This window comes from Balearica regulorum, chromosome 2, assembly GCF_011004875.1.
Source record: "Balearica regulorum gibbericeps isolate bBalReg1 chromosome 2, bBalReg1.pri, whole genome shotgun sequence".
Taxonomy (NCBI): domain Eukaryota; kingdom Metazoa; phylum Chordata; class Aves; order Gruiformes; family Gruidae; genus Balearica; species Balearica regulorum.
The window spans coordinates 48,004,033-48,148,211 of record NC_046185.1 but is presented as its reverse complement, the minus strand read 5'-3'; the positions used below and the strand labels follow the sequence as shown (position 1 = coordinate 48,148,211).

Below are 144,179 nucleotides of genomic sequence, written 5' to 3'. Positions count from 1 at the left end.
GATGAACTGACCGTAACCCCCACTCCCCGTCCCCCTGTGCCGCTGGGGGGGGCGGAGGTTGAAGCCGGGAGTGAAGTTGAGCCCGGGAAGATGGGAGGGGTGGGGGGAGGTGTTTTTAAGATTTGGGTTTATTTCTCATTCCTCTACTCTGTTTTGCTTAGTAATAAATAAGATGAATTCCCTCTCTAAGTTCGGTCTGTTTTGCTCATGATGATAATTAGAGAATGATCTCTCTCTGTCCTTATCTTGACCCATAAGTTTTTTTTTTTCATTGTACCTTTTCTCCCCTGTCTAATGAAAGAGGGGAGTGATAGAGCGGCTCTGGTGGGCACCTGGCCCTCAGCCAGGGTCAACCCACCACAACACATTTACATGCATTGAGACCTTACAAAAGAACAAGGAGTGCTGCTTGGGGTCCGCCATTGCATCTCCTTTGCCGTGACCAGCCTGCTGATCAACAGAAGCAGAGACGATGGGGCAGAGAAGGCAGGAGGTGACTATTTCAGATACAATGGTACCAAAAAAGGGTTGTGATAAGCAGCACAGAGTCTAGTTGGAGGCCTGTAGCTAGCTGTGTGCCCCAGGGGTCAGTACTTGGCCCAGTCTCATTCAACATATTCATCAATGACCTGGATGAAGGGACAGAGTGTACCCTCAGCAAATTTGCTGATGATAACAAAACTGGGAGTGGCTGACAACACCAGAAGGCTGTGCTGCCATTCAGCGAAATCTGGACAGGCTAGGGAGCTGGGTGGAGAGGAACCCAATGAAATTCAACAAGGGCAAGAGGTCCTATACTTAGGGAAGAATAACCCCAAGCACCAGTACAGGTTAGGGGTTGACCTGCTGGGAAGCAGATCTATGGAAAAGGAGCTCTGCCGAGAAGGACCTGGGAGCCCTGGTGGACAACAAGTTATCTGTGAGCCAGCAGTGTGCCCTCGTGGCCAAGAAGGCCAATGGTATCCTGGGGTGCATTCAGAAGAGCGTGGCCAGCAGGTCGAGGGACGTTATCCTCCCCCTCTACTCTGCCCTGGTGAGGCCACATCTGGAGGACTGTGTCCAGTTCTGGGCTCCCCAGTTCAAGAAAGACAGGGAACTACTGGAGAGAGTCCAGCGGAGGGCTATGAGGATGATGAGGGGACTGGAGCATCTCTTGTGCGGGGAAAGGCTGAGAGAGCTGGGTCTGTTTAGCCTGGAGAAGAGAAGACTGAGAGGGGATCTCATCAGTGCTTATAAATATCTAAAGGGCGGGTGTCAAAAGGAAGGGGCCAGACTCTTCTCAATGGTGCCCAGTGACAGGACAAGGGGCAACGGGCACAAACTGGAACACAGGAAGTTCCATCTGAGTATGACGAAAAACTTCTTTACGGACACAGGCTGCCTGGAGAGGTGGTGGAGTCTCCTTCTCTGGAGATATTCAAAACCTGCCTGGACGTGATCCTGTGCAACCTGCTCTAGGTGATCCTGCTTTAGCAGGTGGTGGTTGGACTAGATGATCTCCAGAGGTTCCTTCCAACCCCTACCATTCTGGGATTCTGTGAGAACAGCCATATGTCCAACCATAGCTCTACCACCTTCCATCTGCTACCCAAAGGCCCTGCTAAACTTTGAAGTATCCAGAATCTTGCCTTGAGGGGTTTCATCATCCTTTGGACAACAGATATTTTGCTTATATCTGCCAACAATGGCTTGATCATGGAAGAAGCAACTGTCATGCCCTTGGACACCTTTCAAAGCACTACCTTCCCTGACAGCAGTTTCTTAGTTGTGCGTGCTAGGGGCTCCCAGATTGCAGTCCTGACCCAGGACAGACACCTCTTCCATCGACTGGGTCACTAGCCAGGTACACATTGCCAAGGAGGAGAGCATAGATTTGAAAAACACAGGGATGCTGTTTGAAGAAAGAGGGTGGCTGACCTAACTCAACCCTGTGATAAGCAATTTCACTCAGCTGTATGACTTCAATAAATGCAAGCTCAACTTGCAGTTAGCACTCTGGAGATCTTGGCAGTCCTCCACTGTGGAAATCCTCATGGGAGACTTCTGAAACAAGATCTATTACATTGACACACATGAAAGCCTGACTTTGAAGGCCATATTTGTGACCAAGCCAGGCAAAAAGTCCACTCCCTTGGTGACTGAGCAACACCCATGTGCTGGCTTTCAGTGCATACGTAATAGAAATGGGATTTACATATGATGGAAACATCAAATACCTCTTGCATATCCTTCTGGTGCAGCAGTATTTCTTTGAATTTGCAGACACCAACTTCTGCAACAGCGTACATGATGGAGAGATGTCTACTGTCACTGTGGACATCCCTGACAACCCAATTAGTTATATTGAGGTGGCTCCCCTGACTGCACTACTTGCAGTGTCCTGCCCTCCTACAAAACATATCAGAATTGAAAAAAAAAATAAAATCTAACAGCATATGACAAAGGCCTCATTCAGGAAGCAGCACCAAGAAATAATTTCCATTATACAATCAGCAATAACATACGATTCGCACTTCCTTGCCAGAAAAAATATACAGCAGGACTATCTACAGATCAAATAGAACTTTATAGATCTGGAATGTCCTCTTCTGGTATATTATAAAAATTCTTGGGTGCCAATTTTTGAGTTACAGGAAAACAATAGATTCCAGGAGCACGTCCCTGCTGAATTTTTTCTGTTTGAGATAAATGGAGTGCACAACTACGACTATCTTTTGACTGCATATGGTGCCAGCTGTGTCAACCTCAAAACTGAATTTCTTTGCTGGAGGAACAGGAGTGTCCAGATCCACGTACTGCATGGACCAGAAAAAACTACAAGAGCTTTAAGGATAGAAATGGAACTGAAGTGGCCCTCAGTTAAGTATCAAATTCTTGATGGAGATAAAAAAATAAGATCATTTTCCTTTCCTATAATCATCTATATGTCTTTAAAGCCATTGTAGTGGATACATTTTACAGTTACTGTGATTTATCCGTAAACTTCTCAGTATATGTCAATGCTGTTTTTCCCAGGAACTACCTACATTTTGGGGCATCACTGTCAGTCTTTCCGATTTTACTTTTGATTTTGACAAGATACTCCCTATCTCATTTATCACTCCAAAAAATTACAGATGCAAAAGTTACAGTATTTTGAGTGGGATTTTTGAAGGTCTCTGGGAAATCTAGAGAAGTTCCCTTGGATTTGGGAAAGTTTTGTTGTTATGAAAATGCAATGGAGAAACTAGGAAACAGCTCAGAGCTTTTTCTAATTAGAAAGGGGGTTTTTTTGTTATTCTGAAATTGAAAAAGGAGATCATTTTACAATGTCTTAAACTTCTTAACCTTTTTCTGCCACTTTTTTTCCTCATCTTTCATTCTAAATTTTTCACTGACCCTATGTGGTTAGTCCTACTTGTTTCACTGTAGAGATAGTTTAAATGTCTTTCCAATACAAGTGCATGATTTCAGAAATATGACAGCTTTTTAATTTGATTTTAGGAAACAGCTTTTAAATTAAGCTCTCTAACTAGTACCAATCCAGGCTGTGTGGCAAAGACCAATTAGCCCCAAATTTCTAAACTTAAAGTTGTAACCAACTCCTACAGAGAGCTTTTCACTCACGCTGAGCTTCAGGAGAATATTACCTATCTTAATAACTGTACTGTGAAAGCCCAGCATTCTGTGGAATTTCTAAATCCATTGTATGGATGGACTTTTTATGTATTTAAAGTAATTTGACAGACATTTTTCTAATAAGATGGTAATAGTCAATTAAAATGAAACCAACTACAACAGTAAGGAAATGGACATTTTGTCTACAAGTTAAACAACAATTAATACTGCTTTTGCTATGACCTATTTCAGACAACTTTTAGAATCCTGTAAATTTGCAATATATATGATTTTTTAGGTATTTATTGCTAGTTAAGGCTTTATTGCATTACACAGATTGTTAAACTACATCATTTAAATTTTGAGACATTAAAGATGATTCTGTTGTAATTTAAACTTAAATATAAAGCTAAGATTATTTTTCCTGTTTCAATGCATAGAAAAGTTAAGTTTTAAACTTAAGATGAGGTGACAAGTTCTGAAAACTCCGCAGCTATGTCAGCACTAAAAAAAAATTAAGTACACAATTCAAGGGAAATACTGCATTTAGTATGATTTCTAACATTTTTGAGAAGGTAGGTGGGGATTGATGCCTGAGACCAGAAAAGGCACAAGACCTTACTATAACATCATAGTCATCTCCTATAACAGTAAGCGGAAATCAAGGAAATCTCCCTTCTGGTAAATATTATAACTGAAGCACAGAACTGAGCTGCTTTGTGAAGCTTACATAGGAGAGCATTCCTGCTGCCACACTAGCGGCCAGTCTAATTGCATACAAGTCATTAAAAGCAGTCTTTGTTTGACCACAAAATAATTAAGGGTTTCATCTCTTTTAGTAACCACCAACTAGAATTACTCTGGAATTTGTGACTGACAGCCTGAACAACAAATTAAATTAAGCTTCAAGATGCATGCAGACCTTTAAATATTTTTTTTTGTGAACAGGTATTGCCTGTCGTCCTGGGGCTTGCCCTTGTGCTGCTCTGCTCAACTTTTTCCTTTTTGTCCGGTTTCAAACTATGAGACCCCATCCCTCTCCTTCCCACAGTTTCTCTAAACTTGCCCTGAAAGCAACTTAAACTGAGTTTTTATACCATCCAGGCACCTATTCACTTCTTCTACTTCTAGGTGGCATTCTTCTCTAATATTCTTAAGCAGCTTATACTTAAAGTACTTTGGAGACGTGACAGTTCATACAAGCAGACCACCACTAGATACTGCCCCAAGTCACACATACTAATGAATGTATAAAAGCTCTGTAAACAAAATGCAAATATACAGAATATAAGTCATTCCACTGCTATGTGCACGTGAAAATTAAACAAGAAAGATTATTTTTGCTGTTTTAGAGGAGAGAGTCAGAAAAAGAACAGGCTGGCTGAATTACTAGAGAAAGTGGAAGAATAGCATGTAAATACACAATTTAGCTGCCATACCATGACTGTCATTTATTCATATACACAATGGATTCAAATATTAGATTTTGCTCTCAAACTTTACATCACTTAAGTGCTGAAGTTCAGCTGCATGGATTGAGACTCTCTCCATTTGCAAACCATGCCTTCCTACGCGTGGCATGCTTTCTATACCACATTCACAGCCTACTGAAATCTATAAAATCTTATTACTCTAGATTTACATTTCACAAAATAATCTCCCAATGTAGCATTTCACCAATTTTTGGCAAAGCAGCCCAGAACCATCTGAATTCCCATAGCACGGGATGGAGTAGTGCGTGCCCTCAAGTATGAAATTGATGGCAGAATTCACTTCATTTCAGAAGCAAATTTGTTGGTGACAGCTCAAATAAAAACTTTTTTTTTTTTTTTTTAAGACTAATGTATGGAATTATTTTTGTGTTTTAGGAAACACAAGACTAAATTATTCCCAAATTCCCCACCATGTCCAGAATGAAACCAAGCCTTTTGCTTTTCATCAAAACCCTCAGCTTGACAGGTTTCATGGTTTTATGTTACAGTAGTAGTTAAAAATGAAAATTCATTAAATTCTTAACAAAGATCCCCTGGACCTAGTCATTTTTGAAGGCTTTTTCTAGCTATCTCAAAGTAAGATGTGACATTTTGATCTACTCTGAGCTGTAATATGGCTGTGACAGACACATTCGGATGCTCTTGCGCCTTACAGCAGATTCACAGGATCCTCTTGAAGGAGTATTGTTCTACAAACAGCAGTTTCAGCCTTTGCAGAGATACTTATTTGATAAATAGCAAGACTAAATTAATTTTCATTTCAGTACAGCTGGTTTTCACCAGCTCTGTGGGTCAACATTTGCACACACAGGTTTCCATGTGAGAATTTAAGGAGCCAGGCTTAGCTCCATCTCCATGCTAGCTCCTCTCCTAACCAACCACAGAGTAAACTTCTGTTCTGACACACTCTATTTTGAACAGCTCCATGGTTTTTACACAGCATAATGTGCATAATCAGCAATGCATCATGAAGGAACCAGTAACAATTTAGAAATAAAGCATGTTAATGGTTACAAAATAGTCTCCTTCCTTAGACACAGCATGACAGCAGCCTTCTGTAACAGTATTCTAAGCTACAGAAGTTAGAAACACAGATACTGCTTTTAAGTAAACGGCCAAGTTAAAAACTTCCATATTTTTGGAATCACCATGTAAGGAAAGAGAATAAAGTAGAGATTTTACTTAAGTGTGAAAAGAAAGCAAGGTTGGTTTGTTTGGGTTTGTTGGGAGTTTTTTAGCTACGTGATACTGTGTCAGCAGTATCAAAGTCTGGCTTATTTGTAGGGTTGACAGCCTATGCTGCTGAGAGCTTTACAGAACTCTTGTATGTATACCAAGTGTTCCCAAAACACACTCAAATCTACATTCAGACATAGAAACACATCTCAAAACTGCATGCTGAAGAGGCTGCTGATTTTACCCATGCTGCACAAAACATTATGCCAACTCTTTTAGCCTCCTGCCACATCATTAGCTCACCATCATCCTATAAACATTCTCAGAAACATGAAGGGTCCATCTAGACACAGCATTTCCTTCAAGCCAAGCTTGTGCGTTATCACAGGTTTGTTTACCTAGATTAGCACTAACAGACATGGCAAGTGTTGGTTTACTTAATCTGAAAGTTAGGATCACTGACAAGTAATAAGCCAGTCAACAGGATAGCACAGCTAAGTAGTTTCTGTAGTTAGTCAGGCCTGCAGTAAGCCTGCTCTTTACAGCAGTGCAACTCCGAAATCAGAGATACCATTTCTTACCAGTTTCTTCTGACAGGCTGCAAAGCAGTTAAACTTCTGACTCATATCTCACAAAACTCTTGTGGAGACATCCTCTATCAGAATAATGTGACTTGTGCCACTCAAGTATTTGAAGCAGTCTTAAAAATACTCCAACTGTGACTTAGAACATCGTGGCCTACAGCTGGCTAGCTGAATGGCATCAATAGTGACTTCTCTTTCCTGAAAGAGTGCCAAGACAGAAGGAGGACTGATGACACAGCTTAAAGCTACAATGCCAACAATCATTTAGAAAGCTTTGTCTCCCAATCTGCCCATCAGCAGCAAAGAACTCAACCCCTGAAGCAACACATTCATTGTTAGATAATACTGAAGTATTCTATTGGTTTATCAATACAATCCACAGTCATATGAATTGTGACTATGAAAGGTCATATGCTATGAATGGGTCCTAAGACTTTTCAGGAAGTCTTAAGCCCTTCAAGACAGTCATACAGTAGTACTAAATATGAATAATGTTAGAAACCTTACCTAAAAAAAAAAAAGCATCTGAAGGCAAATGTACTGTTTCATAAGCCAGTGTCCTATGAAGATTCCTGCAGCCATGAGATGCAGCAGGCTGTCAGAGTCCTAGGTCTCTTTAGCTGCTCAATTTTCCTTGTACTCAGCTAACCCACCATAAACCATAACTCCTAACTCCTAGCTGGTTTTACTGCACTCGATTGCTTCACACAGCCTTCCCTACATTCAGCAGCTACTACTCAAATCAAAAATCCCCAGCACACAGCAACTAATTGAGATTTCCCAGACAGCTGAATTCAGCATTGTACCTGGGAACACCAGATGAGAATTCAAAGAGGCAAATACAGCAGCCGCTACAGGTTTCCACGTACAGCAACAGCACAGGAACTTCACCTGAGCAAAGAGGGCCAACAGTACTGAATATATATATATACACACACACAGACACAGAGTATCAGCACCTGTAGATTGCTACAGTTGTATAAAAAGGAAAGAAAAAAGGCCACAAGCCCGTACAGTGAATATGGTGTATGTTTTATTCTATTTACAGTACATTTGTTATAAATATAATACATTTCTTGAAAATCTTGAGTAGATTTTTTTTTAAAACAGATCAATTGTTATAGTTACATAATAAAGTAAGTGACAATTTAGATGACAATCTCATGGTTGTGAAATAGTGCATTCTGTGTTGAGATGAATGAGAAAATACTCAAACTGGTTGAAGAAAAATTATTTTTTTTTCAACACCTTAGGTGGGACTAGTATGTAAACCTTGAAAGGTCACCAGTTTCCATAAACATGGAAACTCAAAACAAAATTTCAGACTAAAGAAAGATTGAGAAACAGAAATGGATTTGAGAGACCTTATTGAACTTCACAGTAAGGTTGGGATTTATCATGACTAATGGCTTCAGATAGGAAAAAGCCAATGAGGGTTTCTTCCTGAACCATATCCTAATACAGCCACAAATATTATACACACCATGCTGGAAGTTGTAACAGCAGTCAAGCTGCATTTTTGACAGGGCATAGGACATACAAATATGTTCAGATCTGGAGTTAAAGAGTATTTTGTGTTATGAATATCTTAATTACCAGAGAAGAAATACATTATAAAAGGATAACCGTATTTTCAGTCCAACGTGCGTTGCATTGAGAAACAAACTGACAAGTCATCTCAGTATTTTGCTATTTTCTTTTCTACACAATCTTTAGTAACAAGTTAGATGTTTGAGGTGCTATTTCCAAAAACTGCAGCAAAATGTCAACCAGCAATGTAAGAAAAGAATCCCATTTATTTTGTCTTTTAGTGTGATTTTTTTTTTTTCCCCAGGAAGTGGGTCAGATATTGTTGATAATAATCAGTGCAGGTATGGAGTTCTGCTGACTTGTTTCAAACAAAGTAACTTGGTCCACTAGCTTGGCAAATACTCGGGGGGTTCCAAGATTATAGACACCTGTATGAACAAAGCAAGCTTTCAGCTGCAAGCTATAGACCTCCTGGCTTTTAAGTTGAAGCTTGTACTGTGTTTGCCCAAGCCATGTAAAGGATCCATGGATTTCTAGTGCTTCTGGGCTGAAAAAGAAGGCAACCATGTTATTTCTCTGCATTTGAAGCAGTTTACGTGATTCCCTCCAACCTCAAGTTTTCCCAAGATTTCAGAATGCACTGTGTGTCTGTCACCGGCCCCTTACAAAGATATGCTTGTTTATGCTTTCTGAAAATGTCTTTTGAAAGGTCAGGAATTGGGAACTTCAGTTACTCTTCTGGCAGCCTTTGGATGTGAGAGGGGACAGGACACAAGGGGTGTCTCCTGAACTGCATGTGTTAATTGCCTTGTTTTAGCAGTTGAAAAATTAACAGTGGTATATCACGGTACTGAATTCTCTCTCCCACAGAAATCCTTAGTAGATCTTTTAGAAGCAATTCACAAAACATTCCTCAGTAGTAACAGATTTGCACATAATACTACAGTTCTAAGCAAAAAGCCAGTCAGAAGAATCAGCTGATAAACCTAGGGGAGGTCTTAAAATAGCTAAGGTTCTATGACATTTTATATTAAGCCAAATTGCAGGAGGAAGAAGTTGTTTAAACTCAAAAGTTGTTTTCTACAAATGACTTGATATTTTAAAAATGAAAATCCAACAATGTATATTTAATAAAGTAAGGTTGCTGAAGCTTGTATTTCACTAGTTCAAAAGCATTTTCACTTTCCTAGAAAAAGATCTGCAGTGTTTAACTATTCAAGAGTCACAATTCAAGGTACTGTCTTAGCAATAGTCAGAAGCAAAGTAAAATTGAACACTGACTGAAGACTCCCATTTGACTGCATGAAGCCTTTATCACTTTCTATTCTTTCAAAGAAACCACTGTTGAAAAAGTCCTATTCTAGCTATTCAACACAGTTAAAAAATTACAAGACTCCCCAAAACTAGGAAGTGTTCTCAGAAAATATTTTTTTATTCACATCCACACATTACCTTGTTGTTTTATGCCTCAAATCAATCATCACGTCTACAACAGCCTGGGAACAATTGGAAAGTAGGAGAGTGACAGGTACCAGACAGAGGCTGTGAAGAGAAATAGTTCCATAGTAAAAGGAAAAAGACTTACTCTGGATAGTCTTAATTGTACTCTTAAATAGTTACAATAAACTTCAAGGAATACAAAATTAACATGTAGCTGTCTATTACACAAGAGTCAGTGTACATAGCAATATACTTACATTGACTAGAGTTACTTATAATAAAAGCTATTAAGGCAAACAGCATTGGCCCAACTGAGCCAACTGAAGTTACCACCTTCCTTTGGCCAGCTGAGAAAGGCTAGCAAAAGCATACATAGTAACAGTAGTTTTCCTGTAAAGTGAGGTATGACAAGAGACATTTCAGAATGGGAAGCTACTCTCTGAACCACTGTTCAGCACATTGTGTCAATATCCTTTTCTTCTGCAGTGCCTCCTGTAGAGGAATTGCTGGCACCTGGCCTAAAGTTTTAACCAGAACAGTGCCCAAATGGGACAGCACATACACATTTAGTGTTAATTTAAGCCTTTACCCTGAATAAAACTAATACAGTTAGCTGCTATACTGCTTGTTCACAATCAGTATGTTTTTATAAATAACTCTACAGCAAGAAAGACCTCAAGATATTCACAGGCACCCTTGCATACTAGACTTACCTTTTGTATCATAATACACATAACATCTCTCAACAGAATTCATGTCAAATTAACAATATTTCAAAAGTTTCTGAAGAAAGCGTTGCACTAACCTTTTTTGATGAAAAGAATGATTGAAAGACTCCGGATAATGAAGACTTGTCTTGATAAGACTAGAAAGCTGCTCTGGTGTTGGTCTTGCAGGTACTGGTGTGTTTTCTGGTCGAAAAAACTTTAAGAGAACTGTTTCTGGTAATTCCTGAAACACAAATTCAAAATGACGTTTAAAATATTGACATAAGGTACTGTGCAATGCAACACAAGAAATCCAGTCACAGAAGCTACAATTTTCCATTATGAACTATAACTCCAGGGAAATAAGTCTACAGCATCATGAAACTTACGGTTTTTTCCAATGTGTTTTGTATTTAAGCCTGCTAGATGAGGAACTGAACTGATATGATTTATCTGTTACCTTCTTTTGATACAGATTTCACAGCTGCTTATGAAAACACTATCCAAGCAAGTGTCACAAAAGCATGCTATTGTTGCAGTGGTTTGCTAGTGTTTGGTTTTGTTTCTAAGAGAAAGGGACAGCATTTACACAGTTCCCTATTCAGCAGCTGTACCTAAAAAAAAAAATCCATCACCTGCCCTGGGAAGTTCACAGCAGGAAAGCCAACACCCAAGTTTCCCAAAACAGATCCAAAGTAAAGCAAACAGAAGTTTATAGGAACATGCTAACAATGACATAAGGATTTAATAATGCAGAGTATCTTAAAAATTGTATAGCAAGCTCTTGCAGATACAAAAGTTACCTTTGTCCCCAGCTGAAAGCCCAAGTCAAGCACTGACACACTACTTGGGATTCATCCTAACCCTGTGGGCAGAATCAATCTCTGAAGCAGAAGAAATTAGATGAGACAGAAAGATGCAACACCAAATGAGGCAATCAGGCTGCATTTGGCCCAGCATTACAGCACTACTGTAACTCTGTCCAACATCATCTAATCTGTTTTGCGAGCAGGATTTACTCAGGAAGGGGCTGCCTTCTATTATTCCCTTATGAATCTATTCCGCAAAAAGTCCACCTTTAGAAGAAAAAAGAATTTGCAGCAATAAGTGTGACTGACTACTAAAGGCATGTGAAAGAAGATTTTTAAAAGCCACCAATAAGTCAGTGCAGTGTAACAAAGTAATACTTTTCCTTTAAGGGTGATGGATTGTACCTAAGTTGAGAAGAAATACTATAGGCAACAAAAACTGACTCAAAATAACGGACACACTGGGCATTCTGCAACACATACGAACATCTCAGTCACTGTTTGCCTGTGCTGGTAATACCAGGAAGACATCAAATGTTTTATCAGGCTTGCAATTCCTTCCTCTCAAAAGTAAAAGTAGTTTTCTTAAAAAGTAATTTGAGAAAGGGGGGGGGGGGGGGGGGGAATTATTTCACAGTAACAATGAAATATATTTTAAGCATTGAACAAATTTGGGATTTCCAGTCTATCCTATGGGTATCTAACTTGATGAAAATTGACAGCATGAAACACACCAGAGATGAGATTATAGGTTTTCATCTAAATTGATCTTTCCCCTCAAATTACAGTCCAACCAATTATTCAATGCCCTCTTCAACCACATATCAATATCCTACACACTGTAATTTGACCTAGAGTCAATTACCTGTTCCAAGTCCTCCCAATCAGAATTCCCGAGTATTTTTTTTAAACCCTACAAAAGACAAATATGAAGGTTTATCTCTACAAATAGACAAGAACATCATTAAATGCAGCAGGAACATTTACTGGTGAAAGTGCAGAGTGCCATTACTATTTCAAACCTTTAGTTCTAATATGACATCTCTGTTGAAGGACTGGAAAGCAGTAAGATTAACCATTTACCATCATAGAGCTAAGCCTTAACTCCAGCCAGCCTCTGGGTGTCAGATTCAGAAAAAAAAATGTCTGTCTCCAAGTTCAGCTGCTCAAAGTCTAGGGTTTTTTTGTAATTGTATACCTAGAACAAAGGCTAAGACATGACATTTAGTACATGATTCTCTTACCTAAATGTTCAGGAAAGAATTAAGCACTTCTGAATGGTAACCAAGAAGATGTGCATACAGATAATAATTTCTAATAAGAAATATTAAGTTTAAGGATGCCTTAAACTCCTGCCCTACTCTGGAGCTTGGGAAATTGGATCAAGGCTACAAAAAAGATGCCCATACCTACTTGGGCGTCTGTACTCTTCCTTCAAGAATATGCAATCAAGCAGATAACAGCCTCAAGACTTTTGGTTATTTATACTTACAAACAAAGTAAAACAAATCTCAGAATTAAACAGGTGGTATTTTGTTGCTGAACTCCCAGAACACCAGCCCAAATGGAGTACTGAGCTTTTAAAGGGAAAACCAACAAGTTCTGACACCTAAAGTCTGCTTATTGACCCATTATGGCTCCCTGCAAAGCCTCCAGGAATGCCATGGGCTCCAGTAAACAGCAAGCACAGGATATTGCATATAAGACGACCACAACAATGGTTAAGATGCTCCCTTAAAAAAAAAAATGGTTAAGGTGCAATTTGAAGGTCTCATACATACATACTGGCAGAGAGGTACAGATAAGCTTGGCTGTAAGAGCCTTCATCATAAGAAGCATCTAAAAGGACTGTACGGGGGAGGTGGGAGAGGGGGGAGGTCTTTTTTGTTATTGTTTTAAATTTTACAGCTGCATTTTTAAGTCTTTCAGGTTTTGACTAGAAACATGCACCAGGCAGTAGCACCAGAACTGCACTGCCCTCCACTGTTGCTTTCCAAGAGCTACAAACTGTGCAACTGGTGCTAGGAAAGTTGTTTCTGTTTTCAGAAAGCTTTTTCCTGCTCAAAACCATCTACAAAGGCCAGTTTCAAACAAATACACTTAAAACTAGACACAAGCTTACTGTTCCAAGTAGAATAATCTCCACATCTTCACTTATTCAGTAATTACAAAAAAGCCTAGACCTTTAGAGTCTGATGCTTTGCTACTTTGAAACAAAGCGGTATTTTATCCCTCCTTACACTTCTGAAATTGCATATTAGTCATTCACATTAGTTTTAGGTATCTCCTGCAACTGCACTAAGCTAAAAGAGAAGTCAAAACTTATATCATTCAAAGTACCTTTTGCATTATCTCATAGATGTAATAGAGAAGTTTGCCCACAATATATTCTTTAATCTCTTAGAATGCACTTTCAAATGGAAAAATTCTTCCTTTCTATCTGATGGTACCTTCACATGCAGTCATTTTAAAGGATTTTTCTATGTAATATTAAACAACTTAAAGTTTTCAATTTCAGAAACAATCTTCTCAATGACTGGGTCAATGTGCTCTTAAACATACCGGAAAAAAAATTAACCACCACAATTTGATTTCCAAATTGTATGGAAATTCAGCACATTTGCCCCATAAATCACAAGTTACACATAGTCAGAAGGATTATTAGCATGCTCAGTCAAGTATGAAGGACCTATATGCACAGCATGAAGAAAACTTAAACAAGCAACTCTTGAACAACACTACGCATAACTAAAAGCAGAATGTATGAAAGCAACAGAGTAAGAGTGAGATGAAGAGATATTAAGTGATGTGTCTTTCTCCATTTCCCATTTTAGATGGGAGAACTTCCATTTTAAAACCTCAGTTTTAAGTTGGTTTCTTTCACCATGCAACTCATCCATATTCATTCTAGCTCCTAAATACAGAAATGACAACTCCAGGAACAGTATTTTACTAAGACACCAATAATAATGCAATTGAAAGCACAAATATTATCATCAGCTCTGCAGTCCATCAATGAGTAAAGCAGCAGAGACAATTTTTCAGCTATTTGGAATATTTTATTCACGACAACAACGTAAGCCAGTCCTCTGAAATTGGAACAGTAACTGGTACATTAATTCATATAACAGTGTGAAAATTTACACTTCAGCTCTTGATGTTAACCTTAATTTTGCTTTCCCCTCACCAAGCTGGTTTAAAGAAAGTCTTAAATCCATTCCAACAATCTGTGTTTGATTCAAGTATCACTCCCCACATATTCTGTAAAAAAAGTATTAACTAGCACAAGATGTCACTTCCAGTAATTCACTACTAGGAAAAATAAACTTTATTTAAACCCTATCCTCTCCTACCTTTCAAAAATTTTTACTTCAAACCAAACTACTGCTGCCTCACTAAGTTCAATCTACATTAAGAAACAGCATTACCAAAAGTTATCATCTCTGAAGTGCAACACTGCCAAAAGCCTGCATCCATGCTATATGCGTTTTATGAATTTTACTTTGAGCTAGCACTGGTCTAATCCACAGGACTAAACAAGCAGCACAGAAGCACATCATGTGCAGTCCTGGAGCATATCTGGATTAATTCTGCCTGGAAGATATCCACTTTGTGGGTTACAAAACCACTTCACAATGAAAACAGAGGGCTGTACATGGGGATAGTATCTTTAAAAAAGCATACCTGATTTAAAACACTCATAGACACTATCTCATCTAGACTTCAGTCAAAGCTAAGTTTACACTCACATGCTTATGTGTTTCAGAAGTATGAATACACTATTCCCAGCATGTCAGCATGCCCAAGGGACAAGCCTCTACTCTACTAGGCTGCTTCTTGCCTTCTGTCAGTGTGAAGTCTTTGCCGATCGAAAGTGTGGGAAATGCCCCAGCCCCACACTACTACTACCATCCCACCATATTACACTGTGTTTTTCCTCTGAAATCTTTTGGATTGAATTTGCCAGATTAGAAAAATATGGGAGACAGCACTTCGGGATGTGGTTTAGTAGACATGGGGGTGTTGGGTTGATGGTTGGACTTGATCTTAGAGGTCTTTTCCAATCTTAAAGATTCTATAAATAAGAAATAATATTGATCAACAGCCCTGACTGTGACTGGATGTTTAAAGTATTTAAAGTTTTTGTCCTTTTACTGATTTAGAGAGATCAAAAACAAGAGACAGAAGAGCTGTATTTTGGATGCAACTGTAAACTGATCTTCAGTTAAAACAACCTGATTCCTGAAAACAGGTCACAGAAGAGAAACAGAACCCATAGCAGTATCATTGTTTAAAAAAAAACAAACCCAAAACACCACACCACACACACACCCAAAGCACACATACCACAAAAAACCTAGCCTAGCTGGTACAAATACCCAGCTAAATTTTATTAGTGAGGCTTTTACTATTTGGACTCAAACAGCTACTGCTAACACATCTGTTCAGACCTATTCACTTTATTAACACTTTAGATGATTTATTCTTCATATATTGATGCTAGTGCCTAGAATGCATCACTTTGTGGCACCTTTTGGCTTTCTAATTCAAGGAAATAGACTATATTTAGCATTTTTCCCAGCCTTTGCTAAAGGCCATTTTTTTCAAAAATACAAATGAGAGAAAGGACAGGAAGATAAATGTTTTCTATATTATCCAGAGAGCTTTCTATATGAAACAAAAATGCTTCAGAGTCAATACTCTTTAAGTGTTCCTTCAGCATAGTATGTGTTATGATTCCAAACTTGTAGAACATAAGGATGTTCTACATAAAGATGTAAGCAGTTCATCATATCACCTGATAATCACTGTCCAGTAAACTATGCTCAAAAGCAGTGCTATGTAGTTAAATAAAAAACCCTGTAGTGTAAACAAAAAAAAGAAATTGTATTCAATGACAGAAAACCAGTAAGCTTCAAAGTCACAGTTGACATTGTCTTCGTTAGAATGAAAGAAGGTTAGCAGTCATAATTCTATTTTGGACATGGAAAGAAAAGGCAGCACATGCATTTGAGCATCCAAGTAAAGTTTGTACAGAATTTTAATGTTATTTTCTTTCTTTTTATGTGGGTACATACAGAAATTCTAGCCAGAGATTTTAAGCCTCCTCCAAATCCCAATACCTTGTGCTTTATAGAAACCAAACGTTTTATCTTGATTTTATCAAATACTATGGCAAGTTACACTACTATGATACAGGAATAAGTGCATCCTGCTGTCCATTCCACATCCCTGCTACATGCATTACATGTTCCACAACAAACCCAGCACAAGAAGCCACTGGTCCCTGCATCTCAGTCAGCAGTCTAGCATCTTAGCTTAGACATACGATAAAGATGACTTTCTGTTAGCACACCCAACTACCCATCTGCCTGCCACTGCTGGAAGAACTTGAGAAACGTAACAGTGCCAATGAATACAGATCTACTGCTCTTCTACTATGGTGCTTTACTGCAGCTTTGTTTCCCTGTACAGTTCTAGAAGCTTCTATAAATCCAAACTAAATCCTTAAAAGCTAGCAAAGAATTAATCTGAGCTATACCATAACTGATAAAGCAGTACATAGAATTTTACCAAAATATAAAGCAAGCTATCTTATTTTGTTCAACATAGTTATTTGACGAATTCAGCTCACATTTGAGTCATTTCTCAGAGGGCTAAAAAATAAATAAATAAAGGGAGTGCAGAGAGAAATCTTGTTCCTGTTTTCTCCATGTCTACTGTGACACTGTTCTTGGTTGGGAGTGGCTGTATTGCCACACAGACACAAAAATTCCTACGCTGGTTGCAACAGCATGAAGCAGCAGCAGTTCTAGTCAAGAAGGAAGTTGCTGAAGAGCAGCAACAAATAGAACACAGCAAAAAATGCAGGGAGCAGACTCTTGCATCCCAGGTGACACCCTGTTCAAAATCTGCACATCAGTCAATTATTCCAGATCTGAGCAGCCCTTTAGCATTTAAGAACAGGTAACCAACACGCATTGGTAAAAAACACACATCTCCATCTCCCTCTGCTGTCTAGAGCACAGAAAACAACTAACTACTATACTGCCAGCACAAGACATTCAGGAATAGTCTAGAGTTTCCAACCCTGTTTATGACTTGGAGAAGTAAATATTTACATGACAGAGTAAGTTATATAAGTCTTGAAACTATATACTGGAAGTGTTAAGTTAGAGGTAATGTTTGAGTTTGGGATTTCCCCTCCCTCCCTACCCCACCCCTGAGCTTTTCACTGCTTGTTGAATTATCTTGCTCTTGCATTAAAATTACAAGACAATATGCAATCCTTAATAGATTAACTATGTTATTGTCTCTACCTAGCCTCATTTTATCCTATTTCTGGGATTCTTTTAATTCTTAAATGTGGAGTGAACAAAGTAAACTGCTGCAAAGTCTCAAATCAATTTGTTATACCTCACCTCCCATCTCAGAGGAGTTTATTCTCCTCACAGTATAGAGTGCCCATTAAAAAAAAAAGTAGTACACGAGCATATGAAATTTCTCAATCCTTAGCAGTCCTGAGATTACAGATTCTTAAAATTCAAAATTTAAATGTGGGCTTTGGTTACCATGAGCACATGGAATTTACGCATTTATTAAAAACAGCTACCATTACTCTTATATCAGATTTCAACTGCATGACAACACTGATGCATTTTTGCTTCCAACCAAGGTACAGAACGCTTCAAAGGAAGTATGTTCCTTATCCTGAAGAAAGTGAATACAATAATCCATGTAGCATCTATTTGAATGTAGTTGTAATAATAACATTTGATGAGCCACAGATTATAAGCAGAGAATGCTATTATAGTAGTATGTACTCCTCAAAACAAATTGAGGGTACATCTGGATCCTCCTTGTTGCTATGGCAGGATTCATTTCTTTTAATTTGAAACTGAATTTGATGCAGACAGCTACAGCTCCAGTGCCATCAACAAGAAATCTAAGTTTCTATCTCTAGCACGTTCAGTCATTTATTTTTAGGATACAGATGTGATTCATTCCTACTTCTCTTCCTACCCATTGGCTAGAAGCAGACCACAATGAGATCAGAAGTAGAAGTCCACAGTGTTTTCTCTCCTAACTGCAGGTGTCTACAGTGTGATCTACTTTTCTAAAGACAGGAAAGATAACACCAGAGTGGGCAGTTGTCATTAGACCAATACAGCCTAATATTCCTAAGCATAGCTTGAGCCCACATGTGCAAAGGCTTTTTTTGGGGTGGGAGAGTATAAGTGAAAGAATTGACTTCAGACATTGTAACTTGAGTTTTTCCTATTTTTCAGTACTAATGAACACCAGCCAGTTTAGCCCAAACTACACACCCCTTTCAATCTATTCTCACTTATTTCAGAGCACAAAGAACTAAATGGAAAAATCATCTTAATGATGCAAAAATAAAGGGTTATAAACCAAAGACAAGTGCACAGCTTCAGAGTAATTCACTACTTACATTAAAGCATGATATGTATGGAAATACACACTTGTCCTATACTGTTTTCTTGACAAAATTAGTGTATAGTAATACTTGCTGCAACTTTGAGCAAGAGCTCAATAAAAGCTATATATGATGTTTGCAACATTGGTAAAAACAGTGAGAATGGCACCAAAGCAAGCAGGATCAGCAGTGTACTGCTCAGCAGAAGACTAAACAAGTACAAGATTTGTTTCTCCTTTTTTATTTTGCACATTAGTCTTCTTCACACAAATGAACTGCAGCTAGCATAGATGTTTTTACAGAAATTTATCTATAGCTTCCATAGTTTTTACTGATACATGTACCAAGAGACATCCACCAGTTTCTTACAGATGCTATTTTCGTTGAACAAATAGGCTATAAAGTTCAAGTGAAATAATAAGCTATTAATTGATCAATTCCAATAGAGCTTTCAATGTCTTTTTATCTGCTCCAGTGTTTCTGCTGTTCTAACATTTTACACTAGAGGTCTTCATTTAAGTTGTGTAGAGTGGAAGAATTTATAAAATTGATTTTCTAACACTCAAAAATAATTCCACCATATTACTATTAACTCTCATTAAATAATTGTTAACTTTGACTTAATACTATTAATAAGCTCCTAGTTCTACCCTGAAATATCACGGAACAGTTTACTCCAACAACTGTATAGCAGTATACCTACTTGTGTATTGCTTTTCTCATCTATAAACTGAGCCTAGCTATTTTAATATAGATGACTAATCAAATTTGAAGTCAGTCAGTCTGAATTTAGTAATAACACATATCAGATGTTAGATTCTACAAAAGCACTTAAAGTGATTCCACTTATTTACAAGAAAACACATTGAGTCTATTTTGGGAAAGAAGCAATTGTAAAGTAAAACTTCGCACTAGATTACCTGCTTCTGAGGAAACGAAAAAGCCTCCTTCCCAACTGTATTAAGGGCAACATGATGCTGGCCCTCCAAAATGAGCTGCTTGTTGTCTTCCACAACATATGCCTGCAGAATATAATACGAAGGCATTAGCAGACCAGAAACTATCATAAGCTTCATAATACACAATTACTGTACTACTACCTAATATTTGCATTCTGGTAAATGAGATCCTCTTCAAAGCAGACTGGGTCACTCTTACAGTTCTACGATATAAGTAAGCATTGACAAATCTCTTGGTTTAAGACTTCAGAATTTTCTCTTCTAAAGAGGAGAACTTCTAAGAACTGAGTGCATCCAGAGTAATGTAAAACCACTTAAGCATACTTATTACAGTAACAGCTATTAAAACTATCTTTGCTTCTTGACACTATTTTAGTTCATTTGCCTGTTTTCAGAAAAAAATTTCATCCATAAATTTTGTATGAGTACTCTTGAAAGTTGAAGATGTCTATTAAATTATTTTCTAACAGTCATATTTCATGGCCAAATTACCACAAAGACCACAACCATACATACCTTCCACAGTACAACAATGTTCAAATCAACTTCACTGCATCTTTGTATCAATCTGACTGTCTCATCAAATGATTGTTTCACAGCCCTTTGAGATGCATGAGTATGAGACTGCATATGTATTCTTTTAAATTCGGAGGATAAGCTTTGAAAAAAAAAGTCTGCACAAGGACTGGCTGAACTTATTATCTGCAAGAAAAAAAGCAAGAAAGAGTGCTCTCAGAACAGGATGCAAGCTGACACAAGTTGCTCTAATAGAGCTCATCATTGTAGTATTTGAGTTCCATTATCTTGCTTTGCTTCCCTTTGCAAACCTACAGGGTGCCACACGTCATGGTTTCCATGCTTGCCCTGTCAGAGATCAGTGCTACCTGTCTAAGGTAACATAAAGAAACAGAGCTATAGATTATTAGCCTACAACTACAAATACCAAACTTGGAAATAAGGGCTTCGATTATTAACACTGGACAGCCTACTGTGATATCTCAAGTGTAGCGGAGAGTGCTGAAGGGTCTAAACTCAAACTTGCATACAAGTCATTACTGCTTATTAATATTTTACTCAGGTTAGCTAGAATTATTTATCAAAGTTAGGAACATGCATTTTGGTAGCAATAGAAAAAATAATAGATTGCACAGCATATTCTCCATGTGTAAGTGGTACAGCCAGAAGTACTGTACTATTTGTCAAGTTCGTCATCATTTGTTCCGAGCTTTTCCAGCACCAAAGCTTGATAAGGAAACAGTGGTTTTAAGACCAGCAGCAATAATACTTGAAGACAGCAGGACAAGTAAGAAACTTTAGCTTCCTATCCCCTCACTTTCAAAAACGTTAGCCTTTCCAGAATATGCTGTTGCAGAGCTGCTAATTGTTGCATTAGTAGAATACTCACACCCAGGGAGACAACAATCTGCTTTTGGAGTAACTGTCTAGAGAGGCGCCCCCCTCCTCATCAGAGACTATTTTCTTACAAGAAAGCTAAAGTTTATGCAGCTCATTCAACTTCAAAAAAAAAAAAAAAATGCAAAGAGGGATCATCTACCTCAGATTTTAAGTCTTAACTCCATTTTATATGCCTATAAAATGAAATGGCAGTGAGTAGGTTTTCTTTGGATTTTAAAACCTGGATACATATATGGAAAATGTACACTCAACATAAAATAAACAATCTGACATCCAGCTAACTAAATCCACTATGTTAATGTAGATTTCTGATCTGATGCAAGTGGCCTACTTTCCTCAGGTTTTGAAAAAGCATTCACTGTACCAAGCTCATTTGCTAAAAGGATTCTTCTTCAGACAATACCTGTGTGTTTAAAAAGATTAAAAGAGCATGGTAGTCTAGAATCTTAAAAGTTTACGAAAAATGAAAGAAATAGACTCCTTGAACTGACTGCAATCTAAATTAGTAGCTTTGAAATTCTGGTACTTACATCCAATCAGAGGTTTCCAGATTATTTTTTGAATAAGCCGTAGAATTTTTAATTTCTAAATTAAATTTAGAAGTTTAATTTCTGAATTTCTAAAAAAACAATAGAACAAGAATCTGACATCCACAGATCTCTACTAGAAAACTAGAGGGCTGGAAAATATTCAAAAGAACTGCTCTGAAGAGTTGGAAAGGAAGGAAAAACATTAGCAAAAAAGTTAGCATCGCAGTGTGCTCCCAAAATATTTCAGCAGTGGAGTTCAGAACTTAAGATTACAGACTATCCACTAGCCTTACTGTCTTCTTCCTTTAAAAAAAAAAAAAAAAAAAAAAAAAAAAAGAGCGCGCTGACCTGGAAGACCAACAGCTTTGAGCAAAACTCAACTTCCCGAGTTCCCATCTTTATATTTTAAAAAAAAAAAAAAAAAAAAGACTTTCACATGACCAGGATACCTTGCACAAGACAAAATATGCAAGTTGCACCAGTTCACCTACCTGTTCATTTCCAAAGACAATGTCTGCAAATGTGTAATTTTCTAAGGGATAAAAAGAGAAGGCATTGTTTCAGCATCGTGAGAAGTCACAACTTCAGCATACAGCATCCAAACAGTATTTTTTTCAAAAAGTTACCACATTCAGGAGAGAACCTACCTTCTGAGTTTTTGCATCTTACTGCTTTAAAGCATAACTTCGCTCTCTCTCTGCTAGCAAGTTTAGTATCTGAAAGAAAAAGGTTCCAAGATTTTTTTCCATCTCAACATAATCAGAGTCCCTCCTCATTAGCCAAGTTAGCCTTTAGTTCACAAATAAGAAACACAGATAATACTTAAGAAGCATAACTAATCAAGCAGAGCAACTGCATGATAGTAAAGATGATGCATTTTCCGAGAATGCATGGTAGCAGAGAAGATGCACCTTCTGATGACCCCTTCCATCTACTTCTGGAGCAGGAAGAGAGCCATAATACATACAGGAAATACATAGAAAGAAGGAAGGAACAGAAGATGAAAGATTCAGTTTATCTGACTAGTATACCCTCAATATTAATACAAGAGAAATACATGCCTTGAGTAATTTTTAAGTACATAAAATGTCAGTATACAAGTAAGGATAACATTTGTCAGACACAGTAAAAGCACTTTTTGCCTAGGATAGTTAGCCTTCTCAAAAGTTCGCAGTTTGTATTAGTTAAGGCAGGATACAGCAGTAGCAATTTTGGCATATTTCTAATAAACGGAGCACTTCTTAAATATTCCATTATTAGTTAAATTTAACACTGACATAAATAACTAAGAGTAAAGGAACACTGAAACATTTCTTGTGAGGCAAGTTATCAGCCAACCCAGACGTGGATTTTTCTATCTCACAGAAATAATTTATCTGTAAGTTAAGCCCATTTTTAAAATTAATGAAGTCTGAAAGTTATCTCTCAATATACTTTTCTTGAAACACTAACAAAAGAAGGGCTGCAGTATGTTTGAAAGGGACAAAGTTTTTAGAAATCATTCTGAAAGCCAAATTCAACTCCTTGTAGGACTCTTTTAACTGTTCCTGTCAGGCAGAAGCTAGACTTGTCATCCTATTGATGATAAAGATACACACCTTTGTCTTCAGAGATGTTAACAGATTTTTGAAGCTTCCAGTGCTTGCTATTACTTGAAACTTGCACTATATGAAATTCTTTAACACCAGTCTCACTCTAAGGAAGAGACAAAAGTTATATCAAATAAGATCAATCATTACTGTGGTGTTCCACATTGCATAGTAAGTGTTCATTGCGAGGTGGCACTGTTAGAATCTTAATTTAACTCATTATTCACACCATGCATAATACAGTACTAAGGAGAGACAAAAAGAGATTTAAGACCCACTGTAAGGTAAAACAACTGTCCCAGCTCACAGCAACTTCCAATTCCAGTAAAAGCCACATGAATAGAAAACAAAGATCCCCCAGAAATAAACCCACAAGCTAGTATTTCAGATTGACTATAATAAAACCTAGGCTTTTAACTGCAGTGCAGAACACTGTCTGCAAAGCCACTTAGTTTCCAAGACTACTTTAGGAACATTGCTAGGTCATAAATCTCAGAAATTCAAGAACTTTTTTTTTTTTTTTTACATATATGGACAATGAAAAGTAGCTTTTGGGGTTGGTTTCCTTTCTTGGAAAGTGTGAGGTGGTAGTGGAAAATTAAGTCTCACACAATGTTATCTTAACTTGGTAAGTACTTTTTAAAATACTCCTTCCTACTCAAAGGAGGAATAGACAATATTCACTTTAGTAGCTGAAAAAAACCCCAGAGCGTACACACCTTTAAAAAAACCCGACAAATTAGCTCAGTGATTCCACTACCAGCTAAGTGTCTAGGAATTCTTTAAACAGAAGATTCAATTACCTTGCTTTGTGGTTGAAAAAATGGGAGCAGCTTTACCAAAAAAATGAGTAAATTTAAATTAGCGTAATATGAAAAACTGAAATATTTTCATCTGCTTTGTTAGGTCAACAGATCACAACAGACATATCTGTATCTGGATTATATTTACAAAAGTGTCTTTTAGAATCTGGTAATAAATGTAAACACAGAAGCCTCCTTCAAGATGGAGCTTAAATTTTGCCTTCACATTACCACTAATTCTACCAGTGCTTTCACAGAAAGGTTGCAGGAGGCACAGATTGTGTCATTCAGAACTATCTTGAAACTTGAGATCATCAAGAACATTCATGAATTTGGAATAAATCTTCCTAAAACAAAAAAAGGAAGTCAAACCACAGTACTGGAATTTGCTTAGGGTAGCAATAGTTATAGCAGACTTTCACAGAGAGTTGAGATATAACTTAATGTTAGTGCTCTCTTTCCAACAGTAACTGGAATGATTAAATACGCATGGTTTACTTAGTAAAAAGTAGTTGTAAAAAAATCTTGGTTCTACTGGCAACATACATTTGCTGAGCTTTAGAACAGTATTATTATTAAAAATAAGAACTTACAGTATTGATATTTTCTACATCCACGAATACCAACATATTGTCCCCTCTGCCCTCTTCATCTTCAAGTGCATTACTTCTGCACACAGTAGCTCGAATATGCAGAGACCGGCTAGTACAAATAACTGCAGTGTGCCTTAATACTCTATGACTAGGAAGGAGGGGAAGAAGAAAAAAAGACATTCTGAACAACCAGACTGCTGTCCAAAACCTGTCATCAAGAAGTTTAATTTTTATGTTTGCCCTCAATATTAAGGTCATTAGACAATTTATTCCTTTCAGCCAGCAAAGAGACACTTTCCTTTTTAGTTTCTTATCAAAACTGTATTTTTAACAATCATGCTGCATGGACAGCTACTGTTCAAACATGCAGTCTCTTAGCCAGTTTGAAATACTGGAGAAAAAGGTTCATACGTTACCATGACAAAAAATACATCAGAAATATTTCTGATGTAAAACAAATGGCACAGGGAAAGCAAGCAGGCATATATCGGCACAGGAATGTCATTAAGCTTTTTAATGCCACTACGTGCTTGGAAAATAGAGTTTTTAAGTAAATAAACCATAAAAGACCCACTAGCTAGTCACATCTCCTGCATAAACATTTATTAAAAAGCATTTAAACAGAATACCATTGCATTCGACAAATTCCCATGACCCAAGAATCTTAAAAGGTTACTTCTACAACCATTGCTACTCTGCCTTCTTCCAGACGTGCTCAACCTCCAGGGCAGAAAGCCCTTTGTAAAAGTTATTCTCCTGGTTTTCTAAAGACGAGTCATCTTCCATTCTTGGACACCATCAAGACACATGAGCTTTTCCCATGTAGAAGTTTGTGTTACCATAAATTCCACTTGGAAATATTAGAGGCATGCAAAAATTTGATATGCGTTACTTACTAAATATGTTGAAACACCATGTGATACTTGTTTGGGGAGAGGAAATAAGTGCTTTCCTGAACTCCACTTCATATAATGTCACAAACTTAACAGTTTTGCAGTTAATCTTCAGACAGATATAGAGATGTCTGTATAGCTTAAGTGGTACAAATGAAATAATTTTTTGAAAATTTAAAAGCTATGCTCAGTCTACAAAGAGTATTGTTAAACAAGATCACATTGCTTAAGTTCCCCTAGAATCGTCAATACAGGGGGGAAAAAATATATTCCCCAAACAACCATCTTCCATCTCTGAACTACCTCACTTCCTAAGTACTATGAACTCGAACACTATGAACTCAGTGGAGAAATAAGTTCTGTTGTTAAAAAAAAGGAAGAAAATAAATACATTGTAGGGGGACAAATTCCCTATTCTTACAGAATAGCTTAAAGCCAAATGAAAAGTTAATTTTGGCATTTCAGAAACTACAGAAAAATCTTAACAAAGGGTGCATTTGCAAGACTTTTACTCTGATTTCAAGAATATGCTGCTGATCCACTCTCTTGACCAACTTACTCTGATTTGGTTTACATTATAAGGCAGTCTCAGAGCACATGAACATGGTTTCTTTCTCAGAACTAGCTTGCAAAACATCCTCCAGCCACAAGCTGACATTCAGTTCATGTGACTAGAGCTGATCTGAAGCAGCCCTGCTCCCCACCATCATCCTGATTATCTAGAAACCAGGCAGTTTTGGCTGGGATGGAGTTAATTTTCTTCACAATAGCTAGTATGGGGCTGTGTTTTGGATTTGTGCTGACAACAGTGTTGATAACACAGGGATGTTTTCGTTCCTGCTGAGCAGTGCTCACACAGAGCCAAGGCCTTTGCTGCTCCTCACCCCACCCCACCCGCGAGCAGGCTGGGGGTGCACAAGGAGTTGGGAGGGGACACAGCCGGGACAGCTGACCCCAACTGACCAAAGGGATATTCCATACCGTATGATGTCATGCTCAGCATATAAAGCTCGGGGAAGAGGGGGACATTGGGAGTGACAGCATTTGTCTTTCCAAGTCATCATTAGGCATGACGGAGCCCTGCCTTCCTGGAGATGGCTGAACACCTGCCTGCCCATGGGAAGTGGTGAACAAATTCCTTGTCTTGCTTTGCTTGTGTGCACGGCTTTTGCTTTACCTATTAAACTGTCTTTATCAAAACCCACAAGTTCTCTTTTACTCATCTGATTCTCTCCCCCATCCCACTGAGGGGGAAGTGAGCAAGTGGCTGTGTGGTGCTTAGTTGCCAGCTGAGGTTAAACCACAACACCATGTCCCCAGCCCTGATCACATATCCACTCCTCCTAGTCTGCATTGCTGCTTAAGGTGGGCAGACACATTCCCCAGACAAACAAATCCAGCATACACAGCTCCATAATAAATTTCTCCCAGAAGATTAAACAGTAACATTTATTATTAAGTCTGTGGCCAGTATTCTTAGTGGGCTAAAAACTAAATACGGATAAAGCCTGTTGCAACTTCTCAGCTCTAGCTATGAACTCTAACATCCAAAAGGTAACAGTGTAAGAACAGTATTTGCACAAGCATCGAAGAGAGGAATAAAAAGAGACAGTCTTCATTTCTGAATTTGGCTGTTTGCTAGATTGCTACACTAAGGCTTCCTGAAGGCTAACCTCTTCGCTTTCTGAACAAAGACCTATTCACCCCAGAGTCTTTGAAGAACACGTTTCTCAAAAAAGTTATCTCCTTAGCCTGGGACATGGCTGGGACTTGGGAATAAGTGACATAAGTCAACTTGCTACCTTTCAAGTGAAGTTCAAAGAAAGCACTATTTGTTAGCTTGTGGTGTCAAACTTGACTGTCCACTGTCTCAAGATGGTCCTATAAGGAACTATACAACAGCATGCAAGTCAAACTTGGTATTTAACCACTCCAAAGAGTAACTTTCATCAGAATACAATTGCTAACCACATTTTAGCTAAGAACAAAATCTTTCATTCAAAGCAGACAAGATTGTTTTATAATATACAAATTAAGTCACGTGTTTCTTCCCCCCATGCCTCAAAGACGTGCTTCCAGAGAAACTAAGTATGAATAGAGTTTGTATTAACAGCATTCCATTAGCCTTCCCTCCTATTAAATTATTTTAATAATTGCCATTTTGATGGAAGCAGTATAGGCTATATAATTTCATATGGAAATCAGATTATACAGTAGAAAAAAGTATTGCCTAGAATAGCAGATAAAAGGCCACTTTGACATCATCACAGCAACTGAGATAAATTCAGAAAGATTTACACTTATGCTTGCAGTGTTTATAATGTGTCTAATAAGTATGACAAAAAAGTAGATAAAAGCTTACCACATTTTTGAGTGTCTTTTAATACTTTCATAGTAAAACAAAAAGTTAATTTCATGAACACCTTCTTCATCTGGTCCCCGTAACCACATTGGCAGCTGCACTGAAGCTCCAGGAAGAAGAATGGCATCAGGAAGTGGGACATGTATTACTTCTGGCTGACTTCCTGTGCCAACCCCAAAGTCTACAGAAGAAGCCGAAGATAACAGTGCTGTACGCACAGAGGTAGGATCTGTCACAACAGTCTTGTAAGCGCTACAGTTTTCAGAAGCTGAAGGACTTAGCGGCGTTAGAACAGCAGTATTTCCACCAAAAGTAAAAAATTCTGGATGCTTGGACACAACCTTCAGTGTGGTAAGAGGACACCTGCTTACGTTCACAAATTCTACATATGCTTTTCTGATTTCTCCACAGAGAAGCCCTGTAGGAAAATTTATAAAGAACACCTGTATGGGAGAGAACAGGAGAAAAGAAAAACCTGAACATTGAGCCAAGTTAGGAATGGGCATGAAAACAAACATATTTAAGCTATATTGCTCTCTACAGCTTCCTGAGGAGGGGAAGTGGAGAGGGAGCTGCTGATCTTTTCTCCCAGGACACATGGGAATCATAGAATTGTTTAGGTTGGAAAAGACCTTTAAGATCACCAAGTTCAACTGTTAACCTAGCACTGCCAAGTCCACCACTAAACCATGTCCCTAAGCACCACATCCACACATCTTAAATACCTGCAAGGATGGTGACTCAACCACTTCCCTGGGCAGCCTGTTCCAGTGCTTGATAACCCTTGCAGTGAAGAAAATTTTCCTAATATCCAATCTAAACCTCCTCTGGCACAACTTAAGGCCATTTCATCTTGCCCTTCTCCAAAGTTGCATCAGGGGAGATTGAGACTTGACATCAGGAAGCATTTCTTTACCAAGAGGGTGGTCAAACACTGGAACAGGCTTCCTTAGAGAGATGGTTGATGCCCTAAGCCTATCAGTATTTAAGAGGCATTTGGACAACACCCATAATAACATGCTTTAACCTTTGGTCAGCCCTGAAGTGGTCAGGTAGTTGGACTATATGATTGTAGTAGGTCCCTTCCAACTGAAATAGCTTATTCTATTCTATAGAGTGTTATCATTAACCAATTAGACCATTTTAATAACCCTAGTAAGGAAAATCACTGTGTTTTATATTAACCAACTTGAACTATTCTAGATGAATGGCAAGTGAACAGAAAAAAAGGTTTTTTGTCTGTTCCCCCCACACCTTGAAATCTGGCTACAAAAGCTGTTGACAACTAGAATTCTAAAGGGAATACAACAATTTCAGAAGGATATTGATTTGGAGGCTTCAAGTTTCACTTGAAAAAAAACCACACACAAGTTCAGCATTGATAGATCAGAAATTAACCGGAAAGATTCAGGCATTAACAAAGTTTAACTTCTAACTTCATTGTTAGAATTATACTTAAGCTCTGGATTCAGCTATTTGCCCAAAATTGCCAATAGAAAGTAGTTACATACCTCCAACAAAGGCATTTCTTCTGTGATAATGGGATCTAAACGTCGATCAGGTCCATATTTAATAGATGTTTTTTCCTCTTTTGTGTTATTAAGTCGAGGCCCTTGGATTTCTAAATCTTGTCGTCCTCGTACAGATAGCCCATTAGAGACAAACTTTCCTGAAACCATTTTTTTAAAGTATGATTATTTTTTTTTAAAATGATTTCTAACTTTTTTCTGAGAAGTGATCCAAAGCTGCCTACCCAATCTCAAAAATAATTTTGATTTTTCTGTTATTGGACACATGCAGTGTTCATTGATTAAGCAGCATCTCTGATAAAGAAATATTCAAAGCTTAGTGTCACACATAACACATTGCTATTGCAAGTTCAGACAGCTAGTTATCCATCACTGTGGACTTAATACTCTGCCCTTTAACAGTTTGACTACAATTTGGGGGGGGGGGGGGGGGGAAGCAGGGGGGTAGCAGCATGCATGGCAGAGCATGAAGGTGATATATTTATTTCCTTTCCCAATTTCTGCCAAACTGGAAAAGTCACCTAAAACTTTTTTTTTTTCTTTCAAAAAACCACTCTCCAAATGTTTGTTACTCTGAAGGTTTCCAGTTCATGGACAGCTAACCAAGCTTCATTATTTCTTTTAAACACTTTCGAACATGTGCTTTAATCCTCATTTCCTCCAACAACTACATTTTCCCTGTGAGAGACAGTTTCAGATGAATTACTCAACAAAACAGATCAAGTAACATGCAATCAACCACTCTCACGTTAATACAAAGGAAAGAGAATGAAAATAGTCAAGATGCTAAAAAAAAAAAATTCTACCAGCCAAATATAAATTTGGGGATCTATGCAAAGAACTTCAGTGCAACGTTAGACAAAAGGTGAAAGCTAACAAAGCAAAAAGACCCAGAAGAACAATGAATGACAAAATCATCAATGAAAGTTGTTACAGATTCAACATGGCATAGATGGAGTATTTAAATTTTGATTTTTTTAGTCATTTCAGAATTTCTACAGATTTAAAAGGAACAATAAGTATGGGCTTGGCAGAGGTTAGTTCCTTTCTTGTGGGATTCCTGTAAGTGCCAATTCATTCTTTTGCTATTCCAGTTGCTTCCCTTGTTTCTACATCCTTACCTGAAGGAAGGCCTTGCCTCACAATAGTCAAACATTAAACACTAGAATGTAGTTCTACTCTGCAGAAACCATGTCTCCCCTTTCCAGAGACACACAACTTAAGGGAATAACACACTTACCTGTCTGTAATCCAATAGAAGGATCTATCCCATCTAATGTCACAGCACTCTGAACAGTGCCAAGATTATAAACGACTCCCAGAATATGTAGCTCCCCTGTTTGATGGGGAAAGAGCTTTAGTCTTGCCTGTGGAGATACGTTAAATTTTTGTTGTTGTTGCTACTAGAAAAAAGCATTATTACATTTAAATGTCCAACTGCTATAGACACTCATAGCTACATTTACTTTATAGTCATGTCAGATGTAACTGCATATAACTACAGGTCATTTACTGGATTCAAAATCTCATACACACAGAATTTACCAAACCAGTCCACAGCTGAGAGGTGCTCATTACATTAGGAAAGAATCCTAAGTTGTAACAATAAATGAACTTTAGCACAGGCAGAATGACAGAATCATTGAAGTTAGAAAGGACCTCTGGAGGTCATCTTGTCCGACTTGCCTGCTCAAGCAGGGTCACCTAGAGCCAGCTGCCCAGGACCATGTCCAAATGGCTTTTAGTATCTCCAAGGATGGAGACTCCACAATCTCTCTGGGCAGTCCGTGCCCAGCACTCAGTCATCATCCCAGTGGGGAAAAAAAAAAAAAAGTGTTTCCTGATGTTCAGATGGAGCCTCCTGTGTTTCAGTTTGTGCCCATTGCCGCTGGTCTTGTCACATTCTCCCTTCAGATATTTATAGACACTGATGAGTTTCAGAAGTTCCAGTACTTCATATATCAGTAAGGTCTTCTGTATGTTTAGCATTAAGTTCAGATTATACAAGTCTGAACTCCACCCTAAAGTTCAACACTGAAAAGACAAGTTTTAGAAAAAAGTATAGTACTTACCACTTTGGTTTCCTCACTATTAATTAAAAATTCTGCTATTGCTTCAGTTCCTATCATATCATCACCACCACACGTTCCCTGAAAAGAAACAGCTTTTCAAAAACTATTACCCTAGGCAGGAAAAGTGCCATAAATATTACTTCCCACACCCTTCATAAAGTGTTCAAAAAAGGATACGAGATTCAAACTGCAGTTAGGACCAGCAGGTGCTGTAGTGCTGTATGCCCAGCTTCTCAGGCTTTCTGAATTAAAGAAGCAGCTAGAGAACTTAGTAAACATCTACTTGAGAGAAATTTAAGATTTATCACTATAAATTGGAACCATTCCCGATCAATTTCACTGATACTCAAAGTATTTATTATATCATTAAAGTAGCAGTTCAGATCAGAACAGAAGGGAAAGTGTATGGTAATCCTTGAGACTTATTTATATGAAACCATGTTTTAACTCTGGCAAACACTTACAGCACCTTTAGAGATCACTATGTTCCAAATGCTTTTGGTCAGGAAAGCAAATTTAGGAATTTACTGTACTATTTAGTATTAGGACCTATTAAAACCTTAAAAATATGAATGCAAGAACAGTCCTTCAGAGGGAAGTTTTGGCAGTATTAGTTGAGGTGTTAAATTAAACAATAATAAGTAGTTAAAGTATTCAAAACATTAATTTTTAATAAAATAAGTTTTGTTTTTCCTGTAATAGAGATACAAGATGCTCCTATGTCATACCAGCACAGTTTTTCAGAAAACACATTTCACTAGGTACAGTAGCTCCAGTAGGTCGAGTAAGAAAAAGGAATTGACACTGCAAGTCACTTTTGCTGGTAAAAGCTAGTGTGACTCCAAATAGATGTACTACACATACAATGAAGTGTTGGAAGTATTTTGCTTTGCATTAAGCTTTACGATATGTTTGTCAACTTGGCTGCTTTGTGCCCTATAGATGTAGGAAAAATCTAAACAATGCATAAAGAAATTCAGTAGCTACTCTTTTGCCTTTTTTTGAATTTACACTTAAGCCAGCTGTTTTCATACTACAGAATTTTTAAGACTTAAGTTAATATACAGTCCACAACTGTAGCTGTTTGGTTTTGGCTGAAAAAGGATGAAGTGTTCCTTACCAGCTCTTTTGTTTCTCCATCATGCTTTGCATTGAAGTCTTTAGGTTGAAATTTCCACAGCAATGAAAGGTCAGTCAAAAGAAGTGGAACTTTCAGGGGGTTTCGGAAGGACACTTCTACAGTTATTGGTTCTATTAAAAGAGTGCAAGAAAAATTATGACAACAGGCTATCCCCACCACAATCTGAAAGTTCACCTAACTCAAAGCAGTCTTGTGCAAACAACTTGCACAAAAATGTTGATTTAAATCTACAATAACACAGGAAATATTGTACAAAATTATCTAACTCACTTCATTTCTGAAGCATATAAATCTTAACTTTACCTTCTATCACAGCAAGTGGAAATCTGGAGTTATCCGAGTAGCGATTTAAACAGAACTGTGTTGGTTGAAAGTTTGAAGGTATTATTCCTTTATTTATCACAGAAACAACCTGCTCCTCAAGTTCCTTCCACTGCTGCGATGATTCCGAGTCATACTCCTGATCCAGACTTACGTGTGTAGCTGCCTGCTTTTCACCTAGTATGAGTAAGGCAGTCTTAGAAGATGAGAACACTGGCATGCAACAGTTGCAATTATGCTATTATGCACTGGCAATTTGGTAAGTATTAAGATATGTTAAGTTCTCAGTCACTCTCTTTTTTTAATACAATTGATTTAAGTCAATTAACTGCAAGACATTTTGAAATACACACATGGAAGACAATACTGAAGACTATTTGAGTATATTTCTATTTGCAAATAGTGGAATTCCAAGATTTTAGCTTGCTACAAGGTATACCCAGTTTACAGATTATTTTTACTTTACGATAGACTAGAGCCCCACAGTACAGCCCCGGTTTATAAGAATTTCCACTCAGCTTACTTTACATTCAGAAATCAAAATGTTTGAAACATTTCATCTAAGAGAAAGTTAACTGTAATCTAATTTCTAGTATTGGCACTAGCATCTAGCATTTGCTAAAGCATTAATAATCCCTTTCATGAAGTTCATTACAGACTTGCACTGAAGCTTTTCAGCTACGAAAAGCAGTGGAAGTCAGCACATCCACGTATGCAGATTTCATATTTACATAGAAAGTCTGAAAACATCTAGTGACTAGGTACTAAGCTTAAGCTTTCCTTTTGAAATACAATTTTAAAAGTTACCTTGTCACATTAGTTTTACATGATAGATTTTTTTTTAAAATGACACCAATTCTTGCATATATTTTGGTTCTGTAAATAAGGGACTGTTTACATAAAATTTTCTAACCTTCTGCTGGTCTTCGATCATGCCCAAAGAAAACACGGGTTGCTGAGCTGTTAATATATGGTAAAGGAAGCTGTGGTAAGGGACCATCAGGTGATAGCTGGGTGACGTTCTGGAGCAAAGGAGGAAAACAGAGTGTCATGCTATTATGCAAATATAGCATGTCTACGCTGTACGTTGCCAGTGATTGAATGATAAGGAAGCCAAGTTATAAGCATTCAATGTGTGAACAAATGGCATTTTTAAGACTGAGTCATTTCAATTAACTGTTTTGATATTTTTTTCGGCTTTGATAGTCTGAAGTAGTATTTGTTTCTTCAGTAAGAGTATAAAGTTTGTGAAATCTTTATGGAAAAAGGAGAATGATGATTTCAATCCAGCACTCTAATCACTATTGTGGCTGCATGGCTGTTACAACCTTTATTTGATGCAAAGCTTGACTCTCTAACTCAGAATTTGATAAATTACAGTCACTATACCACCACTACACAAGACTCTCACCACAGCTGAGCTGTGGACTGAAACACCAGTCTCGATTAAGGTCTACCATAACTTAGGAAACACCACAGAAATTTGTTTACAAGCTTTAAAAGACAGTAAGTAGCTACACAGCTGCAAGTTGTGTTATATCAGCACTAAACACCCCATAGTGTACACAGTACACTACAATCCAGAATCCCTTACGAACTTGCAAGTCACTTGATGTATAAAAACCCATATTAAAAAATAAAATTCACTACAACATGGATGGGGAGTACTTTATAGTACCAGAAAAGGTGACAGAGCTATGTAGTCTTTATTAAACATTTATCAGAAGCCTCAAAAATCATTCTAAATTGATAAAAACAAGACTGATCCACTTCCTCTAAAAGAAACTGAACTATCACAAGCTGCATGACCCTCTAAAAGGAAGAGTGCATTTTACTGTAATAAACACACATACGAAGAGTCACACTAATACCCATCAGTGGAAGCACACTTAATACACACATGAGATGCAGTATATTTGGGTTTTTTTGAACCCTAGAGTAAAAAATGAACACATCAACTAGATAAAAAAACAACAATGGAAAAAGCAAGTATGACAAAATCATTTAATGACTTAAAATTACTGGTAGTAAAATTACTGATTACTCAAGGAATAAAAACAACAGAGAGTCATTTACCTTATAAACATAAAGATATTCTCTTAAAAAAGCTCCTTGCTGAGCTGGAGGTTGTTTACTGTCATTGATCAAAATATGCCTGAAGGCAGACACAGCATTATCAAGTTGACGAAGCGTAAAGGACTGGCGACCAATAGTGAAGTTAATATGGTCTTCTGCAAGAGACCAGCCTTTCCCTTTGTAAACCTGCATGGCTTGACAGTAGCAACGTAAGGCATGTTTCTTCTGCAAGAAAAACACAAACAAGAGTATTTCTCAAATAATCCCATTAACCACTCATTGTAATTGTAATATTAGGAAGATTAAACAGTAAGTCAGAAAAGTTACTGATGTTTCTACCACCACCCACACTATGCCAAGTGTCATGTTTCCAGAACTACCTCATAGCATCTGGTCAACATTAATCTAAAACCAGAAGTGTTGGTTCCTCAGTACAGAGCCTAGCCTGCAGATTAAGTTCATGTTTTCAGACATCAGTGTAACAAGGAGTAAGTTAAAAAAACAAATAACATGGGGAGGCTATTTAAAAAAAAAAAAAAAAAAAAGGCGTTCTGCATAGCTTTAGGACTGACTGCTAACATCTACAGAGCTCTACTGCCAAGCCTCAGGACATAAGCTAGATTTAAGACGTTTCATTTCACTTCACAACTGAACTTTCAGTGTGTGACCCTTCCAGTCAATTGTTGCTCAGCAGACACACTTGGCACAAAATCTACGCCAAGCAAACCAACACGACAGCCCTTCAGTACATACAAGACAAAGTTACCAATCACATCAGCCACTGGGAGATAGATGCTGTGTTCCCAATCACCGCCACGGTTCCTTTCCTGTACACACATCAGGACCTGGGCATTCAATCCCAAGTCTAGGTACTGAACATCTGCACAGGCATTCACTGTACAGGCAAGTCTCAGCTGCTAAAGAAAGGGAACAGCATTCCCTTATATACAGTAGTATCAGGAAAAATCGACAGTATGTTCAAATTGGTATAGTAATGACAGCAGAGTACAAGCAGTAAATCTTTAACATCAGCAGATAACTGATGTTAAAATAAACTGACACTTTAAAATAGGGTATTAAAGTATGCAGCTGAGCAGCCTGGCAGACTTCTGTTTAGTAGCATTTAATATTTTGGTGCCACTAAGGATATGAAAAAGACCCCAAAAACCTACATTTGCTCTACACTGAAAAAGCATTCCTTGGAAACCAGAATGCCTACAAGAATTAGACACAAACAAGAGAGCTGTTACATGAAGGCAAAGTCAAAGCTTTAAAAAATGCATGCACTTTACCAGACAAAGGAGTGAGATATAAAAGAATAAATAAAAATCCTCTGACCAATAGCTCCTTGTCAGTACTCTATTGTCATAACAATAGACAGGGAAACTACTGCATGAAGAAAACCAAGGAGGGGGTGAATACTCCTACTATCCTTCCCATCTGTAATTTTAAACACAGAAGTCAAGAGTAAACCAATACTTTCGTTGGTCCTCACCAGGATGATGAAAACAAGATTGGGTGGAGTGGGAGAACACCATCCCTCCAAGACTACAGGACTTTGTTTCAAACAGAGTCTGATGCCTGGGTTTTCTTGTATTATTGATTTGCAACACGAATTTATTTCTGTCACAGGTTTGCAGCTTATCAGTAAACTGAAACTGACTGTATTCAGGGACAGCCCCATAAGTGATGTCAGCAGGAATCACACACAAGCTAACTATAGAGTCTATCCCACAACCAAGGCAGAAATAAAGTACACAAGTCATGTCCAACAAACTTTGAGTTTATTTACCAGTTAGAGCTGCCTGCACAGGAATGTGAATGGAAGTAAAACCAATCTGATTTGTATTGGTTTAATTGCCTCTTAAGTCTAAGGAACCATAAAGACATGCTTTAGTTTGTCTTGCAGTAACTGTTCATACACCTGCAGCTCCACTAAAAAGCACGTGGTTAAGGCACCAGGAAAAACAGGTATCTAAATTTTGCTGCTATTCTAATAAATTAAGAGTTCAACAAATCCCTAACTCCTGCAACTCACTCTTATCTCAAGAGTAAAAATATTCCTTTACCCAAATAAAAATCCTTGTATTTCACTGCATATAAAACTGAGACCCAGATATGAAAACACACACTTAAGTTTTGTGTCAGTGATCTTCAGCATTACTTCAAATACAGAAGTAAAAGACTATGCTGATCAATGCAGAAGTCATTTTCAGAAGAACACAGTGCTGAATACTTCTAACACAAAAGTGTCAGAAGCCAAGCATCTTTTTCCAGACTAACGACACATTGAACATGTTTTTCAGAGTAAGTATCAAATACCAGGCATATTTTCCATGCAGAAAGATAATACTTACCTGGCCTGCTTTACTAAACCTATGGCCAGCCAATATCATATGAAATGCAAACTTTCTAACCATGGGACTTTTCATGTTTATAAAGCAATGGGCTGCCTGCTCCAACAGAAGTGCACTGCGAAGATCTGAATCCTATTTAAAAGTAAAAAAGAGAATTAGCCTCCAAGTTGACTACAAACATAAAGATAACAGTGGCCTTGTTTTAATGCTAACAGGGACAGTAAGCTGTAACAGTGCTGTGAAGTTGAAGATTCTTTTATATACAAACATTATATGTATGTGTGCACATATAAAAGAAAATAAGACAAAGTGTTTTTCACTTTGTTGTATGTACAGTGTTCAATATCAAACACACTGGTATTTTTTCCAGTGGAGAGATTTATGTATCAACCTGTTTCAGTATGAGTGACAAAAGAAATATTTCCTGCTTTCTCAGTTACTCAAGCTACAGTTTCTAACACTTAACATTACCTCTGAAACACTCTGCTACCTTTTCCCCTCCCTCCCTCTTCAGATATTAAGGCTAGAAATAACAAAATAAGAGCATTAACAGGATAGAAGAAAAATAGAGGGAGAAGTAGAACTTCGTGAATTTATATCACAAGAATCAGGATGATTTTGTAATAATGTATAGTTTCTTATTATTACCCCCTTCTCTTCCCATGTCAAGACACAGCTCTATTACTTTAACCAATCAGAACAGAATCTACTTGACTTCATCACAATTGAACTCCATGCTATCAGCGATGTCTAAGTATGCATCTGGACTACAAATACACTCCAAGACACCTATATAGTATCCTATGAAGATTTTTCCTTGTAACTGCCAAATCATACCACAAGCATACTACCTACACATTTAAGTCGTAAAATGATTGTGCAGAGCCAATAGTATTTAAATTCCTTGCTTAAGTAACTTATACTGCTCACATAAATTTTGGTAGTAAGCTTAAGGTGAAAGGGCAAGAATGTAGCTACAAAGACACTTGAGAGAGCAGCTTATAGAACTAGGCAAATTTATTCCACACTTAATCTGTCCCAGAAATTCTCAGAAGTGTCACATTTGGTGCAGTTGGCCACAAAGCCAGAACTAACTGCTGGTTAGACTTTCCTCCAAGCTACATAGAAGATGCTATACAATTACTGGTATTACATTTGTTTCATTCCTTTCACGACCAACATTTTCTGGGCTATTAAAAGCTAATTCCATGCTTAATTTCCACCACTTAATATTACAGAAGTGTTCACACTAGCTTTCACTTAAACAGTAAGATTCTAATGAGCTACAGTAATGCCTTAGTTACTTAAACTATACAGAACTTAAATTTGTAAGTTTTAAATTCTTCTTATACGTGGGATAGTATCCATTATGGGTCTGGCAAGCCACATTAATACTTTTAACCCATGAGTTTTAAACTGAAAGTATGTCATACAAGAGCTAAGCAGATGTCAAAGGAAATTAGTTATAAAGCCAAATATGATAAATGCACATTTAGCACATTTAAAGAAGTCAAGCAAGGCACTTGACAGAAAAAGAATAACAGTACTAATTTCTTCACTTGCAGTGTAAACAGTTTTCTTCACCTGATGCTCTGTACAGGCTCATTTGCTACCTTTGCCTTGCAAATATCATAGGACAAGAATTAGAATGTAACCTAGAAGTGCTTGGGTAAGTAAACAAAAGGAGTGAGGGCAAGAGTGGAAAAAGGCTACTAAATTTTTTACCTCACTGGTTAAACGAATCAGAAGAGCAGCCGCCTCTGAATACTTGCTTTGACTCTTTAAGATTTCAGCGCTAAGCAGCACACAGCGTTCAGCCAGAACCATGTTCCTAAAGCAAAAAAAAATATTTATAAAAATACACCATGGAAAACTTTTCACCCCAAATCTGACAAATTTTCTCCACATCACAGACTGATGTTTTGTTGTTTATCCTTCTTAAAAGTAAAATATATGAAAGTTCATCCCCTGCAAAACAACCACATACAGATTGACACATTAAGTGTCTTATCCTACTATAACACCAGCTTTTGAAGAGTCAAAGCTAGAGAGGATTTTTGAGGACAGTATTGTATTTATAAAAATACCAACTAAAATGATCCAACCAACTAAATGATCTGATAAACAAGAAGTCCCACAGTCAGAAACAAGTTGTGCTGGGTTGCCCTTGGTGAGTACCAGGTGCCCACCAAGCTGCTCTATCACACACCCCCTCAGCAAGACGAGGAGAAAACTGGGTTAAAAAGCTCATGTGCTGAGACAGGGACAGGGAAATCACTCACCAGTTACAGTCATGGGCAAAACAGACTTGGTTTGGGGAAGATTAATTTATTGCCAATTAATAACGGAATAGGACAGTGATAAATAAAAACAAAACCAAAACACCTTCCCCCAACTCCTCCTCCTTCCTCAGGCTCAAATTCACTCCCAATTCTTTTATCTCCTCCTCCCCACAAGCAGGACAGGGGGACAGGGAAAGAGCTGCAGTCCGTTGATAATATTTCATCTCTGCCACTCCTTCCTCCTCACACTCTTCCCCTGCTCCAGTGTGGGGGCCCTCCCACAGATACAGTTCTTCACAAACTGCTCCTTTCCATGGGGAACAGTCCTTCAGGAACAGACTGTTCCAGTGTGGGTTCCCCACAGCTCCTGCCAGGACCCTACTCTGGTGTAAGCTCTCTACAGGCTGCAGCTTCCTTCAGGACACATTCATCTGCTCTGGCCTTGGGTCCTCCATGGGCTGCTGTGTGGATCCCTGCTCCACTGTGGTCCTCCCAAGGGCCACAAGGGGACAACCTGCTTCACCATGGTCTTCTCCACGGGCTGCAGGGAAGCACCTCCTCCACCTCCTTCCTCACTGACTTTGGTGTCTGCCAAGTTATTTCATTTTCTCACTCCTCTTTAAGTATGTTATCACAGAGGCACCACCATCATTGCTGACGGGCTCAGCTTTGGGCAGCAGCAGGTCCATTTTGGAGCTGGGTGAAAACAGGCTCTGTTCCAAGTGGGGGCAGCTCCTGCTGTCTTCTCACAGAAGCCATTCCTGCGGCCACCCCACTACCAAAATCTTACCAGGTAAATCCAATACACAAGTTTAATAAGTGCTCTGTTAAGAATGGCATAGATCCCCTTCCATGTTATCCTAAATAAACTAACATATCTTACTCTTTAAAAAGTTACCATCATTCTGTGATCTTTTAGTCATCTGGTACTAACACTGTGCAGGGGAAGAAAGCTAAGCTACCAAGTCTTTCAGCTTTCATTGGATCAGTACGAAAGTAAACATACTTGCAGATATCTCGATAGGTCTGAATTGCTGTTTCCATATAATGAGCAGGATACGGTCTAGGAGCTCCAGGCTGAAGAAAAGCTGATACTGCTGCCATTTCCTATAAGAGAAATTCAGTACTGTCACTGTAGGGTTTTTTTTCAACAAGCTATAAACCTCAAAATGCTGATGAACGCATTTTAACAGCTGCTAGTTCAAGATCTCTTCATCTAATCAGCACACAAAAGTGTACCCAACACACTGTAACTGAGAAGAGAATACTATAGCCTATTTATGGCTCTGCTTGTAATTAACCAGGCAGCAGCAAGAGAGTTATACACACTCACAGAAGCGTTTTCAGTTGACGGTACCCCCAACACCATCCAGAAGCATTGATTCAGTACTGCTTTACAAGTCCACGAGATAAGTTTCCTATTGCAGGAACAATCTTTCTGATAAAGTAGCACTACCATCTGTTTTAAGATGAAGACTATTTTCTGAGTTTTGCTTAAATGAAGTTACATTCTCAGCTTCCAAGGAAACTCTACTAAACATGCACTCCAAAGTTTTACTTCTTTCCTTATGGGGTGAAGATAGAATAGCAAAATTTTTCTGCAGTAAGTAAAGATTAAGACTCATACATGGCAAAGATTCATACTTAAGATCTCTACAAGCTGTTCATTAAGAAATTAAGATAGCTTTTCAGATTATCCAAATGCAGAACAACTGTCTGTGCTGCAAAAATACACATTTATGTAAAGGTTTTACATCAAAATGGGACAGTGTACAAGAATGCTTCCATAGCTCTACGAAGTAAAATTTCAAATTTGATTAACCAAACTTAAGTCTATAAAACACAGCTCATTTCTCCCCAGTGTTTCCATTTACATTATTGGAAAATCATTTCAGTCACATATATCTTCATTCTCAAGAGAAATTAATAATGAGTATGTGTTTACAGTGAAGTTCAACAGTGAAATACTCAAACTATATCCCTCAAAAGTCTTTAAAAAAATGGTACAATACCATATTCATAGTGACACAGTCTTGCCTTCCTGGCAAGTAAGTATTTTGCCAAAGTCTAAAAGACATACTATAAAATTATTTCACATCTGTGAGTTGTCAGACTACAAGTTTAAAGACCCGTTTTGCTAGAGGTTGCACTCTAGGTATTCCCCTTTCCATATTTCACACTTTAAGAATTAACTCTATTTTTATTCATGCCTTATTCCCTTCATAAAATAGCAGCCAATAGATCTGAGAACATTTTAGGATTTGCTAAAGATATGCAGCAAATTTGGCAAGACCCTTATAAATTTGGAGGTGGAGGGAAGAGATTGCATTTTGTTACTTTCAGACAAGTATTAGAGATTATTAGGAAAAGTTCACAGAATGTTTATGTTATATGAAGTACCAACCAGTGCTCCAGCTGCATAAAGCATTGCCTGATCATTTAAGAAGTCTTTCTTTGCTGTATGGTAACAGCTATATGCAAGTTCATAGTGTTGCACCAAAAAGCACAAGTCTGCCATTTTCCGGATTTGAAGCTCTGGTGCTTCTGGTGGATACCTATAAATACAAATATTTAAATTCAAAGTCATAATTTTAATAAATAGAGCAAGACATGCTCTATAAAGTCTTCCCCTCTCATCTTAATTTCTATTCACAAAGTAGGAACAAAAACTGCACTGCTTCAGCCTTACCCAAAAAACAGCTAGGAAAAGTGAAGCTGCTTCCTTTCTGCCACAGGTAACTTGGTTTCACACCCTACTTTCTGATTAATAAGATTCACTGTTCCACTAACTAAGATACAAAGCAAGCATTCCTCTTAGCTAAAAAATACTGAAAAAAGTACACAGCTATCACTGAAACTGCTCAGTACGATTAACTGTCAGAGCTAAACAGAGCTGTATGAAAAGAAAAAAATAAGACGTGGACCGTTTTCCCTAGCTGTAGTTATTTCTCCACATTTCTCTTGAAAGAAAAAAATCCACCAAAAACCTATGCCTTATGCCAAAATACTGGGCAAGTTCCTGTCCCCTGCAAGCATCAGTCTAACTTTTAATTAGTCAAATATATATGAATCACTTCACTAAAGATGAAATACATTCCACAGACACTTTTAGTCAAATTCTGCAGGAAGCAAATCATACTTTCGAGTTCAACACAGAAAACTGACATTGTATTCATAATCAAAATGTTGTTAAAGACACAACATACAAATTTAAAGCTGTATGTAAGTGTCAGGGAGATTAACTTTGGCTAGGTAATGTCCAAGAACTATTTAGATTTCTGTGGTTAAGATAAGACAGTTGAAGAGAGTGCTTTTCATGATTATATATCTTCATTCATAGAGGGGAAATTACAAAGCATACAGAATGAATATTCTGGTAAAATTCAAATCCCAGGTTTAGTGTAAAATACAAGGGAATTTCATAGTTTTTGCACCTTGCACTAATTAAAAAAAAATTTAAATAATCCCTTGCAGCAGACCATAGCTTTTTTTTTTTTTAATTACTACTCCTCTTAAAAATGTACATTCTTTGTAACTTAGAAAGCTTCACTGTAAATAAAGCAGGAAGATAGCTCTGTAAACAGTTTATCCCCTTTTTCTAAGTTCTGCTACTCCTTTATTGTACACATTTAGGCACAGTACTTCTCATGATTTATCCAATTAAAGTATTTTACCATATTGCTGATCTAGTTCATTTTGCAGAACACCATCAAATAAACACAGGCTTTCCCTCCCCACCTCCCAAACAAACAAAAAAGGGGGGGTACATTTTCAGTTTAGTTTTAAAGGTAAGGACTGAAATAACTTACAGCAAACCAGAAGTATTCTTCAGTTCATTTATACTTTTCTCTGGAACCTTGCTGCCACTAAACCACTTTTTAGTAGCGGAAAACAGTGATCGACTCAAGCCTTTCCTGGATATTAACTGAAAAAAGACACTGAATTAGAGCACTGCATTGCAAAAGATATATTAAACTAATATAAAAATCCAAGCTTCATTAAGGCTTCCTAAATTCTTTTTTACTATAAAACCAGAATAAAAACAATAAAATAACCAAAAGCATACTCCTTTAGAAGGAGTCACTGACACTGAGATAGAAGTTGCAATTCATATATTTATTCTACTTCAGACAGCTGAGGTTCACTATTGTTGCTGTAGGCTACGGACATCTCAATCCTAAGAACTGAAACATTTGATGTATCTGTTTGAAATCTAACAGAATATCGAATTTCTGGTATTAGTCCAACCTAAAATCTAGATTAAGTACATACTTCAAGAGAGAATACTCTCTCCATCACCACCAACATAAAGCATCACCACACGGCAAATATCAATTTCGATTTCAAGGATATAGTCATACCTGCAAGCAAGGTTACACAACTTTATTCTTTTAGATAACTTCCGCTAATGAGGAAACTTCCACAGGGAATTACAATTCCCAAGATTTAAGACAAATTACATCCCTAAATATCATTTTTAAACCATATCATCATGCTTTTCTTACCACTACTAGGAATGTCTTACTACATTCTGAATGGTAAAGCTATTTGCTACACTTTATGTATGCACACACTTTTTTTTATGTTTCTTCATAAAACTTTCCAAATATAAACATGGTCAGCATATACAAACTCCCAAAAGTCAATTCAGGGAGAGAGCGTTCCTTACAGCATACCATACTTAGTATCACAGCCCCTCCTACTTAAAACTATAACCTGAATGGACAATTCAATCAAAATTCAGAGATCAGATTACAGACCGATATTTGGGTCCAAGTCTATTGCTAAATACAGTAATTTGATTGTACTAGAGTCCATCCATCTCTTCAGCTGTTTAAGACCATATAAAAGTGAAACAAAGAAAGGACCTTACTGTGATGGAAATAAGTTAAGAACATACATTAAAGTTAACATGGGCATCATATAAACTATCACACTTCCAAAAAATCCTAGTTTGAGAGACAAATACTTAGTTGCAAAAACTGCTGAGATCAAAACAGCATGATTTAGGGTGTCCATGTCTCCCCCCTGCCAAGAGGTAGCAATTGAAGTATACAGCTCTTTTGCAGACAATTACTGATGAAAATACGTTTAACTTTACTTGTGCATTCCAATGTTGAAACACAAAAAGTACATTTTGTTCCCCATGCCAGAATTGTCCAAAAGCATAGAATATTAAGACTGTAGGAGCAAGGACAGATATCCCTGATAACAGTTCAGACAGGCTTTCACCAAGAAGCCACCTTGCACTGAAGCTCTGGGGGTTTTTTGTTTAAGAGACAAATTGAGCAAAAACTATAACTGCAGCTATTTCTCTTAATTTACTTACAGTTTTCAATAAGATCACTGAATCATTAGATGCAAAAGGAAGGAATAATTTCAAAATAGATTTCTGGATAACTGGATTTATACCCCACTGTTTTTTCCTATTACAACACAAAGTGTGTTTAAAAAGTAAACTGACCTGATCATTAAGCTGCCGAATCGTCTTCTCTATATGTGGCAAAAGTCCCCTAAATGTGAATTCCTGTATGAACTGTCTAATTCGATCATGATCTGTGAGCGTTAAACAAGCACCATGAGGTGTTCCAGAATTTGATTTCTTCGAGTCTTGCAATGATGCAGTAGCCTTTATGTAATCAGTGCTATCCAAACTGCCACTGGGATGATCCAGCTGAAGGGGGTGAGTCTTAAAGTTATTTGACAGGCCATCTATTGAAAGATTAGAACAAAAACCCCAGTAAGTTATTTAAACATGTTGGGTTTTAAATGTCATGTTTATAAAAACTTCATAAAGTTTTCCTTACTCAGAACTCATGAGCAAAGCTATTCACCAACTATTCTGCACTACAGAACTATTCTGACAGCAGCAGAGCGCCACCTGAGTATTCTATCATTCCTGAAAGTCTTCAAAAAGCTCAGGAAATCTCAGGAACATGGCTAAGTATGTACAGTTTTGGTTCTCAACTACAGTGCAAGGAACCCCCAAGTAAGCTGACTAGTATCAACAACATTGAAGGAAAAACTATGAAAACATTAAAGTCAAAGTCAAATACTCATGAAAAGTTGGAAACACAGCAATTACTCCAATGGCTCCATTGGATCCATTCACCCTTTTCTGTTTTAAGGTTAAAAAAAGAGACAACCTCATTTTCCATGCGCTTTGGAGCAATCTTAAAACAACATCCTCTTAGTTCAGTGAGAAGGGCTGCTAAGCACTACTGCATCTACCTATCCAAACTAGACCAAGACACCATTTCACTCTAAGATTTAAATACTTCTCTTATTTATTATTTTCCTTCTCTATAAGAAAATCAGCTTGCTTTATGTGCTACAGCACTGAACAAAGCTGAGCTGTAGAAGCAAATCCTTAATGGATCTTACTTGTGAAACGTAAAGCTGCGTATGTAAAATTCAAACAGTAACTTGCAGACTACATGCAGGCTGCAAGGCCCTAGAAAGCCACTTTTTTCACACAACTGTAGGCTCTCCTACGTACATTAGGTCTTCCCGTGGCTTTCAAGTCAGGTATGAAGGATCTGGATTGAGTCACTACCTGTCATTTCCAGATTTAAAACCAAGAAGAAGGACAAAAGAAAAAAACAACCTCAGCTTCCAAGCTACATCAGAGCACACTAACCAGAACTTTCATTATGATGAAAATTAACCATTTAATCTTATGTAAAATCAATCCAATGTATAAATCAATAATCGTATCATTAAAGATCCATCAACCAATTACCACCAATCCAGTATTCAGCACCAGGTTACATTATCTTTGAGCATTTAGAAAATTATTACATTGAATTCCCTAACAAATTACTCAAATGATTACTGTCCAAGACATGAGACAGCTGTATAAGTGTTATCACATTAATGTTGTAATGGAAGTTATAAAAATACCTTTAATTTCACTGTCTAAGCCATCTGATATCAAGTGATCAGTATTCTTGTTTGAAATGACAGCATAAGGACCATCTTCATAGCAATCCTGCCAGAATTAAAAAAACAAGAAGTAACAATTTTAACAACACTAGAGCACACACACACACAAGTCAACAGTCGTTGTTAACTTTAGTAAGTTAACTGAATTATTAAGAAAGCATGCTTGTTTGTATATATTCATTTCTTAAGTAGTTTGTGAGGCTTTCAGAACCTGTCCTATTGTAAAGATGAAAGTAATATTCACCAAATGAAACAAGTGTCTTCTGGCTTGCTCAAATAGCTTCACTGTCAACTAAAGCAAGCAACTCCAACCTCTTAAACAGCAATGCCTACAGCAGTGAAAATATGCTCCCTAAAGCAATTCCTGAACAAGCTCATACAAAAAAAAAATTACGTTGTACAGTTGACATGGGACAGAAAAAAAGAAAAAGATTTAACTAGTTTATGGTGGAATATTACTTACTGGTCCTCTTAGCTTACAGAGTATGAGATGTTTTGACTTCCCAGTGCCAGTTAGATTTGGTAAAGAACAAACAAACCTTTTAATCAGGTGCAGTTAAAGCTGCCAGTCAGTCAAAAGCAAACTCAAGGAGGAGTATTTTTGGTCCTGAAGCCAAAAATACAGACATTTATGGCAAACTGAAGTCAAGAGCCTGAGCTAAAACACACTATCATTTGCCATCCTAGCATATGACAAACCAGACTGGACTGCAGAAAAACCACACGTACCCCCGCAAAACACTCCCACACTGGTAGTGAAGTACATAAGACCTGGACAACCCTCAAATTTTAACAGCAAAGAAAATTAACCAAAATGAAAGTAGAAAGTTACTATAAATAGGACACTTCTGAGGTTACTTGCTCTTGTCAGCGCATAAAGCACAAGTCTATCATTTCAGTGCTCCTGTCTGTCTATTTCAGCCAGTCTAGTATTTCAGTGCTCCTTACTGTCAATTTAAGTAGCACAGAGGACATTCTTAGAGAGGACTCATCTTATGCCCTCACAAAAAGTCATAGCTATAATACTAAGGCAAAATTTAACACAACTAAAGTGGTCTTTCACATGTACCTTATAAAATGCTTTTTGTATACTACAATACCTGGTTCTGGATAGTGTTTTTCTGAAGGTACTGACTCCAAGGATCTGGTATCTGTTCATCAGTTCCTCTATTAGACACTCGAGAATTTATTTTCAGCAAATAGCAACCCTGAGTTCCATACCTCTGCTTCATCTCTTCATAAATGGAGTCAGCTCTGAAAAAATAAAACAATATTTACCCTGTCTTGATATCAAACCAATTCTATTCTCAGTGTGTACTGCAACAAGCTATTTTAGACTATTATCCATAGGGATTAAAAGGAAAATTATCCTATTTTTAAAGCAGTCCTTTATGCAAGAGTGAAACTGAGAATCTTTGAGAATTAGTTCAGCAAGCTAGCAAAGAAAGTATTTACTTCAAGAAGCTAGGACTGATTCTTTTCATTTTGTATGAACACAAGAAGTAGATCTAAAAATAATACTTAAGGAAATCTGCATTGGTAAGTCAGCATAATTAATGGATCCTGTGGTATGTCTCGTCTCAACAGAATCTATAAATGCAAAGATTTCAGTCAAAGAGTTCATCTTTAAGCTCACTGAAGGCAGAAGACCCACCTTTGTTCTTCTCCTGTGCTTACATCATGCAGTAACACATAGTATTTGAGCGTATTTGGTATAAACCACTTGGGATATGAGTATTCACTACTATGCTGAATTCGATGTTGTTCTTGAGACAGCTTCAGAAATTGCTCCACAGGCTCTGGTTCACTAGAAGAAACTACAAGCATACCTAAATTCATGTTAAGGACATTTACCAGAAGAACCTGGGAACAACCACTGATCGTATAACAAAACAGAAAGCGTATAAAACAAGAGACAAGTACAATGTTTAAGCCTGTAAAACACTCTACTACAAAAGAGGGTGTAATTAGAATTTGGCCTTAATCTCGATAAAAACACTACTAACAGTTAACTAACATCTGTAACATGAGATGAAACGGGAGTTTGCTCCAGTTCTGACACTGAATACGAGTTTAAGACAACACGTAATAGCTAATAGTTCATTTAAGATTTTTAGATACAGTCCAAGTGTTCACATATGAAACTTCAGTACACCGGGGGTGAATTTCAGTTAAGGTTTCAAGACTTGGGACTTTAAGGTATCACCTGAGCAACAATAAACAGCCAGTATTCATAAACACAGTAACATCTTCCAAGTAAAAAGCAGAAGTGTTGAGATTTTTACCTCAATCCAACTACACAATCATTAACAAGGAACATCCTGCTCAGCTACGTCTATTCACCAAAGACATTAATTCAGAGAAGCCAGGAAGCAAGTTGCACTTTAAATCTTACTAAAATTCAGAAGTCAAAGGCAAAAGTCAATATTTTGCCAAGTTAATTCTGCACAAATGGTTCTCTCTAATGGTGACTAACATACCTGTTCCACCACGCTGAAATGATAAAGTACAGTAAAGAGTTAGGAACAGCAAAGGTGTTATGAAACCTGCACCATTATAACCATTGTAAAGCTAAACACCAGCTACATCATGAAACAGTGCATATTTTTATTTTCCCTGTAGACAAACAAATTAGGCCTAAGTTTTGGTAAAAAAAAGTGAAAGCATTTAGGCATCTTTCCAGACTTCTTTTTGTCCAAAATAACTCAGAGTTCAGCAATTTTCCAAAACACCCTCCCTAACCTCCCCCCTCCATCTGCTAGAAAAAGCTATAAAGAGTAGCAGGTGCATGCTGAACACACAAGCCTCTGTTGTACATAAGGGACAGTCAACAGATACCTAATGAGCTACAGCAGAAAGCATTTTAGGATGAGGAAGTTTAGTTTACAGGTATTAGCTTAGAGTTCAGTCTGACACAAAAAAGTGTGGTTTAAAAAAAAAAAACCCAAACCACTAACCACAAAGAAAACCCTGACCCTCTTATGAAATTAGTCTGTATAGTTAGATATATTGAAAAAAGATATTGCAAAATTTCAAAAAAGTCTCCTACATTACATTTCTGCAGCCAGCTGTAACAGGCTTCACTGGAGAGGTCTGTAACACTCAAAGGATACATGCAACATAGTGGTTTAAGAATTCATGATCTGATGCAGGCATAGACTGAAGAAAGCACTCTCTGTAAGACTCAAACCAAGGAGTAGTAGCTGGAATACACAACAAAAAAGGATAAATTAGAATATTCAGCAAAGTTTCTGTTTACTTATTTATGAAAAGGAAATATGAAAGACTACACCTAGAAGTGAAGCTTGTAAACTCTGACAAGGTTTGCATGGCAGGGGAAAGAAGGAGGAACAGTTAAGGAGAAAGCATCTAAAATACACACAAGTGGGAGAGACAGTAACACTTTGAATCAAATCCTGTGAAAATAAATAGTATCTTAAGCATCAACTTCCTCAATACTGTAGGCTCACACGTATTCAGTCCTTGTTAGAGTTACCAACTACTCCTTACCACCCCTTTGTAAAACACATGCATATACTTGGGGGGAAAAAAAAATTCTTCTAACAGTCATTGAATTCGCCTCGGCTAGGGATGTCAGAATTGACTGAGAAGTAAAGTTATTTTTTGAGTATGTAGAGGAACTAAGGATTACCAAAACCCTACCCTGCCAGTTTGTCTAAAGCTTTTTGCAAGTGTTGTGACTTGGCTTGACAGTAGTCCCCCTCCTCTGCCCTGCTAAAATAAACAGTTCAGCTGGCAGCTGGCAAAGCAGAGATCCTGAAAGCTCAGATCTGAGTTGTGCCATTAATGCCTTATAATGTTAGCCTGCCATGTTCAAATGCCCTTTTACAATAGGGATTTCATTTTTCTGAAAACAAATCAAGAGAAACCAAATACATCTGGGAGATCTAAAGAACACGTGAACTTAAAAATCTTGTTTCTTTCCACGCCAACTATCAGTCAAGCAATGAAGTATTATTTCTTCTTCTAAGCCTGTTTTATGCCTTCTCAATTCTGGAACTCCTTCCCTTGAGTAGAAAAAAAGACTCCAGAGCAAAATCAGTCCACTTCCAATAACCTGATTTCACACTGAAGTTAGCTGGAATCCAGTGTAAACTCACCTGCAAACTAGAAAACAATAACTAGTACAGAAAAAATGCATTAATAGCAAAGGTATTAGTAAGAAAACACATTCCTTGATTTAACTCACACAAGAGTTTCTAATGCTTTGTAAAACTCCCCCGCCCAAAAAAAACCCCCACCACCTTGATTTCTTAGCTGACTTTAGGAAATTTAGTTTCATTTTAATGTTGGAATTATCTTCTAGTGCATTAAATTAATGCATTTTGTTTAACGCTACATTGTCAGGCCACCTTACATCAGCTTCATCCACACAGAAGTCAGATATAGTCACACTTTTTAACTGAACTCAGTCTAGCAGTCAGCACATACCACAAAAAAAAAAAAATCAACAGGAGGCAAACTTCTAGCTTTTGATTATAGCCTTTCTAGCAACTGCTCTCTGAGCACTCATTTAGGGGATAAAAAGCTGTTGGCTTTACAAAGTACTACATGTAAATATGCCAACTATTTAAATCAAGGAAAACACAATTTGTTATTAAAAACAAACCATGAGAAAGTGACTCATGAATATTTTTCACAAGCATAACAAAGCCTTGTAGCAACTCAGGCTCAAACCAAACAATGCTGAACTACTTAAGGCAGAAATTTCAACCGCATTTTAGTTTCAATATCTGTTTTCAGTTTTCCATTGCTATTTTACAGCTGAACCATGGCAAAGAAAGTTTTTTAAAGTCCAACACAGCTACAGACAGGGAAATACTACTTTGTTTTGTGGTGTTTTTCTCCCCCCCCCCTTTTCATTCAACCCTATTAAGAACCTTGGAAGTGGCTACAAAGGCAACTGGATTCCCTCTACACAGCTACAACATACATTAACAGTATTCACTCAAGAGCACTTACAGGGCTCTAATCATTTATAGCAGATATTTAAAATAATAAACATGCACCACATTTGAAACAAAAACAATATTTGAAAAAGTTTCACAGATGTAACATTTCATAAAAAGTTATAGCAGTGCATAGCAACACTGTCATTTAGGTACACAGGCCTATATGTTTTGCATTTTTCCAGTAACATGTGTCCAGTATACTAAATAAGCAGAATTGAAGTTTAGACAAACTTGTTCATGTGTTCAGAAATTGTTAAGAAAATAAACTGGTAAGTAATATCTGTACATAACAGCTTAAGGAACAGAAGTCTACTTCACGAAGTTTTGTACTTTTTAGCTACCTGACTTACCAAGATGAATTTCACAGATACAGGTACTCTAGCACATTCAGAAATTAAGGCATTCAGCAGCATCTGAACAGACACTATTGAAAGGATAGCTATTACTAACCAAAGACATAAACTTTGTTAATATCTAAAACTGAAAAAACATCAAAATCTGGGTCTTACAGAGCTTCACTGTAAGTTGAGAGGCCAACAACCAATGTGTTTTGGTAGCAGTAACCCTTATAAACTAGGTGAAAATGTATTAGAAAGTTTTTTGGTTTTTTTTTTTTAAGAGAGTCGCAGATGCATATGTGCTCTAAGTACAGGCAGCACTTCAGATCCAATTTGAAAAGCGCTACTATCCCCTGAGAAGGAAGTTCTATAGAGAAGCAGAAAGTATTTACATTTGAAATGCAGAACAGTGACAGTATACAGTTCCATAGGATCAAACAAGACAGTGCTTTTACAGCATCAGGTCATTTCCCACCACCACTCTGCACTTATTGACTATATGTAAAGACCAAATGATTTAGGTTAACAGGAGTAGAAATGTAACTAAAAGAAAAATTAAACAACCATCACCAGCAATTTTTCATTTAGGAGGGGAAAAAAATGGAGGAACACACATCTACGCCAAGAAAGGTGCTAACAGTTGTAGCAGATGGTAAGGAAAGGTGGATGGGGCACATGGAAAAGAAATAAAGGGCAATTTGGCAAATTGGCACCAACCACAAAAAAATACCTGAATAAAACGTGGATGTGTTCAGTTCCATCAGTGTCTCTTTCCAATTACTGTACCAAGGAACACTAGCTTTAACTGAGCGATCTGATAGAAAAAACATGATATTGTTATACTAAAAAGGGTCAGGTGCAAACACACTATTGGCTTTTACGCTCTGGTAGCATGAAGCAGAAAGTCTATAGCATGCAGGCCCATCAGGGACTGAAGACATTTGATTCCAGCTAACCTTAATCATGAACACTCCAGGCTCCTCAACATCTGACAGTGTACTTTATTAGAATTCAATCCTAATTTCTGGTTCAGCCCAAATTCTGGGCTTGAGTAAAAAAGAAAATCTATAAAGTAGTAAAGAATTAAGTTTGTTTATTTAGATGCTATTTCTATTTTTCTAGTTAGAAGATACTATAAGACACTGATTTCTGAGATTTCTCAGCCTGTAGTACTACAATTAAAGTAACTGAAGATGTTAGCTGCTGAAAGGGAGAATGTTGGGGCAACCATGTATCTCCATCATATTTCTGCATTGGTGCATGCCAGCATTAGCATCATGCAGCCCTGAACAAACGTAGCCAGGGAAGTGATCCAGCGGAAAACTTCTCTGAGAGAAGAAAAAGAATTTAAGTATTTAGTAGGATCACTTTTCCTCACTCTCCACGTGCACCAGTACATTGGAGAAGGAGGCATGGCTGAACATAAGCACCCTTTCAGCAATCAACCAGGTCTCTCAGTACAAGATTACAGAACTGTAAGACTATTAAACAACAAGTGTAACAAAGAAGGATTACAAACAATTAAACAAATTCACCACAGCAGTTCTAAAACTTTTCTAAAAAAAAAAAAAAAAAAAAGAGCACAATCATGATCCCAGTGGCAGAAACACCCATGCATGAGCTTCTTAAACAGTGTTTGTGTCTTCCTTCTAAACAGGATGTACTTGACCATCATTAAAGATTAACTTAATATGTTTTAATATTGCTATCCTAGAAAACTAATTCACCAAAAAAGAGCAAATTAAAGAACAGATTTGAGTATTTCACATTTCCATGCCAAAAGATTATGTTTTGTTGCCAGGAATGAATGCTTCCATTGGTTTTCAATAAAATGCTCTAATAAAGTTGGGGAAAAAGGTTTCTTGGAAAACTATGAGTATTTACTAAGTAGAAAAGGAACTCTGACAAGCTAGGGACTTCCTCATGTCCTCCTACAATGTAATGGAATCCAAGTTTAATCAAGAACACTGTGTCAGTGTTTTGTGCTAAAACAGGGTACCACAAAACTACAAAGTTGCTACATGATTTTGTCCTTCTGTATGATCTTACATAGCTTATACATCTCTCCTTCTGTCAAACAAGCATGTAGCCAATCTGAATGGAAATAAGAATCTGATCACTGAGAGACAGAAGATAGTCAAGTAATTTGTGTATCTGAGGCTCCAGCAGCAAATAAGGGAAAAAAAAAAGTTAGATGCTTCTACAACTACAAGGTATGGCTTGATATAGCCACTATTTTTCTTCCCTCCTTCCAACATCTTGCTTCTACATTAAGATCATTAGAAATGTTATGGGAGTCTCTTCACTGAAACCATTCTGCTTTCTTAGAGTCTTCCAATCTCTAGAATTGAAGCAGACTTTCCCTCAAAATAAATTTCACAAAAAAAAGGCAATTCACCAATTTCACAGATAAATGAGGGTATGGAAACTGAAAGAGGGTGCAATTTCCAATAGCTCTCAAAATTTAGAATTTCCAGCCTCAAGTCTTTTCCTTTACTATCAATACTTCACATCAAGTTGAGGATGTGGCTTGTAAACTAGGTATCAAAAGACATAGAATTATGCAATTTATCATCAACATAAAAAAAATCAACATACTACAACAACATCAGTTACTAATCCTCATGAAGTTTCATCAGTCTTTGGTATAGCAGGACCAAAGTCCTCACTGCATGCTGAACTTTAGGTACAATAAATTACTCATGTTTAAATAGGGCAATGCATACATGCTTTGAATTAAGTATGTACTCAAAGGCTTTAATGGCTTAGGGTCTTAATTGGGAGGAGTTTAATCTTCTCAGCTCTCAAGATCAGATCTCATTTAGTATTATTCACAATGTCTTAACCCTTGGAAAGCTGGAAAAAAAAAATTTTTAGAATATTCCAGCCATTTTGACTGAAATATGAAGCACTGCGTTTCTGGGCAAAAAACCAAGACACCTTTCCTCAAAACCATTTTTCTTAAAACTTTCGACAACTTCATGAACTCTATGCATTAAGCAATAAATAAAAACAGAAGAAGCCAGGAGGACTAACTTCAACATAAAGGTATACATTAGTACTAACATTATAAATAAGTTCTAATATGTATTCAACCAAGTGTAACAAGTCAGTATGTCAGTTTTGTAACAAGAAGACCTCAGCTCATCAGATGAGCTATTAACACAACCAAAGCATGAGTATTTTCTACATTAAAATCATCTAATGATTTAACACAAGTTCAGAAGAATTACAACACTAGGAAACATTAACTTAATAAAGTTCAATCACTCTTTAAGCATTATATAAAACCAAAACTATTTGATAAATCTGAAGATTCAGTAAAAGCAATGACTCAAAACTGATCAACTCTGAGTAATTTTAATACATGTCATGAAGTTGAAATCAAAGTTAGAAGCTTTACAGTGAATTCCAGTTTAAGTTCGGAAAAATACAATATCATGACATACCACTAATGTTGAGATCGTAATCTCCAGCTGTGATCACATTAGCTACTAGTCCTTCAGCAGGCTGACTGACAGACACAACATCATTCAAGAGTTTTCGAATGGCACCAGGCTGAGGTGGATGAGTAATAATGTTGTTGACAGCAATCTTCAAATTTTTAATTATGTGAAGTTGATTATTAGGATCTCTCATGTGAACTGAAAGAAAAAAAAAAATATAGGCTTTGTTGAGGAGTATAACAGAGTTAAAATGGTTACCATAAATTAGTGTTTCTCCAACAGATCCTTTTATTTCTTTAAAGATTACTTTTTTCACTAAACCTCTCCATCATCTATTTTAGATCACAGTCCATAATACTCAAGTATCAAAACTGGAGTGTGGGGAAGGCAAGAATGAAAAATTACTTTATGTTCAACATTAGACTTATCTCGGCAGACTGATGAAAACATAGCATCTTGGCTTCTAAGAATATCCACTCAGAGTAACAAAGCACTCAAAATCCATACCCTCCACTACTGCACTCCCTTCCTTGTGGAACGTACTCAACTTGCACAGAAAGCCTAAAGCAACCACATAGGGATGTCACACAACATCTCATGTTCCAAGGAGTCAGCAGTTTCCAAGAAAACCCCAGTATACAATAGTAGCATTCAAGAAACTTGACAGGAGTAAAATACTATTAAGTTCATCCAAAATGAACATATCCTTTTATTTTTTAATACTACAGTCCGAGTTTGTTTGGGTTTTGTTTTAAATAAACGGTTTTAGAACTTCTCTGTTCTCCAAATGGCATCACACAACTGGTTTATCTTATAAGAATGTTATTGTTACATTTCTTGAGTGACAAACTTCTGGTTAAGATTAATAAATTGAAAATAAAAGTCAATGTTAGTAATACCAGCATTCCCAATTCACTTTTAAATGCTTGTTTAAAAAACAGAAAAAGTCTTATGAGTATTAAATACTAGTTTCACAATTATCCATGAGAGTTTTGTCTGACAAATAGTGGATTATTGCATGCAGCCTCAAAAAAAAATCCCAACAATGCAGTGAAAGTGTCCATGGATCTACTGCTTACAACAGAACTACAAACAGCTGGTAAGCGTGTAAGTTGTTGGTGTGGAGAGGTTGCTTAATTAGAAAAAGTGAAGCAGACTTACCAATGAAAATAATATTCAAAAAAAGAAACAGATGTGAAAAGGGTGGTATCAGCCTTATGTTATTAGCACTCAGTAACTTAAACTGTTTTGGCATTGTGTTACTTATCCAAAAATTTCTTTCCTGCCATTAAGGCCAACTTCTCCAAGAAAGCCATCAGAAAGAAACCACCACCAAAGAAAGAGTCCCAAGCCCATGCAAGGAGGTCAATACCAAGCCTAAAGGACAAGGCAGCAGCAAAGTCCAGCAAGATGATTAATGAACAATGGTATTTAACTGAAAGTTAAAGTTGAAATTCCATATGACTGACAGCTATACACAGGGTACCTTTATTTTCTATATGTTTAAAAAACTATCATCCCAGGCAAAATTCACTTTTTTCTCTAATGACATGTGATTGCTTTTATTCCCTAAGTCCCTGGTTTTGTTTTGCTGGTTTTGTTGTTTTCAAAAAGTCTCAGTCTCCTGTAGAGCAGAAAGTGATTAATCACAAAAAAGGTAGTAGGTTTTTTTGTTGGGTGGGGTTTTGGTTTTTCAGGTTTTTTGGGGGGTTTGGGGGGGTTTTGGGGTTGTTGGTTTTTTTTTCCACACACACTTGTGTGTACTGGTCCACCTTTCTACTTAAGGTCTAGCCCCGATCTTTTCACTAAACTTTGATTGGGCTACAGCCTCTTTAGTATCTTACAAAGTTAGATTTTACCATAAGGAATAATTTGAGCTTCACATGATTTGTAAATGCAGAGCTCCCTTTGTCCAATCTTTGTGAAACTTGCTCCCTCAAGCCATCTGTTTTTTTTTAAAAAAAAAAAAGTATTCATGACATTTTCAACAGATATTATAATTCTGGATTTGCTATGATCTTTCACATCATTTCCCCTATTTCAAGCCACAAGCACCACCAAGCGAGCCAGGCTAAGTGCAAGCAGGACACAGTGAGTACAGCTACCTAAGACATCTGGTGCTACCACGTGCCCCACAGCACAGCCCTCAACTCCTTTGCATTTTATTTTCACAAACTACTGCACAGCATATAATGGACAGCACAAAGAAAAATCCTTGTTCTTCTCCTCGTCTTGCAACTAACCACAAAATTCACACCATAAAGGTCTGAAACAGAGTCTTCTGTTCCCTCCAGCCTGGAGAACACCCCACACCTTTTCCACAAGGCTTTTCAGAAGTACTACGCAGCCCGAGCCAGATCACACTAGATGTGTTTACAGTCCATCTCAGCCGTTAAAGCAGATTTCTATCGCAGTCCAAGTCTAGACTGGCATAGTTCTACCCTCCTCAGTCACACATTCACTCCCAGCCTCTAGCCAGCACTGACGCTCATGGGAAAACAGTATGAAGCAGCTTAGAGAACTGATCCTGCCCAAAACGACTTAAAAATCTGTACTTTTTTTTCAGCTATAAGTTTCAGATTGAACTGCATCATGCAGCTGTATCAACACGGAGAAGGGCAACGTGCTAACTAAACTTAATTGGTCCAGTTCAGCATTTCTATCAGAAAGCTGAAGGGGGGGAATTTTTTTCCCCATCTTATCATATAGGTAAGTTATCAACCCTACTGCCACGTGATTACGAAAAGATCAAATGTAGAGGAAGTGGGAAGGACAGACAACTAAGAAATCAGTTTGCCTTTACCAGTGCACCTGTAACACAAACTCATCCTTGGTGTCTCTCCTAAAATATAATGAATAATAATATGAAGAATATAATAATGAAGAACAAATGTATTTCCATACAAGACACACATGACATTTCTGACATATGTGCAATCCTAAGGACTGACATAAAGGACATACTTGGAACCCCACAAAGCTCTTGCCTTAATCCCTACTAAAAAATTTCTAGTGTTTCCTTCAAGTGTTCATAAGATCATTTCAGAAAGTGTTTTGCAAGAAACAGTAGCAGTAATGTATACTAGAACAAGATCTTTCTCATCACATATTGAGAATATTCAGATGTTGACTAAAATACTCATGAACAAGGAATTCTTAACATCAGACTAAGCTCATCAAATCAGCATAGCATTCCCATAATATCTCCTTACTTTCAGCACATATTTAAGAATCAGATACAGTTATCAGAAGCTCCCCCTTTTTAAGACATAAACCACTTTGGTTTAAGAGTCAACAAGGCTATCTTCAAGTGACACTTGCTAGTTGAGGTGTATGCTGTAGTTCTCCCTCCCACCAAAACAGTATTAGCTCAGACAGTATTTTTCAAGATTCTTAAAAACAGGATGCTATTTTAAAGAAAACCTACCTATACATTACATATATGTTAAATTAGGTATCAACTGTTACTGACAAACACAATAGTTAAGAAAGACTGCCACCTCGAGAATAAATCTGAAAGTATAAAATCTACAACATACTTTTGTTTCCTTTACCAAAGGAAAAATGGAAGTTTGAGAAGAGTTTTGTTTTCCTCTTAAGTAAAGACTTACTGGGACAGTAAAGTGACTTACTTAGCCAAGAAATTAAAGATTACAGCAAGAAGGATTTTGAACCTGGGCTCAGGATTTCCTACCATCACAATTTGCTATATTGCAAGGGTATTTTTGGCTAGACCAACATTAGCAAGTTGCTGATAGGCAGAAGTTGATGAGTGGATTAACACTGATTAGTGCAGAATCTCCCCCCTCTACATCTGCATTATGTATGTTTGTGGGGTTCTACTTGAAATTAGATATAACCTGAGCTCCTTGGACAAGAAGCATGTGGTTTAACACTACGTGAAGAATCAAGTAGTGGTCTGGTCCTTCGCACGTTAGGCAGAGACGTGAAGGCCAATTGATACATGCATAGTCCAAAGCTCAGCTTAGTTCCTATCAACTGTTTTGCACCTAAATCAGGAGATTTGTTTCATAACTGCGCTGCTTCCATCAGCAAGAACACCGATGAACATACACCCTTCAGCAGGCTCATAAGCTATGTAAATCTTAAACTTTAGAGAAAAATCTGTATTGGAACAGGACTCTAAAAATGCAGTAGCAAACCAGTGATTGACCTCTTCAAATTATAGAAGAGTTCAGGAAGTAGCGCGCGTACTTCAAAGTTTTGCACAAGTACACGGGACAGCTTACTTGTAAAGTTATTAAACACTAGTCAATCCAATTTTACATTACAAATTCAATGAAATAGCCATTAAGTAAAGACAGAAGTATTAATTAAAAAAAAGACAGCATTTCATGCTCCTTTAAGAAAAACTGTGCTTAAAAGTGAAGACATCAAACCAGTCATAAATAGTGAAACACATGATTGTTAAGGCATGTGCAGGTACACACATTCTGCTGTACCACAATCAGATCATTAATCATGCCTTCTCTTCTTAACAGGACATGAAAAGCACCATGGAAAAATTTTACTGCTAAGTCTGGTCAAACCTATTAAGGTAGAGGAATTTAAGAACTTATCCTATGTTTCCAGATCTTGTGCACAGGATACAACTGACAGTGTCACTACGCAATAGTGTTTGTGCAGACTGCAACAAACATGTTTCCCTGTCACAGCTCCACAAATTCTGAAGCTAGAGAAACCGCTTACCGTTATACAAACTCATGAGAAATTTTTTTGCACTGAACCACTCTTCTGCCTGAAGATGCCAAGTACTGCCTTCCCTACCCTCATGCAAGCTGGCTTTCACCACAAGAAGTTACATACAGCATGTAGCAATGTTTTTTTCCATGAAGCTAGAAGAGGAAGTGAAGCTTGGAGTGAAGAACTGCAGTCAAGCTCGCGGCCTGTCGTATCAGCATACAGAGTAGTGCAGCAACAAAACCCGCTGTACCAAGCTTCAGCTTCTCGGTTCTTTGACCCTCAGGTGAGGTTTTCGAACAGGATGGTTCAGATTGCAGAAGTTAGGCAGCCTACACAGAACAGCAAGGATGCCCTTTCTCAAAGGCTCGTCACAATGGCCACAGCTGCAAAATTAGGAAATTAAAACTGTATCACAGTGATTTAGATGCAGTTCACAAGGGTGTTCATTACTACATGGCAGAGCTTACAGGAGACCAATTACAGAAACGTCCAAAATTACTGTCAAATTATGACAATCAAACAGTGGAGCTTTCCTTCACAGTTTTTTTTAGAAGTCGAGGCAGTATCAGTCTCTCAAGCAACAAGCTCAAAGTCTTACGATATATCAAGGGAGGGAGTCTAATCTTTAGCCATAACTAACTCCTTTATTAAAAGAGGGTGAAGAACAGCTTAGTTTATAAGCATTGACATAACACTGAGGTCTCCATTTACACAGGGAACACTGAGGATGATTCAGGTCTGCAAGTTCCTTAAATGTTACAATAGTTGGAACAAAAAGAGTTACACCTAGGTGACAACTGAATTAAGTATTGTTCAGATCGAATGCTTCATTTTGAATAGTCTGCCTGGTTTTGTTTGCTAGATGCATTCTGAAGGCCTTTCACAAAGAACCTAGAGAGATATGTAAGTAACTTCAGAATTCCAAGGATGTGAGCTTCTGCATTTATTATCTCTGCTACATTCCCACATAGCTCATGAGTGTTGCTAAACAAAGGGAAAAACATTTATAAACAAGTTATGGTTAGTAAGTTATTAAGACTTGCCACAGAATAAAGGCAGATTTTAACATATACTAGCTTTTAAGTTGGTGCCATTAATTTTTTAAATAGCAGTGCAAAATTCTAATTCAAGTGACAGGACAAGCTTCATTTTCCTGCACTGCTTCCTCAACACATGACATGAAGAGACTGAAGTCTGAGCTAAGTGTCTGTCAGAAACCAAATCTGACAAATGTGACTTCATTGCTATTCTGACAAGCAGTTCTGTTCTGATTGCTGTTCTGCAAGCAGTGGCTTGAAAAGCATAGCTTAAAGGTTTTTTTTAAAATTCAGATAGTCACTTAAAGTAAAAGAACCCTATCTTTAGGGTTCTTACAGTTTGGGGATTTTTCTCTTAAGTGGTCAATTTCCAGTTTTGTTTGTACTTTACATGGTCATTTCACTTATGCCACATAACCAGCTCGATTCCCACCTTCTCTTTGCACGGGTCTTACCCACAGAAAGATCAACAAAAAGAAGTACATAGGATAAAACCACAGGCGAGTGAAAGCAAACATTTGCAACTGAAATTACAATTAGTGTTTCTGAAAGACTGGCCATACTTTCAACGACTGAACACTTTACTAACAGCCTTACCACACATGTGAAATCCAGAAAGATGTACAGCAGGAGTCAGATACGATTATTAGCCAGATAATAGCAATGTTGTTTAAAAAAGAAAAAAAAAATTAGTTCGGAAGTGCTAGATTTAGAGACACCTTTCTCTTCAGCTGTGTGCTCTATGATGTCTCCAGGAGGAACCTAACTTCCAAGGTTCCACAGAGAAGAACAGATGGAATTAAAGAGACTTAGCAGCCACCTGGGGCCACCCGGCAAACGCGTACCTCCGCAGAGCCCGGCACAGCTCCAGGTAACACCCGACCGAGCGGCCGCCGCCACGGACCGGGGGAAGGGGTCTCGCCTCCCGTCTCCGCTCGGCTCAGCCTCGCCAGGCAGCACGGCAGAGCAGGCGCGGAGACAACCGCGGCGCCAGGCCGGGCGGGACCCCTCGCCCCCCGGGCGGAAGGGAGCGGCGGCACCGCCTTCCCCGCCCCGGGTAAACAAGCTGCGCGCCCCGCTCCGCTCCCGGCACCGACCTTCCGAGGTGAGCCGGCAGAAGGGCTTCACCAGCTCGGCGAAGCTCAGGTTGTTCTTGCGGGTGAGCCTCTCCGCCTCCTCACTGCACAGCGCGGCCACCAAGGGCACGAACGAGTCCTGGATGAACTCCTGCACCGACTGCACGCACTGGGCCATCGCCGCCGCCGCCGCCGCCCGGGGGGCCGAGCCGGCCCCGCCACCTTCCTCTACTCTTCTCTGCCCGGCTCCGCTGGCTTCCCGCCTCGTCCGCCCGCCGCTGGCCTCTCCGCAGCTCCCGCTCCGGCCGTCTGGCCCCGACGCCGCGGTCACCGACCACTCAGCAAGCGGCCAAGGCCGCCATGTTGCACATCAACAGAGCCCCTTGGGTAGCGCCCGCTCCCGGCGGCCCCCGCGCCCGCTCATGTGATTGGTCGAAAGGGGCGGTGCCGGGGTAGGGCGCGCACGGGCGGAAGCGGCTGAGGAGGGGGAAGCGACGGTGGCCGGGCGGGGGCGGGTTTGAGTGTACCTGCCACAGCCCCCCCGGGCCCTTGGTGACTTCCGAGGGAGTGGGCGCGGGGAGCCGCCGTCAACTGCCGCCAACGGCCTTCGCCTCGCTGAGGCGGCGGACAGCTGCCCCCGGCCCGGGGGGTCGGCCCTGACGCCGGAAAGTTGGTTTGCGGCAGGCCGAGGGCTGGCGTTCGGTTCCCGGTCCCAGCTGCCGCGCTCTTCCTGCCCGCGTCGTGGCCGGGGGTGACAGCCGCGCCGCCGGGCAGGCCGCTCGCCTCACCCCGCACGCACACACCCCTGCCGCGGCTGGGCAGCCGGGCGGCTTTTCGGCCAGCGGAGGGACTGCTTATTAAACGAGGTGCAGGAGGAGGGAGAAGTTGGATCAGCCAGGTTAACACCCCCCCCCCAAAAAAAAAAAAAAAGTTCTCGAGTTTTATTTTCAAAAAATAGCAATTATGGTTAAAAAGTGAAGAATTGTTTGGGGTTTCTCTGGCAGACCTGTCACTGCTTAATTATATGCATAAAATTAAAATCGTGCAAAGTAATTTTTGAGATCCACCTATTAATGCATGATAATATAGAGAGGCCTGCTTTTACATTTGTAACCTAGGTAAGGAAGTGATATGAAAGGAAGACAACAGTGGTGGTCAGTGACAATTAAGAACAAGTAATTTTGAATATGTTCTTTACAAATGGAGTACTGTAGTAGGGTTGGGTTTTAACATGCTGTCAGGGACAGTCCTTAGGACAGGGCTTGTAAACATCACAAAAAAGCCCTTACGTTTTTGGAAATCAAGGCTTAGCAAGGCTATAGTAGAACATGATTTCAACAGTAAGGTTTGAAAATAATTAGCTGATTTGTGAGTATTTGGCGGGCCTGTCAAAGGCAGGAAGTTTTTGCAAATTACTGAAGTGAGCCAGGTAATTACAGGAGAGAGACCTTATTCTGAGGGAAGACTTAAAACATGAGCTCAATCCTTCCTAAATGCAAATGTCAAAAGGAGAGGTGATGTTATATGTTGGTTTCAGTGGGAGATCACACATTATTTTTTAGATGCGTGATTTACAAAGGCCTAAGAAGCCAAGCCTCATTTCTCCCACTGCCAGAAGTATTCGTTACATGCTACTGATTTCCATGCTAAATCTTCATCTATAAGAACCTTTAAAAAAAAAGCAAAAGGAAGATGAGGTTATTTTTATAGTTGATAACACAGAATTAATACATCCTAGTTGAAAACCAAGTAAAACTCGGAAAATCTCGTCGTCTTCCCTAACAAATTCATTAATTTGGAAATTAGTGTTAACTCATTCATCTACATCAGTTGGGTCAGCCACTTCCTCTCTGAATTAAAAATTAGTTATTAATTCAGTGTAGGCAGTAAGAAAAAAACTAATAGGCCATCCGACTCGCTGTTTTTCATTTTTTCAAGATTGAGTCCAGAGAATGTTATCCAAAAGCTACTAAATAATAAAAAAAAATATTTTGGCTTGACTAGATTTATAGAAAAAGTTGAAGGCCAACATTCTGCAAATATTTATAGCATATCCACATTTAGAAATTCCCCAGTGCTATTCCAGCTAATGTTTTCACAGATATTTTAAAGTATGACCTCCATACAGATGCTTTGGAACAACAGTGCTTCTCCCCCATTCCTCTTGTTGCATTACTCCAGAACAGTACACAAATTACATCTGGTAGATTGAAGTAGACCAGAAAAACTCCCAATCCTGTTAACACATGGCTTGACATTAAAAATTATTTTAAAAATTCTGACCCTCATTATGCTTTTCTGGTTTCTATTTTCATTTATTTGTTGCTCTCAAAACAGGCAATGTGTAGCTACTGGCAATCTTCAGTAGCTGTTACAGAGCGAAAACTCATTTTTGTTGCTTACACAGGGCAAAGCTTGTAAATGCTTTGATGTTTTGGTTTTTTGAGTTTGTTTTTTTTTTAATTATAGCAGCTCTGCATTCTAAACCTATATTTGTGTGCTCAAAATTTATTCTCTGTGTATGCAAACACAGAATCACCGAATCACAGAATGGTAGGGGTTGGAAGGGACCTTTGAAGATCATCTAGTCCAACCACCACCTGCTAAAGCAGGATCACCTAAAGCAGGTTGCACAGGATCACGTCCAGGCAGGTTTTGAATATCTCCAGAGCAGGAGACTCCACAACCTCTCTGGGCAGCCCGTGCCAGTGCTCGGTCACCCTCACAGTGAAGTTTTTCCTCATGTTTAGATGGAACTTCCTGTGTTCCAGTTTGTGCCCATTGCCCCTTGTCCTGTCACTGGGCACCATTGAGAAGAGTCCGGTCCCATCCTCTTGACATCCACCCTTTAGATATTTATAAGCATTGATGAGATCCCTTCTCAGCCTTCTCTTCTCCAGGCTAAACAGACCCAGCTCTCTCAGCCTTTCCTCATACGAGACATGCTCCAGTCCCCTCGTCATCCTTGTAGCCCTCCGCTGGACTCTCTCCAGTAGTTCCCTGTCTTTCTTGAACTGGGGAGCCCAGAACTGGACACAGTCCTCCAGATGTGGCCTCACCAGGGCAGAGTAGAGGGGGAGGATAACGTCCCTCGACCTGCTGGCCACGCTCTTCTGAATGCACCCCAGGACACCATTGGCCTTCTTGGCCCTGAGGGCACACTGCTGGCTCATGGAGAGCTTGTTGTCCACCAGGACTCCCAGGTCCTCCTCTGCAGAGCTGCTTCCCAGCAGGTCTACCCCTAACCTCTACTGGTGCCTGGGGTTATTCCTCCCTAGATGCAGGACGCTACTCTTGTCCTTGTTAAACTTCATTAGGTTAATAAAAGATGTACACGTTTTCTTTTTACCCAGTATTAGGAATTTGGTCCTTAGAATTTCTCTCTTGTGACAGTTCTCTCCCAGTATGACACTGTCCAAAGGACTGGTCCTGTCACACTAGTTTCCTACAGCTCGGCTGTCTTGTGGGCCGTGCAGTGTTTTCCTATGACGGAGAATCTTTGATGCAGCCTCTGACTTGCCTGCCCTACTAAGGAGGGATAAACAACTCCATCTTCAATGAACACAGCAGCTCAGGTTGTTGTAGCCCATATCTGTTGCTAAAAATAGTGTAGTCAAAGAGGATTCGAATAACATCTTTATTTACAAGGCAGAAGGCACATTAGAAGGAATATAATATAAGATATCATCCCTAATTGCTTGTACCATTCCCAAGCCTGGCAATGTGAGCACAAAATTTTGCTTTTAAAGTCTGACGGTGTACAAATAGATAGGACAAATAGTGGACAGAAGTACAAAGGGATAATACAAAGTCATGAATCCGTGCTTTAACCATATGAATTATTTAACTGAAAATACTGCTTATAGCAGAGGAAGAGATGGATGAAACAAAACAGCAGATAAACACAAGTGAGATTGCGCAGTACAGAGTGGGAGGGGGAGGCCTAGTCAGAGGGAATAGAAAGAGAAGAAATAGTAAGAAAGTGTATTGAATAGACCAGAACAAAAACGTCACTGAGACAGAAAAATATGTTCATGGTTTCAGTTGTAAAGAAATGGAACATAACTGTACAATTTGGAATGTAAACTGCTTGTCTTCTACCCCTCTGCTGCTTCCCTGCTGCTGGCAGGAGTGCTTTCTCATTCCCTCGGGCCGGAAGCTTCCTGAACTTACAAGTTCTGTGATTCCTTTGTGCACATCACGGAGCCACAGAGCTTCGGCCTTCTGCTGAACTGAGCTGCTGCTGAGGAAGTTTATTTGAAAGGTTGTTTTCACCTGTTAATAAAATTATTGTGTAGGTTTAAGACAGAGGGAAAAGAATGTAGAATTGCAAATGCTGCAATCTGAAGTCAAATCCAATGCTTTAATTTGCAGTTACTGAAGTATGTCTGTTTCCCTGTAAGTTAGTTATGAGTTAAACTATATCACTGAAAGTTTACATCATGGACTCCCAGCTCCCTGCAAACTTCAATGGCACATTTGAGTTTTTGCTCAGTTCAAGCTTCTGCAGAGTTACAGAAACGATGTTTCGCACAGCAATTCGCTCCGGCACAACTTGAAGTGAGATTATAAGATTTGGCTTCACCCAAGAAGCTACATATTGGGAGGGGAGGAGGGAGTTGGTTGCTTGAGGTTTTTTTAATAAACCACACTGATAGACAAACAAATCATTGCAAGTTAGGTACCAGTGTAGGTTTACAGTCAGTTGTCATGTGGTAACTCCTCAAGGTTAATCTGGGAACCTGATTTCTCAATTTTTGGATATGCTCATGGCCTTCACAAGCCTCCTGGACAATGTGATCCTCTGTGTTAGCTGTTCTGCACCAGCGTCACTAGCATGGAAGGTGAATTGCTGCCAGAGTCAGGCCGTGGTGTCTGAGGCTGTGGTCCCTGCAATCTGCCATGCACAAGTAGCCCTCTGAGTTTCACTGCCTTCCATAGATCAGGAAAAGCTCTTGAAATGCTCTTCTGCAGCTTGCAAGATGAAGAAGAAGCAACACACATGAACAGGAGAAAGAACAACTCATCCTGTGCTGAATCAACACACATTTTCCCAAAAGACAAGGAAAAAAACACTTCTGAAGGAAGATTTTGCACAATAAGGCAGTAAGAATGGTGCCAGGGCCTCAAGTAATGTACCAAGCCCATGGTGGCTGAAGCAGAAGGTCAAATCTGCAGCTACAAGGGTGAAACAGTCAGGTTTGCCCTGCCATGCCTACGGCTGAGTCATAAAGAAGAGTAGATGGTAGTAGGTGGTCAATCTTCAGGGCTTCTGAGTCAACAGGATGCTCTCCTTGCCAACTCGGGGATCCCGATGCCTTTGATGGGCATGGGATGGGAATGCATGGTCATGCTGTTCTCCTTCAGGCATGGTAATACAGCTCCTCCGGTGAACAGCTCCCGGTACCTCGAGAGAGCTAGGAAGAGCTGGTAGCTCTTGATCATCCTGCCATGGGTGGGATTTCCAAGGTAACAGTTCTCTAGAACCTATCTTTTGTTCCCCATAGAAGCAGCCATCTACCGTGCCCCTGACTCCACCCAGGATTAATGGCAATCTTTTGTTCTTTGATGTACTTCCCCAAGGCTTTTAAGTTAAGAGCCTCTATTTGTTAACAGATATAAATCTAAAAAGACTCCATAAGAATCAATGCAAGTTTTTCATATAAATATGGGGTCTGCACATAAAAAAGAGAGAGAAGTAGAAGAAAAGAAGAAAGGAAGGAAAGCAAGCGGGTCCAAACTCAGCACGGGCGACCTTAGCTCCACTCACCACAAAACTTCAGGACAGGTATAATTCTTCTCAAAGAATTATACCTGTCCTGAAAGTGAAGCTTGCTCGCTCTCTTTCTCTCTCTCTCTCTCTCTCTCACACACACCTACACACACTCTCTCACACACTTCTTTTTTCGTAGTGATCTCAGAGACTTCTACCTTAAATCACTCATCCTTGCTATAAGTTTTCTTAAACTGTAGTTGGACAATCCTCCAGGTTCTGGGGGACCTTTTGTCAGAGGAATTCCTGGGTGTGTAGCCCCCACTTGATGACATCAAGTCATTAAATTAACACAGGACTGACTAACGAACTGATTCTTAATGTGTAGGCACCATTTGAACTAATTTCCACAAATCAGTTTCATTTTTGCACTCTTGAGTGTACCTGTGGCTCTTAGTCACATGCAAAAGCCCTACACGTAACTTGGCCCTGTATCAACATATATACTGGAGTACATGGCTTAGTATGTGGGTAGTACACAGCTCAGACTTGTAGGCAGTCAAAAGCCAGTAAGTTTGTGCCATATGGATGCGAAGCAAGCTGTGGTTACAGTACACGTACACAGAAGTGTAGACAAATGCATGAAAGTATGAAATAAAACCAGTTTCATTCCTTAGATTCCACTCTGTTTTCTCTGAGCTTAGCTGTCAATTATGTTAAATTTCAGCAATCTAAAGAAAAAAATAATTAATTGGGGCAATAATTAAAGAACATAAATGTGGAGACATCTGGGGTTGTGAAAATGCATTTTCAAGTGGATTTGTGATTTCAGAACTTTTCATGATGTAGTCATGAACATAGTACATCTGTTCACCTGAGATAAGTTCACATGAAAATCCTCTGAAATCAGAGAAAAAAGGCTTTTCCTTGCTATGCCATGAAAATAAACAGTATTTTCTGTCTAAAATAAAGTTCTCTTTTTTTATACCATGCAATATAGCAAAAGACTAAATAAATCCTGACCCAAAGCTACCTTTTTAGATTGGTTTGCAAAAAAATTACAGTGAATTAGTCTGTACCATGCCGTGTATGAAAACCGACGTTCCTGTAAGTCATTGCAAGGTGATTTATGAGCACACTCGGCCACCCGCTGGGGCGGGAGCTGGGGCCAATGCCGAGGCAGGCCTGTTGCCTGTGAAAGCCACAGTTGCCCACTGGACTGATGCCCTCCGGCCACCCCGGGCCACCACGGCCACTGCCGGCGGTGCTGCTGCCTGCTGGCACGGACGGCAGCAGGGTGGGATTGAGACACTATCACATCCTCGAGTTCCTTTTAATCTAGTTGAGTTGGAGACCAGATGCAATATTTCTAGCATATGGATTTTTGGTACTCCTGTCCACAGAGAAGCTACAAATTTTCACATTACCTGTGCAAGCTGTGTTGTTAAAAGATCTGAGATACTGACTTTACAACTTTTTGCTATTCAGTTGCATTTTAATATTTTGAGTCGAATGGCAACGTGCTTAATGCAGAGAAACTTGCAACGATATCTTAATACTAAATTTTTCTCATCTTTTTTTCTTAAAAGGGAATGGTGGCACATTATTGTTGTATTCAACTGGTTTTTCTCTTCTGCTTTTCAACTTATTGAAGTAATTACTCTTGGGGACAGAAGGAGAAGATGAAAAGGAGCCAAACAGTAGATTCTCACTTAGCAATCAGTGTTTTCTGATCTCACAAAGAGTCGTTTTCCTAGGTTTTTAGTTACGTAAATAAAGTGCTAAGTAGTGCAAAGTCATACTATAATAATAAAATGCCTTGGGATGATAACATCAGAGTTTTCCATTGTTCACTAGATATTACTCCAGGGGATAAAATCAATCTGAGATTTCCTGTCTTTTGTATGATTAGAATTGCCTCTGTCTTTCCACAAACAGGTTTCTTTTACCACCTTTAAGAGACCAAACAAAGCAAAAAGGCTAAATATACTTTTCTTCATAATTTAAAGGAATTAAATCTTTGAATGAACAGTGCAGATTTTCCCTGCAGAAGGTATTCTAATGATTAGAAACAACTAAGTAACCATAGAAAGGCCATCTCAAGCTTGCTGGAATTTGTCACAAGCATAAAGGAATTAATTCTGATCTGAATTATACCAGGAGTCACTGAATTTAGTGCACAAGACGTGCTTTTTCCTCTATATTTGTAGGGACATAGTCCTCAGCTTGGGAAGAGATGGGAGGCAAAGAGGACACGGAGTCAGAGTGCTCCCTTTCAGCAGCTTCCAGACAGCACAACGCCAACACGAGAGAGAAACATCCTCCCTGATAGGAACCAGAACCAAATGGATAATTATATTTTTGCTGTTTGGGAAAGAAGGGAAATGAAGGAAGGAAAAGGAGTGTGTTAGATTGAGTCTGACAGTGCTGGCTCCCAAATTGGAAAGCCATGACTGTAGAATAATCTCTTTTTCTTCCACGTCTTGTGTCCTGTACCAGCCATGGCACAGTAAAGTCCAGACTTTCCAACCACTTCCAAACAACCTGCTTGAATTTTTATGTTTAGTAATGCCATTTAATTCAGGAAGGTATTTCACATTGCAGCATAAATTACACACCGAAAGCAAGACATTGTCAAGTCAAAACAGAAGCTTTATTAAAATTAAACATTCCAGCTGAACTCAAGCAAAGTTGTTTTTCTCCCCAAATGCCAGTTGGTAGGAGATTTCAAAATTTCAACTTTTGTTTCAGTTTGAGGTGAAAAAAATTAATGAGGTCATTTCTTGAGGAACAGAAATTACCTGTTAGATCTACACCTACTATACTTCATCACAGTCATCATATACTCCTGAGCTGAGACTGGCAAAGAGGTGTAGTGCCTCTAATCTGAGTGCAGTCTGTGTGGCTACACCCTTTTTAAATAATTTAAAGGCTTTGCCATAGCTCACTTTCCCTCCTGCTCGTGCTACCCCTGGGGCCTCTCTTCTCTCTAGTTCACTTTCCAAAAGCCCAGCCTGGTAGAGCCAGCTGTCTGGATCCCTCAGCTAGCCGCTGCCTCGGGCTTGCCGGTCCCTTGCCAGTCCCTTGCCAGGGGAAGATTTTTCAGGGGAAAATGCAGTGTAGGTACACAGAAAATGGAATGTTCACTCAAGCATGCATTCTCACACAGGAAGCAAAAAAGAAAAGAAAATAGTTTGACTTGGTATGAATAATTTTTACTTCAAATTGACCAGGAAAGCAGTGAGTGCTGCTGGTCAGGCAATACTACATGAAAAAGCATGAGAAAAACCCGGGAGGCTAAAGCAGCAAACGTGGATTACTAGCTTACAAAGAAACACTGGGGAAAGAAGACCGCACCGGTGTACAGAGCTGGACCTGGAAGGGCGGTACTGCAAGGAAAAAGCATTGGACCCAAATCTCAGCTGAAGAGTCTGAGGGCAAGTGAAGGATAGGCAGGAGGGAAGGTCCCTGGGGCTGCAGTGGGGCGGTCAGGGAATCTGTGTGGAAGCCACGGCTACAGAGAGGATCAGAGCTGGAGGCAGATATGAGGAACTGAGGGAAATCAAAATACCAAAGGAAGTTTATAAAGTTATTTGGCTTTAAATAGATTATTTTCCTATATGTCAATAACAACAAATAAATTTCAGGCACTGGTTTTCCTTATTGTTGCTTTTCCATGAAGGAAGCATGGAAGCAAAGTAATTTCATAAATTATCAAAAACATTTTAAACCTTCTTTTAAACTGCAAACAATTAAAACCATCTGTGCTTATATGGCTTATCTTTTTAGCTGATTTCACAAGGGTTTTCCCTGGGGGAACTCTATAGTTCCTCAAGGTACAAGCAGAAGTTAGAGATTACACCATGATTTTATAAAACCAGTTTCATGGCAACGTATGCTGTCACCAGGCAGCATGTGTCTACTTCAGTTGACCTTACCCAATTACTTAATTTGATTACTCACTCTAACAAAGGTTAAAGCATTAATATTTTAGGAAGCTATAACAAATAATATCATTGTCAGAGATTACTTTCTCATGTAATAGTTTAATTAAAATTAGGTAAATAGATGAAGGGTCATCATGGAAGGAAGCTCACTTAAATTGAAATTCACATTTCAAGGCTACAGCACCGCTGCCTGACACACGTGCATGTTCTAGGGTCTCCCTTTGGGGAGTGGGAAATACTTGCCTCTTCTTGACTTGCATAAATGACAGGAAACTCATGCAAGGAAATCCTCTACAATCTTAGCATTTTTAATTAGGACAGGGGAAGAAGGAGGAAAGGCAGCTCAGTGTGCTCTTTTTAGGCCAGTCAACAAACATCCGTTGTTGTGCTTCAATATGTATTTTCAATCGTAAAACCGTGGGTTATGCGTGGGTGGGAAAATGCTGTTCAGCAGCAGTCTTCATTACATGCACGCTGAGGTTACACCAGGGGAAATGTATCCCAGAGCTTCTGCTCGGGAACCATCGCTCCATGTCTCATCCCCTTCGATTATCCCCATCTCCTTAATGCACTTTTGTGCAGATTATCTGTGGGCACAGGTTATCTGAAGTATGCTATGCCTTGACTGAAAGGACGGTGAAGCCACGTTAAGGGCCCGAGAGGGAAAACTGTTTTGTGTTTTATCATGTTATGATGTTCCCAGCTCTTCTCTCTCAAGGTTATGCTCGTATCCCTTCAACGGAGACTGCATTGTGTAAATATCATGGCTTCTGTAGCTGTTGCTGTTGCCAGCAGAGCTAATAAAACCAGCAAGCAGGCCAAGCTCAGCCTCTTCGAGTGATTGCCTGCCAGAGCCTTCTCATACGATATTTTTCTCTCTTTCCTTGGGTCTGCCCCAACAACCAGCCCGAAGACACCCTCCCCGTGGGGAGTGCCGGGTGAGGACGCCTGGTCCCGGAGCCCCCGGGGGTGCCTCGGCAGAGGGGGCTGGGGATGCTCTGCACGGACATTTGGAGCAGCCATGGCAGCTCGGTGTTCACTGGTGGGTCCAGGACCATTTCTGGGTGAGGTAGGGGAGAAGGTTCAAGTCTTGACAGCAGATCTGTCATTGGGCAGAGGCTCTAGCAAGTGCAGGTACCGCCAGACAGATTTATATATACATAGAGAAGATGACAATATTGTTTAACCTCTTTGGGAAATCAGTCTAAAACCTCATGAATGAGCATCGCTGTCACTCCAGAGCTTTAAATTTTTGTGACTCTCCAGAATACTTAGTTTAACAATGCTCAAAGCCCTCAAAAATAGAAAATAAAGAACTGACAAATACTGAAATTTTATACCTGAGTACTAAAACTGGTCTGATGTCAATCAACAAATGCCCAGCTTTGCCCTACTTGAACAGTGGTGTACTGCAACTATTTCTTTCACAACTGAGTAAAAAGTGCGCAGCACCCAGACAAACAACAGCTAAGCTACAAAGGGCTACAAAGATGATGAGGGGACTGCAGCATCTCTCGTATGAGGAAAGGCTGAGAGAGCTGGGACTGTTCAGCCTGGAGAAGAGAAGGCTGAGAAGGGATCTCATCAACGCTTATAAATATCTAAAGGGCAGGTGTCAAAAGGAAGGAGCCAGACTCTTCTCAGTGATGCCCAGTGACAGGACAAGGGGCAATGGGCACAAACTGGAACACAGAAAGTTCCATCCTAATATGAGGAAAAACTTCACTGTGAGGGTGACCGAGCACTGGCACAGGCTGCCCAGAGAGGTTGTGGAGTCTCCTGCTCTGGAGATATTCAAAACCTGCCTGGACATGATCCTGTGCAACCTGCTCTAGGTGATCCTGCTCTAGCAGGGGGGTTGGACCAGATGATCTGCAGAGGTCCCTTCCAACCCCTACCAAACTGTGAATCTGTGTAAGCTGAATTGTTTAATTCTCTCTCTTGATTAAGAAAAGAATAATTTATGAGTCACACTAAGCAGAGGTTTCTTCACTTGTTCTGCACTTAAGAGCAGTGAATCTAATGCAATAAATATCCTCATTGTCAACTTTTACTGTTCTTAATCCCATCAGAAGTCATCTGCCTTCACTGATAGCAGTGCTACCAGGGAAGCGCACGCTGCTTCTCCACCCTGCTGCTTGATTGTGTTCAGCCACTAGTTACTCTTCCAGAAGTACAGTACACATTTTTTTCCCCTAGATATATGAGATTGCACTCAGTTTTTTTAGGATTCACTTTCTTTGAATGGGCCCAATTTATCCTGGAATCCAGATCACACTGTGCGACGTCCATCGCCATCGTTGTTTATCACTTCATCTGTGCTTTTGCCATCTGCAAATACAGTTGCTTGGTGGTTTTGTGTTTGTTTCCAGATTAGTCATAAAAATATTACCTAAAGTCAAGTGTGTATGTTTTTGATGCTACTTTGTAAGATCTGTCATACAGCATTTCTTATTTCCTGAGTATCTTATTCATATTATATAATGCTAATTTATTTTAGTTTGAAGGCCATGAAAGACTAAGCTAAATACCCTACAGAAGTGTATTACATCAGCAGAGTTACAAAAACCAATTATATTTGTAAATCCATCAGAGTACAAACTGAGTTCAGCTTGCCGAGTCCTATTTCTAAAACCATGTTAGTGAGCATCCATATACTTTTATTGACTGAACTTCATCTTTTACATTTTATAACTGATGAGGTCAACCATGTCGTTTGAGTCCAGCATTGGAGGACTTCCATTGTTTGCTCAGAATTATTAACAATCATTAACAGCAAGACAGAAAACTCCTCAGCCAAGTCTTCTAGGATTATTGGGTGAAAGTTCTCTCTGCCTTCGTATTAGAATATTTATGCCTAATTAATGTGGTTTAATACTTACATTGTCATTATAAGCTGGCAAATTATCCAATACCCTGATCGGATATAAAGACATCCTTTCGGTCCTTACCAAATACTGTAGCTAACTGCCGAACACTTCTTTGCACCATTAGCACTCTCCTATCAATCTACGACTGAGTCTTCGCTGCTGTTTTACCTTCTTTTGTTTATACTTAGGATTTCCTTTTATTGTTCCTAGTTTTACCAGGCTTGAATTTTCTTTGGCTTCATTTGATAATTTTTATTGACATATTTGTGATTGCTATCTACTTTAACTACTGTCTTTCCTTCCTTCTCCAGAAAGGGGTTTTGATAAAATTGTTCATTTTAGTATTTAGAATATTGTGGAACACTTACCATGTAATGAAGTCTTCTGATACACAGCCTGATTTTCATTAATATTGTTAGGTTTCTCCTCTAATACGTTCTCAGATTTTCTTGTTTCTTAACTTTTTTTTTTCCCTCCAAGGAAACTAATCAGGCAGATGTAGACAATTTATCTGTATGTGTGCATCTAAGTAAATACATACACATCTGTAAATGCCTACTCAGCCATAAACGCATGCACACGAAACAGATCTTGGCTGAGTCTGTACTCTATCTGCCCTTATTTGATGTAATTGGTTGTGAGCGCTGATCTTCACGCTACCACAAGCTTCCAGCCTTGTGATCATTCCAGCCCTTCCCACCACTGTCAGGTCTCTGTGTGTGCCACCTACTCGGTACTGGAAAATTATCGTCGGTAATTCCTAAAATTTCTAATGCAGTTTTGCCACTGTCTTCATGCGACTTCCATTCTCCATACATCAACAATGACAATGACGTTTTTATTTTCACTTATTATTGACAGGCACTTAAGGGCTTATTTGGGGGTTTTATGTTTTTTTTTTAAAAAGCATTTTACTTTTATCCCTCATGATTTAATGTTTTCCATGCATTATTCATATACTTAAGCTTTTAAATGAGTATGTGATTTACCAGAAAAAAACTACATTTTCAGTCCCTGATTGATTTTCTGTAATAACCTTCACGCTTAATTATCTTAATGACATTTTATGACATTATATTATTAATGCAGTGATATGCAAAGAAATTAAATTTGGGCATGACTGAGATCTAAATCTTAACCAAGTGACACCAAACGTTACACAGCAATAGACAAAATTAAAGTTCAGCCAGTAGCATGGTATTACTATTTTCCTCGTGATTTATTTGATACTGAAGAAAACCAGTAACTGACAGAGGAAATTTGTTGACTTGGTTCTGACTGACGAGATTTCACATACGCTGGAACACACTTTGTTGCGGTTTCTATAACAATACGTATTGCTGTCCTGATTGTTGTGGTTTTTACCTAAGATGAGATATAATTCTTCTTAGATCTGCTTTTATTATTCATCAGTGGAGTAGCATATGAGTAAATAATAAGCACGGGAAATATTGCCATCCTTCTGTTGTCATGACATATTTGATTTGGCAAGTTAATAAGATGACTGTAAAAGCTGTTTATATGAGATAATTATCACTGCAGAGTATGGGCCCAGAAAATGGCGATATCTTCCTCCAAAACCAAATCTGTGATGGAAATTTCCAAGAAAATCACTGTGACAGGTGATTACTAGTTTTACTGAAGGCCAGATGCAAACTGGAAGATAGAGAACTTGCTGATGCTTTCATCTTGGAGGTTGCCAAATCTACTGCACTTCCCTTTTTATTTCTTACTCAAAAGTGGGTTGTAATTGACTTTGCTTCTGTAAAAATATTAAGTCACAGAAAATACATTGGATACTGGAAAATATATACATATATTGAGATATGTCCAGATATTAGTTTTTCTGATTCTATATTAAAATTTCCTCAAAATTAAAGAAAAAAGTAATAATCTGTCATAATAAAAAATACACTGCCCAAAACATACTAAAACCTATTCCAACTGTACCTAGTAGAGCAGATACAACTTTTAGCGAAATGAGAAAAACCTAGACAGTTCCCAATTCATTTATGTGCATTACTAAATGTAAAGTTTCCAGTACTTGTAGAAATAAGTGGGAATACTACCTTTGTTCTTCAGGTGTTCACATGTCTGGGGGCACCTAGAAGGAACCTGCTTTTATTTTTATTCCTCACAGGCAAAAAATAACCCAACAGTTGCTTTGGCAGGTTGCTTTGACAGCTGCATTAAGGCCACTGTGTGATGTTTGTACACGTTCAACTCCTTGCTGGATTCTCCCTTGGCTCTTTCACATTCCTCCAGCAGTCATTTCCACCGCAGGTAGAGAAGCTCCATGCACGGGGATGCATGACGTGAGAGGACATGTTAAGAAAAATCACAGCTTTGTTTCCACAGCTCAGCAGTCCTTGGGCACCTTAACCTCCACTAAAATTAACCTACGTTTGTGTCCAAGACGAGGACGCGCCTCTTGTCTTCCATTGCCCCACGTTGTTATTTGCCACAGACACCCCCATCACAGCTATCATCAGACTACCGGGTGAAGAAGTAAGAGGCTGAAAACAGGTGAAACAGAGAATCAAGGTCCTTCATAACCTTTACAAATAGAGAGAGCAAAAAGAAATTTTTCCCAGATACCTACTGTCATTGTTAAAATTTTTAGCCATCGCTTCTTTCCTTTTGTTCTTTGGCAGTGGTAACTGATGGTCCATCGTGCCAGCACAGGGAATGTGGGCCATTGCTGTCTACACCAGAGTGAATGCCATCTCCAGTGCTAATGAAAATTTATTTTTAAAAGTGATCACTGAATTATCAGCTTCAAGGTAAGAGTAGCGGTAGGCAGCAGTAGGTAAGTGCCTTGTCAGTTGCGTCTGTGCTCAACAGTTACACGCCTTAGTAGTTAAAACAGCATCACTGCCAGCTTTCTCACTTCTCTTACATATGTCAGTACTTTGTAAGTATGCATTGCAGGGAGTCACAACAAATATACTGGGTTTAATTGATTTTGACGCTTTTTAGGCTTTAAAAATTCCAAGGTCACGCCTACCGCCCGGATACTTCAAGACCTCAATCCCTTCCCCATCCACAGCACCCCTGCACTCAGGGAAATAAAATTCTGTTTGGGGGGGGGGGGGGGGGGGTGTGTCCCTCCGCCGCTTTCCCAGCACGGGTGAGACTGACGACTGTCCGGGATCACCTCCCCGCCGGTGAGGCGAGGCGAGGCGGGCCGTGCCGGGCGGGGGCGCCGCGGGGTTACCTCGCCGTGCCGGGGCGGCGTCGGTCGGCGTCCGGCGAGGGCTTCCCGCGGGTGCCGGGGGCGCGGCTCGGCTCGGCGTGGCTCGGCGCGGCTCGGCGGAGCTATGGGCTCGGCGTTGGGCAGTGGTGCGGGCCGGACGGCGGCGGTGGAGCAGCCGGGCCCGGGGCAGCCGCCCGCCCCCTCCTTCGAGTGCGCCGTCTGCCTGGAGGTGCTGCACCGCCCCGTCCGGACGCCCTGCGGACATGTGTAAGTGCCCGGGGCCGGCGGCTGGAGCCCCGCGGCCGAACCGCCGGAGCCGCCGGTAGCCCGGGTGAAGGGGCTTTCCGCTGCCCGGCCCCCCGGGATGTCTCCTGCCGGCGGAGGCAGGCGGGAGGTCGGGGTGCCGGGTGCGGCAATGGGAGGGGTTTGGGGTGCGGACACCCGGGGTTCGCCCGGCCTGAGGGAAAAGGCGAGGGAGAAAGCTGGCTTTGAACTGACTGAACGCAGAGTAATCAATTTTCATCAGTAATTTACATATAGGCAAGGGTAAGGCAGCAGGCGGTGGGCACAGGTAAAGCAGCTCTGGCGTCAGCCCGTTTACGACTCAGTTGCCTCAAGTGAGTTGTGTCTGTTTCTCTGCTGTCTGTACAAAAAAGTTGTGACATCTGTGCTCTTCTTTTTTTTTTTTTTTTTTTCCTGTTAAATACCTAGAAATATGTCTACATTCATCCTAGGTAAATCTGGTTAAGGGTAGGATATGCCAGAAAATCAGTTTTGGGATAGTTGCTTTAGGATAAGGCCAGTTATTCTGGACCACTTAAAAAAAAAAAAAAAAAAAAAAAAAAAAGCGTTAACCCAGCTATTCTAGAGTGAACGTGTTCTTCTGGTTCAGATTCCAAGTGAGTATTTCTAATGGTTGTCTTCAACACAAATTTAATGCGAGCCATAATTGGAGTATCACCCCTAATCTCAGTCTTGTCCAGATGCAAGCATAGCATAAAGATCGTGTCTCGAATCAGCACAGAGCAATGTACGCAGGTGTAAAATGCAAGAACAAACATGGACCGTCTGCTAGCAACTCCCCTTACAAATGTGGCACCTGGCACAGGCATCCTTCTAGGGATAATAGCAGTCAGAAGTACAGCTTAAGCTGGTGTTTAGGAATAATTTTGGAAAATATATTAAAAAAATAAATAAAAGAATTTATGACAGGGCTTCCTAGCATGTTTCTGAGCCCCTTCTTAGTTTCCAGGACCCCTTGTTGGCCTCAGAAACTATAGGCAACTTTGCAGAGTTCCTTCTCAACAGAGATCCAGCTAAGCAGCTGCACCTTTTCTGCTGTTCACCTGGGAAGGCTTGTTTTCATTATTTATTCCAGGTCACAGATCATGGAAAATGATGTGCTCCTGAGCTGAGACATACACGTGTATATATGTATGTCAAAAAGTGCAACTGTCTTACAGCATCCTCAGTATCTTCAAGAACTAAGGTATTAGCTTTTGTTGGATGTGAGAAGTGTTATGCAGCCTCTAGAGACTTGAGGCAATTGTTTGGAGGGTTAAAGAGAAGAGGGGAAAAGTAAGGCTTTAGCAATGTTCAGGGTCAATATCCTGAGATGCTTAGGTTTTATTTCATCTACCTGCTGTGTTTTAAGTTTTGTTTATTTTTTCTACCTGCTTAGGTACAGACTGAACAAATAAAGCAGAGTGATAAATTGGGTTAAGGGTGGAGAGTTTTTTGTTGTTGAACCTGAAATTCTTTCAAATTGTTTTTATAGTCAACAGAACAAATCACTGACTTAATAACAACAGACTATTTGTGCATAATGCAGGGTGTAAGTGTTCCTTGCCAATCCTTGTATCCTTTACATTACCTTTTTTTTTTTCTCTGCTAGTGACAGTTTTAGAGGGAGGGGGAACAAACTGGCAAAGGGTAATCTGATTTTATATTGTGTGACATTAAAAGGGAAAAGCTCTCAGACAACACGCGTGAACCTTGTACGGGGTTATTTATAGAAGACTCTTCTGTTTGTCAGGGAAACAAAGAAACCTTTTCAACCTTGTCTAAAGTACAGGAATAATCTAAGCTAAAACCTGCCCGAGGGCAAACCGTGTGTAACAATTCGGAGTTTATCCTTGGCCAGGGAGCGTGCTGGGTCTCGCTGTACTCTCTTTGCACTTTGTGTAATCATTTATACTTCTGTGAAGCAGCTGCAAAATACCACCTTCTGTCTGACTTAGGCTTCCTTTGTATTTTACATGGCTCAGTGGAGCTATATTGAAGAAGTCTTCCAAAGAAGAGATTACATCTGAAATCCTCCTATAGATCGATCGCGGGCTGTTAGGTGCGTTAGAAATGCTGTGGCGGAGCGCACTGGCAAGCTTGGCAAGTTGCTTTACAGTGGCTTAAAAAGGTTTTGCCTCAGCTTCCAACTCCACTCCTCTGCTGGAGTTCCTATCTACATCGCGGAGCTGGTGGGGGCAATGTGGACTCCTGACTTAGCCGCTCTGGTGCAAAGGTTAGCCTTTCAGCAACGGGGAAAGCGGGTGGGTTAGCACTAAAATGCCCGACTGAGTAGAAGTATCTGAGAGGTACCTTCTGATGGGCTGGAGGGTTGGGAGAGGAAACAGGAGAGGTGAGTAACCTTCAGAGGGGCAGCACAGGAAGGTGCAAGTGGCAACATCCTAAATTGGCAGAGCAAGACCGCCAGTACTTGCTGGTTTGAGTGATCTGCTGATCATGACTGCAGTGATTTATGGGTTTAGGTGCCTCTCTTCTGGAAGCTACTGCATTTACATCTTCAAGCAGAACTGGCAAAACAGAAGATGTTCCTGCTCCTTTCAGTGCAGAGTCAGCAGTTTATTTAAGTGAAATTTTGCATTCTTGCAGCTGGGGTTGCAGACATAAGTTTCCTCCTGCCGCTTCTGCTGCAGGGCTGTGAGGCTTAGTAGAGGGGCACAAGTGCCAATTTGTCGTAGAGGTGCAAGGACTTTTACCACCTCCTTGCCCTTACGTATCTGCTGCCTGCACACTCACCCACGCTGAGCAATGTGCTCACTGCGGGTTGCAGGCTGCCACAACAGCTCCTTCTAGCTCCTCCAAAGCCAGAGGGGCTTGTCAGTCAGTCAGTGTGCATCCTTTCTTTTGTCCATCCTTGCAGCCCCAGGCTGTCACTCCACCTGAGACCCTTCAGATCCTTATCTCGACGTGATGGGGAGCCATAATCTACTGCAAAGAAAGGCCGTCTCCTGTCCCATTAGCACTGGGGCTTTGCAGTGGTGCTCAGACAGTGAAGGACAGTCATGTCTTAAATCTCTACGGGCAGATTCACCAAAGCTTATCTGTAACTGACAAAAAGCTTGCGGAAGCAGCTGCAGTGCCCACTAATCCAGTCTGCTTTTATTACTAAAACCAGAGAAGTGAAGTGGCTTGGACACTCCCAGAGGTAGGTCTGCTTTTATCCAGTCCAAACCCTGCGATGGCTAGATCAACGAACCGCTTATCACACCCCAGCCTAGCACTTCCCCTGCAACTGCTGCCTAAAACCGTATTCTCCAACTCCTGACTTCATCACGTATTGGAGAAATTCCCTTATCTTAACAACCTGGAAAATTTTCCTCATCTTAACAAACTAGATTCTTGGCCATCGTAGGAGTGGCATGGAGTATTCTTCTGTTTATGGGCTCAGGAAGATTTACAGTAAGCTATCAGTATGTGTATTTGTGATGTTTTCCAGCAGTAACACTAAAAAAAAAAAAAAAGAAAGAAATAATCGTTGCTGTGATGGCAAGCTTTGAAATCATGGACTGCAGGCTTTACCCGGCCCTCAGGGGACGGGTTCCTCGCTTCTGCTCTACAATGAGTCACATTCCAGTGCTACCAGGATGCTCAGCTTGTCTGTCGTCAGTGCTCTGCTTCATGCAGAGCTGCAGGAACAATACCCCCAATCTTAACAATGTATCCTAAGAAGAACAAATATCTTCCAATGTTACGCTGGGGATGTCATGTGGTGCAAAATTTTGATTTTGATATACTGTGCCTCATTTGAAGCATGTTTTGGGGGGATTATCACATTTGTTTTTGTTTCTATGTATAGATTCTGTCATTCCTGTATTTCTGCAAGTTTGAAGAGTAATGCGTGGACGTGCCCTTACTGCCGCGCTTATCTTCCTTCTGAAGGAATTCCAGCCACTGATATTGCCAAGAAGATGGAAAGCACATACCAAAATTGCACAGAATGCGAAACACAGGTTTGCAGCCTTGAACGCTTTACTAAATAATTCCAGAGATGTGTCCATGCACAAGAACTAACACTATTAAGATCCCTTTTTAAGGGCATGTCTGAACAGAGAAACTCCACCAGCATGATGATGGAATAATAAATTTTTGTGATTTATTAAGTTCCATATCTAAAAGAGCTCTAAACCCCTTTGCCAGTGCGATTGCAAATCTTAAGCTTAAGCCTAATGGTCCTATGGGACCTGAATCTTCTTGACTTCCTACATTGGCTTTGGCTGGAGAAAGGACAAATCTTTATATATATATATATATATATATAAATATATATAATGATTGCTTAATTATAAAAATCCTGGCCACAATTGCATCTGTTAAAATACAGGACAAAGATATAAAATTTTGTGAATTTTAGTTTTTTAAAAAACACACACCCCCCGCCCCCCGGTGAAGCTACCTAAACTGAGCTTTTTCCCTTAAATCTAAATAAAGCCTTTGAAATATCACTTACATGCAAAAGAAGTTTTAAATGCTACTGTTTGAACTGGAACATGTTAATCACATTTCATCAAAACAAGATGCAGAGCAAAAGGTTAACAGGACTTTGTGGTGGAGGACAGGGCATGTATCAATAGGAAAACCAGTTAACCAAGATTGAATTAATATACATTTACTTGAAAACTCATATAAAACAAGTATTTTCTGCCATGTTTGTGAATATTTACTCTGTGCCTCTTTCGGTATAATGAACACTCCTCATATATTTATGTGTGTTTTGTGGGAGGCAACTGTATAGCTTAAATGTGTCTCCCTCTTATTTTTTTTTCTGGCTTTTATAATTTCTCCTGTCTTGCTTACTGCAAAACAATACCCTTAAATTTTTCTTGTCTAGCAGCAGCAGCAGTGTGAAAATGCCATAAAATGTAAAGCAGCAAGTAAATGTGTGAACTTCAGAAAGACTGCTATTTGCAGGGTTGTAGGGAATTACGGAGAACATAAGAAAAGCAGCAAAAATGTTTATTTGTTGTTAATGCTATTGGTTCTTTACCTTTTTGCCATGGATTTTCTGTCTGGGAAAGATTTGCTTAAAACTAACAATGAAACGCATGGACTGCAACACCTTGATATTAACAATAGCTAAATATTGGATTTAATGTCAATATTTTTTTTAAAATCAAGTTTTGCAGAAGGAACCCGATTGTAACAGGTATGTTAAGCAGTGCTGAGCTACGTATGGCTTAGCTAGGCTTCTCAATACTTAGTAGAGTTTACGTACTGTTTTTTGCTGTTGAGTGGCAGAGCATAAGTGACATGATTATGGATATCTGCAGGGGCTTAAAATCTTTCTTACAGCCACAGAAAGTGTTGGCTGTATTTCTTGAGTACAACCATATGTAAGGTCACTAAGGTATGCTGAAAAGGAGAGTGCATTTAATGCGTTATAGCATCAAGATACCTTTGTATGTTGTTTCTGATATTTGGCAGACTACCCTTGGCAAATGCTCCTGTGGTGCCTCAGTCACGCCAATGCATGGATTACTGTTAGTATAAACCTAATTTCATTTGCAGTTTCCACTCGGGGAGTGGAAATTGCAATTAAATCACAGTGGCATGAGCATGTTTCATTCTGTGGAATCTGCAGTCAGGATGATCATTTGTAGTGGAGCCATGGCCCAGACAGCTGGCACTGGGTTATATTCAATTTCTTCACCAAGATTCACCAGAACCAGTCATCAGTGTTTAAAGGTTAAGAATATAGAATAACTTATAAGTAATATTAATGTCTCTGCACTGTTTCTGTGCAAATAATACTTTAATATCTCAACGTGGCAACTTCATATCATTTCATATTCTTTCTTGTCATAGAAAATACTTCACGATTGTGCTTCATCAGATTTGTTATATGGAGGTTCTGAGTTGAAGGAAATAGGACAGCCAGTAGCAGCACCAATATAAACTCCAAATTTTGTCTTTAATGCATCTCTAAAAGAGTTTCGCTGATGATTTCACTGACATCAGAATTGGGCCCTCAACTTGGAATTTTTTTATTTTTTTTTAACAGAATTGGTCTAGATTTTCACCATTAAAAACAGAGCAAGATGTGAACTGGGAGAGTCCTGCTCCCCAAACTAGAAATGTTTCCCTTTTGCCTCCCAAATTACATTCCAAAATACTAAGGGCCAACATAACGGACAGATAAAATCACCACAAACCAATAATTATTCACTTTAATTCATTTTACTCTGATAAGATGAATGTTATTATTATAAAATATATTAGAGCAATACTGAACCAGTAACAAAATGCTTGAGGAACCGAGCCAGCAGTAGGAGATACGTATTCTTCCCTAGGTATAGCCACGATGTTGTAGGAAGGCTTTGAACTAGAAAATATTCAGAGTGATATATTAGCGTGATGTGTCATGGTATAAAACATAACAAGCTGCTGCTTCTCATTGCTTAGGTATGTCTGAGTGAAATGAGAGCTCATTTAAGAACTTGTGAAAAATACATAGAAAATTATGGACCTGTACAGGAGCTTGGAGATGCTGTAACAAGGTAAACCTTAGTGATGATGACATTGCAAAAGTGCTTTTAGGTTTATCTCAACATAGTAAAGTCAAACTGATAGAAGAACTCTGAGATTTATTTTTTTTAAATTGGAACTTGTTTCTGTTTTATAGAATTGAACATGAATCCTTTACTAATATTTTAAAATAATAATACTCAAAAAACTTGAAATGCATGCTATTTTTTATGTATATGACTACAAAATAATCCATTTCACTTGCACTTAGTATGATTTTGATAGAATTTAGCTCCATGTGACCTGTTTTCTAGAAACAACAGTATTTTGACAAATCAGCATTTTTTGCTATTTTTCTTGGGGAAGAATTATGTTTACTTTCAAATAAGACTCCTTGAAAACATTGGTTATTTCCAGAATGCATAAGACTAATAATAATCTAAATTTAGTGGGCTCTCATCTAATAATTGGTTCTTCAGAAATAGTTTTGTATTAAGAAGAGTGACAGCTTTTCTTATTTATATACTCATTGTGTATATAGACAATATATATATTTACAGAATATATGTGTGTCCTATGTCAAAAGTTCAAATTCTTTGTCCCTTTCATTCCCTTTCAGGGCAGGACCTGTTAGAGCAATCAGTTAGGTGTGTAGCAATTCTAGAATGACTGAGGTCTTGAAGTTCAATGGCCTTTAGTTTTGTCCATTAAGGAATAGGAACAATTTTCATATCATTATAAAATGCTTTTTTGATATATGTAATTTAAAGTCCCTGTGCTCTTTGCTACCTAAATTCCTAAATGACACGTTATTCAGGTTGCTTGCACAGAAGACCTATCTCCTTCTCAGAAAAACTTGGAACATTTATCCACGCATACTTGAAAACTGCACTAATCTGAAAACAGTGTTCCCACCATGCAATAGGACCATGCTTTCTACTGAAAAATAAGTAGGAATCCTCTGCGAGAAAGTGTTGCTACTTAATGAGGGCTCCTGAGAATTGGCAGTTTGGTCACGCATGCTCCAAGTGTATCACAGCAATTAAATGATATCTGTAGCTGTAGTGTTCAGTATTTTCATCCATTCTTCTCTAAGGTCATGGTTATGTTCAGAGTGCTTTTCTGGATCGATATCCTGACATGCTGGCACAGTTCTGTGCAGTGTTCGCAGCGTCCATTAGCAAAGCTGACCTTTTGCCAGCGTAGCATACATCACACCCAGGTACACGTCATGCACCCATGCTGCATTTTAGCTGCGGCAAAGAAGCTTCTAATGATACCTGGCCGAAGAAATACAAATACTTCTTTTACTGCTTGTAGTACTAAGAATGTATCAGTTGTCTCTGCAGCCAGTAACAATACACTACCTCTTATTCCCAGATATTCCTGTCCTTATTGCCAGTGTGAAGTAGATGAGGATGAGCTAATGGACCACTGTTTCACTTACCACAGATCGGAAAGGAGAGCAGTGGTAATGTGCATAAGTATATATTTTACTGAATTCGCATGTTAAACTGATTAATTCTAGCAAGCATTAGTGATAGGAGAAAACAGACAAAGATAAATTATGTTGTTTAAATGGTTCTGACCGGGGAGGAAAAACTTACCTATGGTCATTCTTTCTCCCCCTCTCCCACAGACAAGCGTGCATGCATATAATATTTAAAATGTTAGCATTCCTATCATTGTGAGCGCTGGTAGGAGCACTGAAAATGGTGTAGGAGTCTTAGAACTGATACTGGAGAACGAGCATTATTACGTTCAGCAACTTCCCTGCTTTTAAATCCTGCATGTGCTATTTCTACTGACCTAAAGTCAGGCCCACGGAGGCTGCCAAGTCTTACTGTGACCCTGTTTGTAGGACTGAGGTCCATAGGCTGTAGAGTCAGGTCTTGATGAGCATAATTTACTTCCCTGATCGTTATTTGCTGAGGCATTTTAGACTCCAGTTCTCACGTCTCGCAGAAGAGGTGTTTTAGAGAGGTTACAGACTGAAGGACTTGTAGACAAATCAACCAACATTCTCGTTTCCCGCAGCAGGTGGGATGGGCGAAACCCACTCCATTCCCTTCCACTAGTTTTTACCACTTTAACCATGATCATATTAGTAAGTAATCTTGGAGCCAGAGCTCCAAGTAAGTTAAAGGAAGCATTCACTCATGAGCGTATATGGTGTTTACCTTTACCTGAGCTAATGCTTTGATGTGTAAGATTTTGCCAAAATTTGTATTTTTCAGATTAGAATCTATTTGTTTGGGTCAGCTGAAAGAATTGTCAATAATTTTTATCACACTTGTCAGTCTATAAGCTCTTATTTTTTCACTCAGGGCAAATTCATAAATAGCTGTATTGTGTAGCTGTAAAGCAGAATTAAGCCTTAAAACTTAGAAAAATATAAAATCCTTTGCTCAATTCAGAGTTGCGTATACAAGCTGATCCTGAGAGATTTGTGAGTAATATGCATTATACAGCCTCTGTTGCACATTTCTTTGAAACCTAATGGAAAAAAACAATATTCAGAACTATGTTTGGCTACAAATAATGTAAAAATTACAAGCAAGATAATGAAAATGTGATCTTTGAAGTCATACTGGTTTCATAACTACTTTAGTTGGTTTATAAACTGTAGACACCTCATCATTAATAGAAAGCAAAGAGAGGGAACGTGCTGAGGTGCACTTCGTTGTGTGCTACTGACACACTGACCCTTCCCTTGAATTCTGAAATACCTTTGGAGTAACTGTTTCAGCATTTCAGGAGTACCTGAAAAAGTGATTCGGCATAGCTATTTCAACTTTTTTCTTTCAAACTTAGAATAAACAAATCGGACTTTTAGTTCTAAAAAGGCATCGGATTTTTGGTGTGTTGTATCATAAAGTTCATTACCATAACATGTCATAAAGCTGGTTTTAGTATACAAATGGTATATTCCCACAGTATATTCACACATGGTGTATTCCATGATAATCATCTTTTTAGCATATGCACAGTGTTCTCATGATATTGCTTGAAGAAATAAGTGTTGCAACAACTGCCGCCTCTGTATTACAGAGAACCCACAGGAAGCAATTCAGCTTTTCTTTTGATGAAGTGTTTTAGGCGCTTCTGTCGTAAGCACACAGATGAATTAATTTGTTATTGATGACCAGAGAAATCCTGTATGTTTCTTGTAGCACTTTATCATCAAAACAGTGGCTTGGATGATAAATGGATTATTTGTTATTAGTTTATTATTTGAATGATAAACAAATGGATACATGAATTGTTTGGATGATAAACAAATTTTGTTTTGAATAAAACAAATGCTTTTGTATGACTGTTCTTTTGTAGGGGGGAATATGTTAACCATCAGATCTATACAGGTTAACAGTCCTTGGGATATCTGCAGACATGAATTACGCAGCAGGAATTAGCATAACCGACAGTTGATCAGACAGCGCACTGTGCCTGGCAGTATTCCTCTTGCTCAGAGAATGCCTTTTGGCTATGACAGATCCACTTATTTCACATTTCTGGTTTTTTAGACACTGATAATATTTCTTCTGTAAGATCTCCAATATGAAAATTGAATACTTCCTTCCATTTATTTATAGTGTTGTCCAATTTGCTGTTTAACACCTGGGAGAGATCCAAGCTATTTCAGCAGAAATTTTATAAGGCATCTTCAACTCAGACATACACTCCATTATGAAGACTACGTAGTGAGTAATGGTATTTTCAAACTACTGGGCTTGATTTCTTTAGGTGTATCTTCTTCCACATCTTTTACAATCAAGAACTCATGAAAAGAACAGATCACTGCACCACCAAGTCATGAAGTGTGGCAGATGTGTACAGAAACAGCATAGCCTGGTACTCAGAGGTGCCAGCTTATGGATTCTGTCCTCAGTTCTGTTGCTCTCTAAGGGTGGGACAGGGGAAAGGTACTGTTACCTCCTATCTTCACAGGTATTATACATCTGAATGTTGTTTATAAATGACTTGGAGAGCCTCAAATGAAAACCTACGTACTTTCAATGAAAGTTGTTTCAACAACCCATTTTTATTCTGTTAAGAACCTAAGATGACACAGTTGCACTTCTGAAAGGTGCTGCAGCTGTTTGCTGAGTGGGCTGTAAAATAGAAAATGCAGCACAAGCGTTAGCACGCTGTTGGAATTTCTTAAGAGTATCAGTTAGTGCTTTCCTGTGTTAATGTTTGATACTCATTCAGACAAAATCTCAGAGATATAAAACTTTTTTTTTAATGGGGCAAAAGCACGGAAGAAAACGATGTCCAAATGGAGGGCAAGGGTGAATAACCATCTTAATAATTTGAACCTATAATTCATGCACGTGGTGGAAACAGACCTATGTATGATAGCATCTTAATGACAGCCCACACATGTATAGCTTCATAAAGCATAGCTAAGACTTGAGTATTTATTTCTATACACAGTAATACAACATGCATCACCAAATTGGACTAATAAATAACATTAGCATTGTCGGGTTTTGCATAATCACTGAATTAATCTGTTTCTGTGTTTGACATGCTCATTTATTTCAAGTTTCATAATGATTTCTCTTGCTTTATGTTGTAATGTTTACCACTAAGGAGTAGAAAGTTAGGCACTAAACTTTAAACATGGATGTAAACCTACTGAAATTTTGTTAACTGCTAACCCAACCAGTCAAAATTAAATCTATTAACACATTAATTACTATCTTGATAGTCAATAAAATATCCTTTTTTTTTTTTTTTCTTTCAGGACATAGACACTGTTGGAGAAGTTCTTGTTGAAAGAGTTCTGGATGGGTCATTCTTAGAATATGTGCATGTGAGTCATCCAAACAGTGCATAAGGACTACTGCAAAAGAGTGGAAGAACGTGTTCTGTAGATAAACGCAGTCATTAAAATTTAGCCTTTTGCAATTAATGGACTGTTAGTAACTTGCATGGACCTTAAAATGTTGGGTTTTTTCTTAAGTGGTTTTGGTTTTAAATTCTTTTTTTTTTTCAAATTAAATTTCAGTTTCATTTAAAAAATGTGTGGGGAATTTTTTATTTTTTTGTAAGGATAAAAGAAATATTGTCAGTTTGTCTACCTAAAATACAATGGTCCTGATCTCGCTGCTGCTCCTGTATACAGATACACTGGCATTGGCAGCAGCTTCTCCTATTAGTTTGCTGCTCCATCCCAGGAGCAGGCCAGTCTTTTGTACATTGATGATGACAACGCAATGCTGAAGGCAGAAGATAAACAGCAGCTTTTCAGATGCTACAGGACCAAACAAATTGGACAGCCCCCCCCCCCCCCCCCAAAATAAAAACCCACCCAAAAAACCCCCAACAAACAAACAGTATCAAGCATGCTACCTACTGTCAAGGACAATATTACTGACCCTGCAAGACTACGTCAGTTTCCATTTACAGTGCAAGATGAGACTCAAAATTAGTAAAGTTGGTAAGTGAAAGCTATCTTGAAAGGATAGCAAGTAGTGAATATTATGTTTATAATAAAAATATAGAAACCTGGTCAAGAGATTGGCAGCATCTTTTAACTAAAATGTATTCTTACTAAGTTAAAAAACATATGTACAGTTTTTTACATGTACAGTATAACATAGTATCTTTCAAAGATGCAGTTGATCTGTAAGAAATTAAAATTCATGTTCATGCATAGAAGCATGTACAGTGATTAAAGTAGCTTTAATCACACACTAACATGTTAACAAGGAAACTCCCAATAGACTTTAGGTCTTACTAGTTTTTCTTGGGATCAGAAAGTGGATCCTTTGTGGAAAGAGAAAGATTCAATGTTTCATGTGCCTGGGAAAGTTGCTTTCCTTTCTCTTTGAGAACTGGCTTTAGGAATGAAAACTCGAGTCAGAAAGACGGACGGTGCTGCTCCCATAGATGGCATTTGTGGGGACATTTGACTAACAAAAAAAAATCTGGTCTGCCAGAGCAAAGTAGCCAAAAATATCAGGAAAAAGTTATTGGATTTATGGCTTCCTGCACATCTGAAAAACGTATACAGAACTTTTTATATGTATGAAATAAGCTACCACCGTAGGACTGTCGTCCTTAGTTTCATCTGTGGCTGCAAGTGTTCTTTGTTGGTAGTGATACAGATACACCTGGCAAGAGCAAAGGATGTCCTTCCCCTGGCACATAGCACCTTCTGATCCCCTTGCAGTTACACAGCTTTCTCTCTTTCCCCTTCTGCTCACATCCATCTTCACTCCCACAAACAAATCCCTGCCCTTTTCATATTGGCAAGGAGATGTGCTGTTCTTGCAGCAGCAGCATTGTCAAGAAAGCAACCAAAATAACAGCTGTACAAAAAGTAGTTGTACAATAGCCATGCAAAGGTGACCTAAAACGTACCTGTTCGGTGGCAGTTGCCCCCTGCAAAATGGCAAAATTTTATGAGCAGTTCTACAAGTTTTCACGGTTGAGATTTCATTTCACAAACACATTTTATCACGAGGAATAAAAAGTTGGCAGGGCCATTGGTTTCATTTCATCTAAAAAAGTCTGATTTAAAATGCTTTCCTTCAAATAAATGTGTTTCATAAACTTCAGCTGCCTGATTTCTCTTTACATGTTGTCTATGTCAATGGCAAAAACTATGTAAGATTTACAAGGCTGGTGCCATGCTATATATTACTCTGTGGCTTACTAGTTGTCAGCTCCAAGGTCACAGCTTTATTAAAGGATCAAGATTTACAATAACATTAGAAAGAGCATGAACACCTTCACACACACCTTCCTGTAGTTTACTTCCCTGAGGTCATCTGCGCAATTCCTCCCCCTGCCAAAAGCTACTAATCGATAAATACTGCGGTCTCCCGAGCAGAGTTCAAATGGACCCATCGTGTTCCTTTAGTAATAAATCTTTGCTGTTGTTTAACACCTGCCTTCAAAGGACATAACCCTCTTTACCTGCAGTAATTAATTTAACTTCACAGCAGCCTTATTTGGTGATTAAAAACTGCTCCCTTTTACAGATTGAGAAATTGAGGCACAAGGACATGTTTTGCTGAAGTCATACAGGAAAACTGAAAAGACTTGGGAGCCCATCTCTGCCAGCCTCTCACATGCTGAGGCTGAAGGCCATGTTGCCTCTCCCTCAGTGAGTAACGCAAGGTGGTTGCGTAGCATCTGAACTGAGGCTTCTGTAATTCTTCCTTTTAATGTTCTGTCACAGCATGGATAGGGCACACCTGAAGCTGGCTATACAGCTGTGGTATAGTCCTAGCTGACACAAAAACACACGAGGCATTCCACAGGCTATTTACTACTTCAGGTGCAGTTCTGTGTCATCTTCTGGCTGTACTTGCACTGTTGAAGAGGTTACAGCTACCAACTGCTGCTCATGATCTGTCATGCCTACCCAGATCTACCAGCCTGGCTTCCTACTTCATTTCAGGGAAAAAGAAAAATCAGTTAATCACTTTAAATAGCAGATTTTTTTCCTGCCAGCCCATGAACAGCTCAGCTAACCCTTAGTAGCCTCTAACAGAGGAGTGATGAGCACAGGGAAGCGGTAACCTCCTGAGCTAGCACAGCCACAGTTACAAGGGGACATCTTACTGCAATGCCTCAAATCCCAGGCATGTCCTGTCCTGGGAGATCCCTGTCCAAGGCGTTCTGCCTTTTCTACCAGATTTTCTCACAACCTGAAGCATGGGTACTAAATATACCAGCCCAGGCAACTTAACTCTTACATTGGGCCCATCGCTTTGGATGTGCTTCCTTCAGGCATTAATGGAGGCATTAAAATTTTGCCTCCATGTGGTCTAAAAAGAAGGCATTTAAGGTAGTCATTGGCTTTTGCTCTGCTGTCTATGCTTTTGCTTAGGAAGATGCTAGCTTTTTTAGCTAATAATAATTACAATAGATCCTGAATAAGAAAATGGAGCCAGCATCCTTCACAGAATCACAGGATGGTTCGCCCCTCATCCTCACCTAGAGAGAGACCTGAGCTTCAGCTTCATTTCCTGCAGTTCCCTCTCTCCTCTCCAAACCAGGAGCCCAGATGGCAGTATGGGTATTGCCTCTTGCTGCCGATCACTGGCAGATACAAGAAGCAGCTCTGATACATGTCTGGAGCCCAAATAGTTTTGAAATGCTGAAGGCATAGGTAAACCACGGGTCTCAGAGATCTCCCCACCTAGTGATCTCCTCTGAACATCTAGCTATGGTATAGACAGCTGCAGTCCCAAGGAGACATGGAAAATGAAGGTGAAGGACCCATTTCTCCTTAGCCTTTGTCCCACATCTTTGATGTGGGATGAGAGACCACACCCAGCCTGAATCTTCGTTTTATTATTAACTAGTATAAGTTTCACAGATTAATATATTCTGGAAAATATAATCTCTACAAATCCATTTATTTTTAAACTATTGCCAGCATTTTGTTTGCTGGTTACCTACCAAGAGTTATGTTCAAAGGAAGACAGTGCTAGATGAGCTTAAGAGCGCAGAAGTCTTCTCAAACCAGAGAAATTTGTTGGCATTACTATTTCGCTATAATGATATTCTTATAATTCCTTATTCTGGAAGAAAAGCGCACAGTCATACTGCTGAATTCAGATTTTTGTCAGTATCATTCAGGAGGCAGAAATTTTTGACCAAATATTACCAACACCACTACAATTACTGCACAAAATTACTGCTAGTATCAGTCAATCTATAAATAAACGAAAACCAAACCAGAAACGGTTTCACTATTGCCTTATTTGTGCAGAAGATGGTTGTAAACACTCTCCTCCGATGTTAGGGCCCGGGCCAGGGGACGGAGCCAGGGCTCCGGGGCCAGGACTCCGGCCCCGGGGCCCCGGTTTCGTTCCCCGGCCCTGGCGGGCACACGCAGAGGGGGTACCGGGCCCTCGGCCCTGCCCGGTGGCGGTGCGGCCCCAGGCACCTGCGGCAGGGGAGGTGCGAGGCACCGCCACCCGCGGGCCCCAGGAGGGCGGTGGGGCCGGCAGAGAGCGGTAGGCGGAGCGGGGAAGCCTCCCGGGCAAGGCGGAGCGGAGGGAGGGAGGAAGGAAGGAAGGAAGGGAGGCCGCTTCTCCGTGTCATAGCAGCCCCGCCGGGCCGGGAGGCGATCGCCATGGAAACCCAGGCCCCGGTCCCGCCCCTGCCCCCCGCAGGAGAGCAGCAGCGGGGCGTGGGTGCCGCCGGGAGCCCGGCCCGAGCTGCGGCTGGGCCGCTGGAAGGCGGCAGCCACCGCGGTGGCTCCCTCCCCGGGCAGCACCAGGTAGAGCGCGGGGCGGGGGCGATTCCCGGGCCAGGGAGGGAAGGAGGGAGAGGCGGGGCGCGCGGCGCGCAGGCCGGGCCCGCTCCCCCACCCGCCTCCGCCGCAGCCCGGCCTGGCCTCCCACCTGGTGCCAGGTGCCCACCCGCCATCTTCTCCCGGACCCCCGGCACCCTCCGCCCCGCGCCGTGTCCCACGGCCCGGGGCTGCCCGGCAGCGGCCCACGGGAGCGGAACGGAGCCTAGCTCGCCAGGGCGGGGCTTGTTTCTCGTCCCCGATCCGCACGGAGAGGCCCTGACGGGTTGCCATGGCCGAGGAAGCCGCCGCGGCGGCGGCGTGCTTCAGCGAGGATGATTTTTACTGTCCCGTCTGCCAGGAGGTGTTCAAAACGCCCGTGAGGACTGCGAACTGCCAGCACGTGTGGGTATTCCTCCCTGCCGCCCCCTCCCGCGTCCCTCCCGCCCCCTTCACCAGCCTTTTCCTTGCCTGCTCCGCTTCTCTGCCTTTTAATTCTCTGCCTCCCACGCCTCAGCGTACGGACCCTCGGCCTGGAGCCAGCCGGGACGGGAGGCGCAGCGGGACCCGTGGAGCTCGTTACCACACGCCGCCGCGAGCTGGCGTTAAGGCTTGTGCGCGAGGTGCTGCCCCGGCCTTCCCTCGGCTCTTTCTCTTGTAGCGAACGAGGACCGGTCTGTCAGGACCGAACCCCCGGTTGTCCGATCGGTGGTGGCCGAGTTTCACAGCCGATGAAAACGCCTTATCACGTCTAACCTAATCCGCGTTTTTAACTTTATAGTTTCCTGTTCGTTTTCAAACGAGGACCGTAGCGTAGTAGTTCTCTTTTCAGTTCATCTGTTCGTAGTGGAAAAGGGTGCGTTTTTCAGAGGAATACTTCATTGCAAAGTACTACTGTGTAGAAAAACAAAATAGCTTTGGCAGTTGGCACACGAGGAGAAGAAAGTGAGAGGAGAACTGCAAAAGCTGATGGACCGAAATCTTTGGAAATGCATGCTAAGTGAAGCCTTGCAGTATTTTTGGCTCCGCTTAAGGACAATAAACAGGAGCTACTCTGATAAGGTTTTTCCAATATCATGTGCCTGCTGCACCATTTAATATCTCATTAATGATCAATCCGGTGTACAGCTCAGGAATAGTAGTCAGTAAATAGGAATATCTTTACCTAAAGTGCGTTGCCACATTCCCCTAATTTCCGTTTACTTCTTTGTAAGCACCATTATTTCATTTTTACTTATAAAGATTTATATTCAGTAGACTATTACTCATATATATATCTTTTTTTTCCTAATAATCACCCAGCTTTCTTCAAGGACAAAGTATCTAATTCTCTTCACTTTGCTAACTGTGTTTGTGGTAATTTTTTAATTTAGGTTTTGCAGGAAGTGCTTCTTGACAGCTATCAGAGAAAGTGGAACACATTGTCCTCTCTGCCGGGGGAGCGTGACTAAAAAAGAAAGAACATATCCCAAAAGGGCTCTAGATGTTGAAAACAGTATGAAGAAAGCTTCTGGGGGCTGTAGATGCTGTGAGAAGCAGGTAGAGTAAAACTTTACAAAAAGTTGGATAAATTTTTCCTATTTTTGACCAGACGCACTTTTACTGTGTGTCTTTTTTTTGTCTTGGAGCTACAGAGCCTATAGCAGTTTGAACTTAGCTTTGTATGGCTTGTACGTGTACTGGGCATGCAGTGCCTGCTAGGAATGCCTAACAGGTGTAAACTGAAAGAGTATCTTTTATTGTCTATAAGGACTTTTTAAGTGGAATGCCAGTTTTCCCCCCAAATAATGCGAAAACTGGATATAGCTATAAAACTGGCAAAAGAAAAGTTAGACAACTGAAAATGGAAGTTGTAGATATATGGAAAACCTCAGAAACTTTCACTATGGAGACAAAAGTGCTTGGAGCTACTGTAAAATTTAAGACAAAAAAATACAGGTTGATTACTTTCGGTGTACATACAGTCACATGGAATTTCCCCGTCTGTTTACATTCCTTTCATTCCCTTTGTAAAGCAGTCATTATTTTCAGAACATTGGGTGAAATCTTGATCCCCTCTGAAATCAAGAATAATCTCTTTTCTGATAGAAATGGATGCAGGATTTGAGCCACACATTTTGTTTATATCAAATTGTATTAAATCCAGATAGTTGTCTTCCTGTTTGTTTCATTTGACTTCAGACTTAGTTCTGCCAATGTGAAGATTAGCACTCACTAGTGGAAAGCTGATCTGCCTGCTTTGTTCCACATGATTCATTAGGTTGAAAAGCTATGAGAAAGAAGCAACAACAAGTTGGTAAACTGGAAGGAAGAACCAAACAGATTCCCAGAAGAACTTTAATGGAATTTAGGCAGAGACGCACAAGATGTGATCTTGTTCAGTGCTATACCTGTAAGCACTTTCTGACAGTGCTGTTGGACCTGAAATTCTGATTTAAGGCACGTCCAGCACAGCTGTCTTCTGACAAATCTAAGCAAGTCATTGTCTTACCTTGCATTGAAGCTGGATAGGCAGCCTTAAGTTGGTGTTCATTCACCTCTTTTTTTTCTTCTTTTTTTTTCTTTTTTTTCTCTCAAAGAGAAAAGTTATGTGTTCTCAGAACACACCGAATGTAAAAAGATTTTGCTCTGCACAAGGTAACAGCAGGCCAGAGAAGACTGAAGGAGCAGTGTTGCTTATCCGATCCTCATGGCCCCTCTCTGTTGTAGCTCATCAGTCATTGATCCTGGATGTGGGAGGTGTAGTTCCTGTGACTTTGTTTCAGTTAAATGGAGTTTACTCGCATCTTTCACCCCTGAGACAGCTCTCAGTTACCTGGCTGTTGGGGACTTGGGAAGTGGGAGTGTTCTCCGGTCTCACAAAATGACACAGGCTCTATGGAAAAAGGAATCGAAGAACTGTCGGGGAAGAAAGTGGTCATGCTGAGAGGGGATACACAAGTTCTGGTTTCTGCTCCATATGATGTCTGTACGATTCCTGCATGCGTTGCTTTCTGTTGGCAGAATTATCTCTTCCTTCTGTCCCCAGATTGTTTAGTATAATTTCAATAATTTGGCATTTCATTTACAGGTTAGATTTTCGTGGATGAGACAGCATTATAAAACGTGTAAGAAGTATCAGGATGAATATGGTGTTTCTTCTATTATTCCAAACTTACAGATTTCCCAAGATTCAACAGGGAACAGGTAATCAGGATGTTTTATGTACAACAATGCATCTTCTTCTTTTTTGGTCTCCCACTCCCCCACCCCAAAAGAAAGTATTTTTTTTCCAGGGCATGCCTTTTTTTTGCAATAATTATTGTCCATATTTTTGTGCTTCAACAAAATGACAGCTTTTCCAGGTCTTTTTCTTTACTCTTAGCATACAGAAGAAAACTTTTCTACATGATGGTTTGGAATGTCTTCTAGAGGCTGTCCTAAAAAGTGCGTAGTATTTGTAGCTTGCTTTCCTTGCCTTGACAGCATTTGAGCAGCTTACTTTGTAGCAGATTTCATAATATTTAGCCCTAGGGAAGTTTCCCTCTCTTTATTCCCCTTCCCCTTTCCTAAGTCTGTTTTAGTGGGTATCCTGTTTGAAAACGCTACTGTGCAAGCTTTTGCTTTCTGATTGAATTTGAGTTGATCTCTTATGAAACATACGAGGAACTCCAATACGTTACACACCATAAAACGCAAATGCCACTTACAATTTGTTTTCAGGCAGTAAGCTAAAGAACTTTACTTTTTCATACCTTCTGACTGATGTATTTGGTTTGGTTGGGGATATTTGCTTATTTTTGAAGACTTTTTTTACATACTAGTTTCACAGGGCTTTATTGTATATAGCCTGTCCTTTATTTACTTTGTTTTGACATCTATTTTCTATTTTTAGCAGTCTGAACTTCTCTGTGTTTGGTTTTCAACCCGTCAGTATATTGAAAGCGGAAGTCTAAGCTGTTACCAGAACTAGTTGCAGCAATGTTTCACCATTTCACTGGAAATTGTTATATCATTATTTATTGACTATGTCACAGTAGAATACCTGTGCTTATAATATCACAAAAGTATAAAAAAATGTACAGTCACCAGATTTGTGACTGTAAATATTCATGTTCTTATGATCAGAGCATGTCTGAGCAGTTTCTTCTGGCTTAACTAGAAATGCATATATGGTCAAATTTACTTTCTAAAATGGTACTGTTTGTCACTCTTTACGCTCTGCAGAAAACAAACTATTGCCTAAGGAAATGTATCTTGCTGTAGTTGAACCTTGTAAATTATTTGTGTAAATACCTGGCAGTTAAATGCCTATTTACATAGTCCGAAGTCAAAAAACTTCGAAAGTGCTACCTGTCTTGTATTCATGTAGTTCATGATGCCTTTTGAGCTACTTGGCTGTACTTACCATTCTTGTTGACTAAATGTCTGTTGTATTATATACCACTTTCCTATAAACTTGTGTAGTGTTCCTCAAAGGGTCACCGTGGTAACTAAATACTGACACCAAATACCTTGATCCAAAGGAAAAGTTGTGAGACTTAAAATATGTGCCATTGTATGTTTTGCCTGAAATTCATGGGACTTAATGGATTCTCCCTTGCCCCCTCCCTGCCTGCATTACTGTAAAACTTAAAATGTTTGATAGTGGAGTAAAATAATCTCAATTTTCTTTTCTTTTCTCTTTTCTCTTTTCTCTTTTCTCTTTTCTCTTTTCTCTTTTCTCTTTTCTCTTTTCTCTTTTCTCTTTTCTCTTTTCTCTTTTCTCTTTTCTCTTTTCTCTTTTCTCTTTTCTCTTTTCTCTTTTCTCTTTTCTCTTTTCTCTTTTCTCTTTTCTCCATTTAAAGTAGCAGGAGTGATGCAATATCTGATAATGGCGAGATGGCTAATAATCAAATACTTCAAGGAGAAACAAGGTACGCTGTTTATTTTTCTATAGTTATTATTAAAATAGATCCAGATGGTCATAGTGCAAGCTTCTACTAACTTAAAAAAACCACCACACAAACAACTACAAGAAATTGTATTAAAAAAACCCTGTAGTTTCTTCTACATTTGCATCTGTATGTTAGAAATTGGGATTTTTTTCAGTACTTTCCTGAAGGATTTGTGCTGAAAGATGTTACCAGTAAGTAAGAACAGGGTGCAGCTGCAATTGGAACAAAATAATTTTATAAACTCCAAGTCTCAGAAGAATACATTTAGGCATACAAATAATAAATGTGCTTTAAGATTGCAATTTGGAAGTAGCACTGGAACTCTGTTTGATCTGCCACTATGTCAGTTGGGGATGGGGCGGGGAGGGGGTTGTGGTTATCAAAATAAGGGAAAACAATGACAAGATAACAGATGAATTAAGCTGTCTGTAACACTACTAAAACTCTCTTTCTGTTTAATACTGTGTATTTCTGTTTACAGTGGACACCCAACCTTCAAATGCCCCTTGTGTCAGGAAGCCAATTTTACCAGACAACGCTTGCTGGATCACTGTAATAATAGACATCTTTATCAGATAGTTCCTGTAGTAAGTAGAGTTGCTTATGTATGCTTTTTAAGCTACTTCCATTATAATTACGTGAACAATTTTAAATGTGCAGTAGCTACTCGGTATCTGTAAAGATCACTGTGGTCTGAGAAAAACAATGTATTTAATGGAGTGTATTTAACTTTAGGAGTGACTTTCGTTTGAAAATGCTTCTTGTCTGGCTTCTTAACGGGTCTGAGGCATTTCTGACTTAGCAGTCTCATTTATCTTGATGTGAAGCAAACTCAGTTTTTGAGCCTGACACTCTTCTTCATTTAGTAATTCACATCTGCTTCGATAGAATCCCATTTGTAACGTTAACTATTTTTTCATGTGAAACCTACAGTTATTTGAAAAGTAATCTAAGGTAATCAAAGGGAATGATGGAGAAAAATCTGCTTTGTTTTCTATTATTTTAATCTGTATAGGGTGTGTTATTTTTTCTTTCGGCTTACTTGATCATCTCAATTGTATGAAAAGCCTCCCAAACAATAAGTAGGTATGCAGTAATCACTTTCTTTTCTAAATTTTAAACAACAGAAATTGACAGAGTGCCAGACAGATGTGATAACCCCCTACTTAAGAAATTTGGCAAGTTGAAATGTAATTTTTGAATGTTACACAATTGAGGAAAAGGAACACTTAGAATTATAATTTTATGTTAACATCTCTCTTGTATTTTGGTTTGAGTAGTAGACTAGTTATTCCTGTAGAACATGTCTTTAATGCTTTCTGTATTACCAATAACTTTTTTTTTTAATTCTCTCTCTTTCCCCTTCCCCTCCAAATTCAGATCTGTCCTATTTGTGTATCTCTTCCTTGGGCAGATACTAACCAGGTTACTAGAAATCTTGTTAGCCATCTAAATCTAAGACACCGGTTTGACTACGGAGAATTTGTGGTAAGCTTTTTCTTCTTTGATGTGTAGGGGAATAAATGGTAACTTTTTTCTATAAATAAAAATGCCAAATAAAAAATTTGTACCAAACTTGTTTGTGCTCTGGACATGCTGTGTTCCTGCCCTGTTCAGAACTCAGAAGTAGGCCCGTCTGCTCTTAAACTTTCCGTTACCAACATGAAGTGCTACCAGGAATAGGTGTTGTCAACAGTTAAATTCTGCTCCAAACTGATAACTTAAGTTTTTAGCTTAGTGTTCTCAATCTGAACTGTGTGTTCCTCTAGAACAGTTTATTATTGCTGCTTCTGGAGGAAATAAAATAGATGCTACTCTGTTTCATTGACATTTTTGACCTTTTATGGCAGAAATGGCTAAATAATAATTCTCAGGACTCTGAAGCGCAGCTTGACTAGCTGGTATTGCTGTATTGTATCTTCCAATATGTTGTGAAAGAGGCTGCAATGTGGAAAAGAGATGTGTCGTTAAATCATTGTTCTGGTTGCCTTCTTTCAGGCTCACTTTGAGTAAATGACCTTGGAGTAGACGCAGAACTACATACATACTTGTAGTCAGTGGGTGGATTGTAAGTCAAGCCAACCAGTTGAGGTCTGCATGTGGGATCAGAGCTGGAGAGTTTGTGTCGTAGTTTCTACAGAGTTTGGCAGAGTTTGAGCTTTGTGTGGGACAAGCGTAGTATTTGAGGCATAGGCAGCATCACTGGTTAAAGACGGCAAAGATGATGCATTCTTTGTGTTGAGTGATCTGTGACAAAGGCATGAAGAACTAGGAGACTGATACACTCACATTGAATAGTCCAATCCCCTGTGTCTTGCATGTTTGAGGATGAAAAAGTGGTGATCAGAGTTCTGATATTGGGAAGCTGCCAGAATTGCACTAAAAAGATGTATTACTCTGGTATATTAACAACTTGGAAGATAGCTCTTCAAAAGCAGCAGAGTTAACCACCCATCTTTTCTGATACGTGTTTGCTTTCTCATTTTAAGCAGTATATTCTCAACAATCTATGATTACTGTTGTCTGAGGATCACATTTTGGTTTTATTAATGGAGGATGTTATGGCTGGTTGGAAGCCCTGTTGTAAGAATTGTGTGACACAGTCAGCTTTCCTGAGCTGGCTATTCTGTAATGTAATTGAGCCAGGGAGAGAAGATGGACCCTTCTGCTTAATGAGCCTTGTCCCACTCATCTGATTCTTCTCCTGTCTCATGTATCTCTTGGTACTTGATTAAAGAAAAGATACTGTGCAACATAAACAATCGTCTAGTACACATAAAGATGGAGAGTCTTCATCTAGGTGCCAATTCCTGTGTAAAATTGTGGAAACTGAATGATTAAACTAAGGACTATGGTACATCTTGACTATTTGTCCATTTTGATGATGTTTTCATTTTATTTAGAATCTTCAGCTTGATGAAGAAGCCCAATACCAAAATGCAGTTCAAGAATCCTGTCATGTGAGCTTTTAAAGTATAGCCCCGTTCATCTTACTGATTATCTGAGAGGAAAAAATACATTAGTTCTGTTGGTGATCTGAAGTGTATATTGATAAAAATGGTATTCAGTAACCACTTTTCAGGCTTAACTTTTTTCCATGTTCATAAGGACATTTCATAAATTATTTTGCTGAAACTAAAACTTGACATCTTTACTGAGATCTGTCCCTGTAGAATTAGGGACCTTTTTGAAAGTTCTCATTTTGTCTTCATTTTCTCTAACTTTTACTACTTACCGTTAGTTACATGGTTTCTTTTATTAGTGTCAGATATTTTAATTCACCAAGACCAACTTTGAAAGTATCTTTAGAAAGACATGCAAAGATGCGCTGTTGCACTGTTGAGTTCAGCTGTCATCTGCTAGGATATCTATGAGATGATAATTTTTTTTTCTCCTCCTGCTGAAGGAAAGTTTTATTTGATGTTGTGATTTGTTTTTTACTGTTACTATGTGAATGAAAATAACAAGAAATAAAAATATTTGTTTTCTATAGATCAGCAATGCAGAGCAGGGTTTTTTCCACCTTTCATTGAGAAAGAATGAGGCCATTGCCAAGGAATAATTACATCTATTTTTTCCCTTTTTGGAGCATAGCTGAAATAGGACACTTGCTTACTAAAGTGATGGGTGAGGAGTTTTCCTTGTGCTCCCAACTACTAAGGAAGATGACATACTTTCTGAGCAATTCAAGATGACGTGCAAAAGGTATACTTTTTTGGTATATGACTGTGACCAGCTAGTTTTTCATTTTGTTGGAGCTTTTTAAGAACTGTTGTTGCATTTAGAATTCAAGTTTTGGTCTGTCCTGTCTTTCATGGAAGGCTGTGTGACTAAAGAACTAATTGGCTTCAGAGCTACCAGCACTCGGAAATGACCTTGTTTATTTTGGTAAGACTGTTTAAAACTTGGACATCTCCTGCATCCAAAGGCTTTGGAAAAAACAGTTGAGAAGAAAAGCTTGCTCTAAAATAGTTACCAACATATTTTAAGAGTTCCTATTCTAGATTTCCATATTCCCAGCAAGACTGTCATTAAAATCAGAGAAAAGAGAGCCATAATGCAATTTTGAATTTAAATGGAAAATCCAGTTTTAAAACTACTAAGGTCTTTTATTTAATACTAATGGGGAGAAGGGGAAAGAAAGCTGCACAGCTTATATTTTTTAGATTTCAACAGAGCCTGTTCTGAATGTATACCTTTTAGGACTGACACTTCATCCTGTGTCGCTGTAGCCCGTTCTCAAACTACTGTTCTTAATGGGTATTGTATACGTAGTGGAGAACATCCTCAGTAACGTTCCTAGTCTAGTTGGTGATTTATGTGTAATAATAGCAGTTGTGCAGCCAAAGTACAATCTGCTCCTTGTGCCCTGGCTCCCATTTGCTCTCCAGATAGAGGTTTTGATAATTCTTTAAATACTGGGATATTTCATATTCCAAAACTGGTAAGGTTGAAATGCCTCATTCTGCCATGTAATGCATTTCAGAGCTGAATCTTAGTTCTAATATGTTGAGTGTTGGAACTAAAACACTATACAGTATAACTTGACATTTCTATCTTCTGGGTTTTTTAAGAGTGTAAAACATTACTGAGGGCATAGCTGGCTAAAATACAGAGAAAGTTGGCTATTTCAGAAACCGCTAAAGGTTATATTCTTTTTATAACAACGTCTTGCATTTTTTTGCTGGCTTAATACAGTATTTTGACAGCAGGCCACGCTTTGATCATGTACTCCAACTTCCCTGTTTGCCCCCCATACTCTAGTCTGTGTACTCTCACTCGTCTGTCAGCTCTAGTGCTTGTGTGACCACGTACTGTTTTGGAGTGGTTCACTGATCCAACTGAAAAGGTGGTTTGGATTTTTACTTTCTCTTTTGCTGGATAAAGCCAACTATGAAATAGTGCCCTGAGACAGAAAGGAATTTCAAGGTAGCCTGATGCTAAGGTTTTAGCTTTTTAAAATAAAAACACATACCATGGTGATTTTATTACTGCATACATTTCCTAAGGAATTTAATAGTTATATCTAAGTTTAGTTAACTTTTTTAGATTCAATAAAATATTTATATGATCTGGCAATAAATGCCTACAGCCAATACAGATTCAGAATGCCTCATGGACACTGGAACTAGTTATTTCTATTACTTGAACGTATCTTGAGAATTGCAAATTAAATTACATCTACTTTAAAACTCTGGGAAACAAATTTTTCTATAGCAATAATTAGTTGTCACTCGATGCATAGTTGCTGAACATTTTAGTCGTTTAAATGTTGAGAGACTTGAATACACATTTTAAAACAACAAATGTGTATAAATGCAATATTAAAAAAAACTTGCAAAATGTTTATTTGCATATGTTAAAATCTGTATTGGCAGGCGCTGCCTTGCTTAAGATACTATACTTTTTAATATGGAGAGATTGCATCCAATACATTCATTAGGTAAGCGTTTAATGAAAATGAAACAATCTATTTAAATATGCTGCTGCTGGTCATGATCTTTTTCACTGAAACTCAGACATAGGCAAAAAGCTGTGTATTTGTGATGGGTGATGCTTGTACTCGAAACATGCAATCTTTACTAGAAGATTGCTGTTTAACAATGTTTTCATGTTCATGTTGCATTGTGTATGGTTTCAGTATGGTATATTATGTTTGAATTGTACCTTCTATTTTTTTCTTCTATTAAAATATTTTATTTTCTTTTTGTCACTTTGTTACATAATAAAGATGATCTGTCCCCTTGGTGCTATGTCTTCCTTTCCAGATGCTTTCTAAACTTAAATACATGGTCAGTTGTATGCCTTCACACTTCAGATTATTAAAATGGTGTGTATACTGCTTGAACTGATGAGTTGTGGCTTATGGTCCTCTCATGAGCCAACAGTTACCTTATATCACATCTTAAGATCTTTCCACAAGCAGAAAAGATGAAAGGTTGGACAAAAGTCATTCATGCTTCTTTTCTGCCTCCCACATTCATATGTTGCTGTCCCATGTGATTTTAATAGATAAATAACTTCCTAAAAGGAGAGAGAAAGAGGTATGTAACGTGTGGGGCCAATAGCAAAACCTTGATATTTAAAAGTAGATTTACTAAGAAGAGGTAATGTTTTTCTGCGGAAAGAATTGTCAGTGAGTTTGGGCTGTTTGTGATATTGGACCAGCAAGTGGCATCTAGATAATTTATCCTTCTGCCTTGTGTTTCTTTGCTGAACAACCCCTTGGTTATTTTTTGTGCTTTTACGTTCTAAGGACATACAGATGTGTTGGTTTTGCGTGGCAAGGTTTTGGTAGCGGGGGGGGCTACAGGGGTGGCTTCTGTGAGAAGCTGCTAGAAGCTTCCCCTGTGTCTGACAGAGCCAATGCCAGCCGGCTCCAAGACGGACCCGCCGCTGGCCAAGGCCAAGCCAATCAGCGCCTCTGTGATAACATATTTAAGAAAGACAAAAACAGTTAGAGAGAGCTTTTGCAGCCAGAGAGAGGAGTGAGAAGATGTAAGAACATCTGCAGACACCAAGGTCAGTGAAGAAGGAGGGGGAGGAGGTGCTCCAGGCGCCGGAGCAAGATCCCCCTGCAGCCCGTGGTGAAGACCATGGTGAAGCAGGCTGTTCCCCTGCAGCCCATGGAGGGAGGATGAGGGGGTGTAGAGATTCCACCTGCAGCCCGTGGAGGACCCCATGCCGGAGCAGGTGGAGACACCTGAAGGAGGCTGTGACCCCGTGGGAAGCCCGCGCTGGAGCAAGCTCCTGGCAGGACCTGTGGAGCCGTGGAGAGAGGAGCCCACGCCAGGGCAGGTTTGCTGACAGGACTTGTGACCCCGTGGGGGACCCACGCTGGAGCAGTTTGCTCCTGAAGGTCTGCACCCCGTGGAGGAGACTCACGTTGGAGAAGGCCGTGAAGGACTGTCTCCCGTGAGAGGGACTCCATGCTGGAGCAGGGGAATGATGAGAGGAGTCCTCCCCCCGAGGATGAAGAAGCGGCAGAAACACCGCATGATGAACTGACCGTAACCCCCACTCCCCGTCCCCCTGTGCCGCTGGGGGGGGCGGAGGTTGAAGCCGGGAGTGAAGTTGAGCCCGGGAAGATGGGAGGGGTGGGGGGAGGTGTTTTAAGATTTGGTTTTATTTCTCATTCCTCTACTCTGTTTTGCTTAGTAATAAATAAGATGAATTCCCTCTCTAAGTTCGGTCTGTTTTGCTCGTGATGATAATTAGAGAATGATCTCTCCCTGTCCTTATCTCGACCCGTAAGTTTTACCTTTTCTCCCCTGTCTAATGAAAGAGGGGAGTGATAGAGCGGCTCTGGTGGGCACCTGGCCCTCAGCCAGGGTCAACCCACCACAGTCTTTTTTGGCGCCCAACGTGGGGCACGAGAAAATCGAGATAAGGATAGTAATGGGAAGAGGTAACGGGCAAAACATTGACTGAACGTAACTTGAGAGTGATACAGTGGTGAAGGGAGTAGAGGTAGATTTTGTGTGTAGATTGTCCACTCCTGTTTGGTGTTGTGATAGTGTTGTTTTGATGTTGGTGTGTGGAATTCTTTTTTCTTTTCCTTTGTTGATGTGATTAGTGTTTGTGAAGTTTTGTGTTGAATGTATATTTTAATGATAATTCTTAAATATGTGATTCACAGAGGCGAGGGGTGGAATGTGTTGGTTTTGCGTGGCAAGGTTTTGGTAGCGGGGGGGGCTACAGGGGTGGCTTCTGTGAGAAGCTGCTAGAAGCTTCCCCTGTGTCTGACAGAGCCAATGCCAGCCGGCTCCAAGACGGACCCGCCGCTGGCCAAGGCCAAGCCAATCAGCGCCTCTGTGATAACATATTTAAGAAAGACAAAAACAGTTAGAGAGAGCTTTTGCAGCCAGAGAGAGGAGTGAGAAGATGTAAGAACATCTGCAGACACCAAGGTCAGTGAAGAAGGAGGGGGAGGAGGTGCTCCAGGCGCCGGAGCAAGATCCCCCTGCAGCCCGTGGTGAAGACCATGGTGAAGCAGGCTGTTCCCCTGCAGCCCATGGAGGGAGGATGAGGGGGTGTAGAGATTCCACCTGCAGCCCGTGGAGGACCCCACGCCGGAGCAGGTGGAGACACCTGAAGGAGGCTGTGACCCCGTGGGAAGCCCGCGCTGGAGCAAGCTCCTGGCAGGACCTGTGGAGCCGTGGAGAGAGGAGCCCACGCCAGGGCAGGTTTGCTGACAGGACTTGTGACCCCGTGGGGGACCCACGCTGGAGCAGTTTGCTCCTGAAGGTCTGCACCCCGTGGAGGAGACTCACGTTGGAGAAGGCCGTGAAGGACTGTCTCCCGTGAGAGGGACTCCATGCTGGAGCAGGGGAATGATGAGAGGAGTCCTCCCCCCGAGGATGAAGAAGCGGCAGAAACACCGCATGATGAACTGACCGTAACCCCCACTCCCCGTCCCCCTGTGCCGCTGGGGGGGGCGGAGGTTGAAGCCGGGAGTGAAGTTGAGCCCGGGAAGATGGGAGGGGTGGGGGGAGGTGTTTTAAGATTTGGTTTTATTTCTCATTCCTCTACTCTGTTTTGCTTAGTAATAAATAAGATGAATTCCCTCTCTAAGTTCGGTCTGTTTTGCTCGTGATGATAATTAGAGAATGATCTCTCCCTGTCCTTATCTCGACCCGTAAGTTTTACCTTTTCTCCCCTGTCTAATGAAAGAGGGGAGTGATAGAGCGGCTCTGGTGGGCACCTGGCCCTCAGCCAGGGTCAACCCACCACAACAGATGATAATACGGTTATGAAATTGAGTTAATGTCTTATTTTGAATGCTGGAAATACAGCAAAAATATGTAAATTTACTTTTATTAGTTTATTATTCTTTCCCCTTTGAATGTAGTTTTCTGAGCTCTAAATGGATTATTGTCTCTCCTAAATCTGGTTATAAGCTCTTTGTTAGAGATTGCATTTAATTTTTGTTTATTATAGCAATGCATATTTCATTATTTAGAGAGAAAGCACTCAGTGTGTTTCATTCTCATTGGCACTATGTTGGTCATAGGATACGCAAGCTCTGCAGAACTCCTCTTTGTCCTGCTCCAGTCCTAAACCAGGGCTTCATTCCCAGGGAGAGGGGAGGATTTCTGTGCACCTGGGTCATCTTTTGACAGGTAGTCAGGGCTAGAAGGTTTTCTGTGTTTGGGAAGTGTGCCTGGGTCTGTCTCTTTAGATGGGGCTTTTGAGTCTGGTGAGATTTGAACATGTCTGTGAGGACACTGTGATATACGTGCTACCTCAGTTTGTGACACTGTTCAAACTTCAGTAGTTTCGCTTAGAATTTTTCTTCTTTCATAAGTCAAACCACAAGAGGGCACTGAATATTGTTGGGTTGTCTCTAAGTAAGTGTAGTATTTAAGGATACTAATTCACTAAGGAGTTGTACTCTGAGATACTTTTAGATACGGGATTTCTATCCAGATGTTTCATAAAATGTAACAAATCTTTTATATGTTTTAGGAGTTAAGAGACTAACTGGAGTCATTCCAATCTACAGAAAGAATATGTCTGATTTACTTTAAAACCTCGAAGTTACAGACTTGTGTGCTTTATCATCTGTGGCAAGTAAGCTGTGTTCCCCCCGGACTCCGCTCTGGGAAGAACTGAGCGCTCCCCAGTTCACGAGTAAACATAAAATGTCATGTGTCCATGCGAACTCCCTTCACTTGCCAGTCCCTTCCCTCCCCACACGCGTTCTTTAGAGGTCCTCTGTAAAACTCAGGCGGTGTAGTGCGTGTAGGAATCACACGGGGGCATCTGAGGACTGCTGCATTCTGTGTTAATGAGCAATGGGGTTACTGCTGATTTTTTCACTTCTCGCTTGCTGAAACTGTACACATGTCAATGACCTCCCTGATTACATTTCCCAGCTGCTGCGGTGAGGAGGCCTGCCTGGTGCCCAGTACAGGTATGCTTCAGTATCCCTTCATATTACTTAAGTCTTTTAAGTTGTTCTCTGGCTGGACATGCAATAGTTTGGGGTTATTACAGGCCTCTGGAATGAAGAGAGGAATTCTCCCAGCTAAGGCTCATGCTCCATCATCTGAGAGAGAACTAGATATCCCTGGAGTATGCTTCTGTAGTGGTATGACACTTCGTGGCCAGCTACAGCCACTTTAGTAGCCGCATACCAGCCACCGTTTGTTTCACACTGTGATCTTATTCATATTTATCCTAAAACATGCTTCTGTAAAGATGTTGGACATAATTCAGATTCCCATGAAAGGAGGAGAGGTGTAATCCTGTATGAGTAATTATTTAATTGGTGAAAGATTGTTTTCTCACACCAAAGAAAAGGTAATGGTTTAAATACACATCAGTGGGCAGTAAGAGGTGCAATGTTATACACCCAAGCTTCTGCTGTTTGCTTTTTAACGTTGCTTTTCAGTTTACCTGTAGCTAAGCAGCAGGAGGAAACTGAAGGTCTGTTTCATTTTCTTGATAGCTCTTAAAGCAAACATGTCTCGTTTGCTCTTCTGCAAGAAGATGGAACACTTGTATTTGATATCTCTTGTAATTTTCACTTTCTTATATTATATTCCATACGACGCCCGCTAGGTTTGTGAACATTGGAGTTTCCTAATTTGAAACACTTAGGTGTTCAGCTCGAAACATTTTGCATTTGACTGAGAGTCTCTTATCTTGCAGGTTTATCTGACAGCCCTTATCTTCATTGGTGCTTTTGCTGCATCAGCCAAGTAGATATTGCAGTGTTATCCCCATTTGGGAGATTAACTGAAAAAGTGAAACTAATTTGTGCAAGACAACATAGGAAGTTTGAGACAGGGCAAGAACAATCTGCTGAGACTCTTACACCGTTTTAATATCCTCCTGCTCTTTAACATTTGGTCTATAAGCACTGCTAAGTGAGCTATGTAATGCTCTACAAGCCAGCACTTTTCAAGATTATTTAATGAATTCATACCACGTGCAGTTGACATTGAAACTCATGATCAGTCAGGTTCCACCCAAATGTCAACAAGCAACCACAAATCACAGTTGTTCACTGAGCAGTATACCGATCGCAAGGCTATCAAAGCATCTGTGCTGAAAGACAGATCAACACAACTACTCAAATAGGAAACTACCTACCAAAAATGGTAGAAAATGTCTGTCTGTATAGAGCTAATTTTAATTGCTGTTATTGTTGTAGTTAGCTGACATTGCATTTTGAAATTAAGTTCCTTTGGCTTTTAAAAAGAGCATTTTTGCTCTCCTGTACTTCACTCATTTCTTCCAGTCTCTTTGCCCCCATTATTGTCTTTTCCCAAATTATTATCCTCAGGCGTAGCTTTACAAAGAAGACGAAAGCTTGTGGTGTTTCCCATCTGCATTGGGCAAGGCCTGATGAATGTTCCTTCTGCAATAAGGCAGCAGGATAATAAGCACTGCAGGGTTATTACCTGCGCTGCAGTAGTGCCCACCGGCAGCAGTGTTCCTGGGCAGAGACACTGCCTGTCCAAGGGAACACGCTGTCTGCTCCGTGGTGCTCCCCATCTGTCTGGTGCTAGCGAAGTGAACTCTGCAGGAGATGCAAGCGGACCCTACAATAGATCTACAGCAAGCCCCACATCAAGTTCTCATGTCTTTCCTTTTCATTGCTTCTACTAGCAGCATGGGAGCATGTGGGTCTATGGGGAAAGAAATGCAATTGACTGGCAAAAGCTCAGATTTTGCAGGTGTCTCTTATAGTTACTCAGGGCTCATTAGATAGTTTAGCACCCATAAAAGTTGTGAAACATGTTCAAGGCAAAGAATTGCAAGAAAGGAAAAAGCAACCAACCAGCTAAAGATCTGCTCCTTCTGCTTTGTGTTTAATATTTTTACTTTTCCTCAAATACAGAGCTTGTAGTCAGGACACCGATGGACTCTACTTGTAGATCAAAATGGTAATGGAAATAACATCCTTGAATGCTGCAGGTCCCTGACTGTATCAAGAAAGGATGTGCATTACTTTTGGCTGTTACGTGCCAAGTAATTGTAGAATAAAGACAAGATCTAAGACTGCTGTTCTTTTTGTACATCTGAAAAGGCACATCATCTATTCAAATAAGTTGTGCTATCCTTTATTAATTCATCTGAGTAATACCCATTTTTTACTGTGGGCCTCAGTCTTAGAAGTATAATATGGCTATAGTGCTTTTCATGTTCAAAGAAAAATGCAAGGAGTCATGTAGCAAAACCCTTAAGAGAAATAAGGGATAGGTATTTTGCCTGAACATAGTCAGTGATAAAGCATCAAAAGAAGCTTGACTGGCAGGTCGAGGGAGGTGATCCTGCCCCTCTACTCCACTCTTGTGAGACCCCACCTGGAGTACTGCGTCCAGCTCTGGGGGCCCCAGTACAGGAGAGACATGGAGCTGTTGGAGTGAGTCCAGAGGAGGGCCACAAAAATGATCAGAAGGCTGGGGCACCTCTCCTATGAGGACAGGCTGAGAGAGTTGGGGTTGTTCAGCCTGGAGAAGAGAAGGCTCCAGGGAGATCTAATTGTGTACCTCTAATTGTGTAATTCAGTAACTAAAGGGGCCTACAGGAAATCTGGAGAGGGACCGTTTACAGGGGTATGTAGTGATAGAACAAGGGGCAATGGCCTTAAGCTGCAGGAGGGTAGATTTAGATTAGATATTAGGATGAAGTTATTCTCTATGAGGGTGGTGAGGCACTGGAACAGGTTGCCCAGAGAAGCTGTGGATGCCCCATCCCTGGAAGTGTTCAAGGCCAGGTTGGATGGGGCTTTGGGCAACCTTGCGTAGTGAAGGGTGTCCCTGCCCATGGCAGGGGGGTTGGAAATAGATGATCTTTAAGGTCCCTTCCAACCCAAACCATTCTGTGATTCTATGATTGTAGAGAATGTGGTCACAAAAGTAGATATGGTCTGTAGAAAAGATCTTCCGTGATTAGATGGAAAAAAACTTCCTTAAGACTGCCCATCTATGTATTACTTTTTCCCCAACATGTGTTAAAGAGACATGTAGCTACTTCATGAGTGACAGTGAAATTTATGCAAAGAACTTCTGCCTTAAAAGTCCTGACATTCTGTTGTTCATATAGTTTAATTTTCTATTTTGTCTTGGTTTATTGTACCAGATGACTGGCTGAGGTGTCAAAACTCTGAGTTTAAAAAACAGTGTGAACTGGAGGAAAAAATGTGTATTGGGACTGTGTTTTGCAGTGCAGGGCTAGCATACAACTTTGCCTTCACTGGTATTACTACACGCCAATTCCAACACCACATAGTGTTTTCTTTGGGTAACTTGCTTTTTAGCCAATCCTGAGAGCAGTGGTGGTCATGACACACAGGTTCACACAGCCCTTCTTTGTGACAGGAAAATCATTCTTCTATCTTCTGTCGTGAAGAGATTGGTGTGAGGTCTCAGTGCTGGTTGATGCATCTTAGAAGTGGGGATGTGGGAACAGAGAGCAGATTGTCTTGATTATTTGCATGTGAAAGGGACCAAAAAAGTAGAAAAACAGGCTTTTAGGCTTCCTTCCAACACCAAGTAGTAAGACCAAAAAATTGTGCTATTTCTTTTGAGTTCATTATATTCCACCATCTCAAGAAAACACTTGTAAGGTACTGTAATCAAGGAATAATGGGTGCAGCTATGTTAGTGTATTTTTTTAAACAAGAATCCTCATCATTCCCACTTACCACGCTTTGCTTCCCATCACAGAGCAGTTTTGGAGTGTCCAAACTGAATTCCTTTGGTGTGAAACTAAACCAGAATATGTTCTTCAGACCCCTGCCTAATGCAGTCCAGTTGCTGCCACTGACATCCAGTCCTTGGGATCAGATCAGAGCCTGTCTGAAGTAAAACCCTTTGAGACATGTACAGCATAGATGCCAGGTTCTTTGAACCACACGTTTCAGTGTACGGATCTGTTCCATTTGTTTCGAAGTACTTGTTACTGTGGACATAGCCAATCTAACCTAAAGAGCCTTCATAAGGAGAACTACCATCATCTCACAGCAGCTGAAGATGATGGCATGCAGAATTCAAGGACTGCAGAACTTGCAGAAGAAATCTTGACAAAAGAGCTTTTCAACCTTCCAAACATCACAGATTTGAGAGCAATTGACACCATTGTTAATGGTGGGTTGAGGATTACAATACTTATTGTTCCTTTTGTTGAAAAAAGTATTCTATTGTTATAAGAACAATACCCATGACTGCTACTTCTCAATGGGTTAGCAATAAAATAAACATGGATCTGAGTGGCTAGAAATTGCTCAGGTGTCCTCATTACTTAGGATCAACCCATTCTTTCTTATCAGCTCTGATACTTGAAATAGTATGAGAAGTGTTATTAATCTTGATATAGTCATTTGGGAGTCTGTATTTACAAAATCTAAATGCCTTTTTTAGTTTTTATGATATTCTAACCAGATAGCTGGGCTGGGAAAGTGAAACATGAGCCAAGTCCGAACATACAACTACCACAAGTACCTTCAGTTTAAGCGTTAGAAGAAACTGTGGCAATTTCAGCAGTCTGGCAGCTAGTAAGTAGAAGAGATGACTGAAGTTGGAAGAAACTAAAACTCTGAAGAGTAACAGACAGTTCTGACATTTAAAAAATTATTTTGTATGGAATTTTTAAATAGTCCAGAAGAATACCATGATATGATTTACTGACAAATACAGTGTTTCACATTCATCAGTCATAGAAACGACATTGCCTTTTCTAAAAGCAAGGTACTGAAATTATGTTGCTGATAGATATATATATATTTTTTTTAGGTGCACACATTTTCTATTTGCACTTTCTGTCAAAACATACATATTTATTAATAAAGTAATGTCTTACTTGCCAAGAATCTTGCTAGCTTTCAGTTGTTCAAAAGGTTTTAGTGCCAACTTTATTCACTGAATCACAGGGTGGGTGAGGTGGGAAGGCACCTCTGGAAATCACCTAGTCCAATCCCCCAGCTTGCAGCAGGGTCACCTGCAGCAGGTTCCTCAGGGCTGTGTCTGGTTCAGTTTTGACTGTCTCCAAGGATGGAGACTCCACAACTTCAGTGGGCAACTTGTTCCAGCACCTAAAACCCCTTAGAATAAAAAAAGTTTTCTATGCTTAAATGGAATGTGTCCATTCCCTCTGTATTTCTATTTTCTTGTGTCCATTTCATCCTGTATGTCAATCTGTGTCCAATACTTTTTCTCACAGCGATGCTTAAAAATAGTTAAAGTATATGTTGGTTATCTTAATGTAGTAATGATGGATTTTGCTTACTGGACAAGAAAAAGGTAGGTGAGTTAATCGTTGATGAAAGGACAAAGGTTTTGATTTATGATATTTACTGCCTTAAGTACCATGTTGTTCTGAAATTCTGTCCATGTAACTGCTCACTGGATAACATCATGGGCTGGTTTTCTGTGCCTATGCTCCTAACTTGGCTGCTTCTTCAGGTGGTCTGGAGTAAGGTAAGAAAACAAAGAATGCATATTTTTTATATGATAGAGTAAGCAATGCAGCTTAAGATGAGTTTGAGAGGAAAAGACTTAAGTATGTTGCTTTTGCAAAATAAGAATTCTGTTGTCATCTGCATGGAAGAGAGAGAAAGATTTCTGTTTCCTTGGGGTCTTAGTGCTGCTATTTTTAACAGGCCTGGCTATGCATGAGAAGAGCTTATCTTGCATTCCCTATCTAAGCAAAAAGTCCACTAGTATTCAGAGTAACGTTACCAGAATAGCAAGTCTGGGGCTAAAACCAAGATAAGTATTAAAATTTATTTTGATACTCCATATTTGAATGGAAGTATGATTTTTTTTTTTTTTTTTTTGCTATAACACAATATATTTGATATTGAAGTTGATGCCTTTTTAGCCACTGGATATACTCGTATATGACTGTTTTCTGTACCTCCAATCCAGCTGAATTGCTGGATTGGAATCCAGCCAAAAAAGTAACAGTTGACATTTTGTATTTCCTGTCTTTTGTAGTGAAATGTAGCACTTTGCTCATCTGGTGATAATTTATTGTAGAGGCTAGGAGTTTAGGTGATACACAATATAATTAGTTTGGAGAACAAAACTGAGTAGGTTGCTGAAAGTTCATTTCAGCTGTTCATAGTTTCAGGGTAATCTATAGAGTGAGGTATTAATCATTGTGATATTACTTAAGTGGAATAACTTTATGATATGCAACTTAACTGTCTGATTCTATGAATCCAGCTCCAACACCTCATTGTGGCAGCTGTATCCTCTTCCTCTCCACTAACACGCTCATACATCTCCCTAAGTCAAGAGCTCAACTTTGTGTCCCCAACTTTCCCACAGTCTTCCTCTATCCCCTGCTACCCCAGCATCACACTTCCCTTGTGCTTCCACTGCCCATCACGACTACACGTTCCTCTATTCCCAACCTTTTGGAAACTCAAGCCTCAGCCTTGATTAGATTCCTCTGCAGGCTTTGGTAAAGCAGGTAGTAGGTGATGCGGACTGCTACTAACATCTACAAGCTATCACATGTTGAATTCACACGTAATAACCAGCTCCTGTGTGAGAGAGGAGCTTCTGATCGCCAGGGCTAGTTGTTTCATTTCCATGTGCCTTATGGCCAGGAAGAACTTCTTTCATATTTCTGGATGCCAGTACTAGAAGTTATACAGTCTGGAGAAAACACTGATAAGTTGGGGTGTCTCATCTAAACTGGTTGGCTATACTTCATCCAAAGTCCATGGTGAGGCAGGGATATTTCCATCAGGTGATTTATCACAGCCTTGAATAGCTGTCCAAGCTAGGTGGTGAGGTGGACCATCTTCTGGAGATATCAGGGCATCGGGGTGGTGCCATACCTATTTTAGAGACAGGTATACTATGTATGCAATTACTCATTTGTTTCTCCACTGCTTACTGAGTCTACTTACCTAGTTTTTATGCGATTAAAATAGGTGAGATGTTTCCCACCTTTCAAGATGCACTTGAATGCCAGTTAAATGTGCTCACAAGCCATCATTTGACCAACCTTTAATGTAACTTAATTTACATAAATCATGTTGTTTGCCAAAGTTAGAGACCAATATTATAAATATTTGCAATTTTGTGTGTGTGTAGATTTAAAAGTAGCATTAGTTAGACTAAATTAGATTCCTCTCCGGTACACCACAGGTAGTATAACCTTCCTCTGTATGTGACTGTGAACTGTGAATCTGTTGTTTATTTACAAAACTTTCAGAGACTAGAAATGCATTATATAGGTCTCATTTGTCAGGCTGGTATTGAGACAGAAGCTGTTGCTGCTCAAACTAGTAATACTCATACACAGAGATACTCCTTTGGAAGCGGGGTGTTTTGCTGTTGAGCTTCACAGGACTAAAGACCTAGTTTTGTTGAGAAAGAAGTGGAAAGGAGTGATGAAAGAGATTAATTCAGTGACAGTTTTCAGACACTGAGGACCAGCCTGGATCTCAGTCGATTGCTGAATTTGGTATTCTTCAATCATGGACTTACATTTTGATTTATGCACCAGAAGTGCTGCTGGACTTAGCTACATTGATTTCAGTTTGTGAGATTTTGCTACTGATAGTGGAGCTTTTCCATGAGCTAGCCAGTTTTTACCTTGAGCACAGTTATGCTTTCTAATTAGTCCATATGGGCATATTGTAGTTTATAATTATTGAAACTGTAGAAACATTTTACTCTCTGTTAATGGTTATAAGAGGATTCAGCATATATAGATATGATGCTGCTTCTCAATCAACAATCTTTAATAGAAAAGATGATAATGTGATTTTAATTTTTTAATATTGCAAACTTTACTTGTCATTTTTTTTTCTTCCATGTTAGTTAGAAATCTGTCAGAGTAGAAGTTTAGAAGCAAATGAAGTCTTCAAAATATGTGTTACACACTCTGCCCATGTACTTTCAGCTCATTTTACAACCTGTACTTTCATTTCAAAACTTGAATATGTGGACTGGATACTGTCTTATGTGCATCCAGTGATAATTAAATGTAATGGTGCCCAGTGACAGGACAAGGGGCAACGGGCACAAACTGGAACACAGGAAGTTCCATCTCAACATGAGGAAAAACTTCTTCACTGTGAGGGTGACCGAGCACTGGCACAGGCTGCCCAGAGAGGTTGTGGAGCCTCCTGCTCTGGAGATATTCAAAACCTGCCTGGACGTGATCCTGTGCAACCTGCTCTAGGTGATCCTGCTTTAGCCGGGAGGTTGGACCAGATGATTTCCAGAGGTCCCTTCATCTCCTACCATTCTGTGATTCTGTGATGAAGGGATTAAGTTCACCCTTGGCAAGTTTGCCAACAACACCAAGCTGTGTGGTGCAGTCAACACACTGGAGGGAAGGGATGCCATCCAGAGGTACTTTAACAGGCTTCAGAGGTGGGCCCGTGCAAACTGCATGAAGTTCAACAAGGCCAAATGCAAGGTCCTGCACGTGGGTTGGCGCAATCCCAAGCACAACTACAGGCTGGGCGAGGAATGGCTTGAGAGCAGCCCTGAGGAGAAGGCCTTGGGGGTACTGATGGATGAGAAGCTCAACATGAGCCAGCAGTGTGCACTTGCAGCCCAGAAAGCCAACCGTGTCCTGGGCTGCATCAAAAGAGGCGTGACCAGCAGGTCGAGGGAGGTGATCCTGCCCCTCTACTCCACTCTTGTGAGACCCCACCTGGAGTACTGCGTCCAGCTCTGGGGGCCCCAGTACAGGAGAGACATGGAGCTGTTGGAGTGAGTCCAGAGGAGGGCCACAAAAATGATCAGAAGGCTGGGGCACCTCTCCTATGAGGACAGGCTGAGAGACTTGGGATTGTTCAGCCTGGAGAAGAGAAGGCTCCAGGGAGATCTAATTGTGTACCTCTAATTGTGTAATTCAGTAACTAAAGGGGCCTACAGGAAATCTGGAGAGGGACCGTTTACAGGGGTATGTAGTGATAGAACAAGGGGCAATGGCCTTAAGCTGCAGGAGGGTAGATTTAGATTAGATATTAGGATGAAGTTATTCTCTATGAGGGTGGTGAGGCACTGGAACAGGTTGCCCAGAGAAGCTGTGGATGCCCCATCCCTGGAAGTGTTCAAGGCCAGGTTGGATGGGGCTTTGGGCAACCTTGCGTAGTGAAGGGTGTCCCTGCCCATGGCAGGGGGGTTGGAACTAGATGATCTTTAAGGTCCCTTCCAACCCAAACCATTCTGTGATTCTGTGATGATAAATGTGCAATAAAACTTCAGATGTAAGAGGAGTCTATTGACATTGCAGATTTATGGATGATTTGCTTGGAAAAATTATTTTGGTTTACTAAACTGTATCTGTATACGGTTATATGCTTATTCTTTTTTCTGAAGTACTCATCCTTATTTCTCACATATCAATGTAAATCTGTATAATACCAGTTAACGCAGTGAAATGTGAGCTCAAAACCAGTCCTTCAGCATTTGCATCTGCCCAAGCCTAGAAACAGTTTTTCAATGGACTTGGTCACTTTTCCACAACACTGGCTTTTTCAGAGACTTTTATCTTAAAATCTACCAAATTTCACAACAATCTAAAACTGTGAAGTACTGAAACAGAGCTGTTTCAGGAGAAATCAAGTCAGGAAACAGATTCTACTCAATGGTTTTTGTAACTGATTCTTCAAGGTCAAAAATCTTGCCTTTAGACTGGGCAAGGACATATGTGGGAGGTAGTTTTCATTAAGAAAATTAAGAAGCAAAAGAATAAGTTGATTAAAAATGTTTCCTGTTTATATAACATTTAGATATTATGCTTTTGATTATGCCAGCTCATACCAATTAGGCATTAGCTCTCTTAAACCTATAAATTATAGTCTCTACTTTTTAAGGCAAAAAATGGTTTTCCTCTCTCAGGCAATCAGGATAAGTGATCAAAATCTGACAAAAATCTGTGAAGTAACAGTTTAAATTAATTTTAGTTCAGGAGAATCAACACAAGAAAATGAGATTTCAGGCTTTTGCATTTATAATATTTTTTTCTGGCATTTGCTGAAGTTTTCTCAAGATAGTAATTTCAGATTGAAAATGAATCTTTAATTAAAAAAGCTAAAATAGGACATTCTGACAATTTCAAAGCTTTCTTTCGGAACCTTTTCCAAATGAAGAAATTTAATTGAAGTTCCTTTTTTTTCCTGCATTTGCTTAAAATTTTTATACGAACCCCATCAGTTTTAGGGCCCACAGTTACGTTTGCTCTCACAATTGTTCCCATCATTATGTGCCAAAAGTGAGGTCTAAAGAACATGTGCATTTGGATCTCTCTTGAATATTCTAGCCATACTATTTTCTTATCCATGATATAGATGGTAGAAACTACCAAAATTAATATTCTTGTGGACTGCATGGACTTGATTTTTGCTGTTTTTCAACATTCTGATCTTGTGCTGTTCATTGCTTCCAATAGAGGTTGCAGATGTTTATCACACTGGAAAAATGAGTCCTACATGCAAAACTGCATCCATGAAAGATAACAAATTATTTATATGGAGAAAGAAAAGCAGTGGGGTGGGGAACTATAGGAAAAATAAAAGTAAAAATCTCACTTGCTGTGTAGAATTGCTGTTATACCTTACCATTTGCTACATCTGTAACCTATATTGTCAGAGCTTAGAATTTAAGGGTGTTTTTTACCTTCAGTTTGTGAACTTCTTGTCAAACATACAAATCAAGACTCCTGATGAAAAACAGGAAAACTCACCCAGCAACAATTTGTTAGAAAGGCTGTTCATGATCTTACTCACTGCATGAGAAACTTGCATGGACGTCCAGTACGTCCAAACTAGTCCAAAATGAAGTGTGTCATCCAACAAAAGAATATAGATTGTATTCTATGGCCATGTTATAGCTAAAAAAAATTGTGCTGTGTATATCTCATTATGGTCTTGCTCCAATCTGGAACTTGGATTTTGCGTATTTCAGAAACAGCCTTTGAGTTAGTATTGTTGAGGCAAACGGAGCCCAGCTAAGGCACTGACCTGGGGCTGAGGTGACCTGGACTCTGTGTCCTGTCCTTCAAAGACTCGCTGCATGGTGCCAGACCACTCATCCCCCACATCTTCAGCTTTGCGAGGGAAGGTTAAGCTTAGCTTCCATAGGTTCTGTACAGCGCCTGACTAGTAGCAATACTTGATTTCATAGAAATAATTGGTTCTTCCTGCTTGTGAAAGACCATTCAGCACTGCCTGAGTGGTGAGAGAAAACCGGTTGCAAAAACGTCACAGAAGCAGTACTGGGTGACTTGCTTGTTGGGCAACCTGAAGTGGGGAGGACGCAAAGCCGACACATAAACAAATAAACGTTTCCAGTCAAATGAGAAGGCAGTGGGTCCAGTCAATCCAATACAAAGCTGTGCGCTAAGTGCTGTCAGTTGAGCTTAAATCGCATCTCTAATACTGTTGAGAGAGTAAGACGAGCTGCATTTCATTATGTGCCTTTCTAATAATATCTTTTTTTCTTCCCCCTCCCCAGCCTGCGCCGGAGACAACTGGTGAGTTCTGTTTAGAGATCTATTTGTATGCACGAGAGGCAATCAACAAAACCAGCTGCTCGTAAACTTCGCTAGGACAGACACAGATTTATAATTACTGTTATTGTTATTGCATTAATTTTCACACTTCATAAAGATAACAGCAAGGGCTAATGTCCTACCTCACTTGTCTTTTTGTTTTTCAGAATTAGACGTAGATGGAGGAATTGATCAAGACATCTTTGACATCAATGAAGGTTTTTAAAATTCAGTTTCTCTTTTTTTTTTTTTTTTTATGATTTTCTTTATGGTAGCCACAGATCAATACAATAACTGAATGTTAATGTCCTCTTCCCTTTAGCTCTAGGACTAGACCTTTTTGAGGGAGACATCAAACTTGATGGGGTGAGTTCAAACATAAAATATAAACCCAAAAATGTGCCATTGACTTATGCAATGTAAAGTATCATTGACATGGAAATGATTGATACATCCTGCTCCTACTAACAATAAATGCTGTTTATGTAACAATAAACTGAAAATGTTCGAGTATAGATTTCTACCAAATGTCATAGACAAAAGAGTTGGGTGCATTTGCAAAAACATCATCCAGAATAAGGTCAGTTCAGCCATGAGATCAATATCATTAGCTTCTTGTTTCCTTTGTTGTAGTTTTTATATTTTTACTTTTAAGAGATTCAGCAGCACTGATCACATCCAGACAGGTTTATATAAAGATTCTTAATTTACCAGCACAATATTTATTATAAGCCAATTAAATGTACAGACCAGTGCTGCAAAACCTTCATCATTTAAGTAGATTCACTAAAACCAATGGAAAAATTAGATCTGTAATCCACATTTTAAAGCATCTGTCCAGTATCCCTACCTGGTCAATCAAAAAAAAAAAAAAAATTACATAGCAAGTTGCATCTCAAAATTACCTACTAGAAACTCCTAAAGTGTCTTGTAGCCCTGCAAGTCAATAGTGTCTTACTCTCCCTTTTGGTGAACTGCTTTGGCCTGACCATATCAGTGGAAGCAAGGACAGCACTTGCTAAGAGCACAGGGACAAACCCTTGCATTATGAAAAATTGCAGAATTATTGATCTTTGTACAGTTTTCAGGACTTTAGATCTTAATGCTTCCCACAGGAGCTGAAGATCCCCTCACACATGCATCAAAATCTCAGGTTATTTGTATGGAGAAAATGATGCAGAAGTTGGAGACACTGGTAGAAGGGAGTGAAGTGATTTCAAACCCAAGCCTTAGACCTCTGAGTGATCTTGCAAAGTTTTTGAGGTCTTTGATTTTTTATATGTCTTACATGGACTTGTAGGAAACATGCTTTGCTTTAGCACTGTTGTAGGCCCTGATCCTAAGTCACTTTTTACTGAGCAGTTCATACTTATTTTCTTTCTCCGATGCAGGAACGAAACTCCATCATTGGTGATAAATATCGGTGGCCCCACGTTATCCCCTATGTCCTTGATGATAGCCTAGGTACAGTATATGCCCTTCACAATGTCTGTATGTCATGTTGATTGAAATGTTTTATACAGGTTGGTAAAGATACTGTGGCATCCTTTCCTCCTGTAAGTCTCGAGCAGGCTGTTTCCCACAGCGGGATTGGGGCTGGGTATGCGCAAGCAGGGTATATCATCTGGGTGTTGGTGCTGGCTCTCACCTCCTTTCTTGGATGCTTCTTATCCTGCCATTGCTGTGGCCCAGCAGACTGACTTGAGTTTAAAAGCATACGTCTGAGACATGAAATTCTGCTAAGCAGAAGCAAAAACAGGGCACTGAAGAACTTTTTAAAGCCAGGAAGCTGGCCGTTTACATCATCTATAGCACCGATGGCAAATCAGCATTCTGGTAGGCAATGAGGTTTGCAATGGCACATTGCTGAGTCCCCTGTTGTAGGGCCAGGGACATGTCACAGCTTTTCTCCATCCCTTCAGATCCACCTGGCTGTGGCTCTGCATGGCAGAGGCAAACGGTGAGACAGGGACCTTGAGTTCTTACTGTGTACCTACCACACGGCAAGACTGTGCCCCACTACACAACATAGGGTCTTCGTTCTGGTACGTGGCAGGAAAAAAAAAAACCAGCCATCCCCAGTTTAGATTCGGATCCAAACTGGGTTGAAAGCACGCTTCGAGGGGACAACCTAGATAAAATGTTAGCAGTTCAAGTCCTTGAGAAGTTCTGAGAGAGATCTGCAGCCTGCAGTCTGCACTAGGTGAAATAGGATGTCTTTGTTCCCTGTTTATTTAATGCTTGCTCACATAAATCTCAGCAAAGTATATGAATGAACTTACAGAATTAAGAACCATGCGCTAGCATGTATTATATACACATCATATCATATTTTATACATAAGCACCAAAGAAAAATTATGCAAAACAAGAGGACAATAAAATGTCACAACTGCCTTAACTTACAGGGTTTAGGTCCCTACCCAGGTCTTAAAGCAGCAAAAATCCTGCTTATTTTAATCTAAGATTGCTGGAGCAAGACCTACCCTTAGGACTTGCTCTATACAGTTAATTGTACAAACCTATTGGCTCAGTATTGACAAGAACACTGTTTGCTTTGCAGAAATGAATGCTAAGGGACTCATCCTCAAGGCATTTGAACGGTATCGACTAAAAACCTGTATTGACTTCAAACCTTGGGAAGGGGAGAAGAATTACATATCTGTGTTCAAAGGAAGTGGGTAAGAGGAGTAATGTAAAATAACTCTCATCCTGTTTGTCTACAGGCTATTTTCACGGCCAGTATTCACTCTAAAACTCATATATCTGATTATAATTTCATATTTTTGTTGTGTCTGTTTTTCCGGTCTATTTTTAACTGGAAATTGTGATATTTTCCAAAATAGGTATTACCTCGGTAGTAAGGAACAATTTCTTGCTGATACTTTTTTTTTTAAAAATATAAGATGTAAACAAGTCCTTTAAGAGGCAGTTTTCCGGGCATGGTAAAAGATATCAGAAACAAGACAATTATCTTTTAGATTGATCTTTGGTTATATGGACTGTCATTTTCAAATGGTCATTCTTAGTATACCTTAGTTTTTAGGGAAAAAAAAAAAAATCCCAGCAGAAATATGACAGTTCTAACTGTGGGACAACGAATTTGTCTGACTGTAACAAATGAAATTGCATTTGAACATCACACCAGCATTCAGATATAACAGTGATATTTTTAAATGCTGCACAGCACTGAGATATTTTACAGAGGTTTCAGTTTATTTACCTCTTTTGATGAATAATTATGCTATTCCACCTTAAATTTTGCAAAATAAGATTCCAGTAAAGAAGTCAAAATTGCCTCAGCTGCTTCCCTTTCTAAGACACTCTGTCAAAACACTGCAACAAGAACAAATATATTCTCCACTCTATGCTGAACCATTTTTCTGTTAGAAAAGATCAGGGAAAGCTTGATAGTCTGGTGAGGAAATTTACTTTCAGAAAATCATTTCCTGATATGAGAATGCATTCATAAATGGGAAAAGATTTTCTGATAATAGAAATGTTTCTCTTTCCCTTTGGCTTGTTCTGAGATATTTGTAGCAGATAATTCTTTCAAAATTTCTTCAGTCTCTGGCTCTTTTTATTTTCTACTTTTCATGCTGTAGACATGACATTGAAACTCAACCCTAAAAGATGTATAAGTAAGTGGAGACTTAGGGAGCAACGCATTTTCCTGTGCTAATGACTCTTCGGCTTTTTGAGCCAAATGGAAAACTCATGTAGCTAAATTCTTCAGTCCTTTGTCACATGAAGTATGCATTGAATTTGCTAATAATTGTACCTGAAAAAGAACCACAATATTCAGCCTATGGCAAGTCAGAGGCCTCTGCACAATGTTTCATTTATATGTCTATTAAAAATAGATAAGACATGGTGATGAAGAAGACAAGTCACTCTACTTGGATAACATATCTTGCCCTCACTGACTGATGTGTCTCTTGCCCTGAAATGTTTCTATCATCTCAGCTGACACATCCATAAAACAATTAACACTCAGCAGCATTTTTAAAAAGACTGGAGCTAAACGGTGCGGTCTCCTAAAAACAGCTGTCCAGTTTCAATGAGCTAGTTCGCGATGTACAAAGCAATTTTCAGGACTGACCCTGCATTACCTGCCTTTCATTTCACTCCATTACTCTCTTTGGATATAATCGGACAAGGTGAAAGGTGGATAAACCAACTCATTTCCCCTCTGCCATTCCTAATTCCTTTTTTTTTAATCAGCTAGGACTCCTCTAACTGCAGACTAAAGCCCTCAGTCCAGAGGGTACAGCACAGGCAGGAGCACAAAGTCCCTGGCAACACCAGCTGGATTCATAAAGTTTTATCTCACCAAGAAAAAGTTGATAAATCATCTTTATCTTTCCGATCTTGGCTTGCATCTATAAAATAGACAGAGGAAGGTTGGGGAACTTTGCGTCAAAAGGATTTGTAGTAGGCCATAAAGTCCCTGTCTGGATTATCCATTTGAATTCAAATGAAGTCAGCCACAAAAGAAGCCAGCTGCCATTTCGTGGTGTTGACTGCCCTGTTTAAAAGTACGTTTGTGGTCTCTGATGTACATACACAGTGTCATCAACCCCTCTGCAAAGAGCCATCTCCCCGTCCGCATTCTTTATCTACCATTTGCCAAACCTTGGCTACTGCTTCATTACGTTTACATATATAATGCTGAATGAGTAGAGATACATGTAAGGTTTTCTAGCACACGGCCTTTCACCTTCTGCTCAGGTCTATGCATCTGCGGCAGAGGTTAGACTGTGGATCTGTTTAAAGACCTTTTCTTGACTCCAGCCTGTGTGCTAAGCAAAATACATGAGGGAAGCTTGTGAATTATAGAAAAGCAGGAACAGCAGATGTGGCAGGTGCTTGCAAAGCTCACGGAACAGTCTGGGAACCTGCAATGGATGTGCCATTTCTCCCTACTCGTCCAATGAAGAGCAGGACTTGTTCAGCAGGAAAGCTAGCATGGTGTGGTACAGTCAAATCATTAGCAGACCAGGGAGGATCAACCTCGTCTCTAGTATTTCCACATGGAAAATCAGGTTTTCAAGGAGCTCTCCTGGGAGGTCACTCTTTGCCGCTGTGGCACATGGCAAAGGGAACTCATGCAGAAGTGGATTGATATGGATCCCTGGCTAACCAGCTTGGTAGTGATAAGTCAAAGTGTCTGTGTGCTGATACTGGTGATCTGTGATAGTATGGGAAGTTATTTACCAGCAGGACATTAGTATAAAAATGTGCCTGAAATAAGTGCTCGCTGTTAGAGAACAGGATTTCCAGACAGCATCCTCGCTACTGATGGCATGCATCAACGTACAGCCCATCTTCCAAAAAGAAGATGATTGGTGGGATTACTCAGAGCAGGTACTTCCCTGTTCCTCTAGCCTCTGATAGAGCAACTAGCAATGCAGAAAGCTTTGAATCGGAGGAGATACGGCCCTCGCACACTTGGGGATGCCAGGACCTTCCCCCTATTTTCTCCCTTCCTGAAGACACTGCTAACGTGCGGTTCCAGGTGCCCATCGCTCTGGAGTGCCCTGTCCCACTCAGTTGTATTCTCAGTGCTAGGTGACACAGACTGAACATTTACTCCCTCTGCAGCTGCAGAACGATGGTGTCATAGGCATTTGGCAGAGTGAAGGCGAGGACAAGCTGCATCCCTCGGCATTTGGATGCTAATTTTGCCAAGTGTCCTGGATGTGCCTGTAGCCTGCTGTGCTCTGCGCAGCAGCTGTGAAGCCAGAGGCAGCTTCTTCGGTATGAGGTGGACCCAGAAATGTAATGGACTTCTTAGACTTCTGCACAACCAGAAAAAGCTGCATAATTGATATGAGGCCTTGTTTAAGGGAAGCCCATGAAATCATGGGTGCCACATGTGCTCCTTCCCAGGTCTCACGCTGTGATTTTAATGAGTAATCAATAGCCAAGCCCTGTGCTGCTTTGTGGAAAGAGAAATACTGGCAAGTATGTTGCACTACTAAGTTGCAGGGTGCGAAAGCGCATGGTGTGCTTGTGCTTTTAAATTTCTGGGGTGATAGGACTGCAAATCCTATGGCATATTTTGTGCCCGATTAATTTTATGGACTTCATTGGGTAAGTGTTGATTTATTTGCTGCATAAAATATCAGTTTAAATGTAACTCTCTGTGCTTGCTAGTTTGTGGACATGGGGTGCCATTTTATTGGCTTGTGCATATAGCTCACTGCATTTTTTTATTTTTTAATAAAAACTTCCAGCACAGCTGCGTTTTTGCTCTTCCAGAGCGTGTGTCAGCGGCAAGTGCTCTAGCGCAGCAGCTCACAAATAGCTAGAAAGAAAAGAGCTTGTGAAAACCACTGCCAAATCCACCAACCTTTCAGAAGGTAAACACAGCCGCGCAGGAGCGTACCTCACCTGGCAGCCACAGCCCCTCACAAAGCAAAAGGCCAAAATAATAAAGCCAGAAGCAGCTGCCACGGCAGAGGCAAAAATGTGCATGAACCTGGTTTCCCTTACGACTGGGACAGGCTCAAAATGCGCTCGCAGTCACTTACTGTGGTCCAGCTAAAAATTGTTAATTTGCAGTAACTTAATTGCTCTAAATCATGTGTCTGTAGTCATCCATGTTTACCAGACTACCAATGAAATCCTCATCAGTTTTTTTCTGTCACAAATAGCTCAACATTTTTCTGCTAAAGCAAACCCATTAAAAACAATAGAGCCAGAGTGGGGGAACTGCTTGTTCATCGAAACAGAGCTAAATGTGGGAAGAAAGGAGCCGGGAAGGAACAGATCAATGAAAAAAAGTGCTCTCTGTAGCAAAATGTAACTTCAGCATTCAAGTTAAAAATATACCTGTTGAACAGACTGATTCTGGAGTTCGCATGGCATGGGAACAGTGTGCATCTCACAGAGCCCTCTCTCTGATTTGATTTCAATGCTAGCTGCTGGTCCTCAGTGGGAAACCGCCAAGAGGGGATGCAGCAGCTCTCCATCGGAGCCAACTGTGACAGGATCGGGACAATTCAGCACGAGTTCCTGCATGCCCTGGGATTCTGGCATGAGCAGTCACGGTCCGACCGGGATGACTACGTGTCCATCATGTGGGACAGGATTCAGACTGGTCAGTCACTTCGCCATCTTTCCTTTTCCTTCAGGCTCTGGGGTTAGAGGATTTAGCTGTGGAATGTCCCTTCCGGCCATCCTTTGGTGGTCACACTATTTGCTCACCGGGACTTAGTTTTCAAAGTCAGCATATCAATAAGTTAAATAGCAAGTGACAGCTATTTGGGACAGAAAGCCTCATTTGTTGTTGCTGTGGTTATTCCTTGTTCCCAGAGACCTCGTTAGAGATCTGCGTCCTGTTACACCACACGTTGCACAGCAGAGCAACAGAAGAGAATAATTTAGTTTGTTTAAATGAATACTCTAAAAGCACTGTTACTCTGGGAGCCCTTAACAAAACAAAAGTCACTCTGAAAAACCCAGTGCCACCAAAGCCAGTAGAAAATCTCAGTGAAAACGCCGGTTGTCCTCTTTCTCCCCGGCCGCTACAGCCGGTGCAGGCAGCAGAGCTGAGAGGGCAGAGAGCGCAGAGAGGGTGTACGGACGGGAGAGACCCTTTCAGGGTCCGTATCACACCAGCGCCTGTGGTTACTTTAGCGATGCAGCTTGTGAATGTAAGTGCTGGCGTATTTGGCACAAGGCTGAGAGCTGGCACAGGGTTCCCCGGGACTCTGCTCCGTCTCTGCCTCCTCAGCTTGCCGTCGTCCTCTGTGACTTTCAGGCAGTTCAAAAACAAAGTTATATACACAGGCTTGATGCTTTCCTAACACAGGTACACACAGAAGACTGAAAAACCAGATAATGATTAAATCTAATGCATTCTTATTTAGTCATGATCAATAGTCAGGTGCATATGCAAGTATATATTACAGAAAATGACTTAGAGTCTTGTTTGATTTCCATTATATTTTTGCTGACTCTTTAATGACAAGTTGTGTTATTGTTGGCCATTTGAAACTGCTGCAGCTTTTTTACACTGACCAGAATATACTTACTGTATTTTGACTGTTTTAAAACATTTAAAAATTTACCTTCCATTGGGTAGTTAGTAATTTATTTTGCTTATACTCCAGAGCATATCTGTAAAGTTAAATTCTGGAAGCTTATCTGATGACGACTCTAACTTGTTTATTGTGAGCTAAAATGACTAGCAATTAAACATCAGAGAATACCGATTAGAAACAGGGAGATATTACAATTGCAAATTGCATTAATTTGAGTACTGAAACAGTGTCTCCACTTTTGGGCATCACGAGCCCATCAAAGTTTATGGGTAGTTTCACGGGAAAAAGATTTCTGGTAGCAAAAAGCTTTCCTTCATCCAGCAGAAGTTGTTGTGTTGTGTTCCAGTTGCTGAGAGAGGAAAGTAAATAACTCTAGACTAGAAACAAAATAGTTTTACAAAGTAAGTACAAGTAAACAACTACAAATAAATACTTGGAGATCTGATGGATTCTCTGTCACCTTAAGTCTGTACATCAAAACTTGGTCTTCTTGGGCAACAAATAACTTTTCCTTGTATTTTTCCCATTTAGGTAAAGATCATAATTTCAACAAATATGATGATAAAACATCAGACTCGCTGAATGTTCCCTATGACTACACTTCTGTGATGCACTATAGCCAAAATGCATTCAGGAATGGAACTGAACCCACCATCGTCACTAACATACCAGACTTCATGGATGTTATAGGACAGCGAATGGATTTCAGCGATTATGATCTCCAGAAACTGAACCGGCTCTACAATTGCTGTAAGCTTCTCCATTTCTTTTGAATTTTTTTGCTTCTGGCATTTGAAAGAAATAAGGGTGATACACAGATGCTGGATTCATCCAGGCACAAGTGAAAGAGATGCTAACATATTTGGAGAAGTGAATGGTGTTACAAACACCAGAAATAATGGTACAGCTAGCAATAACATAGCCCTCCTGCAGAAACACTGCTGTGTAGCAGAGTTTTCTGTGCAATTTTATCTGACCTTTAGTTAAAAACCAGCTTCACTCAGCAGCTGATTTTTGTTCATCCCTTGGGTGGTTGTTTAAAATGTGCGCTTCTGCACAAAGCTTTTTGGTTTTTTCCCCCATTATTCCGCAGCTGCTGCTCAGACACTGTACAGCAATGAGTATCTTTGCTGTGGCTATCGTATCTACCCCGCACTCATGCAATCTGTGAGACAGAGGATGTGTTCATGCAAATACGGTACAGATGCTGTTAGGGAGAAAATGTGAGCTTTGTAAATTTTTATTTTTAGTTTCAAACCCAGTCTCTTAGAAAAGTGGTCAAAAGAATTATTTTGATCATGTGGGATTTATCTGAGAAAGTTGAGGGAAAGTAAGAGACAGAGAAATATAGATAATTCTATTACCAAACAGGAATATAATTCTGTAATTGTGACTGCATCAAATGTGCCCTAGCACTCAGATGAAAACTTTTACTTCACTGTCTCAGTATCCCAATTAGTGATTTACAATTACAAGTATTGGTTTACAATTACATTTTAATCCTCCTTCTACAGATGCCTTCAACAATTATCAAACTGTTGTATTAAAACAGTGCATTTTTTTGAGCATACGATTCTGATGAAAATATTTCTGTTCATGTAGGTCTAAACTGAACACACACTTAGATGCAGCCTTAGCTTCTATTGCTTGGTGCACAGTCAGTTAGGTGTTAGAGAAGCGCTTACAGCTAAGGATGCCTTTGACAGCGGATGGGGTCCTTCTTCCTCTCCAGTAATCTTATATACTTTCCATTGTTCTCATGCATTATATAAATACTTCATGACATTTTAACTTTATTCTTAACCCATAGGCACATTCCCCAAGTGAAATAAGCCCCAGTCATGTTGAAATTAGTGACAAAACTGCCACCACCTTCAGTGCAATCAGGATCTACCCTGGCTCCCCAGTCTGTCCCTTGGCCTTGTATACTGTGCACAATATTTGCAGAGCCATAAGTGGTCTTCAGATCACCCACCACTTGCCTAAGTGGCCCCTGTGGGCGGGAGGATGGGTGCTTGGCAGGTCCCAGCCCTCACTCACCCAGCTGCTGGGCTGATCCGTTTCAGGTTAGAGGGAAGACTGGGAACGCTAAAAATGGTTTGGGTGGCAGGTATCCTCCCACAGGAATCAGATGATTACTTCTGTTGCTGAACATGATTTAAGGAAAAGTTTAAGCTGAACTTCTGCAAAAGGCCTGTGTGGTTAGGAAATTGCATAAAAAATGGGAACCTTGGTTCTTAAATTGAAAAAAACCAACCCACAGCATAAGAAATCCTGACTGATTCTTCAGTGCTGTTCTGATCTCTTCTTCAGGACTGTCTTTCAGGCCATATGATAATGGTAGATTTTAGTCCGCTTTCCACTTGTAGCATATAACTTCGCAGAATTATGAGGTTTCCCTCAGCCACTGGTAGTTAAGACTCACCACTCATCCCCCATGTTTTTTCTTCCAAGTCCAGCCTTCCATTATATACCAACAAAGTATCTGGCTTTTGGTACAGATGGAGTTCAACACCCCTCTCCCCCTGCCCCCCAAACAGTGCCCCCTTCCCCTACCTCATTAGTTAATCTAAGAAATACATTGTAAGCTATTGAGTCTTGCTTTGCTCTCCTCCTGTTGTTCAGGTCACCAGTGCATGCCAGCTGGCACTTCCTAATTACAGTTCTTCTCTTTGGGCAAATTGATTTCATATTTTCTTTCATATTTTGATTTCAAAGAGTTGTTTACTCTAATAATTCTCCATTTTTGCTTAGCTTCTTGCTGACACCCTAGCTGTTTTTTTTTTCTTTCTCTAGCCATCAAAATAACATTTACTATGAAAATATTTTTTTGTTTTTTACAACATCATACCAATACTGTATCTTAAAAGGTATCAGTCATAAAACACTTCTGATACCCTTGCAACCTCTAGAGGACTGTTAGCTTTCTTTGAGGACAATACAAAACATCTCAGCAGTACAACTGATTTGGCAGCAGTTCATATTTAAGTGCTTCCCTGAGCTACAGCCTAAGTGGAGCATTTGGCGTGCCATTGAGGTTGATTTTTCTGATACTCAAAGTCCTTTTTGTGGTGCAATGAAACCTTTAAACCTGCCACAATATTTTATACATAGTTTGAAAGGCAATAATCATGAAGCATTTTATTAACTTAGTTGTTTTCAAATCATGGCTGCTGTTACACAGGGCTCAGATATGAGAAACAAATCTAAGAATAGGGATAAACCTGGACTGTGTCTTCCCTTGCACATCCAGAGTTTGCTTCAGACAGAGAAAACATTTCATATAGTCTTCTCCCTTTCCTATTCAACTGCACAATCTTCTTTCACTTAATTTTTCACTCGTTACATGCAAGGCATCTTAAAAATTTGTGTGAGATGAGAAATCCACTGGTCCCAAATGTACCTTTGCCAAATGTTTGGGGCTTAGTTTTTTTCAGTTCAGCATTTTGAAAATCAAGGCTTGCTTATTGCAGGGAAATAACTTCTGCTCTATTATATGTAAAAATAAGCACTTCAGCTGATACATTAGTGAACTTTTATCAAAATCTGTGTCCATGTGTGGACTGGCCCAAAGAAAGCAGGGAAGTCTCAGGACCTTTCGTCTGTGTGAAGGTTGGTGGGTTGGGGCTGGTATTAGTGTTCCTTTTACAAATAAAGATGTGATACACTAATTAGCTGGCACGCTTCTGTGTTTGCTAAGTGCCCAAAGTTGTCCTGACAATGTCTTATTAGTGTCAGTGTTAATTGCCAAATGCTTAGAGTTCCTGAACATTATACCTATGAATGTTGATGGTATTTGAAGCCACTGATTATTTGCTGTTTGCATTTAGTCTTGCTCTGCTCTTGGCTTTGGACATTCAGAATTAAAATGTATGTCATGTAATAGAGAATAAAAAAAAATTTTTTTTCTTGTATTTTTAAATCTTGTAGCCTCCTCCCTAAGTTTCATGGACACATGCAGTTTTGAACTTGAAAATATCTGTGGCATGATTCAAAGTTCAGATGATAACAGTGAGTGGCAGCGTTTGTCTCAGGTTCCTGCTGGACCAAATACTGATCACACTAATATGGGAGAATGCAAAGGTATGAGAAAAGATTGTTCTTATCTCTCTGGGAAGTATTTTCTGCAGAGGCATGTGACTTGACTTCGATCTTGGCCTTGTTCTCTGTTTATTTCTTGACAAATTACAGTTTATTTTTTAACTAAGCAACATAAATCTACACACTTAGGGACATCATGTGATACATTTGATTTTCTGCTTATTTAGAAGATTAAATGTCCTTATCTCTTTTGATCTATTTTATAGTCTTAATGTCACATCCTGACACAAGAACTATATAAAATGTTCTAACCTATGGTACAGGCACACCAGAAAGACTGCTGCTTTTCTGAATAATTGCTCAGTAAGTCTTTGGTCAGGATTGACATTTAGAAATTATGTGTATTTTCGGGGCTCAGGTGAACAATGAATTGAGAATATAGCCAGTTGTTTCTGAATATGTCAGAGAAAACTTCATGAGTTCAGGAACCAGTCCTCCAGAGAGTCACCTGTGAATTACTGGCACTGGGCAAAGAGTAAAAGCCCATGCTTTTGAGGACAAATCACTAGAGACAGCCAAATTAGGAAAAAGGTTGCAAAGAGAACAGCTCTGCCTCTGGAGAATGAGAGCAGGTAACAGTCCTCAGTGTGAGGATTTGTACAGGATCTACCTTACCCTGACTTGGCCATGTCTTCTAGTGTTATTGCAATACAGTCCGCCAGGAAAATTTTGTTTTCTCTCCCCTCTACTGTTCATTTCTGAATGACTTTTGACAGGTTCTGGCTACTTCATGCATTTCAACACCAGCACTGGTGCAGCAGGAAGCACGGCTATCCTGGAGAGTCGAATTCTGTATCCCAAAAGAGACTTTCAGTGCTTACAATTCTATTTCTATAACAGCGGTCACGAAAGCGACCAACTGTATGTCTGGGTCAGGGAGTATACTTCAGCTCATCCCAATGGTACTTTGAGACTAATTGAAGAGATAAAAGGTATGGAATAAAATTGTATTTTGGTTTAATCTATACTCAATATCCTTTTTGACGTACTGGGGGGAAAATATTGTAGCAAAGTGACTCATCTCCTAGCGTTATTCTTTGGCTTCATTTCTAACTATGGAATTGATTCTTTGCTGGTGAAATTATACTTGATGGATCCTCAGTCAGCCATTTTCGTATAACATAATCTATTACCACAAATTACAAACTCTTGCATTATCGAGATAGTTTTCTCACCAAAATAGCTAAAATTCCATAAGCAGTCATTTTAACTGTTCTAGAATTGCTGGTATCAATAGCAACAGATGAAGCTGGTCATTAGAATGAATTACAATGAATAAGAAAGTTATAATAAAGAAATGGAAAGTGTAAATGCCCTAGAATACCTAACATACCAGTTTAAAAAAGATAAATAAAACTCAACTTACTTTTTAAACAAGGTTTGAAATGACTTAACTGAAATATATGGGCAGCAGATAATGATTTGAGTTGTAGTTTGAAGAAAATTAAGTTCTTGTGTTTTTAGGAGCCTGTGGCCTGTGGAATGAGCCACTGAGGTCACTTAATGGACAAGAGCTCTTTAAGCTAGAATTGCCAAAGTCACCTTATGATTAAATTATTTTCTCAAATATTTAACTATTACTTGGTCTCCATTACAGCTATAACTAGTTCAATATTCTGGTTACATAAGGGTCTGAGCAAGTTCTTTTACTAAATAGGTAGCAAGTCCACTCTTCTGCCTCTTTTTGTCCCTTTAGGTTCAGCTGCTGCTGGTGCCTGTTTTTCTTTTTTTTTTTTTTCCCCATTCTTTTCTTCACCCTGACGCTTTCATCATCCCTGTGTGCCATCAAGAATCCTTAATATAAGTGTCAGGGCTGCCAAAGCAGATGTAGATTTCAGATCAGTCTGATCCCTCCAAACTCTTTCAAACCCTACTTTGAAGCCAAGATTAATTTCTCCACACTTCAGCCTTCTTCACAAATACTCTCATATATATCAGGTCCCATCTCTCATTCCTGCTTTCTCAAGCCCATAATTTCCTTTTAAGTCTCTGATCTCATATGTGTGTCCAAATGGGCACTCTACTTTCACAATCTCTGGGAAAACTTTCGGGAATGGTTTAAGATCATGTTTTCCCCCAAGCTGTTTCTCTTCTCTCTTGTGAGAAGTTGCCCTCACCAACCCAGCCAACAAACTGGAAGAAGCAATGGCACTACAGCCCTTTCCAGCCATGATCTAACGTCCTGGCTGAGCCGCTCATGGGTTTGCACTGAACCACCGTGCTCGAGAGGCTGAGGGACAAGCCCTGAGCCCTTTCTGCTGCTCTATGGCAGCTGTGGCTGCCTTCGGCCAGGAGCAGGGGAGGCTGTGGGGACGGGACATTTTGCAGCACAGTAGCTGATCTGCTTATTGAACATGAGTTAGAAACCCCAGTCTTGCATATAATCTGTGTAGTTCAAAAAAACTTCAGTTTATGCAGAAGGCAATTTAATGGGAAACAGTAGGGTGCTTTTGTTCTTGTTTAGGATTATTTTTTTCCTCCTAATTATAACAGTAATGCAAAATGGCAAGAAAATAAGACTCATATCTGAGATCCATTGTATTATGTTTAGAATTGTTAGGGAAGTGAAGCATGAATTCTGTACCTGGGATTGGCACTGTTTATTCCACAAATGCAGCTGAAAGTCTGGTCTTCTGTGCAGGTGAGCATAAACCAGAGAGCAAAAGAAGCCATTTTGCTGCACATACTATCAACAAAGAATGCCCTACTTCCACTTGCCTTACAAGGTCCATGCGCAGATGTCTTTGCTTTTGTCTACACTGCTCTTGGAGTCAAGTGGAATTTTCTAGTGCAGGCAATTTTGGATGCAACATCAGACTCTCAGTGAGGTTTTATCACATGAAGTAGGTTTTGCAAATGAGTGGCTTTAATTTGAACTTAGCTCCATTAATCAGTTCGTGGGTGAATAGTGATTCTGCATAGGCAAACTTCCATCAAGCCATTTAAATATACAAAAACAGTTGAATGAACCAGTCTTGTACTTCTAGGTTCTCAAAATCCCCTGCAGCATTCTTTGCTGAGACATGTTGTTATTCAGTTATTTGAATATACCTTGTTCTGGATTTTTTGCTTTTTAATAATACAGGTGACAGCCATCCTTGTGCATTTATTTATCTATCACAAAATCTATCCTAATTTAATGCAATGTTCTTTAAAAATCTAAAAGAAAAAGCAGTCATAACCATTAGAATTGTTTTAACTCAAATTAAAGAGCTGCTATGCATATTAAATCTGTTGAAAAACTGAATTGAGAAAATACGATCTTGCACTGAAAACGTAACATCCACAGGAGAAATGTTCCATCACATCAGTGCCAGTGGAATTGAGAAATTCTTACATAGTGTTGGTATAGGGTCCGTAGACCTGTGCAGTGTTTGTCTGTACTGCTTACTCAGAAATCCCTACCCCTGTTTTTCAGGTTCACCTGCGAGTTACTGGCAGCTCCATCACGTTTCTTTGAATGTTACAAGTAAATTCAGGGTTGTGTTTCAAGGCACGAGAGGAAGCGGCTTATCAATGGGAGGCCTTTCTATTGACGACATCAACTTGTCAGAAACTCAGTGTCCCCACCACGTCTGGCATATCAGAAATTTCGCACATCTCCTCAACACAAGTCCAGCAGGGACAGAAGGAAGAATATACAGTCCACCTTTTTACTCCAGTAAAGGATATGCTTTTCAGGTCAGCTTGTATGTAAATGGTACCACCGATAACCCATTTAATTTAGCAATGTACTTGCACTTGATTTCTGGAGCAAATGATGACCAGTTGCAATGGCCCTGCGCATGGCAACAAGGTACCGTGATTCTGCTCGACCAGCATCCTGATATTCGTCAACAGATGTCAAACCAAAGAAGTATAACAACTGACCCTCTGAAATTATCAGGTTAGTTAAAATCAGACATGCTATCCAGTATGTTTAAAGCACAGCCAAAAGATAAGGAGTCAAATTTTCGCTTTGTGTAAATTAGTGCAAGGTTTTTTTAGCTTCTGGAATGTTTCATTTGTTTGTAGCAACAATACAACTGATCCACAGACAAGAAAAAATTGAACATACAAGTTGGTTAAGCTGGGACCCTGGATTTCAAAGTTGATTTGCATAAGAAACAGGTGGACGATCCACTCCTAAAATTTCTTTCCTATACTCTGTGAAGATGCATTTATATCTGCTTTAATGAAAATGGAAGTTTTCCAGAAGACTTAAAGAAAAATACTGAATTAACAATGACACAGAGGTCATACCAGATAAAAGTGCAGCTATTAAACAAATCCCCTCCCTCCTTGTAAAACATACAATGGTGTCAGCACAAATCTCCAGATGAACAAAGTACTGATTCATATTACATAATCTCTACTCGTTCAAGGTATGAGAAGATAAGGAGCAATTGTCCACAATAACTTGGAAAGGAGGCAATTGAGGTAAAGATGTAACTCTGAGAAATGGTAGGAATCTCTATAAAGAGAGATGTTAAAGAAAACCCCCATATTCATCATTGGATAAAGATTGGATTTAAGCCAAAGTTACTTTCTGCATCGATATAAGGGGTTTGCCAAAAGGAAGAAACCACCCTCACCACTGAATTATTTTCCTGGGCTTTCAGACCATAAAATTAGTGAAGGAGGGAAGGCACAACAATGTCAAATTCACAGTATTATTTTTAATATTTTATGATTTACATTTTTCTATGACACTGTCTCTACATGAAAACAATGAGGGTAATCTAGAAAGACTAAATGTCCTCCCCTGTAAATGAATGACACATCCCACCGGGTCCTGCGTAGATGGCTGACATTTTCCCTGTGCTCTCTGCTATTATGGCCACAGTGCTCAGCCCTTTTCCTTCCCTGACCCTGTGGACATGCAGTCTGTTTGCACTCTGCCCCTTCTTCCCTCTTTATTCATATAGTGCTAATAGCCCCAGATTCTCAAGAGAAGCCGTGTAACTCCTGTCCTTTCTCTAACCAGCCGAGGCGTTGGAGCCATCAGTTTCTTCTCCCTCTGTCAGATACTTTCATAGACAATCAGGCTCAGCTTTGAGATTTAGAACAGGGTTTGATGGAGGGGACATCAGTGGCCTGTGACCGTTCAAGTATCCTTTGCCATACATCCACATCAAGAGATGCTCTTTTTTGAGAAGCACTGAATTAATTCATTTTACAGATGATTCATATGCTACTCATCTTCTTGCCCACTACACTTTTAAAGAACTATGAAGAAAATACAATATGTTTTCAACTAGCTCTCCAATAATGTCATCTCCAGCAGGCTATTTTCTCAATAGCTCAGGCTAAAACAAGCCGTTTGAAGATCTCCATTGCCTTGTGCATCTCATCAGTGTGGAATCTGAGGCAAAAAAATCTGCAAATGTTATAGGCAGGTTCAGCATTGCTCCTGTTCCTTGAGTTTCAGGTAATTTATTGTCTTCTCCATATTCATGATATCCATGAGCAACTAGGCAGAAGCAGGCAAAGTAGGATATAGTCCATCTTGGTTACTGAGAGAGGCCTCAGTACTAGTTTTCAGCAGAGATTATCCAAGAAGGAAGGGACCTTATTAAGAAAGAAATCCAGAGTTGTCCCACATTCACATTCAGTTCATTTTTTTTTCCAGATTCCTCATCAACTTATTTTTGGGATAGGCCAGATAAAGTGGGATCTCCGGCATCTTTTCCCAATGGAACTACATTCATGAGAGGTCCAGGAAGTGGAACGACTGCATTCTTAACTCATCAGAGACTTAGAAGCCGCAACTTTATTAAAGAAGATGGTGTTTATATTCTTTTAACAATGGAAGGTATGTAAACATAGCCGATATTCTTTACTATACAGTAAACACGGAATATCACATACTCACTTAGTCACTAGTGCTGTAGATATAAATACACATGATGTACTTTGCAAATGAGCAGTTTTGGAACTATGCATGTATCTATAGTTAAATCACATGTCTGAATAAATTTGTGGATAGGTACCTGCACTGTATAATTCCTTTATCTCATGTGCAGGTGTATAAAACAATGCTAATCCTGTGCAAATTTTGAATAGAGTACTTTGAATAAAATTGTCTGTTTCTGAAAAAATCTAGAGGACATTTCCAAAATACCTCATGGTCCTGGAAGGTAAAAAGACTGTTTATCCATTATATCTGTGGACAGGCTCTTTGCTCTTTACCGTTAGAACTTACCATTAGAATTTATCATTAGAATAAGAGGAAGAAACCCATGAAGTAAAGACCTTATTTCTTGTGGTTTGATTGTGCAGATATATCACATCTACTATCAACTCAGCCAAGCATTTCACCCACCTTTGTTGTGAATACATCCAGTGCCAACACCATCAAACCTACCTCTACCACCACCAGGCCTAGCACCACCACAACACCCTCTGTCACCCCGACGGAAAAGCCAGAGATAGAGGTGCCCAATTTCTGCCCAGACAACCCTTGTGAAAACAACGGTATCTGTGTTATTGTAGATACAGCACCGGTGTGCAGGTAACTGCCTTTATTCACACTCAAATGCAATTTTAGGATGAGTAATGCAAATTTCTAGTAGCATAAATCTTTGTTTCTAATGAAAGGAAAGACAGACTATAGCTGATCAAGGCAAATATTTCCAACTGCTACTGTGAGACTAAACTTATGACCAGTTTGGGCAACAAAACTCCTAACCTCAGCATTTGATCATTTTGAAGTACTCTACTTGACTTCCCTGTGAATTATATTTTAAATTTATTTATCATTTTCAGTAATGTATTCATCCAGTGTTATACAATGGACTGTGCATCTCCTTAGAAGTCCCTATAGCAAAATTTATAAGAGTTAAATATAAATGCAGTTGAAACAAAATAGCATTTATATCAGTAGAAAAAAGCTTTAATACTTCTCAGGCAGGAAGCAGCATAGACATTATTTTGGAATTTGATTCAGAACTACTGTGTAGTGTAAATTATGACCATGAATTACCAAATTGTAGTTGCTTACCTTTGAAACCAGAGATGAAGGCTGACGACTAAAAAGATTGTTTGCCCTGAAAGAAAATTAATATCAACTTTTATTTGCTTCTCTGTTGATACATTTATGTAACCCACCTGGCTGGTCAGCATTGTTCCAGCTCTCAAACAAGCTCTAGGGCTGAAGACAGGAACCTTATGTGATGCTGCACCAAGGCAGGTAGACCGGTGGAGTGCTGTGAGGCAAACCTCTAAAGGCCGAGAGCAGTAAGAGTCAGGATGACTCATTAAGTGTTATATCTCGCCATTTAGAAGCCTTTTAAAAAACAATTCTTGTGCAACCGACCAGAAGCAGGTCACAAATACGAGTAAATGTCAAGAAGCTGTTCCAAGAAGACAAATAAAATTTATGCTGAATGTTACGTCTGATTTCAAAATTATGTAATGAAAACATTTATTTTCTGACACCTCTGGACTATTTGCAGCTCTACTGCCTATGATGTGATATACTTTCTGTCCTACAGAAGTGTGTGACCAGCAGCCAGTTTCGGCCCCAATTTTCTACTGGGAAACAAGGGGGGATGTGATACATAACTGTGTTTAAGCTGGATCACATGAAGTCACCCAACAGTCAGCATCCTTGCAGCACACTGCAAAAAGACTCATTTTCAGGGTTGAGCATATAGTTCTGAACAAATTACTTAGGAACTAGAAAAACAATAACATAAGGAACAACCAGGGTTAGAAAGATAGGGGCAGGTGTGCATTCAGCGGTACTGCACATGTATTTTATTTTCCAGTTAGATCATTGAGACCTTCATATGCTCACTATAAAATGTTTCAGAGCTGACAGTGATGCTGGATAAGGTGAAGGAATTAAGGCTTGGAGGTTGTTTATAGTCCTAAAACCAGACAACTGCTAGAATGTTAATTTTTTCTTACCTTTTTCTTGGGGAAGGGCAGAGGCAGCTCCTACAAGTTCTTTAAATTTGAAAATAAGCTCCTTCTGGCAATGAGAAGGTCTGATCAGAATGTACCAGATCTACTAGTGGAGAAGCCCTGAGCAGGGAAAGGGGAATGTGGTGGGAACATCTTTGGCTAGCTCAGTCTTAGAACTGGGGAATTCATTCACCTAAGTTTTGGTTCAGCTGCTATCTGGTCAGCAGTACCTTGACAGTCCGGCCTGTGGTCTCTACCCCATTTATCTCATGGGTTCGAATTGCTGCATAAGGTGAGCTGAGAAATAAAAAAAACCCAAAAAACCAAACAAAGAACACATGAGGAAATAGGAGGATGAAGTTTTCTAGAGGATGGTATATGTGGCTTGATTGGATAAAACCAGCAGTGTAAAGCTTCTGGACCACTTGCCCTAGGAGATTATTCAACTCCTTCCTATAAAGGCTTTTTAAAATGGACTGAGTAAAGAAGATAGAAGGGCTTTGTGTAAAAGATGAGCATGACAGAAGGCAGAACTGCATCAGGATATGAGGCTAATTAGTAATAGTGGAAGCAAATATTACATGACAGTGGTCCTAGTGACAGCTATCAGTTTCATGGAGAAGAAAGTGAGTTTTCTATCAACAGAAGTGCTATAAACTTCAAGGAAAAGGAAGCAGATAAGTGAACTGAGAGATGCAGAGGACCTCTCTATTGCTAGCAAAAGATGATCATTCTGTAGCAGCAGCTCTATAGATCAGCTGTGGTCAAGCCTTAAGCAGTCAAAAGAATCGGGATGGCACTTTGGTTTTCCAGCAAAGGCTCTCTCTGAAGACACGACCTGTAAAGCAGCAGGAAGCTGAAAGAAGCACATCCAGATGTGTAAGGACAGTGGGCCACTCAAGACAACTTTAAAATAGAAGTCCATTTTAAGATAACTTCATTATGCTTTGGGATATAGAAACAGTGCATCAGAGATGCCATTTTTTTAAGTAGCCCTTTTCATGCCTTTAATCTTTAGATGATGCTGCACGTTTGTTCTTTTACTTTCTAGATGTCCAGCAGGTGACAACTGGTGGTACATGGGAGCAAAATGTGAAAGGAAAGGCTCAACTCGAGAAAATACTATAATAGCTGTTTCTTCAACCATAAGTGTATTTGTTGTAATGCTTATTGTCACTATCACAACGGCAGTGTGCCTTAAAAAGAAATACAGTCGAAGAAAGGAAAATGGGGAGAGCCTGACTCTAGAAGTAAGTATTTTGCCTCTTTCAACAAATACACACACATGCACATATATATATTTACTAAAAAGTAAACAATCAAATTCAGTAAGGAGTAAATTGGAAGATGTCGCATTTTTGAAGTCCGAAGACTCCAGTTTAGGAATTAAAGAGCTCCATTAAGTGCTACTAATTTATCAGACACCAAAAAGCCACTTCACCTGTTCTCCCTCTCCACTCCCACCACTCTTACTGCTGTGATGGCAGCGGGAGAGTGTGAACAAAGGGGCTCATTTTCAATTCGTAAATAAACTATGTCTTCCACTTAATGGACTTGTATTTCATCTATTACAGCATTTTCTACTAAAGATCTCTCCTTAAAACACCAGGATATGGTGCTAAAAAAACCCAACCCTAAATGTCAAAACAAAAAGGAAATCTAAAAATCAGTTTCCCTACTCAAAGGCCATTTTTAATGCAAGGAACAAAGTAGCCATGGAAATTGTGACTTAAGGAGAATTAAAAGGACACAACAGGTTAAAACTATCTGAATGACTGGATCAGAAATGCCATGTAATGAATAGCAGAGACATTTGGGCAGGTTTGGATAGGAAGTTTCATAAAGTCCGAAGCATCTAGACTCTTAGTTTAAACAGAGACCTAGACTTGGAAATAGCAAGAATAACATAGCTTAGAGGGACTCACAAGGTGCAGGGGAAATTTTGTAAGCGAATTAAAGAGGAATGGCTTTCCAGAGAGCAGACTTAATGTTTTGAATTTTGTCCTAATACTCTTTATGAGATGTCCTGTTGAGGCGCAGTACCTCTGTGCAGTACCAGATACTTGACACTGTTACTTTATGACCTTCCAATAAATTATTTTGGGTTTTTTTTTTTGTAAGTAACACTCTTACATTATACATATATTTTCCTTCCTACATGCTTTTGAGTTGTGAGTTTATTTGTTTTGGTGTTTTTTTTTTTTTTCCTCATTTAGAATAAAACATCCTTCTGAAGATAATGCAAACAAGCATCAAGGACACAAGACGAACATCACTGGAAAACGACAAGTATGACATCATTCTTTCTGTTACTTTTATCTCAACCATCATGATAAAGGTTTGTAAAGTCTGGAAAATAATTCATCATCTGGATAAAATACTGTGCTAAACTCAGTAAAGTGTCTGACTGTGTTTTGTATTATGATGCAATGGAGAAAGACGGAAATATGTTGTGTGACATGTCTGCCCTATCCTTTAAGTCTACCTGAACATGAAGAAAACAAGTAAAACTGCATCCTGACTTTCAACCAACACAGGGAAGCACAGTGAAGTCTAGGTTGGCTATCTTGTCATGGTACAGATGTCTATAATAAAAGGGAGCTGGACTCTGTAATCATGGGGTACCCAGCAGTTCTGAGTCCTGCAACACCCGTCAGTAGGCAGTGTGAGGGTATGATGTGGAGTGTGGGAGCGTCTCGTTCATTGAGTTATTTGGTTATGATCCACTCACTATAAAAGAAATAACAAGTAATGAGGAAAGTGATAAATTAACTACACAGACACATAAACATTAATGAGTAAGTCACAACAGAGACAATAATGAGGACCCAGAGTGCTTCAGCCGCTGATTGATGGTCCATTGAAGGAACTACTCAGGCAAAGCCTTCAAGAATGTCAACCTGAACAACAATTTTTAACTGATAGGAAGGAAGAAACATGATTAATATGAGTATTATGGGAGGCTGCTTGGGATATGGGCTGTAAGAAGAGGCTGGTGGACTTACGTAAAAATAACTATAGGAAGTTTAGGGGAAGGGCCAAAGGATCCAAAGAAAAGGGGAAGGATCACAGTGGAGGGTGTCCCTGCCCACAGCAGGGGGGTTGGAACTAGATGATCTTTAAGGTCCCTTCCAACCCAAACCATTCTGTGGTTCTATGATCAGAGGAAGTAGTGTGGGGAAAATGGTGCAAAAATGGGCTGCAAAAGAGATCTGTGTGCCAATGACCAGAGGAGTTCACAGGTCTTATGGCTTGTGGGTCTAGGTACTAGCACATAGAGGGACTGGCATGCAAGAGTCTGTGTGCCAGTAACTGGAGGGACTGTGGGCGGTAGGACTTCTAGGTCTAAACACCAGCGACTGGAGGGATTGGAGGCGGGGGGGGGGGGGGTGCGTGTGTGTCTTGTATGTGTGTTGAAAGGTCCAAGTGCCAGCAACTAGAGAAAAGGCCGTGGGCACCAGGGCTGTAGGTCTGGGTGGCAGCAACTGGAAGGATTGGGTTGTAAGTGGGTGTGCAAGAGGTCCAAGTGCTGGCAGCTGGAGACCTGGGTGTGTTTATATTTCTTCAGTGAATTCAATCCTCTGTGTATATGTATAACTCACTAGCAAACTTCAAGCTGGACTAGCTGGTGAGTTGGAGGAAACATTTCCACATCCAGAGGACTTGGTCTGAGCCAGTGGTTGGGGTAAGGGAGCCCAGGCATGGATATTGGGCAGACTGGTAGCCCACGGAAATATTCAAGGGATCTGTGATTGTGAGAGTGCTTATGC

General features: G+C 39.7%; 4 protein-coding genes across 8 annotated transcripts; 3 read left to right on the top strand and 1 right to left on the bottom strand.

The window, feature by feature from the left end:
• Positions 1 to 7,866: 7,866 nt before the first annotated feature.
• Positions 7,867 to 62,649, bottom strand: TRAPPC8 (trafficking protein particle complex subunit 8). Of its 4 annotated transcripts, XM_075744181.1 has the most exons (31): positions 62,241 to 62,586; positions 55,406 to 55,600; positions 52,687 to 52,770; positions 49,759 to 49,848; positions 48,300 to 48,474; positions 47,746 to 47,899; positions 46,604 to 46,691; positions 45,165 to 45,412; positions 43,510 to 43,625; positions 42,105 to 42,255; positions 40,707 to 40,807; positions 39,144 to 39,249; positions 37,419 to 37,550; positions 35,062 to 35,286; positions 33,899 to 34,007; positions 32,968 to 33,162; positions 32,644 to 32,774; positions 31,524 to 31,601; positions 30,692 to 30,818; positions 29,434 to 29,591; positions 27,923 to 28,365; positions 24,668 to 24,815; positions 23,281 to 23,377; positions 22,330 to 22,398; positions 22,174 to 22,214; positions 20,253 to 20,438; positions 19,698 to 19,799; positions 12,202 to 12,249; positions 10,626 to 10,771; positions 9,833 to 9,922; positions 8,664 to 8,927 (listed from the first exon to the last, which is right to left on the bottom strand). In XM_075744181.1, the coding sequence occupies exons 1-31, from the start codon at positions 62,395 to 62,397 to the stop codon at positions 8,693 to 8,695; spliced, it is 4,425 nt and encodes a 1,474-aa protein (XP_075600296.1). In that variant the 5' UTR covers positions 62,398 to 62,586; the 3' UTR covers positions 8,664 to 8,692. The 4 variants fall into 4 exon arrangements, with proteins under 4 accessions (XP_075600293.1, XP_075600295.1, XP_075600296.1 ...); XM_075744178.1 differs by lacking the exon at positions 12,202 to 12,249 and having other exon boundaries at positions 7,867 to 8,927; positions 62,241 to 62,534; XM_075744179.1 differs by lacking the exon at positions 52,687 to 52,770 and having other exon boundaries at positions 62,241 to 62,649.
• A 15,312-nt stretch (positions 62,650 to 77,961) lies between these two features.
• Positions 77,962 to 89,675, top strand: RNF125 (ring finger protein 125). The gene is made up of 6 exons (XM_075744177.1): positions 77,962 to 78,212; positions 82,042 to 82,195; positions 84,645 to 84,739; positions 86,088 to 86,178; positions 88,301 to 88,408; positions 89,458 to 89,675. Exons 1-6 carry the CDS (start codon positions 78,070 to 78,072, stop codon positions 89,548 to 89,550), a joined length of 684 nt encoding a protein of 227 aa, XP_075600292.1. The 5' UTR covers positions 77,962 to 78,069; the 3' UTR covers positions 89,551 to 89,675.
• A 4,059-nt stretch (positions 89,676 to 93,734) lies between these two features.
• Positions 93,735 to 104,638, top strand: RNF138 (ring finger protein 138). Of its 2 annotated transcripts, none has more exons than XM_075744176.1 (8): positions 93,735 to 94,374; positions 95,343 to 95,508; positions 97,040 to 97,155; positions 98,799 to 98,864; positions 99,367 to 99,472; positions 100,266 to 100,373; positions 101,789 to 101,845; positions 102,379 to 104,638. In XM_075744176.1, the coding sequence occupies exons 1-8, from the start codon at positions 94,262 to 94,264 to the stop codon at positions 102,445 to 102,447; spliced, it is 801 nt and encodes a 266-aa protein (XP_075600291.1). In that variant the 5' UTR covers positions 93,735 to 94,261; the 3' UTR covers positions 102,448 to 104,638. The 2 variants fall into 2 exon arrangements, with proteins under 2 accessions (XP_075600291.1, XP_075600290.1); XM_075744175.1 differs by having other exon boundaries at positions 93,737 to 94,374; positions 98,796 to 98,864.
• Positions 104,639 to 114,253: 9,615 nt separating this feature from the next.
• On the top strand, positions 114,254 to 142,643 carry MEP1B (meprin A subunit beta). The gene is made up of 15 exons (XM_075743001.1): positions 114,254 to 114,316; positions 120,332 to 120,350; positions 120,536 to 120,586; positions 120,691 to 120,738; positions 121,731 to 121,832; positions 122,931 to 123,048; positions 127,294 to 127,472; positions 128,950 to 129,168; positions 132,349 to 132,501; positions 133,236 to 133,451; positions 135,938 to 136,405; positions 138,131 to 138,313; positions 138,781 to 139,012; positions 141,461 to 141,659; positions 142,626 to 142,643. The coding sequence occupies exons 1-15, from the start codon at positions 114,254 to 114,256 to the stop codon at positions 142,641 to 142,643; spliced, it is 2,268 nt and encodes a 755-aa protein (XP_075599116.1).
• The last annotated feature ends 1,536 nt before the right edge of the window (positions 142,644 to 144,179 follow it).

Bases quoted from the DNA above. Each gene is read 5' to 3' on its own strand.
- TRAPPC8 (XM_075744181.1), bottom strand. From the start codon at position 62,397: ATGGCCCAGTGCGTGCAGTCGGTGCAGGAGTTCATCCAGGACTCGTTC. The intron at 49,849-52,686 runs GTATTTTTTTGT...TGTGTATTCCAG, and splicing joins CACATCCACGTTTTATTCAG to CTACTACTCCTTGGTTTGAG. The intron at 47,900-48,299 runs GTGGGTCTTCTG...TTATTTTTTCAG, and splicing joins AGCACAGGAGAAGAACAAAG to AGCTGACTCCATTTATGAAG.
- RNF125 (XM_075744177.1), top strand. From the start codon at position 78,070: ATGGGCTCGGCGTTGGGCAGTGGTGCGGGCCGGACGGCGGCGGTGGAG. The intron at 78,213-82,041 runs GTAAGTGCCCGG...TTCTATGTATAG, and splicing joins CGGACGCCCTGCGGACATGT to ATTCTGTCATTCCTGTATTT. The intron at 86,179-88,300 runs GTAATGTGCATA...ATTTATTTATAG, and splicing joins GATCGGAAAGGAGAGCAGTG to TGTTGTCCAATTTGCTGTTT.
- RNF138 (XM_075744175.1), top strand. From the start codon at position 94,262: ATGGCCGAGGAAGCCGCCGCGGCGGCGGCGTGCTTCAGCGAGGATGAT. The intron at 94,375-95,342 runs GTGGGTATTCCT...TTTTTAATTTAG, and splicing joins ACTGCGAACTGCCAGCACGT to GTTTTGCAGGAAGTGCTTCT. The intron at 98,865-99,366 runs GTACGCTGTTTA...TTCTGTTTACAG, and splicing joins ATACTTCAAGGAGAAACAAG to TGGACACCCAACCTTCAAAT.
- MEP1B (XM_075743001.1), top strand. From the start codon at position 114,254: ATGGGCTGGTTTTCTGTGCCTATGCTCCTAACTTGGCTGCTTCTTCAG. The intron at 132,502-133,235 runs GTATGAGAAAAG...GACTTTTGACAG, and splicing joins TAATATGGGAGAATGCAAAG to GTTCTGGCTACTTCATGCAT. The intron at 133,452-135,937 runs GTATGGAATAAA...CCTGTTTTTCAG, and splicing joins ACTAATTGAAGAGATAAAAG to GTTCACCTGCGAGTTACTGG.